Genomic DNA, 144179 nt, shown 5'->3' with positions numbered 1-144179 from the left:
CCCTCCCTCCCTCCCTCCCCTCCCCTCCTCCTCCTGTCTCTTACCATCCAGCTATAACTTATTCAGTAGAGAGGGACTGTCTCTTACCATCCAGCTATAACTTATTCAGTAGAGAGGGACTGTCTCTTACCATCCAGCTATAACTATTCAGTAGAGAGGGACTGTCTCTTACCATCCAGCTATAACTATTCAGTAGAGAGGGACTGTCTCTTACCATCCAGCTATAACTATTCAGTAGAGAGGGACTGTCTCTTACCATCCAGCTATAACTTATTCAGTAGAGAGGGACTGTCTCTTACCATCCAGCTATAACTATTCAGTAGAGAGGGACTGTCTCTTACCATCCAGCTATAACTATTCAGTAGAGAGGGACTGTCTCTTACCATCCAGCTATAACTATTCAGTAGAGAGGGACTGTCTCTTACCATCCAGCTATAACTATTCAGTAGAGAGGGACTGTCTCTTACCATCCAGCTTTAACTATTCAGTAGAGAGGGACTGTCTCTTACCATCCAGCTATAACTATTCAGTAGAGAGGGACTGTCTCTTACCATCCAGCTATAACTATTCAGTAGAGAGGGACTGTCTCTTACCATCCAGCTATAACTATTCAGTAGAGAGGGACTGTCTCTACCTTACCATCCAGCTATAACTTATTCAGTAGAGAGGGACTGTCTCTTACCATCCAGCTATAACTTATTCAGTAGAGAGGGACTGTCTCTTACCATCCAGCTATAACTATTCAGTAGAGAGGGACTGTCTCTTACCATCCAGCTATAACTATTCAGTAGAGAGGGACTGTCTCTTACCATCCAGCTATAACTATTCAGTAGAGAGGGACTGTCTCTTACCATCCAGCTATAACTTATTCAGTAGAGAGGGACTGTCTCTTACCATCCAGCTATAACTATTCAGTAGAGAGGGACTGTCTCTTACCATCCAGCTATAACTATTCAGTAGAGAGGGACTGTCTCTTACCATCCAGCTATAACTTATTCAGTAGAGAGGGACTGTCTCTTACCATCCAGCTATAACTATTCAGTAGAGAGGGACTGTCTCTTACCATCCAGCTATAACTTATTCAGTAGAGAGGGACTGTCTCTTACCATCCAGCTATAACTATTCAGTAGAGAGGGACTGTCTCTTACCATCCAGCTATAACTATTCAGTAGAGAGGGACTGTCTCTTACCATCCAGCTGTAACTATTCAGTAGAGAGGGACTGTCTCTTACCATCCAGCTATAACTATTCAGTAGAGAGGGACTGTCTCTTACCATCCAGCTTTAACTATTCAGTAGAGAGGGACTGTCTCTTACCATCCAGCTATAACTATTCAGTAGAGAGGGACTGTCTCTTACCATCCAGCTATAACTTATTCAGTAGAGAGGGACTGTCTCTTACCATCCAGCTATAACTTATTCAGTAGAGAGGGACTGTCTCTTACCATCCAGCTATAACTTATTCAGTAGAGAGGGACTGTCTCTTACCATCCAGCTATAACTTATTCAGTAGAGAGGGACTGTCTCTTACCATCCAGCTATAACTTATTCAGTAGAGAGGGACTGTCTCTTACCATCCAGCTATAACTTATTCAGTAGAGAGGGACTGTCTCTTACCATCCAGCTATAACTTATTCAGTAGAGAGGGACTGTCTCTTACCATCCAGCTATAACTTATTCAGTAGAGAGGGACTGTCTCTTACCATCCAGCTATAACTTATTCAGTAGAGAGGGACTGTCTCTTACCATCCAGCTATAACTTATTCAGTAGAGAGGGACTGTCTCTTACCATCCAGCTATAACTTATTCAGTAGAGAGGGACTGTCTCTTACCATCCAGCTATAACTTATTCAGTAGAGAGGGACTGTCTCTTACCATCCAGCTATAACTTATTCAGTAGAGAGGGACTGTCTCTTACCATCCAGCTATAACTTATTCAGTAGAGAGGGACTGTCTCTTACCATCCAGCTATAACTTATTCAGTAGAGAGGGACTGTCTCTTACCATCCAGCTATAACTATTCAGTAGAGAGGGACTGTCTCTTACCATCCAGCTATAACTATTCAGTAGAGAGGGACTGTCTCTTACCATCCAGCTATAACTATTCAGTAGAGAGGGACTGTCTCTTACCATCCAGCTATAACTTATTCAGTAGAGAGGGACTGTCTCTTACCATCCAGCTATAACTATTCAGTAGAGAGGGACTGTCTCTTACCATCCAGCTATAACTATTCAGTAGAGAGGGACTGTCTCTTACCATCCAGCTATAACTTATTCAGTAGAGAGGGACTGTCTCTTACCATCCAGCTATAACTTATTCAGTAGAGAGGGACTGTCTCTTACCATCCAGCTATAACTATTCAGTAGAGAGGGACTGTCTCTTACCATCCAGCTATAACTATTCAGTAGAGAGGGACTGTCTCTTACCATCCAGCTATAACTATTCAGTAGAGAGGGACTGTCTCTTACCATCCAGCTATAACTATTCAGTAGAGAGGGACTGTCTCTTACCATCCAGCTATAACTATTCAGTAGAGAGGGACTGTCTCTTACCATCCAGCTATAACTATTCAGTAGAGAGGGACTGTCTCTTACCATCCAGCTATAACTATTCAGTAGAGAGGGACTGTCTCTTACCATCCAGCTATAACTTATTCAGTAGAGAGGGACTGTCTCTTACCATCCAGCTATAACTTATTCAGTAGAGAGGGACTGTCTCTTACCATCCAGCTATAACTATTCAGTAGAGAGGGACTGTCTCTTACCATCCAGCTATAACTATTCAGTAGAGAGGGACTGTCTCTTACCATCCAGCTATAACTATTCAGTAGAGAGGGACTGTCTCTTACCATCCAGCTATAACTTATTCAGTAGAGAGGGACTGTCTCTTACCATCCAGCTATAACTATTCAGTAGAGAGGGACTGTCTCTTACCATCCAGCTATAACTTATTCAGTAGAGAGGGACTGTCTCTTACCATCCAGCTATAACTTATTCAGTAGAGAGGGACTGTCTCTTACCATCCAGCTATAACTATTCAGTAGAGAGGGACTGTCTCTTACCATCCAGCTATAACTATTCAGTAGAGAGGGACTGTCTCTTACCATCCAGCTTTAACTATTCAGTAGAGAGGGACTGTCTCTTACCATCCAGCTATAACTTATTCAGTAGAGAGGGACTGTCTCTTACCATCCAGCTATAACTATTCAGTAGAGAGGGACTGTCTCTTACCATCCAGCTTTAACTATTCAGTAGAGAGGGACTGTCTCTTACCATCAAGCTATAACTTATTCAGTAGAGAGGGACTGTCTCTTACCATCCAGCTATAACTATTCAGTAGAGAGGGACTGTCTCTTACCATCCAGCTATAACTATTCAGTAGAGAGGGACTGTCTCTTACCATCCAGCTATAACTATTCAGTAGAGAGGGACTGTCTCTTACCATCCAGCTATAACTTATTCAGTAGAGAGGGACTGTCTCTTACCATCCAGCTATAACTTATTCAGTAGAGAGGGACTGTCTCTTACCATCCAGCTATAACTATTCAGTAGAGAGGGACTGTCTCTTACCATCCAGCTATAACTATTCAGTAGAGAGGGACTGTCTCTTACCATCCAGCTATAACTATTCAGTAGAGAGGGACTGTCTCTTACCATCCAGCTATAACTATTCAGTAGAGAGGGACTGTCTCTTACCATCCAGCTATAACTATTCAGTAGAGAGGGACTGTCTCTTACCATCCAGCTATAACTATTCAGTAGAGAGGGACTGTCTCTTACCATCCAGCTATAACTATTCAGTAGAGAGGGACTGTCTCTTACCATCCAGCTATAACTATTCAGTAGAGAGGGACTGTCTCTTACCATCCAGCTATAACTATTCAGTAGAGAGGGACTGTCTCTTACCATCCAGCTATAACTATTCAGTAGAGAGGGACTGTCTCTTACCATCCAGCTATAACTATTCAGTAGAGAGGGACTGTCTCTTACCATCCAGCTATAACTATTCAGTAGAGAGGGACTGTCTCTTACCATCCAGCTATAACTATTCAGTAGAGAGGGACTGTCTCTTACCATCCAGCTATAACTATTCAGTAGAGAGGGACTGTCTCTTACCATCCAGCTATAACTATTCAGTAGAGAGGGACTGTCTCTTACCATCCAGCTATAACTATTCAGTAGAGAGGGACTGTCTCTTACCATCCAGCTATAACTATTCAGTAGAGAGGGACTGTCTCTTACCATCCAGCTATAACTTATTCAGTAGAGAGGGACTGTCTCTTACCATCCAGCTATAACTATTCAGTAGAGAGGGACTGTCTCTTACCATCCAGCTATAACTTATTCAGTAGAGAGGGACTGTCTCTTACCATCCAGCTATAACTATTCAGTAGAGAGGGACTGTCTCTTACCATCCAGCTATAACTATTCAGTAGAGAGGGACTGTCTCTTACCATCCAGCTATAACTATTCAGTAGAGAGGGACTGTCTCTTACCATCCAGCTATAACTTATTCAGTAGAGAGGGACTGTCTCTTACCATCCAGCTATAACTATTCAGTAGAGAGGGACTGTCTCTTACCATCCAGCTATAACTTATTCAGTAGAGAGGGACTGTCTCTTACCATCCAGCTATAACTATTCAGTAGAGAGGGACTGTCTCTTACCATCCAGCTATAACTTATTCAGTAGAGAGGGACTGTCTCTTACCATCCAGCTATAACTTATTCAGTAGAGAGGGACTGTCTCTTACCATCCAGCTATAACTTATTCAGTAGAGAGGGACTGTCTCTTACCATCCAGCTATAACTATTCAGTAGAGAGGGACTGTCTCTTACCATCCAGCTATAACTATTCAGTAGAGAGGGACTGTCTCTTACCATCCAGCTATAACTATTCAGTAGAGAGGGACTGTCTCTTACCATCCAGCTATAACTATTCAGTAGAGAGGGACTGTCTCTTACCATCCAGCTATAACTATTCAGTAGAGAGGGACTGTCTCTTACCATCCAGCTATAACTATTCAGTAGAGAGGGACTGTCTCTTACCATCCAGCTATAACTATTCAGTAGAGAGGGACTGTCTCTTACCATCCAGCTATAACTTATTCAGTAGAGAGGGACTGTCTCTTACCATCCAGCTATAACTATTCAGTAGAGAGGGACTGTCTCTTACCATCCAGCTATAACTTATTCAGTAGAGAGGGACTGTCTCTTACCATCCAGCTATAACTTATTCAGTAGAGAGGGACTGTCTCTTACCATCCAGCTATAACTTATTCAGTAGAGAGGGACTGTCTCTTACCATCCAGCTATAACTATTCAGTAGAGAGGGACTGTCTCTTACCATCCAGCTATAACTATTCAGTAGAGAGGGACTGTCTCTTACCATCCAGCTATAACTATTCAGTAGAGAGGGACTGTCTCTTACCATCCAGCTATAACTATTCAGTAGAGAGGGACTGTCTCTTACCATCCAGCTATAACTTATTCAGTAGAGAGGGACTGTCTCTTACCATCCAGCTATAACTATTCAGTAGAGAGGGACTGTCTCTTACCATCCAGCTATAACTATTCAGTAGAGAGGGACTGTCTCTTACCATCCAGCTATAACTTATTCAGTAGAGAGGGACTGTCTCTTACCATCCAGCTATAACTATTCAGTAGAGAGGGACTGTCTCTTACCATCCAGCTATAACTTATTCAGTAGAGAGGGACTGTCTCTTACCATCCAGCTATAACTATTCAGTAGAGAGGGACTGTCTCTTACCATCCAGCTATAACTATTCAGTAGAGAGGGACTGTCTCTTACCATCCAGCTATAACTATTCAGTAGAGAGGGACTGTCTCTTACCATCCAGCTATAACTATTCAGTAGAGAGGGACTGTCTCTTACCATCCAGCTATAACTATTCAGTAGAGAGGGACTGTCTCTTACCATCCAGCTATAACTATTCAGTAGAGAGGGACTGTCTCTTACCATCCAGCTATAACTTATTCAGTAGAGAGGGACTGTCTCTTACCATCCAGCTATAACTATTCAGTAGAGAGGGACTGTCTCTTACCATCCAGCTATAACTTATTCAGTAGAGAGGGACTGTCTCTTACCATCCAGCTATAACTATTCAGTAGAGAGGGACTGTCTCTTACCATCCAGCTATAACTTATTCAGTAGAGAGGGACTGTCTCTTACCATCCAGCTATAACTATTCAGTAGAGAGGGACTGTCTCTTACCATCCAGCTATAACTTATTCAGTAGAGAGGGACTGTCTCTTACCATCCAGCTATAACTATTCAGTAGAGAGGGACTGTCTCTTACCATCCAGCTATAACTTATTCAGTAGAGAGGGACTGTCTCTTACCATCCAGCTATAACTATTCAGTAGAGAGGGACTGTCTCTTACCATCCAGCTATAACTATTCAGTAGAGAGGGACTGTCTCTTACCATCCAGCTATAACTATTCAGTAGAGAGGGACTGTCTCTTACCATCCAGCTATAACTATTCAGTAGAGAGGGACTGTCTCTTACCATCCAGCTATAACTATTCAGTAGAGAGGGACTGTCTCTTACCATCCAGCTATAACTATTCAGTAGAGAGGGACTGTCTCTTACCATCCAGCTATAACTATTCAGTAGAGAGGGACTGTCTCTTACCATCCAGCTATAACTATTCAGTAGAGAGGGACTGTCTCTTACCATCCAGCTATAACTTATTCAGTAGAGAGGGACTGTCTCTTACCATCCAGCTATAACTATTCAGTAGAGAGGGACTGTCTCTTACCATCCAGCTATAACTATTCAGTAGAGAGGGACTGTCTCTTACCATCCAGCTATAACTATTCAGTAGAGAGGGACTGTCTCTTACCATCCAGCTATAACTATTCAGTAGAGAGGGACTGTCTCTTACCATCCAGCTATAACTATTCAGTAGAGAGGGACTGTCTCTTACCATCCAGCTATAACTTATTCAGTAGAGAGGGACTGTCTCTTACCATCCAGCTATAACTTATTCAGTAGAGAGGGACTGTCTCTTACCATCCAGCTATAACTATTCAGTAGAGAGGGACTGTCTCTTACCATCCAGCTATAACTATTCAGTAGAGAGGGACTGTCTCTTACCATCCAGCTATAACTTATTCAGTAGAGAGGGACTGTCTCTTACCATCCAGCTATAACTATTCAGTAGAGAGGGACTGTCTCTTACCATCCAGCTATAACTATTCAGTAGAGAGGGACTGTCTCTTACCATCCAGCTATAACTATTCAGTAGAGAGGGACTGTCTCTTACCATCCAGCTATAACTATTCAGTAGAGAGGGACTGTCTCTTACCATCCAGCTATAACTATTCAGTAGAGAGGGACTGTCTCTTACCATCCAGCTATAACTTATTCAGTAGAGAGGGACTGTCTCTTACCATCCAGCTATAACTATTCAGTAGAGAGGGACTGTCTCTTACCATCCAGCTATAACTATTCAGTAGAGAGGGACTGTCTCTTACCATCCAGCTATAACTATTCAGTAGAGAGGGACTGTCTCTTACCATCCAGCTATAACTTATTCAGTAGAGAGGGACTGTCTCTTACCATCCAGCTATAACTTATTCAGTAGAGAGGGACTGTCTCTTACCATCCAGCTATAACTATTCAGTAGAGAGGGACTGTCTCTTACCATCCAGCTATAACTTATTCAGTAGAGAGGGACTGTCTCTTACCATCCAGCTATAACTATTCAGTAGAGAGGGACTGTCTCTTACCATCCAGCTATAACTATTCAGTAGAGAGGGACTGTCTCTTACCATCCAGCTATAACTATTCAGTAGAGAGGGACTGTCTCTTACCATCCAGCTATAACTTATTCAGTAGAGAGGGACTGTCTCTTACCATCCAGCTATAACTATTCAGTAGAGAGGGACTGTCTCTTACCATCCAGCTATAACTTATTCAGTAGAGAGGGACTGTCTCTTACCATCCAGCTATAACTTATTCAGTAGAGAGGGACTGTCTCTTACCATCCAGCTATAACTATTCAGTAGAGAGGGACTGTCTCTTACCATCCAGCTATAACTTATTCAGTAGAGAGGGACTGTCTCTTACCATCCAGCTATAACTATTCAGTAGAGAGGGACTGTCTCTTACCATCCAGCTATAACTATTCAGTAGAGAGGGACTGTCTCTTACCATCCAGCTATAACTATTCAGTAGAGAGGGACTGTCTCTTACCATCCAGCTATAACTTATTCAGTAGAGAGGGACTGTCTCTTACCATCCAGCTATAACTATTCAGTAGAGAGGGACTGTCTCTTACCATCCAGCTATAACTATTCAGTAGAGAGGGACTGTCTCTTACCATCCAGCTATAACTATTCAGTAGAGAGGGACTGTCTCTTACCATCCAGCTATAACTATTCAGTAGAGAGGGACTGTCTCTTACCATCCAGCTATAACTTATTCAGTAGAGAGGGACTGTCTCTTACCATCCAGCTATAACTTATTCAGTAGAGAGGGACTGTCTCTTACCATCCAGCTATAACTATTCAGTAGAGAGGGACTGTCTCTTACCATCCAGCTATAACTATTCAGTAGAGAGGGACTGTCTCTTACCATCCAGCTATAACTATTCAGTAGAGAGGGACTGTCTCTTACCATCCAGCTATAACTATTCAGTAGAGAGGGACTGTCTCTTACCATCCAGCTATAACTATTCAGTAGAGAGGGACTGTCTCTTACCATCCAGCTATAACTATTCAGTAGAGAGGGACTGTCTCTTACCATCCAGCTATAACTTATTCAGTAGAGAGGGACTGTCTCTTACCATCCAGCTATAACTTATTCAGTAGAGAGGGACTGTCTCTTACCATCCAGCTATAACTATTCAGTAGAGAGGGACTGTCTCTTACCATCCAGCTATAACTTATTCAGTAGAGAGGGACTGTCTCTTACCATCCAGCTATAACTATTCAGTAGAGAGGGACTGTCTCTTACCATCCAGCTATAACTTATTCAGTAGAGAGGGACTGTCTCTTACCATCCAGCTATAACTATTCAGTAGAGAGGGACTGTCTCTTACCATCCAGCTATAACTATTCAGTAGAGAGGGACTGTCTCTTACCATCCAGCTATAACTATTCAGTAGAGAGGGACTGTCTCTTACCATCCAGCTATAACTTATTCAGTAGAGAGGGACTGTCTCTTACCATCCAGCTATAACTTATTCAGTAGAGAGGGACTGTCTCTTACCATCCAGCTATAACTATTCAGTAGAGAGGGACTGTCTCTTACCATCCAGCTATAACTATTCAGTAGAGAGGGACTGTCTCTTACCATCCAGCTATAACTTATTCAGTAGAGAGGGACTGTCTCTTACCATCCAGCTATAACTTATTCAGTAGAGAGGGACTGTCTCTTACCATCCAGCTATAACTATTCAGTAGAGAGGGACTGTCTCTTACCATCCAGCTATAACTATTCAGTAGAGAGGGACTGTCTCTTACCATCCAGCTATAACTTATTCAGTAGAGAGGGACTGTCTCTTACCATCCAGCTATAACTTATTCAGTAGAGAGGGACTGTCTCTTACCATCCAGCTATAACTTATTCAGTAGAGAGGGACTGTCTCTTACCATCCAGCTTTAACTATTCAGTAGAGAGGGACTGTCTCTTACCATCCAGCTATAACTATTCAGTAGAGAGGGACTGTCTCTTACCATCCAGCTATAACTTATTCAGTAGAGAGGGACTGTCTCTTACCATCCAGCTATAACTATTCAGTAGAGAGGGACTGTCTCTTACCATCCAGCTATAACTATTCAGTAGAGAGGGACTGTCTCTTACCATCCAGCTATAACTATTCAGTAGAGAGGGACTGACTCTTACCATCCAGCTTTAACTATTCAGTAGAGAGGGACTGTCTCTTACCATCCAGCTATAACTTATTCAGTAGAGAGGGACTGTCTCTTACCATCCAGCTATAACTATTCAGTAGAGAGGGACTGTCTCTTACCATCCAGCTATAACTATTCAGTAGAGAGGGACTGTCTCTTACCATCCAGCTATAACTATTCAGTAGAGAGGGACTGTCTCTTACCATCCAGCTATAACTTATTCAGTAGAGAGGGACTGTCTCTTACCATCCAGCTATAACTATTCAGTAGAGAGGGACTGTCTCTTACCATCCAGCTATAACTATTCAGTAGAGAGGGACTGTCTCTTACCATCCAGCTATAACTATTCAGTAGAGAGGGACTGTCTCTTACCATCCAGCTATAACTATTCAGTAGAGAGGGACTGTCTCTTACCATCCAGCTATAACTTATTCAGTAGAGAGGGACTGTCTCTTACCATCCAGCTTTAACTATTCAGTAGAGAGGGACTGTCTCTTACCATCCAGCTATAACTTATTCAGTAGAGAGGGACTGTCTCTTACCATCCAGCTATAACTATTCAGTAGAGAGGGACTGTCTCTTACCATCCAGCTATAACTTATTCAGTAGAGAGGGACTGTCTCTTACCATCCAGCTATAACTATTCAGTAGAGAGGGACTGTCTCTACCTTACCATCCAGCTATAACTATTCAGTAGAGAGGGACTGTCTCTTACCATCCAGCTATAACTTATTCAGTAGAGAGGGACTGTCTCTTACCATCCAGCTATAACTATTCAGTAGAGAGGGACTGTCTCTTACCATCCAGCTATAACTTATTCAGTAGAGAGGGACTGTCTCTTACCATCCAGCTATAACTTATTCAGTAGAGAGGGACTGTCTCTTACCATCCAGCTATAACTATTCAGTAGAGAGGGACTGTCTCTTACCATCCAGCTATAACTATTCAGTAGAGAGGGACTGTCTCTTACCATCCAGCTATAACTATTCAGTAGAGAGGGACTGTCTCTTACCATCCAGCTATAACTATTCAGTAGAGAGGGACTGTCTCTTACCATCCAGCTATAACTATTCAGTAGAGAGGGACTGTCTCTTACCATCCAGCTATAACTATTCAGTAGAGAGGGACTGTCTCTTACCATCCAGCTATAACTATTCAGTAGAGAGGGACTGTCTCTTACCATCCAGCTATAACTTATTCAGTAGAGAGGGACTGTCTCTTACCATCCAGCTATAACTATTCAGTAGAGAGGGACTGTCTCTTACCATCCAGCTATAACTTATTCAGTAGAGAGGGACTGTCTCTTACCATCCAGCTATAACTATTCAGTAGAGAGGGACTGTCTCTTACCATCCAGCTATAACTTATTCAGTAGAGAGGGACTGTCTCTTACCATCCAGCTTTAACTATTCAGTAGAGAGGGACTGTCTCTTACCATCCAGCTATAACTTATTCAGTAGAGAGGGACTGTCTCTTACCATCCAGCTATAACTTATTCAGTAGAGAGGGACTGTCTCTTACCATCCAGCTATAACTATTCAGTAGAGAGGGACTGTCTCTACCTTACCATCCAGCTATAACTTATTCAGTAGAGAGGGACTGTCTCTTACCATCCAGCTATAACTATTCAGTAGAGAGGGACTGTCTCTTACCATCCAGCTATAACTTATTCAGTAGAGAGGGACTGTCTCTTACCATCCAGCTATAACTTATTCAGTAGAGAGGGACTGTCTCTTACCATCCAGCTATAACTATTCAGTAGAGAGGGACTGTCTCTTACCATCCAGCTATAACTTATTCAGTAGAGAGGGACTGTCTCTTACCATCCAGCTATAACTATTCAGTAGAGAGGGACTGTCTCTTACCATCCAGCTTTAACTATTCAGTAGAGAGGGACTGTCTCTTACCATCCATTAAAATTCAGAGATAAAAAGCTTGAATACCTCATTGTATAGTAGATAGGTGTGTGTGTGTGTGTGTGTGTGTGTGTGTGTGTGTGTGTGTGTGTGTGTGTGTGTGTGTGTGTGTGTGTGTGTGTGTGTGTGTGCGGTGTGCGTGTGTGTGTGTGTGGGTGTGTGTGTGTGTGTGTGTGTTTAGATAGTAGAGAGCTGTATTGGAGTGCTACGTGGAAGGACATGGAGTTTCCTGTCTGCTCTCTCTCAGGGAATTGTTCAAGTGAAATCAAAGTCACATTTACTTTGTGAAGTATTCCCGAGAAATATAGTTACACAATGTAACAACCAGCTACATCAGTATTCTACTTCCATTTCTCTTCTCCCGTGGAATGTTTACTTACAACTCATTTACATAAGATGTGAATATTTATTCTGTTCAAAGTCAAGACGTAGAGAAACTATAATATTGTTTATCCTCTAACCCACTTTGATCAAGAGATATTTTTTAATTCCTGATTATCTGAGAATATTACAGATACTGTCTGAGAATACTACAGATACCGTCTGAGAATACTACAGATACCGTCTGAGAATACTACAGATACCGTCTGAGAATACTACAGATACTGTCTGAGAATACTACAGATACTGTCTGAGAATACTACAGATACTGTCTGAGAATACTACAGATACCGTCTGAGAATACTACAGATACTGTCTGAGAATACTACAGATACCGTCTGAGAATACTACAGATACTGTCTGAGAATACTACAGATACTGTCTGAGAATACTACAGATACTGTCTGAGAATACTACAGATACTGTCTGAGAATACTACAGATACTGTCTGAGAATACTACAGATACCGTCTGAGAATACTACAGATACTGTCTGAGAATACTACAGATACTGTCTGAGAATACTACAGATACTGTCTGAGAATAGTACAGATACTGTCTGAGAATACTACAGATACTGTCTGAGAATACTACAGATACTGTCTGAGAATACTACAGATACCGTCTGAGAATACTACAGATACTGTCTGAGAATACTACAGATACCGTCTGAGAATACTACAGATACTGTCTGAGAATACTACAGATACTGTCTGAGAATACTACCGATACTGTCTGAGAATACTACAGATACTGTCTGAGAATACTACAGATACTGTCTGAGAATACTACAGATGTAGTCAGACTTCTGACTCAAATAGACAAAGTTTGAAAACTTTATTCTTTGACGTATGTATTCTAATTAGAAATAAGAAATAATAAAACAATTTCATTCACTTTTTTTAGAAACAATTACATGATTAAATATACCTAAAACAATTCTACCTTTTCTCATAGCACAATTATGCAAAAATAAATAACATAACAGATAACTTCTTAGCACAACTTAGATGTAATGTACATCATGCGCTCTGAGAAGAGAATTGTGGAACTGTACAATCTTCATGTTTCTGTCTGACTCAGAGCTCCTCTCATTGGGCTTTGTTCCATTGTCAAATATTCCAGTCTGAGTCCTGAGTCCCGTTGGGAAAAGTATTTCATGAGAAGACGGCGTTACCATGTGGAGATGTGATGTTACTCGAAGACGTGATTCCATGTCAGAACGAGAGGTGAGAAGAGGGATCGAGGTGCAGACCAGACAGATACTCTGGACAGGCCTAGCTCTCAACTCCTCTCCGCCTCAACCCCCAGTCTTAACGCTTGTCTTGTCAAAACTCTCCCTCAGTTGTCAGACAGCCGACCTCTCTGTTGCCAGGTAACTCCTAACCAATGTTGACGGACTAATTGCTGTCCCTGTGTGAAAAGAAAAGGTTATCGTTGAAGATTCCCGGGAGAGAAAAGCCACGTTCAGAATCTCTGGATGAGCATGTGTGTGAGGCGGAGTGGGGAGGTGTGATTTACCTGGCTCCCTCCCTCCCTCCCTCCCTCCTCTCTCTCTCTCTGGGGTTAGACTGGATGAGAGGCTGTCAAATACAACTGACAGACAAAAAGGGAGACTAATGTGTCCGACTGATGGAAATGTCTCTTTATCCTGCTGTGTGCAGAACCTTGTTCGGGAAAATAGAGCTATTAAAAATACAGACGAGATGGTCCCTGCAGGGTTTCAGGCTGTGAACGTTTTCTTTCTAGCGGTGGACTGGGAATGTCCCTGTTGCATTAACAACCAGTCAATAGGTTACTGTATAGCTGGGAAACATGGGTAAAATGAAGCAGTGCAGGTGCTGTCTCTTTTCCATAGCAGTTCATAGATACTACTGCTGCCGCCGCTCTGTCAGCTGTCCTCCTAATCACTGAGAAAAGGGCCATTCCACATGGTAATCGTTTGTTCCAGTGTCACAGCAGACATACAGATCACAGTGACCATTTAACAGCTCGTATCACACAGAGGTCAGAGGTCAGGGTATCAGTCAGAAGAGTCTGATCCCCAGTCGGCATCAAAAACCGTCATTTAACCCAGTCTAACCTCTCACAGCTTTGTTTAACCCAGTCTATCTCCTCCCAGAGAACTCATCTCTCACAGCCTCCTTTGTTAAATTTTGGTCTCTGCATCCATCGCGACTGTGTCCCCCTCGCTAAGTGTTGATCTGGCTTCAATCCATATTCAATCTCTGGCTCTGCATCCATCGTGACTCTGTCCCCTCACTAAGTGTTGATCTGGCTTCGGTCCATATAATATCTCTGGCTCGTGTTCTGACGTTGACAGGTGAATCATGACACTATTCCACACAGAGGGAAAAGACAGTGTTTTTACTTGTAAATCGGGAGGTGCCGGAACAAAATGTGAGCGTGTGGGGGGGGGTGACTTGGGGGGGCTCTGAGGTACTGAAACGCATGAGGAAATCAATCCCCTTTATAATAAAGCATTGTGTGCATTATCATGGTTGTTGCGTAGTGCCATAGAGCAGCAGAGAAGCATTATCATGGTTTTTGCATAGCCCCATAGAGCAGTAGAGAAGCATTATCGTGGTTGTTGTGTAGTGCCATAGAGCAGTAGAGAAGCATTATCATGTTTTTGAGTAGCGCCATAGAGCAATAGAGAAACATTATCATGGTTGTTGCATAGCCCCACAGAGCAGTAGAGAAGCATTATCATGGTTGTTGCATAGCCCCATAGAGCAGTAGAGAAGCATTATCATGGTTGTTGCATAGCCCCATAGAGCAGTAGAGAAGCATTATCATGGTTTTTGAGCAGCCCCATAGAGCAGTAGAGAAGCATTATCATGGTTTTTGAGCAGCCCCATAGAGCAGCAGAGAAGCATTATCATGGTTGTTGCATAGCCCCATAGAGCAGTAGAGAAGCATTATCATGGTTTTTGCATAGCCCCATAGAGCAGTAGAGAAGCATTATCATGGTTTTTGAGCAGCCCCATAGAGCAGTAGAGAAGCATTATCATGGTTTTTGAGCAGCCCCATAGAGCAGCAGAGAAGCATTATCATGGTTGTTGCATAGCCCCATAGAGCAGTAGAGAAGCATTATCATGGTTTTTGCATAGCCCCATAGAGCAGTAGAGAAGAATTATCATGGTTTTTGAGCAGCCCCACAGAGCAGCAGAGAAGCATTACCATGGTTGTTGCATAGCCCCATAGAGCAGTAGAGAAGCATTATCATGGTTTTTGCATAGCCCCATAGAGCAGTAGAGAAGCATTATCATGGTTGTTGCATAGCCCCATAGAGCAGTAGAGAAGCATTATCATGGTTTTTGAGCAGCCCCATAGAGCAGCAGAGAAGCATTATCATGGTTGTTGCATAGCCTCATAGAGCAGTAGAGAAGCATTATCATGGTTTTTGAGCAGCCCCATAGAGCAGCAGAGAAGCATTATCATGGTTGTTGCATAGCCCCATAGAGCAGTAGAGAAGCATTATCATGGTTGTTGCATAGTGCCATAGAGCAGTAGAGAAGCATTATCATGGTTTTTGCGTAGCCCCATAGAGCAATAGAGAAGCATTATCATGGTTTTTGCATAGCCCCATAGAGCAGCAGAGAAGCATTATCATGGTTTTTGCATAGCCCCATAGAGCAGTAGAGAAGAGGCTCATGAAGGAGTTGCACACAGGGGGATTTAATTTTGTAATCCAGGGCCCAGGGTCCAGGGTCCAGGGTCCAGGATCCAGGGTCCAGGGTCCAGGGTCCAGGGCCCAGGGTCCAGGATCCAGGGCCCAGGGTCCAGAGCCCAGGGCCCAGGGTCCAGGGCCCAGGGTCCAGGGCCCAGGGTCCAGGGTCCAGGGTCCAGGATCCAGGGCCCAGGGTCCAGGGCCCAGGGTCCAGGGTCCAGGGTCCAGGGCCCAGGGTCCAGGATCCAGGGCCCAGGGTCCAGGGCCCAGGGCCCAGTAAAAATGTAGCCTTTCTATAAACGCATTTCATGCAATTCTATATCATTTTACATGACTGGATCTTTTTTTTTTAATACCGCACATCTTGAATCCATCAATAGCCTAGGCCTAGGTGTGTGGAGACACATATTGTAGGAAATTATATTATAGTCCTAAAAAAAAAAAGCTTAGTCCCAGACGCTTGTTCCAAAAGCCTAATCCGTCTCTCATTTTACTTTGTAAAACCAATGCCGTTCACAACAACAGGCCTGTTTGGAAGTTTATCAAATATTTTGGTAGCCTAGAGCCAGATTAGTCTTCACTTTTCATCAGGAGCCATTTGCTTTCCAACCTGTGTTATCCAGCGGTTGTATTTGAAATATTTGCGAAAGGCCTGTTTGGTCTGCTGTTTACTGACAGATTTACCGCGTGTTCCCCGACTGTAGGCTATTCCTTGTGATTAGGCCCAGGGGCGGAGCCAGAGGGGTGTCACCTGACAGCCAGGGGACCCACCTGACATCTGATTGGCCACCCCGGGTGCCTACCCCAAAATGTCATTCGCTACTGGCAGTTTGATGCTGATTGACATCTTATTTCATCTCTTGTTGAAAGAATAATTTATTTTTCAAATCGAGGACAAGGAAGAGAGAATATTAATGTTGGTTGCGAGATACAGCAGAAGAAGAACAACAACAGAAGAAGAAGAGAGAAGTTTTCCCACAGTTTCACGAACTCTTTTCGCAATTGGCGAAAGCATCATATTTGAAGTGCGTTTTAAGGCTTAGCATCGGGGTTAGGTTTCGGTTAAAGGAGGCTGTGGAAGTTAACGTTAGACCTTAGGCTCCATTAACACACAGTTAATCAGATTAGAGAGATCGGTTCCCAATTTAGCCTAACATTATGTTTACATCTGTGCTAATAATACACACATATATACAGTGCAGTGTCGTAAGTTACAGTATACGAATGTTTAGCTATTTGTGGGGTAACTAGGTAACTAGGTAACTAGGCTACAGCTGTCAGTGTTCATCAAGTTAACATTCAGCAATTTGAAATCTATTAACACAGTTATATTTTCGAACTTAAAACTCAAAAACGAACAAATGTTATTATCAATCTGTTAACGTTACTCAAAAGATGACCCTCTCATAGAGAAAAGGATGAATGCATGTGGCAATGCTAAGTACACAAACCACCAAATCCAGAAGGAAGTTCTTGAGGGCTGAGCTGAGATGGTACAAAGGGAATTAATAAGACAAGTAAAAGAAAGTGAAGTTTTCAAATTAAATCAAATCAAAGTTTATTTGTCACGAGCGCTGAATACAACAGGTGTGTAGACCTTACAGTGAAATGCTGAATACAACAGGTGTAGACCTTACAGTGAAATGCTGAATACAACAGGTGTAGTAGACCTTACAGTGAAATGCTGAATACAACAGGTGTAGTAGACCTCACAGTGAAATGCTGAATACAACAGGTGTAGTAGACCTCACAGTGAAATGCTGAATACAACAGGTGTAGTAGACCTTACAGTGAAATGCTGAATACAACAGGTGTAGTAGACCTCACAGTGAAATGCTGAATACAACAGGTGTGTAGACCTTACAGTGAAATGCTGAATACAAGAGGTGTAGTAGACCTTACAGTGAAATGCTGAATACAACAGGTGTAGTAGACCTTACAGTGAAATGCTGAATACAACAGGTGTAGACCTTACAGTGAAATGCTGAATACAACAGGTGTGTAGACCTTACAGTGAAATGCTGAATACAACAGATGTAGTAGACCTTACAGTGAAATGCTGAATACAACAGGTGTAGTAGACCTTACAGTGAAATGCTGAATACAACATGTGTAGTAGACCTCACAGTGAAATGCTGAATACAACAGGTGTAGTAGACCTCACAGTGAAATGCTGAATACAACAGGTGTAGTAGACCTTACAGTGAAATGCTGAATACAACAGGTGTAGTAGACCTTACAGTGAAATGCTGAATACAACAGGTGTAGTAGACCTCACAGTGAAATGCTGGATACAACAGGTGTAGTAGACCTCACAGTGAAATGCTGAATACAACAGGTGTAGTAGACCTTACAGTGAAATGCTGAATACAACAGGTGTAGACCTTACAGTGAAATGCTGAATACAACAGGTGTAGTAGACCACACAGTGAAATGCTGAATACAACAGGTGTGTAGACCTTACAGTGAAATGCTGAATACAACAGGTGTAGACCTTACAGTGAAATGCTGAATACAACAGGTGTAGTAGACCTCACAGTGAAATGCTGAATACAACAGGTGTGTAGACCTTACAGTGAAATGCTGAATACAACAGGTGTAGACCTTACAGTGAAATGCTGAATACAACAGGTGTGTAGACCTTACAGTGAAATGCTGAATACAACAGATGTAGTAGACCTTACAGTGAAATGCTGAATACAACAGGTGTAGTAGACCTTACAGTGAAATGCTGAATACAACAGGTGTAGTAGACCTTACAGTGAAATGCTGAATACAACAGGTGTAGTAGACCTTACAGTGAAATGCTGAATACAACAGGAGTAGTAGACCATACAGTGAAATGCTGAATACAACAGGTGTAGTAGACCTCACAGTGAAATGCTGAATACAACAGGTGTAGTAGACCTCACAGTGAAATGCTGAATACAACAGGTGTAGTAGACCTCACAGTGAAATGCTGAATACAACAGGTGTAGTAGACCTCACAGTGAAATGCTGAATACAACAGGTGTAGTAGACCTCACAGTGAAATGCTGAATACAACAGGTGTAGTAGACCTCACAGTGAAATGCTGAATACAACAGGTGTAGTAGACCTCACAGTGAAATGCTGAATACAACAGGTGTAGTAGACCTTACAGTGAAATGCTGAATACAACAGGTGTAGTAGACCTTACAGTGAAATGCTGAATACAACAGGTGTAGTAGACCTTACAGTGAAATGCTGAATACAACAGGTGTAGTAGACCTTACAGTGAAATGCTGAATACAACAGGTGTAGTAGACCTTACAGTGAAATGCTGAATACAACAGGTGTAGTAGACCTCACAGTGAAATGCTGAATACAACAGGTGTAGTAGACCTTACAGTGAAATGCTGAATACAACAGGTGTAGTAGACCTTACAGTGAAATGCTGAATACAACAGGTGTAGTAGACCTCACAGTGAAATGCTGAATACAACAGGTGTAGTAGACCTCACAGTGAAATGCTGAATACAACAGGTGTAGTAGACCTCACAGTGAAATGCTGAATACAACAGGTGTAGTAGACCTTACAGTGAAATGCTGAATACAACAGGTGTAGTAGACCTCACAGTGAAATGCTGAATACAACAGGTGTAGTAGACCTTACAGTGAAATGCTGAATACAACAGGTGTAGTAGACCTTACAGTGAAATGCTGAATACAACAGGTGTAGTAGACCTCACAGTGAAATGCTGAATACAACAGGTGTAGTAGACCTTACAGTGAAATGCTGAATACAACAGGTGTAGTAGACCTCACAGTGAAATGCTGAATACAACAGGTGTAGTAGACCTTACAGTGAAATGCTTAATACAACAGGTGTAGTAGACCTTACAGTGAAATGCTGAATACAACAGGTGTAGTAGACCTCACAGTGAAATGCTGAATACAACAGGTGTAGTAGACCTCACAGTGAAATGCTGAATACAACAGGTGTAGTAGACCTTACAGTGAAATGCTGAATACAACAGGTGTAGTAGACCTTACAGTGAAATGCTGAATACAACAGGTGTAGTAGACCTCACAGTGAAATGCTGAATACAACAGGTGTAGTAGACCTTACAGTGAAATGCTGAATACAACAGGTGTAGTAGACCTTACAGTGAAATGCTGAATACAACAGGTGTGTAGACCTTACAGTGAAATGCTGAATACAACAGGTGTAGTAGACCTTACAGTGAAATGCTGAATACAACAGGTGTAGTAGACCTTACAGTGAAATGCTGAATACAACAGGTGTAGACCTTACAGTGAAATGCAGAATACAACAGGTGTGTAGACCTTACAGTGAAATGCTGAATACAACAGATGTAGTAGACCTTACAGTGAAATGCTGAATACAACAGGTGTAGTAGACCTCACAGTGAAATGCTGAATACAACAGGTGTAGTAGACCTTACAGTGAAATGCTGAATACAACAGGTGTAGTAGACCTTACAGTGAAATGCTGAATACAACAGGTGTAGTAGACCTCACAGTGAAATACTGAATACAACAGGTGTAGACCTCACAGTGAAATGCTGAATACAACAGGTGTAGTAGACCTTACAGTGAAATGCTGAATACAACAGGTGTAGTAGACCTTACAGTGAAATGCTGAATACAACAGGTGTAGTAGACCTTACAGTGAAATGCTGAATACAACAGGTGTAGTAGACCTCACAGTGAAATGCTGAATACAACAGGTGTAGACCTTACAGTGAAATGCTGAATACAACAGGTGTAGTAGACCTTACAGTGAAATGCTGAATACAACAGGTGTAGTAGACCTTACAGTGAAATGCTGAATACAACAGGTGTAGTAGACCTCACAGTGAAATGCTGAATACAACAGGTGTAGTAGACCTTACAGTGAAATGCTGAATACAACAGGTGTAGTAGACCTTACAGTGAAATGCTGAATACAACAGGTGTAGTAGACCTTACAGTGAAATGCTGAATACAACAGGTGTATGTAGACCTCACAGTGAAATGCTGAATACAACAGGTGTAGTAGACCTTACAGTGAAATGCTGAATACAACAGGTGTAGTAGACCTCACAGTGAAATGCTGAATACAACAGGTGTAGTAGACCTCACAGTGAAATGCTGAATACAACAGGTGTAGTAGACCTTACAGTGAAATGCTGAATACAACAGGTGTAGTAGACCTTACAGTGAAATGCTGAATACAACAGGTGTAGTAGACCTCACAGTGAAATGCTGAATACAACAGGTGTGTAGACCTTACAGTGAAATGCTGAATACAACAGGTGTAGTAGACCTCACAGTGAAATGCTTACTTACAGGCTCTAACCAACAGTACAAAAAAGGTATTAGGTGAACAATAGGTAAGTAAATAAATAAAACAACAGTAAAAAGACTGAAAAATAGCAGTAGAGAGGCTATATACAGTAGAGAGACTATATACAGTAGAGAGACTATATACAGTAGACAGGCTATATACAGTAGAGAGGCTATATACAGTAGAGAGGCTATATACAGTAGAGAGGTTATATACAGTAGAGAGACTATATACAGTAGAGAGGCTATATACAGTAGAGAGGCTATATACAGTAGAGAGGCTATATACAGTAGAGAGCTTATATACAGTAGAGAGGCTATATACAGTAGAGAGGTTATATACAGTAGAGAGGCTATATACAGTAGAGAGGTTATATACAGTAGAGAGGCTATATACAGTAGAGAGGCTATATACAGTAGAGAGGCTATATACAGTAGAGGCTATATACAGTAGAGAGGTTATATACAGTAGAGCCTATATACAGTAGAGAGACGATATACAGTAGAGAGGCTACATACAGTAGAGAGGCTATATACAGTAGAGAGGTTATATACAGTAGAGAGGCTATATACAGTAGAGAGGCTATATACAGTAGAGAGGCTATATACAGTAGAGAGGCTATATACAGTATAGAGGCTATATACAGTAGAGAGGCTATATACAGTAGAGGTTATATACAGTAGAGAGGCTATATACAGTAGAGAGGCTATATAGAGTAGAGAGGCTATATACAGTAGAGAGGTTATATACAGTAGAGAGGCTATATACAGTAGAGAGGCTATATACAGTAGAGGCTATATACAGTAGAGAGGCTATATACAGTAGAGAGGCTATATACAGTAGAGAGGCTATATACAGTAGGGAGGCTATATACAGTAGGGAGGCTATATACAGTAGAGAGGTTATATGCAGTAGAGAGGCTATATACAGTAGAGAGGCTATATACAGTAGAGGCTATATACAGTAGAGAGGCTATATACAGTAGAGAGGCTATATAGAGTAGAGACGCTATATACAGTAGAGAGGCTATATACAGTAGAGAGGCTATATACAGTAGGGAGGCTATATAGAGTAGAGAGGCTATATACAGTAGAGAGGTTACATACAGTAGAGAGGCTATATACAGTAGAGAGGCTGTATACAGTAGAGAGGCTATATACAGTAGAGAGGCTATATACAGTAGAGGCTATATAGAGTAGAGAGGCTATATAGAGTAGAGAGGCTATATACAGTAGAGAGGTTATATACAGTAGAGAGGCTATATACAGTAGAGAGGCTATATACAGTAGAGAGGTTATATACAGTAGAGAGACTATATACAGTAGGAGCTATATACAGTAGAGAGGCTATATAGAGTAGAGAGGCTATATACAGTAGAGAGGCTATATACAGTAGAGAGGATATATACAGTAGAGAGGCTATATACAGTAGAGAGGCTTTATACAGTAGAGAGGCTATATACAGTAGAGAGGCTATATACAGTAGAGAGGATATATACAGTAGAGAGGCTATATACAGTAGTGAGGCTATATGCAGTAGAGAGACTATATACAGTAGAGAGGCTATATACAGTAGAGAGGATATATACAATAGAGAGGCTATATACAGTAGAGAGGCTATATACAGTAGAGAGGCTATATACAGTAGAGAGGCTAAATACAGTAGAGAGGATATATACAGTAGAGGCTAAATACAGTAGAGAGGCTATATACAGTAGAGGCTAAATACAGTAGACAGGCTATATACAGTAGAGAGGATATATACGGTAGAGAGGCTATATACAGTAGAGAGGCTATAACAGTAGAGAGACTATAACAGTAGAGGCGCTATATACAGTAGAGAGGCTATATACAGTAGAGAGACTATATACAGTAGAGAGGCTATATACAGTAGAGAGGCTATATACAGTAGAGAGGCTAAATACAGTATAGAGGCTAAATACAGTAGAGAGACTATATACAGTAGAGGCTAAATACAGTAGTGAGGCTACATACAGTAGAGAGGCTATAAGATTCAAGGCGCGCTTCTTGCTCTCACCCCGGCAACCGCAACTCATCGGTCTCTAGGCTACACCGCTGCGCAACCCGTTAACCCGGAGCCGCCGCGATACGAATCAATAACTAGAATATCAGGCACGTTTTCTAACATTACGAGGAGAGAAAAAAAATTCATCCTAGGAGATGTATCAGATCCGGGGCAAATATGTTCCGTAACGAAACAATCTAAAATTGAAAGGCGCTGGATCCTGTTCTGACAGGAAATGAAGCACTGGGAAAAGGTGTTATTAAAACGGAATGTGTATTTGCATTGCAGATATCTGTCAGACTTCCCTTTGAGATTATACAGTAACGTTCTGGAATTCATCCATATCTGTGGATGGTTGGTCTGACGCTGACACGTGAATCCTGACTGTGTTTCACACACAGAGAGGGAGACAGAGGGAGTCAATCTCTGGTGCAGATATATATATAAAAAATCAAATCGACTGAGGTCAAGCGGCTAATTACCCAAATGCTTTTGTAATTGGAAAGGAGATTTTATAATATCCCCTTATAATTAGCTTTTTATTACTGTCTGGCTCTGCTATGCATCTCAATGGAAATTATTGAAATGTAGATCTGGTTATGCTGAGGGAAGTAGGACATTCTGGACTGTATAGATCTGGTTATGCTGAGGGATAATGTTGAAGTAGAACATTCTGGACTGTATAGATCTGGTTATGCTGAGGGAAGTAGAACATTCTGGACTGTATAGATCTGGTTATGCTGAGGGATAATGTTGAAGTAGGACATTCTGGACTGTATAGATATGGTTATGTTGAGGGAAGTAGAACATTCTGGACTGTATAGATCTGGTTATGCTGAGGGATAATGTTGAAGTAGAACATTCTGGACTGTATAGATATGGTTATGTTGAGGGAAGTAGAACATTCTGGACTGTATAGATCTGGTTATGCTGAGGGATAATGTTGAAGTAGAACATTCTGGACTGTATAGATCTGGTTATGCTGAGGGAAGTAGAACATTCTGGACTGTATAGATCTGGTTATGCTGAGGGATAATGTTGAAGTAGAACATTCTGGACTGTATAGATCTGGTTATGCTGAGGGAAGTAGAACATTCTGGACTGTATAGATCTGGTTATGCTGAGGGATAATGTTGAAGTAGCACATTCTGGACTGTATAGATATGGTTATGTTGAGGGATGTAGAACATTCTGGGCTGTGTAGATCTGGTTATGCTGAGGGAAGTAGAACATTCTGGACTGTATAGATCTGGTTATGCTGAGGGATGTAGAACATTCTGGACTGTATAGATCTGGTTGTGCTGAGGGATGTAGAACATTCTGGACTGTGTAGATCTGGTTATGCTGAGGGATAATGTTGAAGTAGGACATTCTGAGCTGTATAGATCTGGTTATGCTGAGGGAAGTAGAACATTCTGGACTGTATAGATCTGGTTATGCTGAGGGAAGTAGAACATTCTGGACTGTATAGATCTGGTTAAGCTGAGGGATAATGTTGAAGTAGGACATTCTGGACTGTATAGATCTGGTTATGCTGAGGGATGTAGAACATTCTGGACTGTATAGATCTGGTTATGCTGAGGGATAATGTTGAAGTAGAACATTCTGAGCTGTATAGATCTGGTTATGCTGAGGGATGTAGGACATTCTGAACTCTATAGATCTGGTTATGCTGAGGGAAGTAGAACATTCTGGACTGTATAGATCTGGTTATGCTGAGGGATGTAGGACATTCTGAACTCTATAGATCTGGTTATGCTGAGGCATAATGTTGAAGTAGAACATTCTGAATTGTATAGATCTGGTTATGCTGAGGGATGTAGAACATTCTGGACTGTATAGATCTGGTTATGCTGAGGGAAGTAGCACATTCTGGACTGTATAGATCTGGTTATGCTGAGGGAAGTAGAACATTCTGGACTGTATAGATCTGGTTATGCTGAGGGATAATGTTGAGGTAGAACATTCTGAGCTGTATAGATCTGGTTATGCTGAGGGATGTAGGACATTCTGGACTGTATAGATCTTGCTATTCTGAGGGAAGTAGAACATTCTGGACTGTATAGATCTGGTTAAGCTGAGGGATAATGTTGAAGTAGAACATTCTGAACTGTATTAGATCTGGTTATGCTGAGGGATAATGTTGAAGTAGGACATTCTGAGCTGTATAGAACTGGTTATGCTGAGGGATGTAGGACATTCTGGACTGTATAGATCTGGTTATGCTGAGGGAAGTAGAACATTCTGGACTGTATAGATCTGGTTAAGCTGAGGGATAATGTTGAAGTAGGACATTCTGGACTGTATAGATCTGGTTATGCTGAGGGATGTAGAACATTCTGGACTGTATAGATCTGGTTATGCTGAGGGATAATGTTGAAGTAGAAAATTCTGAGCTGTATAGATCTGGTTATGCTGAGGGATGTAGGACATTCTGAACTCTATAGATCTGGTTATGCTGAGGGAAGTAGAACATTCTGGACTGTATAGATCTGGTTATGCTGAGGGATGTAGGACATTCTGGACTCTATAGATCTGGTTAAGCTGAGGGATAATGTTGAAGTAGAACATTCTGGACTGTATAGATCTGGTTATGCTGAGAATGGATGTAGAACATTCTGGACTGTATAGATCTGGTTATGCTGAGGGATAATGTTGAGGTAGAACATTCTGAGCTGTATAGATCTGGTTATGCTGAGGGATGTAGGACATTCTGGTGAACTCTATAGATCTGGTTATGCTGAGGGTGAAGTAGAACATTCTGGACTGTATTAGATCTGGTTATGCTGAGGGATAATGTTGAAGTAGGACATTCTGAGCTGTATAGAACTGGTTATGCTGAGGGATGTAGGACATTCTGAACTCTATAGATCTGGTTATGCTGAGGGAAGTAGAACATTCTGGACTGTATAGATCTGGTTATGCTGAGGGATAATGTCGAAGTAGAACATTCTGTACTGTATAGATCTGGTTATGCTGAGGGATAATGTTGAAGTAGAACATTCTGGACTGTATAGATCTGGTTATGCTGAGGGAAGTAGAACATTCTGGACTACATAGATCTGGTTATGCTGAGGGATAATGTCGAAGTAGAACATTCTGTACTATATAGATCTGGTTATGCTGAGGGATAATGTTGAAGTAGAACATTCTGGACTGTATAGATCTGGTTATGCTGAGGGGAAGTAGAACATTCTGGACTGTATGGATCTGGTTATGCTGAGAAGTGAAGTAGAACATTCTGAACTGTATAGATCTGGTTATGCTGAGGGATGTAGGACATTCTGGACTGTGTAGATCTGGCTATGCTGAGGGATAATGTAGAAGTAGGACATTCTGAACTGTGTAGATCTGGTTATGCTGAGGGAATGAAGAACATTCTGGACTGTGTAGATCTGGCTATGCTGAGGGATAATGTAGAAGTAGGACATGCTGAACTACATAGATATGGTTATTCTGAGGGATAATTTAGATGTAGGATATTCTGAACTGTATAGATATGGTTATGCTGAGGGATAATGTAGAAGTAAGACTTCTGAACTGTATATATCTGGGTATGCTGAGGGATAAGTTCTAAGTAAGACATTCTGAACTATGCAGTCTACTGGAAAAGTCTGAAATGTATTTTTGTGGATAATATCCCTCTTTGGTGACCTTGAAGTTTAAAAATACTATAGATGTGTCAGATCTATTGAACCAAAAGAGTTTTCCAACCTCAAGTCTGTTCCTGGTTAAAGGAAGGTTAAATAAATATCAGAAAAGATTTTCTGCAGTACAACACTACTGTGATCTCAACGAGATATTCGTTCCTTTACAATACAAACCAACGATGATTCATTTTTCTGAAGGATCCTGGTAATAGGCCTAGTCAGTACTGGAAGAGGATCAATGGCGTACTTCTGTCAGGGAAGACTTCAGGAGCCATTTTCTGTCAATGTATTAACGAATGTAAAAACCTCATCTGGGCTCCAGGAGCCATTATCTGTGAATGCATAAACACGTCGAACCAATATCCGCTTCCACAAAGTGTTTTAGAGCAGGTGTGCTGATCCAGGATCTGTCTATATAATCTAAATCATTATCATCTGTCCATATAATCTAATTCATTATGATCCTGGATCTGTCCATATAATCTAATTCATTATGATCTGTCCATATAATCTAATTCATTATGATCCAGGATCTGTCCATATAATCTAATTCATTATGATCTAGGATCTGTCCATATAATCTAATTCATTATGATCTAGGATCTGTCCATATAATCTAATACATTATGATCCAGGATCTGTCCATATAATCTAATTCATTATGATCCAGGATCTGTCCATATAATCTAATTCATTATGATCTATGATCTGTCCATATAATCTAATTCATTATGATCCAGGATCTGTCCATATAATCTAATACATTATGATCCAGGATCTGTCCATATAATCTAATTCATTATGATCCAGGATCTGTCCATATAATCTAATTCATTATGATCCTGGATCTGTCCATATAATCTAATTCATTATGATCCAGGATCTGTCCATATAATCTAATACATTATGATCCAGGATCTGTCCATATAATCTAATTCATTATGATCCAGGATCTGTCCATATAATCTAATTCATTATGATCCAGGATCTGTCCATATAATCTAATTCATTATGATCCAGGATCTGTCCATATAATCTAATTCATTATGATCCAGGATCTGTCCATATAATCTAATTCATTATGATCCAGGATCTGTCCATATAATCTAATTCATTATGATATAAAAGGCTAAACTGATCTGAGATCAGCACTCCTAGAAGCTTTGTGGACACAGGTCCTGGTCTCATCGGTTTTTCCACATATTTCCTTCACAAGGTCTTCATTGTTGAACTGGGGTCTTCATCGTTGAACTGGCAGAGATTGTCAACTGAACACGTCAGATGTAGAACCTCGTCAGAGTCAACCCAAATGACATTTGTTTCTGTCCAGAAAGACTTGAGGAGAAATGTGTCCAATACATGGACATATGTATAGATTTGATCCATATATTTCCTCAACAAGGTCTTTGTTGTTGACCTGAGAGAGATGGTCCATTCAATTGAGTAAATGTAGCCTGTGGCCTCTTCAGGTTAAATGGCTGTGGTTGCTTTGTTTCTCTCTAAATACATTACTGAGTTCATGAGGCCTATCAGATGCCTTCCTTCTGGCACCCTATTGCCTTTATAGTTAAATAAAGGTTACATTTAAAAATAAAAATACATATACACTGCTCAAAAACACTAAAATAACACATCCTAGATCTGAATGAATGAAATAATCTTATTAAATACTTTTAAATTTACATAGTTGAATGTGCTGACAACTAAATCACACAAAAATAATCAATGGAAATCCAATTTATCAACCCATGGAGGTCTGGGTTTGGAGTCACACTCAAAATTAACGTGGAAAACCACACTACAGGCTGATCCAACTTTGATGTAATGTCCTTAAAACAAGTCAAAATGAGGCTCAGTAGTGTGTGTGGCCTCCACGTGCCTGTATGACCTCCCTACAACGCCTGGGCATGCTCCTGATGAGGTGGCGGATGGTCTCCTGAGGGATCTCCTCCCAGACCTGGACTAAAGCATCCGCCAACTCCTGGACAGTCTGTGGTGCAACGTGAGGTTGGTGGATGGAGCGAGACATGATGTCCCAGATGTGCTCAATTGGATTCAGGTCTGGGGAACGGGCGGGCCAGTCCATAGCATCAATGCCTTCCTCTTGCAGGAACTGCTGACACACTCCAGCCACATGAGGTCTAACATTGTCTTGCATTAGGAGGAACCCAGGGCCAAACGCACCAGCATATGGTCTCACAAGGGGTCTGAGGATCTCATCTCGGTACCTAATGACAGTCAGGCTACCTCTGGCGAGCACATGGAGGGCTGTGCGGCCCCCCAAAGAAATGCCACCCCACACCATGACTGACCCACCGCCAAACCGGTCATGCTGGAGGATGTTGCAGGCAGCAGAACGTTCTCCACGGCGTCTCCAGACTCTGTCACGTCTGTCAGGTGCTCAGTGTGAACCTGCTTTCATCTGTGAAGAGCACAGGGCGCCAGTGGCGAATTTGCCAATCTTGGTGTTCTCTGGCAAATGCCAAACGTCCTGCACGGTGTTGGGCTGTAAGCACAACCCCCACCTGTGGACGTCGGGCCCTCATACCACCCTCATGGAGTCTGTTTCTGACCGTTTGAGCAGACACATGCACATTTGTGGCCTGCTGGAGGTCAATTTGCAGGGCTCTGGCAGTGCTTCTCCTGCTCCTCCTTGCACAAAGGCGGAGGTAGCGGTCCTGCTGCTGGGTTGTTGCCCTCCTACGGCCTCCTCCACGTCTCCTGGTGTACTGGCCTGTCTCCTGGTAGCGCCTCCATGCTCTGGACACTAAATCAAATAAAATCAAATGTATTTATATAGCCCTTCGTACATCAGCTGATATCTCAAAGTGCTGTACAGAAACCCAGCCTAAAATCCCAAACAGCAAGCAATGCATGTGAAAGAAGCACGGTGGCTAGGAAAAACTCCCTAGGAAAAACTCCCTAGAAAGGCCAAAAACCTAGGAAGAAACCTAGAGAGGAACCAGGCTATGAGGGGTGGCCAGTCCTCTTCTGGCTGTGCAGGGTGGATATTATAACAGAACATGGTCAAGATGTTAAAATGTTCACTACGCTGACAGACACAGCAAACCTTCTTGCCACAGCTCGCATTGATGTGCCATCCTGGATGAGCTGCACTACCTGAGCCACTTGTGTGGGTTGTAGACTCCGTCTCATGCTACCACTAGAGTGAAAGCACCGCCAGCATTCAAAAGTGACCAAAACATCAGCCAGGAAGCATAGGAACTGAGAAGTGGTCTGTGGTCCCCACCTGCAGAACCACTCCTTTATTGGGGGTGTCTTGCTAATTGCCTATAATTTCCACCTGTTGTCTATTCCATTTGCACAACAGCATGTGCAATTTATTGTCAATCAGTGCTGCTTCCTAAGAGGACAGTTTGATTTCACAGAAGTGTGATTGACTTGGAGTTACATTGTGTTGTTTAAGTGTTCCCTTTATTTTTTTGAGCATATATATATATATATATATAGTGCACCACTTTTGACCAAAGCCCATTAAGAATATAGGGAATAGGGTGCCATTTGGGACTTACCTCAGGAGTTTTAATACGTTTGTGTTTAATTATTGAAACTCTGCTGCTTTGTCACATTATTAATTATGATTAAGGCTAGACATTTGACTGGAGGTCTAGGTTGGTCACCAAGGAAACGGTGCATTTCCGTAACGCAGGCAATACTTGACAACCCACAAAGTCATGATTTGAATCGGTACATTGTGACCCTTTTAGTTACAGAGTAAAGTCTGTGGAAAGTTGATCCCCTAGAGGGCTCATAGGGGAAACATACGACACTAGTACTGGTAGAGATCCCTAGCCTGGTCCCAGATCTGTTTGTGTTGTCTAGTCAACTGTTATGGTCCCTAGCCTGGTCCCAGATCTGTTTGTGTTGTCTAGTCAACTCCTATGGTCCCTAGCCTGGTCCCAGATCTGTTTGTATTGTCTAGTCAACTCCTATGGTCCTTAGCCTGGTCCCAGATCTGTTTGTATTGTCTAGTCAACTCCTATGGTCCCTAGCCTGATCCCAGATCTGTTTGTGTTGTCTAGTCAACTCCTATGGTCCCTAGCCTGGTCCCAGATCTGTTTGTGTTGTCTAGTCAACTCCTATGGTCCTTAGCCTGGTCTCAGACCTGTTTGATCTCATCAAGTAAATAACTATGGTGTGTATGAATGCCCTTTAAAATGATTAACATGACTAAAATGAATAACAGGATTAACATTGAACAGAATGTCAGGCAGCAGCTTGTTTCAGCTATCACCATCTTTAACATGTATTACAACATGTTAGTCGCATATTAATGAACCCTTATGACATAGGGTTTGAATAGGATGTCGCATTTCTCAAGGCAGTGGCCAGTTTTGCCTGACAGAAAATCACCAGGTAATTTAATATCTGTGATTGTGACTCAAAAGGTCAGTGAAGCGTCGTGCCATGTTAGAAAAACTGAACGTTGGCTTGGTAAAATAAGGTGAAAGCTGTCTTGATGAATTTCTCAGTTAAATGGGTTCTTGAAATAGGGTTAGAACGCCATGCTGGATTAGCCACAGCGTATTTGCACTGTTAGTCGCCGTGCATGTGAGACTGGATGTGAAAGAGAGGGCTCTCTTAATAATAAGGCACTTGGCATTGAAGCTGAAGGACCCCTGATCTACTGATTAAGCCATCAGTGTATACTACAGTACAGCTGGTTGTCCAATAGTATATCAGAGTGTATACTACAGTACAGCTGGTTGTCCAATAGTATATCAGAGTGTATACTACAGTACAGCTGGTTGTCCAATAGTATATCAGAGTGTATACTACAGTACAGCTGGTTGTCCAATAGTATATCAGAGTGTATACTACAGTACAGCTGGTTGTCCAATAGTATAACAGAGTGTATACTACAGTACAGCTGGTTGTCCAATAGTATATCAGAGTGTATACTACAGTACAGCTGGTTGTCCAATAGTATATCAGAGTGTATACCACAGTATAGCTGGTTGTCCAATAGCATATCAGAGTGAATATTACAGTATAGGAGTGTATACCACAGTATATCAGAGTGTATACTACAGTACAGCTGGTTGTCCAATAGTATATCAGAGTGTATACTACAGTACAGCTGGTTGTCCAATAGTATATCAGAGTGTATACCACAGTATAGCTGGTTGTCCAATAGCATATCAGAGTGAATATTACAGTATAGGAGTGTATACCACAGTATATCAGAGTGTATACTATAGCATATCAGAGTGTATACTACAGTATATCAGAGTGTATACGACAGTATATCAGAGTGTATACTACAGTATATCAGAGTGTATACTACAGCATATTAGAGTGTATACTACAGTATATCAGAGTGTATACTACAGCATATTAGACTGTATACTACAGTATATCAGAGTGTATACTACAGTATATCAGAGTGTATACTACAGTATATCAGAGTGTATACTACAGCATATTCGAGTGTATACTACAGCATATTAGAGTGTATACTACAGTATATCAGAGTGTATACTACAGCATATTAGAGTGTATACTACAGCATATTAGAGTGTATACTACAGTATATCAGAGTGTATACTACAGCATATTAGAGTGTATACTACAGCATATTAGAGTGTATACTACAGTATATCAGAGTGTATACTACAGCATATTAGAGTGTATACTACAGCATATTAGAGTGTATACTACAGTATATCAGAGTGTATACTACAGTATATCAGAGTGTATACGACAGCATATTAGAGTGTATACTACAGTATATCAGAGTGTATACTACAGTATATCAGAGTGTATACTACAGCATATTAGAGTGTATACGACAGTATAGCTAGATATCCAACAGCAAATGTCTCTCCTCCTACTCCAAAGATGTAGGGCCCATCCCAAAGGGTTCTGGTCAAAAGTAGTGCACTATATAGGGAATAGGTTTTCCATTTGGTATGCGGCCCATAGCCTCTTGAACCCAACGTAGCGATGTTGAGAAGATCTGTGAAGGAGGGAGAATCTTTCATTAGAGTGATACTGTACACTGCTGTGACCTCTCATAGGAGGTTGTCTCCTGCTACCCTGTCACAGCAGCTTTATGGATTATAATAACGCCTTGTGTCTATCTCACGACCCCATAGAGCTTTAGGAGACCCACTCTTAGGAAAAAAAAAGCTTTCAAAAAGGGGTTATTCGGCTGTCCCCATAGGAGAACCCTTTTTGCTTCCAAGTAAAACCCTTTTTTTGGTTGCATGTAGAACCCTCTGTGGAAAGGATTCAAAATGGAACCCGAAAGCATTCTACCTGGAATCAAAAGCATTCTACCTGGAATCAAAAGCATTCTACCTGGAATCAAAAGCATTCTACCTGGAATCAAAAGCATTCTACCTGGAATCAAAAGCATTCTACCTGGAATCAAAAGCATTCTACCTGGAATCAAAAGGGTTCTGCCTGGAATCAAAAGCATTCTACCTGGAATCAAAAGCATTCTACCTGGAATCAAAAGCATTCTACCTGGAATCAAAAGGGTTCTACCTGGAATCAAAAGCATTCTACCTGGAATCAAAAGCATTCTACCTGGAATCAAAAGCATTCTACCTGGAATCAAAAGCATTCTACCTGGAATCAAAAGCATTCTACCTGGAATCAAAAGCATTCTACCTGGAATCAAAAGCATTCTACCTGGAATCAAAAGCATTCTACCTGGAATCAAAAGGGTTCTACCTGGAATCAAAAGCGTTCTACCTGGAATCAAAAGCATTCTACCTGGAATCAAAAGCATTCTACCTGGAATCAAAAGCATTCTACCTGGAATCAAAAGCATTCTACCTGGAATCAAAAGCGTTCTACCTGGAATCAAAAGCATTCTACCTGGAATCAAAAGCATTCTACCTGGAATCAAAAGCATTCTACCTGGAATCAAAAGGGTTCTACCTGGAATCAAAAGCATTCTACCTGGAATCAAAAGCATTCTACCTGGAATCAAAAGCATTCTACCTGGAATCAAAAGCATTCTACCTGGAATCAAAAGCATTCTACCTGGAATCAAAAGCATTCTACCTGGAATCAAAAGCATTCTACCTGGAATCAAAAGCATTCTACCTGGAATCAAAAGCATTCTACCTGGAATCAAAAGGGTTCTGCCTGGAATCAAAAGCATTCTACCTGGAATCAAAAGGGTTCTGCCTGGAATCAAAAGCATTCTACCTGGAATCAAAAGCATTCTACCTGGAATCAAAAGGGTTCTGCCTGGAATCAAAAGCATTCTACCTGGAATCAAAAGCATTCTACCTGGAATCAAAAGCATTCTACCTGGAATCAAAAGCATTCTACCTGGAATCAAAAGCATTCTACCTGGAATCAAAAGCATTCTACCTGGAATCAAAAGCATTCTACCTGGAATCAAAAGCATTCTACCTGGAATCAAAAGCATTCTACCTGGAATCAAAAGGGTTCTGCCTGGAAAGTAAAGGGTTCTTCAAAGGGTTCTCTTATAAGAACAGCTGAAGAACCCCTTTTAGGTTCTAGATGGCATCCTTTTTTTTCTAAGAGTGCAGCCATAACCCTCTGGCACTTCATTTCAATGTCTGGTTCCAATTCTGTACAAGTTAAAGTTATAGGATGAGACCCTACATCAGGGCAGTCCAACCCTCTTCCTGGAGATCTACTGTCCTGTAGGTTTTCAGTCCAACCCTCTTCCTGGAGATCTACTGTCCTGTAGGTTTTCAGTCCAACCCTCTTCCTGGAGATCTACTGTCCTGTAGGTTTTCAGTCCAACCCTCTTCCTGGAGATCTACTGTCCTGTAGGTTTTCAGTCCAACCCTCTTCCTGGAGATCTACTGTCCTGTAGGTTTTCAGTCCAACCCTCTACCTGGAGATCTACTGTCCTGTAGGTTTTCAGTCCAACCCTCTTCCTGGAGATCTACTGTCCTGTAGGTTTTCAGTCCAACCCTCTACCTGGAGATCTACTGTCCTGTAGGTTTTCAGTCCAACCCTCTTCCTGGAGATCTACCGTCCTGTAGGTTTTCAGTCCAACCCTCTTCCTGGAGATCTACTGTCCTGTAGGTTTTCAGTCCAACCCTCTACCTGGAGATCTACTGTCCTGTAGGTTTTCAGTCCAACCCTCTTCCTGGAGATCTACCGTCCTGTAGGTTTTCAGTCCAACCCTCTTCCTGGAGATCTACCATCCTGGAGGTTTTCAGTCCAACCCTCTTCCTGGAGATCTACCGTCCTGTAGGTTTTCAGTCCAACCCTCTTCCTGGAGATCTACCGTCCTGTAGGTTTTCAGTCCAACCCTCTTCCTGGAGATCTACTGTCCTGTAGGTTTTCAGTCCAACCCTCTTCCTGGAGATCTACCGTCCTGTAGGTTTTCAGTCCAACCCTCTTCCTGGAGATCTACCGTCCTGTAGGTTTTCAGTCCAACCCTCTTCCTGGAGATCTACTGTTCTCTAGGTTTTCAGTCCAACCCTCTTCCTGGAGATCTACTGTTCTCTAGGTTTTCAGTCCAACCCTCTTCCTGGAGATCTACTGTCCTGTAGGTTTTCAGTCCAACCCTCTTCCTGGAGATCTACTGTCCTCTAGGTTTTCAGTCCAACCCTCTTCCTGGAGATCTACCGTCCTGTAGGTTTTCAGCCCAACCCTCTTCCTGGAGATCTACCATTACATTTACATTTACGTCATTTAGCAGACGCTCTTATCCAGAGCGACTTACAAATTGGTGCATTCACCTTATGATATACAGTGGAACAACCACTTTACAATAGTACATCTATATCCCCCCAAAAAATTTTTTGGGGGGGTAGAAGGATGACTTTATCCTATCCCAGGTATTCCTTAAAGAGGTGGGGTTTCAGGTGTCTCCGGAAGGTGGTGATTGACTCCGCTGTCCTGGCGTCGTGAGGGAGCTTGTTCCACCATTGGGGTGCCAGAGCAGCGAACAGTTTTGACTGGGCTGAGTGGGAACTGTGCTTCCGCAGAGGTAGGGAGGCGAGCAGGCCAGAGGTGGATGAACGCAGTGCCCTTCTTTGGGTGTAGGGACTGACCAGAGCCTGAAGGTACGGAGGTGCCGTTCCCCTCACAGCTCCGTAGGCAAGCACCATGGTCTTGTAGCAGATACGAGCTTCAACTGGAAGCCAGTGGAGTGAAGGGGGAGCGGGGTGACATGAGAGAACTTGGGAAGGTTGAACACCAGACGGGCTGCGGCGTTCTGGATGAGTTGTAGGGGTTTAACGGCACAGGCAGGGAGCCCCGCCAGCAGCGAGTTGCAGTAATCCAGACGGGAGATGACAAGTGCCTGGATTAGGACCTGCGCCGCTTCCTGTGTAAGGCAGGGTCGTACTCTGCGAATGTTGTAGAGCATGAACCTACAGGATCGGGTCACCGCCTTGATGTTAGCGGAGAACGACAGGGTGTTGTCCAGGGTCACGCCAAGGCTCCTAGCACTCTTGGAGGAGGACACAATGGAGTTGTCAACTGTCATGGCTTGATCATGGAACGGGCAGTTCTTCCCCTGGAGGAAGAGCAGCTCCGTCTTGCCGAGGTTCAGCTTGAGGTGGTGATCCGTCATCCACACTGATATGTCTGCCAGACATGCAGAGATGTGATTCGCCACCTGGTTATCAGAAGGGGGAAAGGAGAAGATTAATTGTGTGGGTTTTCAGCCCAACCCTCTTCCTGGAGATCTACCATCCTGTGGGTTTTCAGCCCAACCCTCTTCCTGGAGATCTACCATCCTGTGGTTTTTCAGTCCAACCCTAATTTAACACACCTGATTCTACTTATTAGCTGCTCAACAAGACCTTAACTAGCTGAATCAGATACGCTTAATTAGGGTTGGACTGAAACCCTACAGGACGGTAGATCTCCAGGAAGAGGGTTGGACTGAAAACCTACAGGACATTAGATCTCCAGGAAGAGGGTTGGACTGAAACCCTACAGGACAGTAGATCTCCAGGAAGAGGGTTGGACTGAAAACCTACAGGACATTAGATCTCCAGGAAGAGGGTTGGACTGAAACCCTACAGGACGGTAGATCTCCAGGAAGAGGGTTGGGCAGCCCTGCCCTATATAATACACTGCTGTTGCCCAGGGCTCCTTATGGTACAGGCTTCATCTGAAATGGACCCTTAGGGCCCTGGTCGATAGCAGTGCTCTGTAAATGCTCTGAGTGGCTCTGCTTGGATACAAGCTCCATGTCATGTCGATTCTTTATTATTTTAGTTTCTGTGTTCTCGTAGAAGACCAGGGACATTGGGATAGGCCTGCTCTAACCCGGCATTTCCCAAACTCAGTCTTCGGGACCCTTAAAGGGGTGCACGTTTTTTGTTTTTTTGCATTAACACTACACAGCTAATTCAAATGATCAAAGCTTGATGATTAGTTGATTATTTGAATCAGCTGTGTAGTGCTAGGGCAAAAAACAAACAAAGTGTGCACTCCTTGGGAAACCCTGTCCTGACCTGTCTCTTTCTCTCTGAGCTCTGACAGATAACTACATGACTTTATGTATTCACCTTCAGCTTGTCCTGTAGTCAGTTTCCCCTCTGGCCAAGCACCAGGTACGGAGGAATAGAAATGGCCAAGGCATCCAGATAATAGTCAGGATGAGTCCTGGCTCAGAGCCAGCATTAACATCAGACGGCTTGCTTCCCAAGTGGCACCCTATTCCCTATATAGTGCACTACTACCCTATTGGCCCTGGTCAAAAGCAGTGCACTATATAGGTGATATTGTGCGATTTGGGACGCAACCTCAGTGAGTTGGCTACCCAGACCTCATTTGGACCCATACAGGACTATCAGAGACAACATGGGACATTACACTAATGTATAAATGATTATGACATTAATAAAAATACATTTCATAATGTTTACCTCTGCTAAAATATTAAACTCAAACATTACATTTGTCAAAACTCATTTTAGAGAAACATTTTAAACAGTGCAGTAAAAGTGTCGAAATGTGTTTTATGTGTTTTATTGCTATATGAGAATTTGATAAAGCCCTGTATTAATATATTATATAGAGCCTGGTATTAATCTATAGTCATATTGTATTGAGCCTGGGGACATTCTTGATAAGTGAGTCAGCAAAAACATCCTGTCTGCGTTTAAAATGGCACCCTATTCCCTATATACTAGTTCACTACAACCCTATAGGCCTTGGTCTAATGTAGTGCACTATGTAAGGAATAGGATGCCATTTGTGATGCAATCCCAGCTGATTCACATTCAGTTGTGTCCTTGCTGAATTAACACATGAATATTCAGCTTGTTGACGCCAGCAGCACAGACAACTAGAATCTCTTCTTAGTTAATTACCAACTTCACTAATTTAATTTGAGATGTCCGTGTAAATGTAAATATAACGGACGCATTTTCCTGTTTTAATGAGTTACTGATGCTTAGGCCAGTATTTCATTTAATGCAAACAGTGGATTTCCCTGAAGGGTTTTCAGGAGTGCATTTGACTTTGCCAAATACCCACAAATCATATCTGTGTCATCCGGAATAGGACTTCCAGTACAGCACTTAATACAGTGTGAAGACGATCTATTCTGACATACAGAGAGACTAGTGTGACTCTCTCTATAGAACTCCAGTCTGGTCTGCCTACTTTTCTCAGACATCTCTTCAGCCTTCTGTCAGAGCCATTGAAGTCTGTCTGGATATCGAGCATCAGAGTCTCTCTGCGTGGGTCTCAACCCTGTTTTACTGCCTCTCTCGACTCAACAGAATGTAAGGGCTCACACTCACATCCTCAGCCTCATTTTACATTTGTACATTTTAGTCATTTAGCAGACGCTCTTATCCAGAGCGACTTACAGTAGTGAGTGTTGTCAGGTTACATAAGGGTTCCCTCTGCTGTCAGGTTACATAAGGGTTCCTCTGCTGTCAGGTTACATAAGGGTTCCTCTGCTGTCAGGTTACATAAGGGTTCCTCTGCTGTCAGGTTACATAAAGGTTCCTCTGCTGTCAGGTTACATAAAGGTTCCCTCTGCTGTCAGGTTACATAAAGGTTCCTCTGCTGTCAGGTTACATAAAGGTTCCTCCGCTGTCAGGTTACATAAAGGTTCCTCCGCTGTCAGGTTACATAAAGGTTCCCTCTGCTGTCAGGTTACACAAGGGTTCCCTCTGCTGTCAGGTTATATAAGGGTTCCTCTGCTGTCAGGTTACATAAGGGTTCCTCTGCTGTCAGGTTACATAAGGGTTCCCTCTGCTGTCAGGTTACATAAAGGTTCCTCTGCTGTCAGGTTACATAAGGGTTCCCTCTGCTGTCAGGTTACATAAGGGTTCCTCTGCTGTCAGGTTACATAAGGGTTCCCTCTGTGTCAGGTTACATAAGGGTTCCTCTGCTGTCAGGTTACATAAGGGTTCCTCTGCTGTCAGGTTACATAAGGGTTCCCTCTGCTGTCAGGTTACATAAGGGTTCCCTCTGCTGTCAGGTTACATAAGGGTTCCCTCTGCTGTCAGGTTATATAAAAGTTCCCTCTGTGTCAGGTTACATAAAGGTTCCTCTGCTGTCAGGTTACATAAGGGTTCCCTCTGCTGTCAGGTTACATAAGGGTTCCCTCTGCTGTCAGGTTACATAAGGGTTCCCTCTGTGTCAGGTTACATAAGGGTTCCCTCTGCTGTCAGGTTACATAAGGGTTCCTCTGCTGTCAGGTTACATAAGGGTTCCCTCTGCTGTCAGGTTACATAAGGGTTCCTCTGCTGTCAGGTTACATAAGGGTTCCCTCTGTGTCAGGTTACATAAGGGTTCCTCTGCTGTCAGGTTACATAAGGGTTCCCTCTGTGTCAGGTTACATAAGGGTTCCTCTGCTGTCAGGTTACATAAGGGTTCCATCTGTGTCAGGTTACATAAAGGTTCCTCTGCTGTCAGGTTACATAAAGTTTCCCTCTGCTGTCAGGTTACATAAAGGTTATTCTGCTGTCAGGTTACATAAGGGTTCCCTCTGCTGTCAGGTTACATAAAGGTTCCTCTGCTGTCAGGTTACATAAAGGTTCCCTCTGTGTCAGGTTACATAAGGGTTCCTCTGCTGTCATGTTACATAAGGGTTCCCTCTGCTGTCAGGTTACATAAGGGTTCCTCTGCTGTCAGGTTACATAAGGGTTCCCTCTGCTGTCAGGTTACATAAGGGTTCCACTGCTGTCAGGTTACATAAAGGTTCCCTCTGCTGTCAGGTTACATAAAGGTTCCTCTGCTGTCAGGTTACATAAAGGTTCCCTCTGTGTCAGGTTACATAAGGGTTCCTCTGCTGTCAGGTTACATAAGGGTTCCCTCTGCTGTCAGGTTACATAAGGGTTCCCTCTGTGTCAGGTTACATAAGGGTTCCTCTGCTGTCAGGTTACATAAGGGTTCCTCTGCTGTCAGGTTACATAAGGGTTCCCTCTGTGTCAGGTTACATAAGGGTTCCTCTGCTGTCAGGTTACATAAGGGTTCCCTCTGCTGTCAGGTTACATAAGGGTTCCCTCTGCTGTCAGGTTACATAAAGGGTTCCCTCTGCTGTCAGGTTACATAAGGGTTCCCTCCGCTGTCAGGTTACATAAGGGTTCCTCTGCTGTCAGGTTACATAAGGGTTCCTCTGCTGTCAGGTTACATAAGGGTTCCTCTGCTGTCAGGTTACATAAAGGTTCCCTCTGCTGTCAGGTTACATAAGGGTTCCTCTGCTGTCAGGTTACATAAGGGTTCCCTCCGCTGTCAGGTTACATAAAGGTTCCTCTGCTGTCAGGTTACATAAGGGTTCCTCTGCTGTCAGGTTACATAAAGGTTCCTCTGCTGTCAGGTTACATAAGGGTTCCTCTGCTGTAAGGTTACATAAAGGTTCCTCTGCTGTAAGGTTACGTAAATCCAATCAAATCAAATGAAAATATATTTGTCACGTGCGCTGAATACTGCAGGTGTAGACCTTACAGTGAAATGCTTACTTATAAGCCCTAACCAATAGTTTAGTATTAGTTAAACAATAGATAAGTAAAGAAATACAAATTTAAAAGAAAACAGTAAAATGACAGTGAAAATAACAGTAGCGAGGCTATATACAGGGTATTACGGTACAGAGTCAATGTGGAGGCTATATACAGGGTGTTACGGTACAGAGTCAATGTGGAGGCTATATACAGGGTATTACGGTACAGAGTCAATGTGGAGGCTATATACAGGGGTTACCGGTACAGAGTCAATGTGGAGGCTATATACAGGGGTTACCGGTACAGAGTCAATGTGGAGGCTATATACAGGGGTTACCGGTACAGAGTCAATGTGGAGGCTATATACAGGGGGTACCGGTACAGAGTCAATGTGGAGGCTATATACAGGGGGTACCGGTACAGAGTCAATGTGGAGGCTATATACAGGGGTTACCGGTACAGAGTCAATGTGGAGGCTATATACAGGGGTTACCGGTACAGAGTCAATGTGGAGGTTATATACAGGTGGTACCAGTACAGAGTCAATGTGGAGGCTATATACAGGGGGGTACCGGTACAGAGTCAATGTGGAGGCTATATACAGGGGGTACCGGTACAGAGTCAATGTGGAGGCTATATACAGGGGTTACCGGTACAGAGTCAATGTGGAGGCTATATACAGGGGGGTACCGGTACAGAGTCAATGTGGAGGCTATATACAGGGGGGTACCGGTACAGAGTCAATGTGGAGGCTATATACAGGGGTTACCGGTACAGAGTCAATGTGGAGGTTATATACAGGTGGTACCGGTACAGAGTCAATGTGGAGGCTATATACAGGGGGGTACCAGTACAGAGTCAATGTGGAGGCTATATACAGGGGGGTACCGGTACAGAGTCAATGTGGAGGCTATATACAGGGGGGTACCGGTACAGAGTCAATGTGGATGCTATATACAGGGGTTACCGGTACAGAGTCAATGTGGAGGTTATATACAGGTGGTACCGGTACAGAGTCAATGTGGAGGCTATATACAGGGGGGTACCGGTACAGAGTCAATGTGGAGGCTATATACAGGGGGTACCTGTACAGAGTCAATGTGGAGGCTATATACAGGGGGTACCGGTACAGAGTCAATGTGGAGGCTATATACAGGGGGTACCTGTACAGAGTCAATGTGGAGGCTATATACAGGTGGTACCGGTACAGAGTCAATGTGGAGGCTATATACAGGGGGTACCGGTACAGAGTCAATGTGGAGGCTATATACAGGGGGTACCGGTACAGAGTCAATGTGTGGGGGCACCAGTTAGTCGGGCTAATTGAGGTAATATGTACATGAATGTATAGTTAAAGTGACTATGCATAGATTGTAAACAAAGAGTAGCAGCAGCGTAAAAGAGAGGGTAGAAGGACGAAAACGACACACACATCGAAAATAGTATGTGTAGCCATTTGATTACCTGTCCAGGAGTCTTATGGCTTGGGGGGGTAGAAGCTTTTTAGAATCCTCTTGGACCTGGACTTGGTGCTCCGGTACCGCTTGCCATGCGGTAGCAGAGAGAACAGTCTGTGACTGGGGTGGCTGGGGTCTTGACAATTTTTAGGGCCTTCCTCTGACACCGCCTGGTGTAGAGGTCCTGGATGGCAGGCAGCTTGGCCCCAGTGATGTACTGGGCCGTTCGCACTACCCTCTGTAGTGCCTTGTGGTCGGAGGCCGAGCAGTTGCCATACCAGGCAGTGATGCAACCAGTCAGGATGTTCTTGATGTTGCAGCTGTAGAACCTTTTGAGGATCTGGGGACCCATGCCGAATCTTTTCAGTCTCCTGAGGGGGAATAGGTTTTGTCGTGCCCTCTTCATGACTGTCATGGTGTGTTTGGACCATTCTAGTTTGTTGGTGACGTGGACACCAAGGAACTTGAAGCTCTCAACCTGCTCCACTACAGCCCCGTCGATGAGAATGGGGGCGTGCTCAGTCCTCCTTTTCCTGTAGTCCACAATCATCTCCTTTGTCTTAATTACGTTGAGGGAGAGGTTGTTGTCCTGGCATCATACGGCCAAGTCTCAGACCTCCTCCCTATAGGCTGTCTCATCGTTGTTGGTGATCAGGCCTACAACTGTTGTGTCGTCTGCAAACTTAAGGATGGTGTTGAAGTCGTGCCTTGCCATGCAGTCATGGGTGAACAGCGAGTACAGGAGGGGACTGTGCAAGAACCCCTGAGGGGCTCCAGTGTTGAGGATCAGCATGGCAGATGTATTGCTACCTACCCTCACCACCTGGGGGCGGTCCGTCAGCCGTTGAGTCTTTTGTTATTTCAACGATTTCCTCAGCAGCTAAAAGTAACCTTTTCTCAATTGAATTAGTCAACATGGGTACACTTTACAAGGGAATAGGAAGCCCTGGTCAACATGAGGTCACTATAAAGGGAGAAGGAATCCCTGGTCAACATGAGGTCTCTATACAAGGAATAGAAGCCCCTGGTCAACATGAGTACACTATACAAGGAATCGGGGTCACTGGTCAACATGAAGTCACTATACCGGGAATAGGAATCCCTGGTCAACATGAGTACACTATACATGGAATAGAAGCCCTGGTCAACATGAGTACACTATATAGGGAATAGAGGTCCCTGGTCAATATGAGTACACTATACAGGGAATAGAAGCCCCTGGTCAACATGAGTACACTATACAGGGAATAGAAGCCCCAGGTCAACATGAGGTCACTATAAAGGGAGAAGGGATGCCTGGTCAACATGAGGTCTCTATACAGGGAATAGAAGCCCTGGTCAACTTGAGTACACTACACAGGGAATAGAAGCCCCTGGTCAACATGAGGTCACTACACAGGGAATAGAAGCCCCTGGTCAACATGAGGTCACTACACAGGGAATAGAAGCCCCCTGGTCAACATGAGTACACTACACAGGGAATAGAAGCCCCTGGTCAACATGAGGTCACTACACAGGGAATAGAAGCCCCTGGTCAACATGAGTACACTATACAGGGAATAGAAGCCCCCAGTCAACATGAGGTCACTATAAAGGGAGAAGGGATCCCTGGTCAACATGAGGTCTCTATACAGGGAATAGAAGCCCTGGTCAACTTGAGTACACTACACAGGGAATAGAAGCCCCTGGTCAACATGAGTTCACTACACAGGGAATAGAAGCCCTGGTCAACATGAGGTCACTACACAGGGAATAGAAGCCCCCTGGTCAACATGAGTACACTACACAGGGAATAGAAGCCCCTGGTCAACTTGAGGTCACTACACAGGGAATAGAAGCCCCTGGTCAACATGAGGTCACTACACAGGGAATAGAAGCCCCTGGTCAACATGAGGTCACTACACAGGGAATAGAAGCCCCCTGGTCAACATGAGGTCACTACACAGGGAATAGAAGCCCTGGTCAACATGAGGTCACTACACAGGGAATAGAAGCCCCTGGTCAACATGAGGTCACTATACAGGGAATAGAAGCCCCTGGTCAACTTGAGTACACTACACAGGGAATAGAAGCCCCTGGTCAACATGAGGACACTACACAGGGAATAGAAGCCCCCTGGTCAACATGAGTACACTACACAGGGAATAGAAGCCCCCTGGTCAACATGAGGTCACTACACAGGGAATAGAAGCCCCTGGTCAACATGAGGTCACTACACAGGGAATAGAAGCCCCCTGGTCAACATGAGGTCACTACACAGGGAATAGAAGCCCCTGGTCAACATGAGGTCACTACACAGGGAATAGAAGCCCCCTGGTCAACATGAGGTCACTACACAGGGAATAGAAGCCCCCTGGTCAACATGAGGTCACTACACAGGGAATAGAAGCCCCCTGGTCAACATGAGGTCACTACACAGGGAATAGAAGCCCCTGGTCAACATGAGTACACTACACAGGGAATAGAAGCCCCCTGGTCAACATGAGGTCACTACACAGGGAATAGAAGCCCCCTGGTCAACATGAGGTCACTACACAGGGAATAGAAGCCCCCTGGTCAACATGAGGTCACTACACAGGGAATAGAAGCCCCCTGGTCAACATGAGGTCACTACAGAGTGAATAGAAGCCCCCTGGTCAACATGAGGTCACTACAGAGTGAATAGGAGGCCATGTGATTTGCTGAGGATGTTCCAAATCCCCAGAGATATCCTCCAATAACGTCCAAGTAAGTTTCAGCTAACAGCTTCAGAACAGACGAACTTCATCTTCTCTGACGATGAAGGACGTGATTCTCCTGTAGTAGTAGTTATTGTTGTTGTTGTTTACAGAATTGATTTGGTGGCATGAACGTTCTAAACCATTTCACTGAAGTGCTTAATTCTACGGTTACGACGTGGAGAGTTGACTGTGGTAGGACACCTCTCAGTGCAGAGTGAAATGAATGGTGCATGTCATAACAAACAAATAGCAATTACCTTTTTAATTGAAACAGGAACTGTTGACGAGGCCCTCAGGGATGCAGGGCTGGAGAGGTTCATTATTAACTGTTCATGCACCTCTGTCCCGGGGGGGGGGGAGTGATGTGAAATAGGCTAGGACTTGTTCCAGTTACCTGTTTCTGTTGGAGTCACTCCTGTGAAGAGGACACATCTCATTGGCATTTCTACTCTGTCATCCATTGGATATATTGACACATTATCACCTCAAAACTACTGTAGGTTACCTGTTCCAATATCTCTATGTTATCTTTCTGTTCCCCATAGTGAGGTCCTGATCTCTTTCTGTTCCCCATAGTGAGGTCCTGATCTCTTTCTGTTCCCCATAGTGAGGACCTGTTCTCTTTCTGTTCCCCATAGTGAGGACCTGATCTCTTTCTGTTCCCCATAGTGAGGACCTGATCTCTTTCTGTTCCCCATAGTGAGGACCTGATCTCTTTCTGTTCCCCATAGTGAGGACCTGATCTCTTTCTGTTCCCCATAGTGAGGTCCTGATCTCTTTCTGTTCCCCATAGTGAGGACCTGTTCTCTTTCTGTTCCCCATAGTGAGGACCTGATCTCTTTCTGTTCCCCATAGTGAGGACCTGATCTCTTTCTGTTCCCCATAGTGAGGACCTGTTCTCTTTCTGTTCCCCATAGTGAGGACCTGTTCTCTTTCTGTTCCCCATAGTGAGGTCCTGATCTCTTTCTGTTCCCCATAGTGAGGACCTGTTCTCTTTCTGTTCCCCATAGTGAGGACCTGTTCTCTTTCTGTTCCCCATAGTGAGGACCTGTTCTCTTTCTGTTCCCCATAGTGAGGACCTGTTCTCTTTCTGTTCCCCATAGTGAGGACCTGTTCTCTTTCTGTTCCCCATAGTGAGGACCTGATCTCTTTCTGTTCCCCATAGTGAGGACCTGATCTCTTTCTGTTCCCCATAGTGAGGACCTGTTCTCTTTCTGTTCCCCATAGTGAGGACCTGATCTCTTTCTGTTCCCCATAGTGAGGACCTGTTCTCTTTCTGTTCCCCATAGTGAGGACCTGTTCTCTTTCTGTTCCCCATAGTGAGGACCTGATCTCTTTCTGTTCCCCATAGTGAGGACCTGTTCTCTTTCTGTTCCCCATAGTGAGGACCTGATCTCTTTCTGTTCCCCATAGTGAGGACCTGTTCTCTTTCTGTTCCCCATAGTGAGGACCTGTAAACCCTTTAGTGGAGGAACCATGTGATAATCTGATGGTGTTGTTGGAGGACTCTATCCAAGGCCTGTTGCCTCTCTCTCTCTCTCTTTTCCTTTTTCTCTCTCTCCTCTCTCCTTAGGGATGTGATGGTGTTGTTGGAGGACTCTATCCAAGGCCTGCTGCTTGCCTCTCTCGCTCTCTCTCTCCTTAGGGATGTGATGGTGTTGTTGGAGGACTCTATCCAAGGCCTGTTGCCTCTCTCTCTCTCTCTCTCTCTCTCTCTCCTTAGGGATGTGATGGTGTTGTTGGAGGACTCTATCCAAGGCCTGTTGCCTCTCTCTCTCTCTCTCTTCTCTCCTTAGGGATGTGATGGTGTTGTTGGAGGACTCTATCCAAGGCCTGCTGCCTCTCTCTCTCTCTCTCTCTCTCTCTCTCTCGCTCTCTCTCTCTCTCTCTCTCCTTAGGGATGTGATGGTGTTGTTGGAGGACTCTATCCAAGGCCTGCTGCTTCTCTCTCTCTCTCTCTCTCTCATCTCTCCTTAGGGATGTGATGGTGTTGTTGGAGGACTCTATCCAAGGCCTGTGGCTTCTCTCTCTCTCTCTCTCTCTCTCTCTCTCCTTAGGGATGTGATGGTGTTGTTGGAGGACTCTATCCAAGGCCTGTTGCCTCTCTCTCTCTCTCTCTCTCTCTCTCTCTCCTCTCTCCTTAGGGATGTGATGGTGTTGTTGGAGGACTCTATCCAAGGCCTGCTGCCTCTCTCTCTCTCTCTCTCTCTCTCCTCTCTCCTTAGGGATGTGATGGTGTTGTTGGAGGACTCTATCCAAGGTCTGCTGCCTCTCTCTCTCTCTCTCTCTCTCTCTCTCTCTCTCCCTCTCTCCTTAGGGATGTGATGGTGTTGTTGGAGGACTCTATCCAAGGCCTGTTGCCTCTCTCTCTCTTCTCTCTCCTTAGGGATGTGATGGTGTTGTTGGAGGACTCTATCCAAGGCCTGTTGCCTCTCTCTCTCTCTCTCTCTCTCTCTCTCTCTCCTTAGGGATGTGATGGTGTTGTTGGAGGACTCTATCCAAGGCCTGCTGCCTCTCTCTCTCTCTCTCTCTCTCTCCTCTCTCCTTAGGGATGTGATGGTGTTGTTGGAGGACTCTATCCAAGGCCTGTTGCCTCTCTCTCTCTCTCTCTCTCTCTCTCTCTCTCTCTCTCTCCTTAGGGATGTGATGGTGTTGTTGGAGGACTCTATCCAAGGCCTGCTGCCTTTCTCTCTCTCTCTCTCTCTCTCTCTCTCTCCTTAGGGATGTGATGGTGTTGTTGGAGGACTCTATCCAAGGCCTGTTGCCTCTCTCTCTCTCTCTCTCTCTCTCTCCTCTCTCCTTAGGGATGTGATGGTGTTGTTGGAGGACTCTATCCAAGGCCTGTTGCCTCTCTCTCTCTCTCTCTCTCTCTTTTTTTCCTCTCTCCTTAGGGATGTGATGGTGTTGTTGGAGGACTCTATCCAAGGCCTGTTGCCCTCTCTCTCTCTCTCTCTCTCTCTCTCCTTAGGGATGTGATGGTGTTGTTGGAGGACTCTATCCAAGGCCTGCTGCCTCTCTCTCTCTCTCTCTCTCTCTCTCTCTCTCCTTAGGGATGTGATGGTGTTGTTGGAGGACTCTATCCAAGGCATGTTGCCTCTCTCTCCTCTCTCTCTCTCTCTCTCTCCTTAGGGATGTGATGGTGTTGTTGGAGGACTCTATCCAAGGCATGTTGCCTCTCTCTCCTCTCTCTCTCTCTCTCTCTCCTTAGGGATGTGATGGTGTTGCTGTGATGAACTCAGTTAGCTGGTCCTAATCTCTACCCCTACAGGGATTTTCCCCATCGTTCTGTCATGGAGTAGCTATGACGTCAACAGTGATGACTTGTGGTGTTTCTTGTTAACGGCACGCAAGCTTCAATGGATGTTCAACACAAGAACTTCATAAAAGGCATCTGGCAGAAATAAATTCCTCCACAAACAGAAATATCATTTCATAGACCGTGTATTTAGGAAGTATTCAGACACTTTTATTCCACATTTTGATATGTTACAGCCTTATCCTAAAACTTATTAAATTGTTTTTTTCCCCCCTCATCAGTACACACACACACAATACCCCTATAATGACAAAGCAAAAACACGTTTTCAGAAATGTTTTTGCTAATTTATTAAATATAAAAAACTGAAATATTCCATTTACTTAAATAAGCATTCAGACCCTTTTACTCAGTACTTTGTTGAAACACCTTTGCCAGCGATTACAGCTTCGAGTCTTCTTGGCCATGACGCTACAAGCTTGGCACACATGTATTTGGGGAGTTTCTCCCATTCTTCTCTGCAGATCCTCTCAAGCTCTGTCAGTTTGGATGGGGAACGTCGCTGCAGAGCTATTTTCAGGTCTCTCCAGAGATGTTCGATCGGGTTGAAGTCCGGGCTCAAGCTGGGACACTCAAGGACATTCAGAGACTTGTCCCGAAGCCACTCCTGCGTTGTCTTGGCTGTGTGCTTAGGGTCGTTGTCCTGTTGGAAGGTGAACCTTCGCCCCAGTCTGAGCGTTCTGAGAACTCTGGAGCAGGTTTTCATCAAGGATCTCTATACTTTGCTCTGTTCATCTTTCCCTCGATCCTGACTAGTCTCCCAGTCCCTGCCACTGAAAAACATCCCCACAGCAAGATGCTGCCACCAACATGCTTCACCGTAGGGATGGTGCCAGGTTTCGTCCAGACGTGACGCTTGGCATTCAGGCCAAAGAGTTCAAAATTGGTTTCATCAGACCAGAGAATCTTGTTTCTCATAGTCTGAAAGTCCTTCAAGTGCCTGTTTGGCAAACTCCAAGCGGGCTGTCATATGCCTTTTACTGAGGAGTGGCTTCCGTCTGGCCACTCTACCATAAAGGCCTGATTGGTGGAGTACTGCAGAGATGGTTGTCCTTCTGGAAGTTTCTCCCATCTCCACAGAGGAACTCTGGAGCTCTGTCAGAGTTACTATCGGGTTCTTGGTCACCTCCCTGACCAAGGCCCTTCTCCCCTGATTAGTCAGTTTGGCTGGGTGGTCAGCTCTAGGAAGAGTCTTGGTGGTTCCAAGCTTCTTCCATTTAAGAATGATGGAGGCCACTGTGTTGTTGAGGACCTTCAGTGCTGCAGACATGTTTTGGTACCCTTCCCCAGATCTGTGCCTCGTCAAAATCCTGTCTCTGGGGCTCTACAGACAAGTCCTTCGACCTCATGGCTTGGTTTTTGCTCTGACATGCACTGTCAACTGTGGGACCTTATATAGACAGGTGTGTGCCTTTTTAAATCATGTCTAATGAATAGAATTACCACAGGTGGACTCCAATCAAGTTGTAGAAACATCTCAAGGATGATCAATGGAAACAGGATGCACCTGAGCTCAAATTCGAGTCTCATAGCAAAGGGTCAGAATACTTATAAATACTTGTAAATAAGTTATTTCTGTTTTTATTTGTAATAAATGTGCTAAACTTTCTAAAAATCTGTTTTTCGCTTTGTCATTATTGGGTATTGTGATGTCATCATTGGGTATTGTGATGTTATTATTGGGCATTGTGATGTCATTATTGGGTATTGTGATGTTATTATTGGGTATTGTGATGTTATTATTGGGCATTGTGATGTCATTATTGGGTATTGTGATGTTATTATTGGGTATTGTGATGTCATTATTGGGTATTGTGATGTTATTATTGGGCATTGTGATGTTATTATTGGGTATTGTGATGTCATTATTGGGTATTGTGATGTTATTATTGGGCATTGTGATGTTATTATTGGGTATTGTGATGTTATATTGGGTATTGTGTGCAGCTTGATGAGTTAAACAAAATAATTTAATCAATTTTAGTATAAGAATGAATACTTTCCGAATGCACTGTATATCTTAAAAGACCTGGTTTTCATGAATTTGATGATATAATCGTCAAGCCCATTCAAAAGGTTGGGGGACATGATAGGGAAGAAAAGCGGAAAGGGCAGTGACTTTCTTAGGGTATTGAGATCCCATAGTCCTGCTGCCTGTCTCTCTCTCCTTAGGGATCCCATAGTACTGCTGCCTGTCTCTCTCTCCTTAGGGATCCCATAGTCCTGCTGCCTGTCTCTCTCTCCTTAGGGATCCCATAGTCCTGCTGCCTGTCTCTCTCTCCTTAGGGATCCCATAGTCCTGCTGCCTGTCTCTCTCTCCTTAGGGATCCCATAGTCCTGCTGCCTGTCTCTCTCTCCTTAGGGATCCCATAGTACTGCTGCCTGTCTCTCTCTCCTTAGGGATCCCATAGTCCTGCTGCCTGTCTCTCTCTCCTTAGGGATCCCATAGTCCTGCTGCCTGTCTCTCTCTCCTCAGGGATCCCATAGTCCTGCTGCCTGTCTCTCTCTCCTTAGGGATCCCATAGTCCTGCTGCCTGTCTCTCTCTCCTTAGGGATCCCATAGTACTGCTGCCTGTCTCTCTCTCCTTAGGGATCCCATAGTCCTGCTGCCTGTCTCTCTCTCCTTAGGGATCCCATAGTCCTGCTGCCTGTCTCTCTCTCCTTAGGGATCCCATAGTCCTGCTGCCTGTCTCTCTCTCCTTAGGGATCCCATAGTCCTGCTGCCTGTCTCTCTCTCCTTAGGGATCCCATAGTCCTGCTGCCTGTCTCTCTCTCCTTAGGGATCCCATAGTCCTGCTGCCTGTCTCTCTCTCCTTAGGGATCCCATAGTCCTGCTGCCTGTCTCTCTCTCCTTAGGGATCCCATAGTCCTGCTGCCTGTCTCTCTCTCCTTAGGGATCCCATAGTCCTGCTGCCTGTCTCTCTCTCCTTAGGGATCCCATAGTCCTGCTGCCTGTCTCTCTCTCCTTAGGGATCCCATAGAGTTCTTTAGTACCCAAGGAGCGCCTCTTCCTGTGTTTCTGACAGGGTTTGATGGGGTTTCTGAGATGTGCTCACTGAGAGAGCTGCATCTACCTCTAAAGCCAATCTCTCTCTCTCTCTCTCTCTCTCTCTCTCTCTCTCTCTCCTTCTCTCTCTCCTTCTCTCTCTCTCTCTCTCCTTCTCTCTCTCTCTCTCCTTTCTCTCTCTCTCTCTCTCTCTCTCTCTCCTTCTCTCTCTCTCTCTCTCTCTCCCCTTCTCTCTCTCTCTCTCTCTCTCTCTCCTTCTCTCTCTCTCTCTCTCTCTCTCTCTCTCTCTCTCTCTCTCTCTCTCTCTCCTCTCTCTCTCTCTCTCTCTCTCTCTCTCTCTCTCCCTCTCTCTCTCTCTCTCTCTCTCTCTCTCTCTCTCCCTCTCTCATGTCTGAAGCAGTCTGAAGAAAGGTGAGGAAAGTGACATTGATAACGGCTCAGATAAGATCAGAGGGCTCAGTGGATAATTATTGATTGTATAATGTCTGTGTTGTACTCCGAGGCATCAAATGCATCATCACAACCTCCTGAGGATTCAAAATATACAAAGCTGACAGTTTGATTTGCTTCCCCAACGGCACCCTATTCCCTATATAGGACACTACTTTAGACCTGAGCTAGGGAATAGGGTACATTCCTTTTGACCATGGCCAATAGGGAATAGAGTTCCATTTGGGATGCACCCATAAAGATACCATTTTTAGAGCTTGTCTGATGGATGTCGTTAGGAAACATGGCTCTGAAGTAGTACTAGATGGAATGGATGGTGTCTTCAGAACTACTATCCTCTGGTAAAGATGGTAGTACTGGATGGTAGTACTGGATGGTAGTACTGGATGGTAGTACTGGATGGTAGTACTGGATGGTAGTACTGGATGGTAGTAATGGATGGTAGTACTGGATGGTAGTAATGGATGGTAGTACTGGATGGTAGTACTGGATGGTAGTACTGGATGGTAGTACTGGATGGTAGTACTGGATGGTAGTACTGGATGGTAGTACTGGATGGTAGTACTGGATGGTAGTAATGGATGGTAGTACTGGATGGTAGTACTGGATGGTAGTACTGGATGGTAGTACTGGATGGTAGTACTGGATGGTAGTACTGGATGGTAGTACTGGATGGTAGTAATGGATGGTAGTACTGGATGGTAGTAATGGATGGTAGTACTGGATGGTAGTACTGGATGGTAGTACTGGATGGTAGTACTGGATGGTAGTACTGGATGGTAGTACTGGATGGTAGTAATGGATGGTAGTACTGGATGGTAGTAATGGATGGTAGTACTGGATGGTAGTACTGGATGGTAGTACTGGATGGTAGTACTGGATGGTAGTACTGGATGGTAGTACTGGATGGTAGTACTGGATGGTAGTACTGGATGGTAGTACTGGATGGTAGTAATGGATGGTAGTACTGGATGGTAGTACTGGATGGTAGTACTGGATGGTAGTACTGGATGGTAGTACTGGATGGTAGTAATGGATGGTAGTACTGGATGGTAGTACTGGATGGTAGTACTGGATGGTAGTACTGGATGGTAGTACTGGATGGTAGTACTGGATGGTAGTAATGGATGGTAGTACTGGATGGTAGTAATGGATGGTAGTACTGGATGGTAGTACTGGATGGTAGTACTGGATGGTAGTACTGGATAGTAGTAATGGATGGTAGTACTGGATGGTAGTAGTGTATGGTAGTACTGGATGGTAGTAATGGATGGTAGTACTGGGTGGTAGTACTGGGTGGTAGTAATGGATGGTAGTACTGGATGGTAGTACTGGATGGTAGTACTGGATGGTAGTACTGGATGGTAGTAGTGGATGGTAGTACTGGATGGTAGTAATGGATGGTAGTACTGGGTGGTAGTACTGGATGGTAGTACTGGATGGTAGTACTGGATGGTAGTACTGGATGGTAGTACTGGGTGGTAGTACTGGGTGGTAGTAATGGATGGTAGTACTGGGTGGTAGTACTGGATGGTAGTACTGGATGGTAGTACTGGATGGTAGTACTGGGTGGTAGTAATGGATGGTAGTACTGGATGGTAGTAGTGTATGGTAGTACTGGATGGTAGTAATGGATGGTAGTACTGGGTGGTAGTACTGGGTGGTAGTAATGGATGGTAGTACTGGATGGTAGTACTGGATGGTAGTACTGGATGGTAGTACTGGATGGTAGTAGTGTATGGTAGTACTGGATGGTAGTAATGGATGGTAGTACTGGGTGGTAGTACTGGGTGGTAGTAATGGATGGTAGTACTGGATGGTAGTAGTGTATGGTAGTACTGGATGGTAGTACTGGATGGTAGTACTGGATGGTAGTACTGGAGGGAATGGTTGGTCCCTTCAGAACTACTGTCCTCTGGTAAAGGATCTGTATTTCAGTTGCCTTATGGGAAAGGTTAATGATATGAATGAAGGGCTTTGAGATGTAAACTTTGAACAGAGAAAATCTGTATCCCAAATGGCATCTTATGCCTTTTTTTATTTTTTATTTTGTTTAGCCTTTATTGAACTAGGAGCTCCCTTTGTAGTGCCGTACTCTGCCCTATAGGTATCTGGTAAAGAGCAGTGCACTACATAGGGAATAGCATGCCATTTGGACTGTAGACATGACAAGGCTTCTGATGAAATTCTGCTGCTTTCGCTCTGACATCACAGAACGCATTCCATTCATCCTTCACTAACTAAATGATTATATTGCCTCTTACAATTTAGTTTAAATATATCAGACCCCTGATCCCAATTCAAATGTGACTTTAGAGTAATGACGAGTTTATACAAATGTGTTTCCCATCCCTTCGGGAACAACACTTAGCAACATAATGATGCTCTGTGTTCACGGTCAGTTATTATCATTCTACAACACTGTTATTTAGTATCAGCAAACTAGAGTCATGACACATACTCACACATTCACACACACACACACACACACACACACACACACACACACACACACACACACACACACACACACACACACACACACACACACACACACACACACACACACACACACACACACACACAACCCCTCACAGGCAAGTGCAATCTCACCCTCTGTCGTATGTCGCCTTCTCTCTGTTGCTTGGCAACTTCAGCTCTGTGAACTGCGGGGGAACAATGGCCCCAAGCTCTCCTCCTTTGGTGCTCCCTCTCTCTCCTCTCTGTCTCCTCTCTGTCTCCACTCTCCTCTCTCTCCTCTCTGTCTCCTCTCTCTACTCTCTTTCCTCTCTCTCTCTCCTCTCTCCTCTCTCCTCTATCTCTCTCCTCTCTGTCTCCTCTCTCCTCTCTCTACTCTCTTTCCTCTCTCTCTCTCCTCTCTCCTTTATCTCTCTCCTCTCTCCTTTATCTCGCTCCTCTCTGTCTCCTCTCTCCTCTCTTTCTCTCCTCTCTCTACTCTCTTTCCTCTCTCTCTTCCCCTGGTAATCCCTCTCTGCTGTCTCTCTGCTGTCTCTCTCTCCTCTCTCTCTCCCTCTCCTCTCTATCTCCTATCTCTCCTCTCTCTCTCTTACCCTGGTAATCCCTCTCTCCTCTCACCTTTCTCTCTCTCCTCTCTCTCTCCTCTCTCTCTTCCCCTGTTGCAATCTTTCTCCTCTCTCTCCTCTCTTTTCTCTGTCTCGCTTATATCTCTACTTTCTCTCCTCTTTCTTCTCTATCTCCTCTATCTCCTCTCTCCCCTCTTCCTCCTCTCTCTCCTCCCTTGGTGTGCCCTCTCTCTCTCTCTCTCTCTCTCTCTCTCTCTCTCTCTCTCTCTCTTACTCTCTCTCCTCTCTCTCCTCTCTCTCCTCTCTCATCTCTCTCTGCCACTGTTGCAACCTCTTTCTCCTCTCTTCTCTCTCTCTCTCTTTCTCTCCCCTCTCTCTCTTCCCCTGGTGCTCTGTCTCTCTCCTGTCTCCCCTCTCTCTCCTCTCTCTCCTCTCTATAATCTCTCATTTCTCTCTTCCCCTGTTGCAACCTCTCTCTCCTCCTCTCTCTCTCTCTCTCTCTTCCCCTGTTGCAATCTCTCTCTCCTCTCTCTCTCTCTCTCTCTTCCCCTGTTGCAATCTCTCTCTCCTCTCTCTCCCCTCTCTCTCCCCTCTCTCTACCATCTCTATCTCCTCTGTCTCTCCTTTTTCCCCTCTCTCTCCTCTGTCTCCTCTCTCTCTCTTTCCTCTCTCTTCTATCGCTCCTCACTTAATTCAATTAAATTGAAAGGTCTTTATTGGCATGGGAAACATATGTTTACATTGCCAAAGAAAATGGAATAGACAATAAACAAAAGGGAAGTAAACAAGGGAAACATTAGTAAACATTACACTCACAAAAGTTTTAAAAGAATATAGACATTTCAAATGTTATATTATTGGCTATGTACAGTGTTGTAGCAATGTGCAAGTACTGTGAGGTATGAAAGGAAATACAAATAGATAAATATTGGGGTCACTTAGAAATGTCCTTGTTTTTGAAAGAAAGGCATTAACATTTTCCATGAAAATATCATGAAATTGATCAGAAATACAGTGTAGACATTTGTTAATGTTGTAAATGACTATTGTAGCTGGAAACGGCTGATTTTTAATGGAATATCTACAGAGGTGTACAGAGGCCCATTATCAGCAACCATCACTACTGTTTTCCAATGGCACGTTGTGTTAGCTAATCCAAGTTTATCATTTTAAAAGGCTAATTGATCATTAGAAAACACTTTTGCAATTATGTTAGCACAGCTGAAAACTGTTGTGCTGATTAAAGAAGTAATCAATCTGGACCCTCTCTTTCTAAAATTATCAGCTGAAATTGTTGCAACCCCTAATACTAGCCTGTTCAACCTCTCTTTCGTATCGTCTGAGATTCCCAAAGATTGGAAAGCTGCCGCGATCATCCCCCTCTTCAAAGGGGGAGACACTCTAGACCCAAACTGCTACAGACCTATATCCATCCTACCCTGCCTTTCTAAGGTCTTCGAAAGCCAAGTTAACAAACAGATTACCGACCATCTCGAATCCCATCGTACCTTCTCCACCATGCAATCTGGTTTCCGAGCTGGTCACGGGCGCACCTCAGCCACGCTCAAGGTCCTAAACGATATCATAACTGCCATCGATAAAAGACAGTACAGTGCAGCCGTCTTCATTGACCTGGCGAAGCCTTTCGACTCTGTCAATCACCGCATTCTTATCGGCAGACTAAACAGCCTTGGTTTCTCTAATGACTGCCTAGCCTGGTTCACCAACTACTTCTCTGACAGAGTTCAGTGTGTCAAATCGGAGGGCCTGTTGTCCGGACCTCTGGCAGTCTCTATGGGGGTGCCACAGGGTTCAATCCTCGGGCCGACTCTTTTCTCTGTATACATCAATGATGTCGCTCTTGCTGCTGGTGATTCTCTCATCCACCTCTATGCAGACGACACCATTCAGTATACATCTGGCCTTTCTTTGAACACTGTGTTAACAAACCTCCAAATGAGCTTTAATGCCATACAGCACTCCTTCCGTGGCCTCCAACTGCTTTTAAATGCTAGTAAAACTAAGTGCATGCTCTTCAACCAATCGCTGCCTGCAACCACACATCCCTCGCCTCTGGTAAGCAACTTTACAACTGTACGATATATGAGTTGTATGTTTTATATTTGGGTTCAAGCAGGAAACATCTGAGGAAAAACAACAACCACACACTTTCTGAAATGTATTTTAAATAAATCTGCTCTCATTATCCACTATCCAATGTCCACTGTCTTTATGAAAGTAGAGCAGCTATGGCTAGACTCTATAGCCATTACATTATCCACTGTCTTTATGAAAGTAGAGCAGCTATGGTTAGACTCTATAGACAATACATTATCGACTGTCTTTATGAAAGTAGAGCAGCTATGGTTAGACTCTATATACATTACATTATCCACTGTCTTTATACCAGTATGGATAGACTATATAACCATTACATTATCCACTGTCTTTATACCAGTATGAATAGACTATATAACCATTACATTATCCACTGTCTTTATACCAGTATGGTTAGACTCTATAGACAATACATTATCCACTGTCTATATACCAGTATGGATAGACTATATAACCATTACATTATCCACTGTCTTTATACTAGTATGGATAGACTATACAACCATTACATTATCCACTGTCTTTAAACCAGTATAGATAGACTATATAACCATTACATTATCCACTGTATTTGTACCAGTATGGATAGACTATATAACCATTACATTATCCACTGTCTTTATACCAGTATGGTTAGACTCTATAGACAATACATTATCCACTGTCTATATACCAGTATGGATAGACTATATAACCATTACATTATCCACTGTCTTTATACCAGTATGGTTAGACTCTATATACATTACATTATCCACTGTCTTTATACCAGTATGGATAGACTCTATAGACATTACATTATCCACTGTCGTTATACCAGTATGGATAGACTCTATAGACATTACATTATCCACTGTCTTTATACCAGTATGGATAGACTATAGAACCATTACATTATCCACTGTCTTTATACCAGTATGGATAGACTATATAGACATTACATTATCCACTGTCTTTATACTAGTATGGATAGACTATAGAACCATTACATTATCCACTGTCTTTATACCAGTATGGATAGACTATATAGCCATTACATTATCCACTGTCTTTATACCAGTATGGATAGACTATATAACCATTACATTATCCACTGTCTTTATACCAGTATGGATAGACTATATAACCATTACATTATCCACTGTCTTTATACTAGTATGGATAGACTATACAACCATTACATTATCCACTGTCTTTAAACCAGTATGGATAGACTATATAACCATTACATTATCCACTGTATTTGTACCAGTATGGATAGACTATATAACCATTACATTATCCACTGTCTTTATACCAGTATGGATAGACTATATAACCATTACATTATCCACTGTCTTTATACCAGTATGGATAGACTATATAACCATTACATTATCCACTGTCTTTATACCAGTATGGATAGACTCTATAGCCATTACATTATCCACTGTCTTTATACCAGTATGGATAGACTATATAACCATTAAATTATCCACTGTCTTTGTACCAGTATGGATAGACTATAGAACCATTACATTATCCACTGTCTTTATACCAGTATGGATAGACTATATAACCATTACATTATCCACTGTCTTTATACTAGTATGGATAGACTATACAACCATTACATTATCCACTGTCTTTAAACCAGTATGGATAGACTATATAACCATTACATTATCCACTGTATTTGTACCAGTATGGATAGACTATATAACCATTACATTATCCACTGTCTTTATACCAGTATGGATAGACTATATAACCATTACATTATCCACTGTCTTTATACCAGTATGGATAGACTATATAACCATTACATTATCCACTGTCTTTATACCAGTATGGATAGACTATATAGCCATTACATTATCCACTGTCTTTATACCAGTATGGATAGACTATATAACCATTAAATTATCCACTGTCTTTATACCAGTATGGATAGACTATATAACCATTACATTATCCACTGTCTTTATACCAGTATGGTTAGACTCTATAGACAATACATTATCCACTGTCTTTGTACCAGTATGGATAGACTATATAGACATTACATTATCCACTGTCTTTATACCAGTATGGATAGACTATATAACCATTACATTATCCACTGTCTTTATAGCAGTATGGATAGACTATATAACCATTACATTATCCACTGTCTTTATAGCAGTATGGATAGACTATGTAACCATTACATTATCCACTGTCTTTATACCAGTATGGATAGACTATATAACCATTACTCTGGAGACATTAGTTTAAACTGCAACTGCTAAGAAGCCACATCTGATTGTTCAGTCACTTATTCACTCACAACTCATTACCCATCATCATACTGTTTACCATGTCTGAGTCCCAAATGGCATCATTTCCCCACTATATTGTTCACTACTTTTGACCAGAGCCATATGGGCCGAAGTAGTGCACTGTAAAGGGAATAGGGTGTCGTTTTGGGATGCTTGCTATGACACAGTGCTGCCCTGCCCTATAATGGGACAAGAACAGCCTCAAGCTCGATCCCCAATCAGAAAATAGCAATCTAATCGAAACGAGGGAGACGAAGAAGAAGTAGCTAACGAACTGAATGTGGATTACTGATGTTAATTAGCTAGTGGAGAACAGTGACAGACACACACATCTCTCTCTCATTCCTCTGAGGACTCACACGACCACACCATGGACGACATGTGGTGCTTAATGGGTTGGGTGTTTTATCAGTGGTGCTTGTTGAGAATGGGTTGAGTGTTTTGTCAGTGGTGCTTGTTGAGAATGGGTTGGGTGTTTTGTGACTGGTGCTTGTTGAGAATGGGTTGGGTGTTTTATCAGTGGTGCTTGTTGAGAATGGGTTGGGAATGGGTTGGGTGTTTTATCAGTGGTGCTTGTTGAGAATGGGTTGGGTGTTTTATCAGTGGTGCTTGTTGAGAATGGGTTGGGAATGGGTTGGGTGTTTTATCAGTGGTGCTTGTTGAGAATGGTTTGGGTGTTTTGTCAGTGGTGCTTGTTGAGAATGGGTTGGGTGTTTTATCAGTGGTGCTTGTTGAGAATGGGTTGGGTGTTTTATCAGTGGTGCTTGTTGAGAATGGGTTGGGTGTTTTATCAGTGGTGCTTGTTGAGAATGGGTTGGGTGTTTTATCAGTGGTGCTTGTTGAGAATGGGTTGGGTGTTTTATCAGTGGTGCTTGTTGAGAATGGGTTGGGAATGGGTTGGGTGTTTTATCAGTGGTGCTTGTTGAGAATGGGTTGGGTGTTTTATCAGTGGTGCTTGTTGAGAATGGGTTGGGTGTTTTATCAGTGGTGCTTGTTGAGAATGGTTTGGGTGTTTTATCAGTGGTGCTTGTTGAGAATGGGTTGGGTGTTTTATCAGTGGTGCTTGTTGAGAATGGGTTGGGTGTTTTATCAGTGGTGCTTGTTGAGAATGGGTTGGGTGTTTTGTCAGTGGTGCTTGTTGAGAATGGGTTGGGTGTTTTATCAGTGGTGCTTGTTGAGAATGGGTTGGGTGTTTTGTCAGTGGTGCTTGTTGAGAATGGTTTGGGTGTTTTATCAGTGGTGCTTGTTGAGAATGGGTTGGGAATGGGTTGGGTGTTTTATCAGTGGTGCTTGTTGAGAATGGGTTGGGTGTTTTATCAGTGGTGCTTGTTGAGAATGGGTTGGGTGTTTTATCAGTGGTGCTTGTTGAGAATGGGTTGGGTGTTTTATCAGTGGTGCTTGTTGAGAATGGGTTGAGTGTTTTATCAGTGGTGCTTGTTGAGAATGGGTTGGGTGTTTTGTCAGTGGTGCTTGTTGAGAATGGGTTGGGTGTTTTATCAGTGGTGCTTGTTGAGAATGGGTTGGGTGTTTTATCAGTGGTGCTTGTTGAGAATGGGTTGGGTGTTTTGTCAGTGGTGCTTGTTGAGAATGGGTTGGGTGTTTTGTCAGTGGTGCTTGTTGAGAATGGGTTGGGTGTTTTATCAGTGGTGCTTGTTGAGAATGGGTTGGGTGTTTCATCAACCAGACATTATTCTTGTGACATATTTTACATATGCAGTTGCTGCATTCATTTTTGGACTTCTAAATGAATCAATAAATGAATCAGTGAATATAACCAGTGAATATAACTTACAAATGAATCAATAAACGAATTAATGAATATAACTTATAATTGAATCAATAAATGAATCAATGAATATAACTTGTAAATGAATCAATAAATTAACATAACTTATAAATGAATCAATAAATGAATCAATGAATATAACTTATAATGAATCAATAAACTAATCAATGAATATAACTTATAAATGAATCAATAAATGAATGAATTAATATAACTTGTAAATGAATCAATAAATTAACATAACTTATAAATTAATCAATAAATTAGTCAATGAATATAACTTATAAATGCTTCATGAGCTTAGTTCAAATGTCGTACTCCATCACAACCCAAGATATAACAAGTCAATGTAAACTAACACTTTATTAAGGTCAACATGGTTCAAATGATCATGTTGATATCATGGATAGTCAGTCATTGCATCCATAGCTCTGCATATCAATTTGAGAGAAGTTACATTTCTCCAGCCACATCCTTCAGCTTTTACCCAAACGGGGCTGGGGGAAAGATTTGTACTGTTTCAACTGTGGATTACTCTTTAACGTTATCAGTGTGAAAGAACAGGAGAATACTCTGTGGACTAACGTATGAAACATGAAGCTGATTAGTTTATCTGATTCATTTAACTCTGATTCATTTAACTCTGATTCATTTAACTCGTGATTCATTTAACTCTGATTCATTTAACTCGTGATTCATTTAACTCTTGATTCAATTAACTCTTGATTCATTTAACTCGTGAATCATTTAACTCTGATTCATTTAACTCTTATTGATTCATTTAACTCGTGATTCATTTAACTCTTGATTCATTTAACTCTGATTCGTTTAACTCATTTGTAGCCAGAGACATAACATATGGCACCCTATTCCCTATAAGGGGCCCTACTTTAACCAGGTCCAATAGGGAAGAGGGGGCCATTCGTCACTAACACTGTTCACTCAATCAACGACAGAGACCAGTGGCTGCATGCTAGCCTGGTGTGTGTGTGTGTGTGTGTGTGTGTGTGTGTGTGTGTGTGTGTGTGTGTGTGTGTGTGTGTGTGTGTGTGTGTGTGTGTGTGTGTGTGTGTGTGTGTGTGTCTGCGTGTGTGTGTTTACCCTGCTCGAAGCTCTGCCAGAATTGAAGTGACTTCTCTATTACAATCCACGTTGGAGGCCTGTTTAAATGTGCTGGTTGTATTGGTTCAGTAAGGCTTTCTTAAAAGGCCCTGAGCTGTCAGGGAGCGACACATCCCAGACTGTGATGACATAACATAGATCACAGCTCTGTTAAAACAGACAGCTTTACAGGGTCCTCCTCATTCAACACCTTTTCTAATTGAACAGACAACTCAAGTCTGGGGAGTGAAGACCCCCTGAAAGCTCACCTTGCAGTCTGAATTAGAACAATACAGGTGATCTCTAATCTCCCATGAGCAAGTGGGATCCTAAATCAGCCAAGTGTACTCACATTCAGGGTGGTTGAACACTGAAGGATCGTTCACATCACACTGGCTCTCTCTCTCTCTCTCTCTCTCTACGGGGTACCTACCGATCGCTCAGCGCGCTGTTGATGTCTGACATGCAATTCCACATGTAAAATCTGTTCGCAGCGATATTACATGAATAAAGACGACAGTAATGAGACAGTATATCTACTGGTTACAGACACCCTGACCTGAGATCAGTAATGAGACAGTATATCTACTGGTTACAGACCTGAGATCAGTAATGAGACAGTATATCTACTGGTTACAGACATGAGATCAGTAATGAGACAGTATATCTACTGGTTACAGACAGACCTGAGATCAGTAATGAGACAGTATATCTACTGGTTACAGACCTGAGATCAGTAATGAGACAGTATATCTACTGGTTACAGACCTGAGATCAGTAATGAGACAGTATATCTACTGGTTACAGACACCCTGACCTGAGATCAGTAATGAGACAGTATATCTACTGGTTTCAGACCTGAGATCAGTAATGAGACAGTATATCTACTGGTTACAGACCTGAGATCAGTAATGAGACAGTATACCTACTGGTTACAGACACCCTGACCTGAGATCAGTAATGAGAGAGTATATCTACTGGTTACAGACCTGAGATCAGTAATGAGACAGTATATCTACTGGTTACAGACCTGAGATCAGTAATGAGACAGTATATCTACTGGTTACAGACACCCTGACCTGAGATCAGTAATGAGACAGTATATCTACTGGTTACAGACCTGAGATCAGTAATGAGAGAGTATATCTACTGGTTACAGACCTGAGATCAGTAATGAGACAGTATATCTACTGGTTACAGACACCCTGACCTGAGATCAGTAATGAGAGAGTATATCTACTGGTTACAGACCTGAGATCAGTAATGAGACAGTATATCTACTGGTTACAGACCTGAGATCAGTAATGAGACAGTATATCTACTGGTTACAGACCTGAGATCAGTAATGAGACAGTATATCTACTGGTTACAGACCTGAGATCAGTAATGAGACAGTATACCTACTGGTTACAGACCTGAGATCAGTAATGAGACAGTATATCTACTGGTTACAGACCTGAGATCAGTAATGAGACAGTATATCTACTGGTTACAGACCTGAGATCAGTAATGAGAGAGTATATCTACTGGTTACAGACCTGAGATCAGTAATGAGACAGTATATCTACTGGTTACAGACACCCTGACCTGAGATCAGTAGTGAGACAGTATATCTACTGGTTACAGACCTGAGATCAGTAATGAGACAGTATATCTACTGATTACAGAAGACCTGAGATCAGTAATGAGACAGTATATCTACTGGTTACAGACAGACCTGAGATCAGTAATGAGACAGTATATCTACTGGTTACAGACCTGAGATCAGTAATGAGACAGTATATCTACTGGTTACAGACCTGAGATCAGTAGTGAGACAGTATATCTACTGGTTACAGACCTGAGATCAGTAATGAGACAGTATATCTACTGGTTACAGACACCCTGACCTGAGATCAGTAGTGAGACAGTATATCTACTGGTTACAGACCTGAGATCAGTAATGAGACAGTATACCTACTGGTTACAGACACCCTGACCTGAGATCAGTAATGAGACAGTATATCTACTGGTTACAGACCTGAGATCAGTAATGAGACAGTATATCTACTGGTTACCGACCTGAGATCAGTAATGAGACAGTATATCTACTGGTTACAGACCTGAGATCAGTAATGAGACAGTATATCTACTGGTTACAGACCTGAGATCAGTAATGAGACAGTATATCTACTGGTTACAGAGACATGAGATCAGTAATGAGACAGTATATCTACTGGTTACAGGACCTGAGATCAGTAGTGAGACAGTATATCTACTGGTTACAGACCTGAGATCAGTAGTGAGACAGTATATCTACTGGTTACAGACCTGAGATCAGTAATGAGACAGTATATCTACTGGTTACAGACCTGAGATCAGTAATGAGACAGTATATCTACTGGTTACAGACCTGAGATCAGTAATGAGACAGTATACCTAAACCTACTGGCTGTAGACACCCTGACCTGAGATCAGTAGTGAGACAGTATATCTACTGGTTACAGACCTGAGATCAGTAATGAGACAGTATACCTAAACCTACTGGCTGTAGACACCCTGACCTGAGATCAGTAGTGAGACAGTATATCTACTGGTTGTGACAGACCTGAGATCAGTAATGAGACAGTATCAACCTACTGGTTGTACAGACCTGAGATCAGTAGTGAGACAGTATCCACCTACTGGTTGTAACACCTGACCTGAGATCAGTAATGAGACAGTATAACCTACTGGTTGTACAGACCTGAGATCAGTAGTGAGACAGTATACCTACTGGTTACAGACCTGAGATCAGTAATGAGACAGTATACCTACTGGCTGCAGACACCCTGACCTGAGATCAGTAGTGAGACAGTATATCTACTGGTTACAGACCTGAGATCAGTAATGAGACAGTATATACTACTGGCTGACAGATCTGAGATCAGTAATGAGACAGTATATCTACTGGTTACAGAGACCTGAGATCAGTAATGAGACAGTATATCTACTGGTTACAGACCTGAGATCAGTAGTGAGACAGTATATCTACTGGTTACAGACATGAGATCAGTAATGAGACAGTATACCTAAACCTACTGGCTGTAGACACCCTGACCTGAGATCAGTAGTGAGACAGTATAAACCTACTGGCTGTAGACACCCGACCTGAGATCAGTAATGAGACAGTATACCTACTGGTTACAGACACCCTGATCTGAGATCAGTAGTGAGACAGTATACCTAAACCTACTGGCTGTAGACACCCTGATCTGAGATCAGTAGTGAGACAGTATACCTACTGGTTACAGACCTGAGATCAGTAATGAGACAGTATACCTAAACCTACTGGCTGTAGACACCCTGATCTGAGATCAGTAATGAGACAGTATACCTAACACGGCTGCGCTGATGGAAGTGTCAGGGTCTGGGCTGTTTAGCCATCTCTGTTAGTTCACTGACTGGTGTCCCAGTCTCATTATACTGAGCCCTGGGGGTTAGGTGTCTGGAGTCGTGGGCTTCCTTACCTGACAGGGTTCATGCAGAGGTAACGCTCATGCCTGGAGGAAAAAGGGCAAAGGTCACCAATAGCTGAGTTATTGTACCCCAGGTACTACAGCCTAATGAACATGGGTCCTATTCTAGCCCAGGTACTACAGCCTAATGAACATGGGTCCTATTCTACCCCAGGTACTACAGCCTAATGAACATGGGTCCTATTCTACCCCAGGTACTACAGCCTAATGAACATGGGTCCTATTCTACCCCAGGTACTACAGCCTAATGAACATGGGTCCTATTCTAGCCCAGGTACTACAGCCTAATGAACATGGGTCCTATTCTAGCCCAGGTACTACAGCCTAATGAACATGGGTCCTATTCTAGCCCAGGTACTACAGCCTAATGAACATGGGTCCATGTCCACTGTCTATTTTCATTATTAGCGGCAATCCCAGGTCCAAGAATGAAGGTCTTTATTCTAGTGTTAAACTACCCCCCCCCCCATCATTTTTTAACTTCAGTTTGTCCTCCTTGTGTCACCATCTGGAGGTAAAGTGTGTTTCCCATGCCAAGCCAGCACTCTGTTCTAGTGTCGATGTCCTTGTATCATAATGCTGCAGAGGGTTTCCCATGCCAAGCCAACACTCTGGTCTAGTGTCGATGTCCTTGTATCATAACGCTGCAGAGGGTTTCCATGCCAAGCCAACACTCTGGTCTAGTGTCGATGTCCTTGTATCATAATGCTGCAGAGGGTTTCCCATGCCAAGCCAGCACTCTGGCCTAGTGTCGATGTCCTTGTATCATAATGCTGCAGAGGGTTTCCCATGCCGAGCCAACACTCTGGTCTAGTGTCGATGTCCTTGTATCATAATGCTGCAGAGGGTTTCCATGCCAAGCCAGCACTCTGGTCTAGTGTCGATGTCCTTGTATCATAATGCTGCAGAGGGTTTCCATGCCGAGCCAACACTCTGTCCTAGTGTCGATGTCCTTGTATCATAATGCTGCAGAGGGTTTCCCATGCCAAGCCAACACTCTGGTCTAGTGTCGATGTCCTTGTATCATAACGCTGCAGAGGGTTTCCATGCCAAGCCAGCACTCTGGTCTAGTGTCGATGTCCTTGTATCATAATGCTGCAGAGGGTTTCCCATGCCAAGCCAACACTCTGGTCTAGTGTCGATGTCCTTGTATCATAATGCTGCAGAGGGTTTCCATGCCAAGCCAACACTCTGGTCTAGTGTCGATGTCCTTGTATCATAATGCTGCAGAGGGTTTCCCATGCCAAGCCAACACTCTGGTCTAGTGTCGATGTCCTTGTATCATAATGCTGCAGAGGGTTTCCCATGCCAAGCCAACACTCTGGTCTAGTGTCGATGTCCTTGTATCATAATGCTGCAGAGGGTTTCCCATGCCAAGCCAACACTCTGGTCTAGTGTCGATGTCCTTGTATCATAATGCTGCAGAGGGTTTCCATGCCAAGCCAACACTCTGGTCTAGTGTCGATGTCCTTGTATCATAATGCTGCAGAGGGTTTCCCATGCCAAGCCAACACTCTGGTCTAGTGTCGATGTCCTTGTATCATAATGCTGCAGAGGGTTTCCTATGCCAAGCCAACACTCTGGTCTAGTGTCGATGTCCTTGTATCATAATGCTGCAGAGGGTTTCCATGCCAAGCCAACACTCTGGTCTAGTGTCGATGTCCTTGTATCATAACGCTGCAGAGGGTTTCCATGCCAAGCCAACACTCTGGTCTAGTGTCGATGTCCTTGTATCATAATGCTGCAGAGGGTTTCCATGCCGAGCCAGCACTCTGGTCTAGTGTCGATGTCCTTGTATCATAATGCTGCAGAGGGTTTCCCATGCCGAGCCAGCACTCTGGTCTAGTGTCGATGTCCTTGTATCATAATGCTGCAGAGGGTTTCCCATGCCGAGCCAACACTCTGTCCTAGTGTCGATGTCCTTGTATCATAATGCTGCAGAGGGTTTCCCATGCCAAGCCAACACTCTGGTCTAGTGTCGATGTCCTTGTATCATAACGCTGCAGAGGGTTTCCCATGCCAAGCCAGCACTCTGGTCTAGTGTCGATGTCCTTGTATCATAATGCTGCAGAGGGTTTCCCATGCCAAGCCAACACTCTGGTCTAGTGTCGATGTCCTTGTATCACAATGCTGCAGAGGGTTTCCCATGCCAAGCCAACACTCTGGTCTAGTGTCGATGTCCTTGTATCATAACGCTGCAGAGGGTTTCCCATGCCAAGCCAACACTCTGGTCTAGTGTCGATGTCCTTGTATCCTAATGCTGCAGAGGGTTTCCCATGCCAAGCCAACACTCTGGTCTAGTGTCGATGTCCTTGTATCATAATGCTGCAGAGGGTTTCCCATGCCAAGCCAACACTCTGGTCTAGTGTCGATGTCCTTGTATCATAATGCTGCAGAGGGTTTCCCATGCCAAGCCAACACTCTGGTCTAGTGTCGATGTCCTTGTATCACAATGCTGCAGAGGGTTTCCCATGCCAAGCCAACACTCTGGTCTAGTGTCGATGTCCTTGTATCATAATGCTGCAGAGGGTTTCCCATGCCAAGCCAACACTCTGGTCTAGTGTCGATGTCCTTGTATCATAATGCTGCAGAGGGTTTCCCATGCCAAGCAGCTGAGAAGGATGCCGTTTCATGACCAATGTCCAGAGGGCCATGGGCAGGGTGTCAGCCTGGTGTTCCATAGAGGGCCAACCTGGCAAGATTCAGTCAGCGGGCTAGGGCCAATACCATCCAGGATATAACGCCAACACTTCCCAGGCTACACAGCCAACAGCGCCAACCCCGATGGGGCTGGCAGATGTGTAAGAAGCTGCAGTCAGCATGGAGCCCCTTTACCATTCAGCGCTGAGCCTCTATAACAGCCTACCATGTCTGGGGTAGTGGGTTGGTTGGGTGGCATCTGGGTGGAGGTATTGGTAGGGCAGCAGGGTAGGCTCAGGGGAGAAGGGTGTGAGAGGGGGAAAGGGACATGACAAAACAAGACCACAACAAAAATAGGTGCAGGTTCAGAACCAGCATGTTCAGAACCAGCATGTTCAGGAGCTACACGTTCAGGAGCAACACGTTCAGAACCAACACATTCAGAACCAACACGTTCAGAACTAACACATTCAGAACCAGCATGTTCAGAACCAGCATGTTCAGGAGCTACACGTTCAGGAGCAATACGTTCAGAACCAACACATTCAGAACCAGCACATTCAGAACCAACACGTTCAGGACCGACACATTCAGAACCAACACATTCAGAACCAACACATTCAGAACCAACACATTCAGAACCAACACATTCAGAACCAACACATTCAGAACTAACACGTTCAGAACCAGCATGTTCAGAACCAGCATGTTCAGGAGCTACACGTTCAGGAGCAACACGTTCAGAACCAACACATTCAGAACCAGCACATTCAGAACCAACACATTCAGAACCAACACATTCAGAACCAACACATTCAGGACCGACACATTCAGGACCAACACATTCAGAACCAACTCCAGAGATTCCAGAGTCATTCTGAGGTTCAGTGCACTGCAGCTTCCTATAGAGTTTAGATTGCTTTGTATTACTGTCTTTCAGGAAAGGGACAACAGTAGTGAAGCCAAACGCTGTCAGAAGATATACAGCAGAAATCCCTCATGGAACCCCATCTCTCTGTGGCTCAGGGAACAGGATGCATCCCAAATAACGCCCTAGTAGGGCTCTGGACAAAAGTAGTGCACTATATAGGGAATAGGGCTCTGGACAAAAGTAGTGCACTATATAGAGAATAGGGTTCTGGACAAAGTAATGCACTATATAGGGAATAGGGCTCTGGACAAAAGTAGTGCACTATGTAGAGAATAGGGCTCTGGTCTAAAGTAGTGCACTATATAGAGAATAGGGCTCTGGACAAAGTAGTGCACTATATAGGGAATAGGGCTCTGGTCTAAAGTAGTGCACTATATAGAGAATAGGGCTCTGGACAAAGTAGTGCACTATATAGGGTATAGGGCTCTGGTCTAAAGTAGGGCACTATATAGGGAATGGGGCCCTGGTCTAAAGTAGTGTACTATATATAGGGAATAGGGCTCTGGTCTATAGTAGTGTACTATATAGGGAATAGGGCTCCGGTCTATAGTAGTGTACTATATAGGGAATAGGGTGCCATTTGGGACGTATATTCATTGAACATGATTATTTCTCCTGTCTCTGTATCACATGTTAGGGATATACAGTTGAAGTTGGAAGTTTACATACACCTCAGCTAAATCAAATTTCAAATTTTCAAATTTATTTTTATATAGCCCTTCGAACATCAGCTGATATCTCAAAGTGCTGTACAGAAACCCAGCCTAAAACCCCAAACAGCAAGCAAAGCATGTGAAAGAAGCACGGTGGCTAGGAAAAACTCCCTAGGAAAAACTCCCTAGAAAGGCCAAAAACCTAGGAAGAAACCTAGAGAGGAACCAGGCTATGAGGGGTGGCCAGTCCTCTTCTGGCTGTGCAGGGTGGATATTATAACAGAACATGGTCAAGATGTTAAAATGTTAAAATGTTCATAAATGACCAGCATGGTCAAATAATAATAATCATAGTAGTTGTCGAGGGTGCAACAAGCACGTCCGGTGAACAGGTCAGGGTTCCATAGCCGCAGGCAGAACAGTTGAAACTGGAGCAGCAGCACGGCCAGGTGGACTGGGGACAGCAAGGAGTCATCATACCAGGTAGTCCTGAGGCATGGTCCTAGGGCTCAGGTCCTCCGAGAGAAAGACAGAAAGAGAGGAAGAGAGAATTAGAGAGAGCATATTTAAATTCACACAGGACACCGGATAAGACAAGAGAAATACTCCAGATGTAACAGACTGACCCTAGCCCCCCGACACATAAACTACTGCAGCATAAATACTGGAGGCTGAGACAGGAGGGATCAGAAGACACTGTGGCCCCATCTGATGATACCCCTGGACAGGGCCAAACAGGCAGGATATAACCCCACCCACTTTGCCAAAGCACAGCCCCCACACCACTAGAGGGATGTCTCCAACCACCAACTTACCGTCCTAAGACAAGGCCGAGTATAGCCCACAACGATCTCCGCCATGGCACAACCCAAGGGGGGGCGCCAACCCAGACAGGAAGACCACGTCAGTGACTCAACCCACTCAAGTGACGCACCCCTCCCATGGACGGCATGGAAGAACACCAGTAAGCCAGTGACTCAGCCCCTGTAAAAGGGTTAGAGGCAGAGAATCCCAGTGGAAAGAGGGGCAGAGACAGCAAGGGCGGTTCGTTGCTCCAGCCTTTTACTTAATCATAGGACCTACTGAAGAGATAAGTCTTCAGTAAAGACTTAAAGGTTGAGACTGAGTCTGCGTCTCTCACATTGGTAGGCAGACCATTCCATAAAAATGGAGCTCTATAGGAGAAAGCCCTACCTCCAGCCGTTTGCTTAGAAATTCTAGGGACAATTAGGAGGCCTGCGTCTTGTGACCGTAGCGTACGTGTAGGTATGTACGGCAGGACCAAATCGGAAAGATAGGTAGGAGCAAGCCCATGTAATGCTTTGTAGGTTAGCAGTAAAACCTTGAAATCAGCCCTTGCCTTAACAGGAAGCCAGTGTAGGGAGGCTAGCACTGGAGTAATATGATCAAATTTTTTGGTTCTAGTCAGGATTCTAGCAGCCGTATTTAGCACTAACTGAAGTTTATTTAGTGCTTTATCCGGGTAGCCGGAAAGTAGAGCATTGCAGTAGTCCAGCCTAGAAGTAACAAAAGCATGGATACATTTTTCTGCGTCATTTTTGGACAGAAAGTTTCTGATTTTTGCAATGTTACGTAGATGGAAAAAAGCTGTCCTTGAAACAGTCTTGATATGTTCATCAAAAAGAGAGATCAGGGTCCAGAGTAACGCCGAGGTCCTTCACAGTTTTATTTGAGACGACTGTACAACCATCCAGATTAATTGTCAGATTCAACAGAAGATCTCTTTGTTTCTTGGGACCTAGAACAAGCATCTCTGTTTTGTCCGAGTTTAAAAGTAGAAAGTTTGCAGCCATCCACTTCTTTATGTCTGAAACACAGGCTTCTAGCGAGGGCAATTTTGGGGCTTCACCATGTTTCATTGAAATGTACAGCTGTGTGTCGTCCGCATAGCAGTGAAATTTAACATTATGTTTTCGAATGACATCACCAAGAGGTAAAATATATAGTGAAAACAATAGTGGTCCTAAAACGGAACCTTGAGGAACAACGAAATTTACAATTGATTTGTCAGAGGACAAACCATTCACAGAGACAAACTGATATCTTTCCGACAGATAAGATCTAAACCAGGCCAGAACTTGTCCATGTAGACCAATTTGGGTTTCCAATCTTTCCAAAAGAATGTGGTGATCGATGGTAAATACATTTAAATACATTTAAAACTTCAGAGAACTCCCAGACCCTCCACATTTAATTAACATTCAATACTTGTCCCTTTTTACCTTCTTCAGCTGTGTACTACAGTTGGTAAATAGACAGATAATGGCTGTGTTTTAGCTAGCTACCACAGTTGGTAAATAGCCAGATAATGGCTGTGTGTGTTAGCTAGATACTACAGTTGGTAAATAGCCAGATAATGTCTGTGTGTTAGCTAGATACTACAGTTGGTAAATAGCCAGATAATGGCTGTGTGTTAGCTAGATACTACAGTTAGTAAATAGACAGATAAGGTATTTGTTTTAGCTAGATACTACAGTTGGTAAATAGCCAGATAATGGCTGTGTTTTAGCTAGATACTACAGTTGGTAAATAGACAGATAAGGTATTTGTTTTAGCTAGATACTACAGTTGGTAAATAGCCAGATAATGGCTGTGTTTTAGCTAGCTACTACAGTTGGTAAATAGACAGATAACGGCTGTGTTAGCTAGATACTACAGTTGGTAAATAGCCAGATAATGGCTGTGTTAGCTAGATACTACAGTTGGTAAAGAGACAGATAATGGCTGTGTGTTTTAGCTAGATACTACAGTTGGTAAATAGCCAGATAATGGCTGTGTGTTAGCTAGATACTACAGTTGGTAAATAGCCAGATAATGGCTGTGTTAGCTAGATACTACAGTTGGTAAATAGACAGATAATGTCTGTGTGTGTTAGCTAGATACTACAGTTGGTAAATAGCCAGATAATGGCTGTGTGTTAGCTAGATACTACAGTTGGTAAATAGCCAGTTAATGGCTGTGTGTTAGCTAGATACTACAGTTGGTAAATAGCCAGATAATGGCTGTGTGTTAGCTAGATACTACAGTTGGTAAATAGCCAGATAATGGATGTGTGTTAGCTAGATACTACAGTTGGTAAATAGACAGATAACAGCTGTGTTAGCTAGATACTACAGTTGGTAAATAGACAGATAATAGCTGTGTGTGTTAGCTAGATACTACAGTTGGTAAATAGCCAGATAATGTCTGTGTGTTAGCTAGATACTACAGTTGGTAAATAGCCAGATAATGTCTGTGTGTTAGCTAGATACTACAGTTGGTAAATAGACAGATAATAGCTGTGTGTGTTAGCTAGATACTACAGTTGGTAAATAGCCAGATAATGGCTGTGTGTAAGCTAGATACTACAGTTGGTAAATAGCCAGATAATGGCTCTGTGTTAGCTAGCCTGTTGGGGCTAGGGGGCAGTATTTGCACGGCCGGATAAAAAATGTACCCGATTTTATCTGGTTACTACTCCTGCCCAGTAACTAGAATATGCATATAATTATTGGCTTTGGATAGAAAACACCCTAAAGTTTCTAAAACTGTTTGAATGGTGTCTGTGAGTATAACAGAACTCATTTGGCAGGCCAAAACCTGAGAAGATTCCTTACAGGAAGTGGCCTGTCTGACCATTTCTTGCCCTCCTTGATCATCTCTAACAAATACAGGGGATCTCTGGCATGACGTGACACTTCCTACGGCTCCCATGGGCTCTCAGAAGGCGGGAAAAAGCTGAACGATGTAATTCCATCCCCAGGCTGAAACACATTAGCGCGTTTGGCAAGTGCTCTATCAGAGGGCCATTAGACTGAGGCTCGTGCATGAGGGGATAGCATGCTTTTACTTTCACTCTCTTTGTAATAAAAAACGATTTCCTGGTCAGAATATTATCGCTTTTTTACGAGAAAAATGGCATAAAAATAGATTTTAAACAGCGGTTGACATGCTTCGAAGAACGGTAATGGAATATTTAGAATTTTTTTGTCACGAAATGCGCCATGCTCGTCACCCTTCTTTACCCTTCGGATAGTGTCTTGAACGCACGAACAAAACGCCGCTATTTGGATATAACAATGGATTATTTGGGACCAAACCAACATTTGTTATTGAAGTAGAAGTCCTGGGAGTGCATTCTGACGAAGAACAGCAAAGGTAATAACATTTTCTTATAGTAAATCTGACTTTGGTGAGTGCTAAACTTGTTGGGTGTCTAAATAGCTAGCCCTGTGATGCCGGGCTATCTACTTAGAATATTGCAAAATGTGCTTTCACCGAAAAGCTATTTTAAAATCGGACATAGCGAGTGCATAGAGGAGTTCTGTATCTATAATTCTTAAAATAATTGTTATGTTTTTTGTGAACGTTTATCGTGAGTAATTTAGTAAATTCACCGGCAGTGTTCGGTCGGAATGCTAGTCACATGCTAGTCACATGCTAATGTAAAAAGCTGGTTTTTGATATAAATATGAACTTGATTGAACAAAACATGCATGTATTGTATAACATAATGTCCTAGGATTGTCATCTGATGAAGATCATCAAAGGTTAGTGCTGCATTTAGCTGTGGTTTGGGTTTATGTGACATTATATGCTAGCTTGAAAAATGGGTGTCTGATTATTTCTGGCTGGGTAGTCTGCTGACATAATCTAATGTTTTGCTTTCGTTGTAAAGCCTTTTTGAAATCGGACAGCGTGGTTAGATTAACGACAGTCTTGTCTTTAAAATGGTGTAAAATAGTCATATGTTTGAAAAATTGAAGTTTTTGCATTTTTGAGGTATTTGAATATCGCGCCACGGGATTCCACTGGCTGTTGAGTAGGTGGAACGCGAGCGTCCCACCTAGCCCATAGAGGCTAGATACTACAGTTGGTAAATAGCCAGATAATGGCTGTGTGTTAGCTAGATACTACAGTTGGTAAATAGCCAGATAATAGCTGTGTGTTAGCTAGATACTACAGTTTGTAAATAGCCAGATAATGGATGTGTGTTAGCTAGATACTACAGTTGGTAAATAGCCAGATAATGGCTGTGTTAGCTTGATACTACAGTTGGTAAATAGACAGATAATGGCTGTGTTTTAGCTAGATACTACAGTTGGTAAATAGACAGATAATGGCTGTGTTAGCTAGATACTACAGTTGGTAAATAGACAGATAATGGCTGTGTGTTAGCTAGATACTACAGTTGGTAAATAGACAGATAATGGCTGTGTGTTAGCTAGATACTACAGTTAGTAAATAGCCAGATAATGGCTGTGTGTTAGCTAGATACTACAGTTGGTAAATAGCCAGATAATGTCTGTGTGTTAGCTAGATACTACAGTTGGTAAATAGACAGATAATGGCTGTGTGTTGTAGCTAGATACTACAGTTGGTAAATAGACAGATACCGGCTGTGTGTTAGCTACATTTTAGTCATTTAGCAGACGCTGTTATCCAGAACGACTTACAGTAGTGAATGCATACATTTCATACCATACCATACTGGTCCCCCGTGGGAATCGAACCCACAACCCTGGCGTTGTAAACACCATGCTCTACCAACTGAGCCACACGGGACCAGTTGGTAAATAGCCAGATAATGGCTGTGTTTTAGCTAGCTACTACAGTTGGTAAATAGCCAGATAATGGCTGTGTGTTAGCTAGATACAACAGTTGGTAAATAGCCAGATAACAGCTGTGTTAGCTAAATACTACAGTTGGTAAATAGCCAGATAACGTCTGTGTGTTAGCTAAATACTACAGTTGGTAAATAGCCAGATAACAGCTGTGTTAGCTAAATACTACAGTTGGTAAATAGCCAGATAATGGCTGTGTTGCTAGATACTACAGTTGGTAAATAGCCAGATAATGGCTGTGTTGCTAAATACTACAGTTGGTAAATAGCCAGATAACAGCTGTGTTAGCTAGATACTACAGTTGGTAAATAGCCAGATAACAGCTGTGTTAGCTAAATACTACAGTTGGTAAATAGACAGATAATGTCTGTGTGTTAGCTAGATACTACAGTTGGTAAATAGACAGATAATGGCTGTGTGTTAGCTAGATACTACAGTTGGTAAATAGCCAGATAACAGCTGTTAGCTAGATACTACAGTTGGTAAATTGCCATATAACAGCTGTGTTAGCTAGATACTACAGTTGGTAAATAGCCAGATAACAGCTGTGTGTTAGCTAGATACTACAGTTGGTAAATTGCCATATAATGGCTGTGTTAGCTAAATACTACACTTGGTAAATAGCCAGATAACAGCTGTGTTAGCTAGATACTACAGTTGGTAAATAGCCAGATAATGGCTGTGTGTTAGCTAGATACTACAGTTGGTAAATAGCCAGATAATGGCTGTGTTAGCTAAATAGTACAGTTGGTAAATAGCCAGATAACGTCTCTGTTGTATAAAGTCTGTTTCTGGAAGTTGTACTATTTTACAGCAGTGCTGGTTTAGAGCTCTGAATAGTAGCTATCGTGAAAGTTTGTCTGTGAATGTTGAGCGTCTAGTGAAAACATCCTGAACTGACAATCAATAACCCCAAAAAAGTCAACAAAGAAACGTAATTAAACATAGAAGAGAAGATCATTAATTACACTCAAACTGTGTCCCAAATGGTTCCCTATTTGGTGAACTACCTGTGACCAGGTCCCATGTGGCTCTGGTCAGAAATAGCGCACTATGTAGTGAATAGCTTGCCATTTGGGACACGCTTCAGAGACAATTCATTACTCAATCAATAAAGGAGGGGTACAAAATATAGATGTGTTTAGGATTGTATTTCTTTTCTCTTGGTAGAAAAGTAAGACATAGAGTATTGATTCTATTGTGGTGTTTTTCCCCCTCCGTAGTGGACCCAGTGTAAACTGTCATGGTCAGCTGGGCTTAACGCTGTGGATTTGGGGGGGAGACAGAGAGACAGAGAGAGAGAGAGAGAGAGACAGAGAGGGGGAATAAGAGACATAGAGAGAGAGAGAGAGAGAGAGAGAGAGAGAGATAGAGAGAGAGAGAGACAAAGAGATAGCGAGAGAGAGACAGAGAGAGAGAGAGATAGCGAGAGAGAGAGAGTTGACTGTGTCAGGGCATGTAAAATAGTGGGTCCATGTTCATTTCCAGGATGAACAAAGTAGACAGGAGAGGCAAGAGATGTTTTCAAATTAATTCCTGTCAAACATTATGTATGTTTTAATGCTGTGCTGTTCTGTTGTTTACAAAGTCCAAAGATGTCCATCTGTATTGACAGGTGATATCAGTCTGTAGGGACAGGTGATATCAGTCTGTATTGACAGGTGATATCAGTCTGTAGTGACAGGTGATACCAGTCTGTAGGGACAGGTGATATCAGTCTGTAGAGTGACAGGTGATATCAGTCTGTAGAGTGACAGGTGATACCAGTCTGTAGTGACAGGTGATATCAGTCTGTAGTGACAGGTGATACCAGTCTGTAGTGACAGGTGATACCATTCTGTAGAGTGACAGGTGATACCAGTCTGTAGTGACAGGTGATACCAGTCTGTAGGGACAGGTGTTATCAGTCTGTAGGGACAGGTGATACCAGTCTGTAGGGACAGGTGATATCAGTCTGTAGTGACAGGTGATATCAGTCTGTAGGGACAGGTGATATCAGTCTGTAGAGTGACAGGTGACACCAGTCTGTAGTGACAGGTGATATCAGTCTGTAGGGACAGGTGAAATCAGTCTGTAGGGACAGGTGAGACCGGGCTGTAGTGACAGGTAATATCAGTCTGTAGGGACAGGTGATATCAGTCTGTAGGGACAGGTGATATCAGTCTGTAGTGACAGGTGATACCAGTCTGTAGAGTGACAGGTGATATCAGTCTGTAGTGACAGGTGATATCAGTCTGTAGTGACAGGTGATATCAGTCTGTAGTGACAGGTGATACCAGTCTGTAGTGACAGGTGATACCAGTCTGTAGGGACAGGTGTTATCAGTCTGTAGAGTGACAGGTGATATCAGTCTGTAGTGACAGGTGATATCAGTCTGTAGAGTGACAGGTGATACCAGTCTGTATTGACAGGTGATATCAGTCTGTAGTGACAGGTGATACCAGTCTGTAGGGACAGGTGATATCAGTCTGTAGAGTGACAGGTGATATCAGTCTGTAGAGTGACAGGTGATACCAGTCTGTAGTGACAGGTGATATCAGTCTGTAGTGACAGGTGATACCAGTCTGTAGTGACAGGTGATACCATTCTGTAGAGTGACAGGTGATACCAGTCTGTAGTGACAGGTGATACCAGTCTGTAGGGACAGGTGTTATCAGTCTGTAGGGACAGGTGATACCAGTCTGTAGGGACAGGTGATATCAGTCTGTAGTGACAGGTGATATCAGTCTGTAGGGACAGGTGATATCAGTCTGTAGAGTGACAGGTGACACCAGTCTGTAGTGACAGGTGATATCAGTCTGTAGGGACAGGTGAAATCAGTCTGTAGGGACAGGTGAGACCGGGCTGTAGTGACAGGTAATATCAGTCTGTAGGGACAGGTGATATCAGTCTGTAGGGACAGGTGATATCAGTCTGTAGTGACAGGTGATACCAGTCTGTAGAGTGACAGGTGATATCAGTCTGTAGTGACAGGTGATATCAGTCTGTAGTGACAGGTGATATCAGTCTGTAGTGACAGGTGATACCAGTCTGTAGTGACAGGTGATACCAGTCTGTAGGGACAGGTGTTATCAGTCTGTAGAGTGACAGGTGATATCAGTCTGTAGTGACAGGTGATATCAGTCTGTAGAGTGACAGGTGATACCAGTCTGTAGTGACAGGTGATATCAGTCTGTAGTGACAGGTGATACCAGTCTGTAGGGACAGGTGATTTCAGTCTGTAGAGTGACAGGTGCTATCAGTCTGTAGTGACAGGTGATATCAGTCTGTAGTGACAGGTGATACCAGTCTGTAGTGACAGGTGATATCAGTCTGTAGAGTGACAGGTGATACCAGTCTGTAGTGACAGGTGATATCAGACTGTAGTGACAGGTGATACCAGTCTGTAGGGACAGGTGATATCAGTCGGTAGTGACAGGTAATACCAGTCTGTAGTGACAGGTGATATCAGTCTGTAGTGACAGGTGATATCAGTCTGTAGTGACAGGTGATATCAGTCTGTAGAGTGACAGGTGATATCAGTCTGTAGGGACAGGTGTATCAGTCTGTAGAGTGACAGGTGATACCAGTCTGTAGTGACAGGTGATATCAGTCTGTAGTGACAGGTGATATCAGTCTGTAGAGTGACAGGTGATATCAGTCTGTAGGGACAGGTGAAATCAGTCTGTAGAGTGACAGGTGATATCAGTCTGTAGTGACAGGTGATACCAGTCTGTAGTGACAGGTGATACCAGTCTGTAGTGACAGGTGATATCAGTCTGTAGAGTGACAGGTGATATCAGTCTGTAGGGACAGGTGAAATCAGTCTGTAGAGTGACAGGTGATATCAGTCTGTAGTGACAGGTGATACCAATCTGTAGAGTTACAGGTAATATCAGTCTGTAGTGACAGGTAATACCAGTCTGTAGTGACAGGTGATACCAGTCTGTAGTGACAGGTGATACCAGTCTGTAGTGACAGGTGATACCAGTCTGTAGAGTGACAGGTGATATCAGTCTGTAGTGACAGGTGATACCAGTCTGTAGAGTGACAGGTGATATCAATCTGTAGTGACAGGTGATATCAGTCTGTAGTGACAGGTGATATCAGTCTGTAGTGACAGGTGATACCAGTCTGTAGTGACAGGTGATATCAGTCTGTAGAGTGACAGGTGATATCAGTCTGTAGAGTGACAGGTGATATCAGTCTGTAGTGACAGGTGATATCAGTCTGTAGTGACAGGTGATACCAGTCTGTAGTGACAGGTGATATCAGTCTGTAGTGACAGGTGATACCAGTCTGTAGTGACAGGTGATATCAGTCTGTAGTGACAGGTGATATCAGTCTGTAGTGACAGGTGATACCAGTCTGTAGAGTGACAGGTGATATCAGTCTGTAGAGTGACAGGTGATATCAGTCTGTAGTGACAGGTGATATCAGTCTGTAGTGACAGGTGATACCAGTCTGTAGTGACAGGTGATATCAGTCTGTAGTGACAGGTGATACCAGTCTGTAGTGACAGGTGATATCAGTCTGTAGTGACAGGTGATATCAGTCTGTAGTGACAGGTGATACCAGTCTGTAGTGACAGGTGATATCAGTCTGTAGTGACAGGTGATATCAGTCTGTAGTGACAGGTGATACCAGTCTGTAGGGACAGGTGTATCAGTCTGTAGTGACAGGTGATACCAGTCTGTAGTGACAGGTTATACCAGTCTGTAGAGTGACAGTTTTAATTTTAATTTTTTTTTAACCTTTATTTACCAAGGCAAGTCAGATTAAGAACAAATTCTTATTTACAATGACGGCCTAGGAACAGTGGGTTAACTGTCGTGTTCATGGGCAGAACAACAAATGTTTACCTTGTCAGCTCGGGGATTCGATCTAGCGGTTACTGGCCCAACACTCTAACCACTAGGCTACCTGCCGCTCTAACCGCTAGGCTACCTGCCGCTCTAACCGCTAGGCTACCTGCCGCTCTAACCGCTAGGCTACCTGCCGCTCTAACCGCTAGGCTACCTGCCGCTCTAACCCCTAGGCTACCTGCCGCTCTAACCGCTAGGCTACCTGCGCTCTAACCGCTAGGCTACCTGCCGCTCTAACCGCTAGGCTACCTGCCTCTCTAACCGCTAGGCTACCTGCCGCTCTAACCGCTAGGCTACCTGCCGCTCTAACCGCTAGGCTACCTGCCGCTCTAACCCCTAGGCTACCTGCCGCTCTAACCCCTAGGCTACCTGCCGCTCTAACCGCTAGGCTACCTGCCTCTCTAACCGCTAGGCTACCTGCCGCTCTAACCGCTAGGCTACCTGCCTCTCTAACCGCTAGGCTACCTGCCGCTCTAACCGCTAGGCTACCTGCCGCTCTAACCGCTAGGCTACCTGCCGCTCTAACCGCTAGGCTACCTGCCGCCTCGAAGTCTGCCTGTCTTCACCCTCCCATGGACAGCTGTTAGCCAATCTCTCATTTGGCCAGTCTTTACCTTCTCATGGACAGCTGTGAGCCAGTCTCTCATTGGGCTAGTCTTTACCTTCTCATGGACAGCTGTGAGCCAGTCTCTCATTGGGCTAGTCTTTACCTTCTCATGGACAGCTGTGAGCCAGTCTCTCATTGGGCTAGTCTTTACCTTCTCATGGACAGCTGTGAGCCAGTCTCTCATTGGGCTAGTCTTTACCTTCTCATGGACAGCTGTGAGCCAGTCTCTCATTGGGCTAGTCTTTACCTTCTCATGGACAGCTGTGAGCCAGTCTCTCATTGGGCTAGTCTTTACCTTCTCATGGACAGCTGTGAGCCAGTTTCTCATTGTGCTTTTCCGGCCCATGATGATGATATTGAATCTCAGTCTGAGTCCGCTGCAGAGGTCCAGTCAGAAGCGTTCTGACTACATTCTCTACTACATGATGGAATGTAGCATACAGAGATGGGTTGATGGTTCTGTAGATGAGGTGAAATTGTAGCACTGTTTGAATCTAGTCCCGTCTGAGCAGAGTTTGTCTGGTCTGGTCTAGTCTGGTCTGTACCTGGTTTGGTCTGGTCTGGTCTGTATCTGGTCTGGTCTGGTCTGGTCTGTACCTGGTTTGGTCTGGTCTGGTCTGTACCTGGTCTGGTCTGGTCTGTACCTGGTTTGGTCTGGTCTGGTCTGTATCTGGTCTGTTCTAGTCTGGTCTGTACCTGGTTTGGTCTGGTCTGGTCTGGTCTGTACCTGGTCTGGTCTGTACCTGGTCTGGTCTGGTCTGTACCTGGTTTGCTCTGGTCTGGTCTGGTCTGTACCTGGTCTGGTCTGTACCTGGTCTGGTCTAGTCTAGTTTGGTCTGGTCTGGTCTGTACCTGGTTTGGTCTGGTCTGGTCTGTACCTGGTCTGGTCTGGTCTGTACCTGGTCTGGTCTGGTTTGTACCTGGTCTGGTCTAGTCTAGTCTGGTCTGGTATGTACCTGGTCTGCTCTAATCTGGTCTGGTCTGTACATGGTCTGGTCTGTACCTGGTCTAGTCTGGTCTGGTCTGGTCTGGTCTGTACCTGGTCTAGTCTGGTCTGGTCTGGTCCTGGTCCTGGTCTGGTTTGTCTGTACCTGGTCTGGTCTGGTTTGTCTGTACCTGGTCTGGTCGGGTCTGTAGCTGGTGTGGTCTGGTCCGGTCTGGTCCTGATGTAATCTGCAGCAAGGTCCTCCCTGTGTGTCTGCATGAAATATTCAGCGGTGTAATCAAACAGAACCCACTTCCTGGTTCATCAGCCGGCCTGCTTCCGGAACGTTCAGCTGTCCAACAACACCCGCTCTGAAAAGCGCTACAAAGACCAGCATGTATCCTATCTGGCCAAAACTCATCCTATCTGGCCAAACCTCATCCTATCTGGCCAAACCTCATCCCATCTGGCCAAACCTCATCCCATCTGGCCAAACCTCATCCTATCTGGCCAAACCTCATCCTATCTGGCCAAACCTCATCCTATCTGGCCAAACCTCATCCTATCTGGCCAAAACCTCATCCTATCTGGCCAAAGCCTCATCCTATCTGGCCAAAGCCTCATCCTATCTGGCCAAACCTCACCCTATCTGGCCAAAACCTCACCCTATCTGGCCAAAACCTCACCCTATCTGGCCAAAATCTCACCCTATCTGGCCAAAACCTCACCCTATCTGGCCAAAACCTCACCCTATCTGGCCAAAACCTCACCCTATCTGGCCAAAACCTCATCCTATCTGGCCAAAACCTCATCCTAGGAAGTATGAATCAATGCATTACTTTGATGATGAGCCTAGACAGGCATGACCGGGAGAGGAGGAAACGTGTGTCACAATATTGTACTTCAAGTTTCTGACAAACACATATGAGCCCCACCATCATATCCCAGAGTCCTTTGTTGTGTTGGAATTGAGCGGATGAGACCCAGTTCTCAGAGGAGGGACCCCAGTTGGCTCTGTATTTATTTTTGCTGGACTGTGTGAAATGACTTGTAATTGTGTCAGTTAATTAGTCTGGTAAGCAGCAAGTGTTCCTTCCGTTTCAATCAGCCAGAGAGAATCTCTCAGTGAATACCTCCCAAATAGCACCCTATTCCCTATGTAGTGCACTACTATCCTACGGGTCCCGGTCAAAAGTAGTGCACTATATAGGGATTACGGTTTTTATTTTGGCATGCAGTCTCAGTGTAGAAGGAGCTTTCTGTTCGTAATCAGATGCAATGATATTCAAGCTCTGGGTTAAACTCTATTAAAAACAGAGCCAACCAACTAATCACTCATTCCAAACATTATATTGTTGCCTGCTAATGTCGTAGCAGCAACTTTCTACAGGCAACTAATCAATCATCATTCCCCAAAGTACAGAGTGGGCAGGAGTGTGTGTGTGCGGGGTGTATGTTTGCGGGTGTGTACAGTATGTGCAGGAGTGTCTGTGTGTAAAAGTGTGTGGTGTGTTTAATCAGTGTTTAAACCCTTTACAATGAAGATCTGTGAAGTTTTTTGTATTTTTACGAATTATCTTTTGAAAGACAGGGTCCTGAAAAAGGGAGTTTCCATATTATTCACCTCCACGTACCCAGTAGTAGACCAGATATTATTCTCCTCCACATACCCAGTAGTAGACCAGATATTATTCACCTCCACGTACCCAGTAGTAGACCAGATATTATTCACCTCCACGTACCCAGTAGTAGACCAGATATTATTCACCTCCACGTACCCAGTAGTAGACCAGATATTATTCACCTCCACGTACCCAGTAGTAGACCAGATATTATTCTCCACCACGTACCCAGTAGTAGACCAGATATTATTCACCTCCACGTACCCAGTAGTAGACCAGATATTATTCACCTCCACGTACCCAGTAGTAGACCAGATATTATTCACCACGTACCCAGTAGTAGACCAGATATTATTCTCCTCCACGTACCCAGTAGTAGACCAGATATTATTCACCTCCACGTACCCAGTAGTAGACCAGATATTATTCACCTCCACGTACCCAGTAGTAGACCAGATATTATTCACCACGTACCCAGTAGTAGACCAGATATTATTCTCCTCCACGTACCCAGTAGTAGACCAGATATTATTCACCTCCACGTACCCAGTAGTAGACCAGATATTATTCACCATGTACCCAGTAGTAGACCAGATATTATTCACCTCCACGTACCCAGTAGTAGACCAGATATTATTCACCATGTACCCAGTAGTAGACCAGATATTATTCACCTCCACGTACCCAGTAGTAGACCAGATATTATTCACCACGTACCCAGTAGTAGACCAGATATTATTCACCTCCACGTACCCAGTAGTAGACCAGATATTATTCACCTCCACGTACCCAGTAGTAGACCAGATATTATTCACCACGTACCCAGTAGTAGACCAGATATTATTCACCTCCATGTACCCAGTAGTAGACCAGATATTATTCTCCTCCATGTACCCAGTAGTAGACCAGATATTATTCACCTCCACGTACCCAGTAGTAGACCAGATATTATTCACCACGTACCCAGTAGTAGACCAGATATTATTCTCCTCAACGTACCCAGTAGTAGACCAGATATTATTCACCACGTACCCAGTAGTAGACCAGATATTATTCTCCTCCACGTACCCAGTAGTAGACCAGATATTATTCTCCTCCACGTACCCAGTAGTAGACCAGATATTATTCTCCTCCACGTACCCAGTAGTAGCAAAGATATTATTCACCTCCACGTACCCAGTAGTAGACCAGATATTATTCACCTCCACGTACCCAGTAGTAGACCAGATATTATTCTCCTCCACGTACCCAGTAGTAGACCAGATATTATTCTCCTCCACGTACCCAGTAGTAGACCAGATATTATTCACCACGTACCCAGTAGTAGACCAGATATTATTCACCTCCACGTACCCAGTAGTAGACCAGATATTATTCACCACGTACCCAGTAGTAGACCAGATATTATTCTCCTCCACGTACCCAGTAGTAGACCAGATATTATTCTCCTCCACGTACCCAGTAGTAGACCAGATATTATTCTCCTCCACGTACCCAGTAGTAGACCAGATATTATTATCCTCCACGTACCCAGTAGTAGACCAGATATTATTCACCTCCACGTACCCAGTAGTAGACCAGATATTATTCACCTCCACGTACCCAGTAGTAGACCAGATATTATTCACCTCCACGTACCCAGTAGTAGACCAGATATTATTCACCACCATGTACCCAGTAGTAAACCAGATATTATTCTCCTCCACGTACCCAGTAGTAGACCAGATATTATTCACCATGTACCCAGTAGTAGACCAGATATTATTCACCTCCACGTACCCAGTAGTAGACCAGATATTATTCACCTCCACGTACCCAGTAGTAGACCAGATATTATTCACCATGTACCCAGTAGTAGACCAGATATTATTCACCACGTACCCAGTAGTAGACCAGATATTATTCACCACGTACCCAGTAGTAGACCAGATATTATTCTCCACCACGTACCCAGTAGTAGACCAGATATTATTCACCTCCACGTACCCAGTAGTAGACCAGATATTATTCACCTCCACGTACCCAGTAGTAGACCAGATATTATTCACCTCCACGTACCCAGTAGTAGACCAGATATTATTCACCTCCACGTACCCAGTAGTAGACCAGATATTATTCTCCTCCACGTACCCAGTAGTAGACCAGATATTATTCACCTCCACGTACCCAGTAGTAGACCAGATATTATTCACCTCCACGTACCCAGTAGTAGACCAGATATTATTCACCTCCACGTACCCAGTAGTAGACCAGATATTATTCACCCACGTACCCAGTAGTAGACCAGATATTATTCACCTCCACGTACCCAGTAGTAGACCAGATATTATTCACCTCCACGTACCCAGTAGTAGACCAGATATTATTCACCTCCACGTACCCAGTAGTAGACCAGATATTATTCACCACGTACCCAGTAGTAGACCAGATATTATTCACCTCCACGTACCCAGTAGTAGACCAGATATTATTCACCTCCACGTACCCAGTAGTAGACCAGATATTATTCATCCACGTACCCAGTAGTAGACCAGATATTATTCACCTCCATGTACCCAGTAGTAGACCAGATATTATTCTCCTCCATGTACCCAGTAGTAGACCAGATATTATTCACCTCCACGTACCCAGTAGTAGACCAGATATTATTCACCACGTACCCAGTAGTAGACCAGATATTATTCTCCTCAACGTACCCAGTAGTAGACCAGATATTATTCACCACGTACCCAGTAGTAGACCAGATATTATTCTCCTCCACGTACCCAGTAGTAGACCAGATATTATTCTCCTCCACGTACCCAGTAGTAGACCAGATATTATTCTCCTCCACGTACCCAGTAGTAGACCAGATATTATTCACCTCCACGTACCCAGTAGTAGACCAGATATTATTCACCTCCACGTACCCAGTAGTAGACCAGATATTATTCACCTCCACGTACCCAGTAGTAGACCAGATATTATTCTCCTCCACGTACCCAGTAGTAGACCAGATATTATTCACCTCCACGTACCCAGTAGTAGACCAGATATTATTCACCCACGTACCCAGTAGTAGACCAGATATTATTCACCTCCACGTACCCAGTAGTAGACCAGATATTATTCACCCCACGTACCCAGTAGTAGACCAGATATTATTCACCTCCACGTACCCAGTAGTAGACCAGATATTATTCACCTCCACGTACCCAGTAGTAGACCAGATATTATTCACCTCCACGTACCCAGTAGTAGACCAGATATTATTCACCTCCACGTACCCAGTAGTAGACCAGATATTATTCACCTCCACGTACCCAGTAGTAGACCAGATATTATTCACCTCCACGTACCCAGTAGTAGACCAGATATTATTCACCTCCACGTACCCAGTAGTAGACCAGATATTATTCACCTCCACGTACCCAGTAGTAGACCAGATATTATTCACCACGTACCCAGTAGTAGACCAGATATTATTCTCCTCCACGTACCCAGTAGTAGACCAGATATTATTCACCTCCACGTACCCAGTAGTAGACCAGATATTATTCACCACGTACCCAGTAGTAGACCAGATATTATTCTCCTCCACGTACCCAGTAGTAGACCAGATATTATTCACCACGTACCCAGTAGTAGACCAGATATTATTATCCTCCACGTACCCAGTAGTAGACCAGATATTATTCTCCTCCACGTACCCAGTAGTAGACCAGATATTATTATCCTCCACATAACCAGTAGTAGACCAGATATTATTCACCTCCACGTACCCAGTAGTAGACCAGATATTATTCACCTCCACGTACCCAGTAGTAGACCAGATATTATTCACCTCCACGTACCCAGTAGTAGACCAGATATTATTCACCTCCACGTACCCAGTAGTAGACCAGATATTATTCACCTCCACGTACCCAGTAGTAGACCAGATATTATTCACCTCCACGTACCCAGTAGTAGACCAGATATTATTCACCTCCACGTACCCAGTAGTAGACCAGATATTATTCACCTCCACGTACCCAGTAGTAGACCAGATATTATTCTCCACCACGTACCCAGTAGTAGACCAGATATTATTCACCTCCACGTACCCAGTAGTAGACCAGATATTATTCACCTCCACGTACCCAGTAGTAGACCAGATATTATTCACCTCCACGTACCCAGTAGTAGACCAGATATTATTCACCTCCACGTACCCAGTAGTAGACCAGATATTATTCTCACCATGTACCCAGTAGTAGACCAGATATTATTCACCTCCACGTACCCAGTAGTAGACCAGATATTATTCACCATGTACCCAGTAGTAGACCAGATATTATTCACCTCCACGTACCCAGTAGTAGACCAGATATTATTCACCATGTACCCAGTAGTAGACCAGATATTATTCACCTCCACGTACCCAGTAGTAGACCAGATATTATTCACCTCCACGTACCCAGTAGTAGACCAGATATTATTCACCACGTACCCAGTAGTAGACCAGATATTATTCACCTCCATGTACCCAGTAGTAGACCAGATATTATTCTCCTCCATGTACCCAGTAGTAGACCAGATATTATTCACCTCCACGTACCCAGTAGTAGACCAGATATTATTCTCCTCCACATACCCAGTAGTAGACCAGATATTATTCACCTCCACGTACCCAGTAGTAGACCAGATATTATTCACCTCCACGTACCCAGTAGTAGACCAGATATTATTCACCTCCACGTACCCAGTAGTAGACCAGATATTATTCACCTCCACGTACCCAGTAGTAGACCAGATATTATTCTCCACCACGTACCCAGTAGTAGACCAGATATTATTCAACTCCACGTACCCAGTAGTAGACCAGATATTATTCACCTCCACGTACCCAGTAGTAGACCAGATATTATTCACCACGTACCCAGTAGTAGACCAGATATTATTCTCCTCCACGTACCCAGTAGTAGACCAGATATTATTCACCACGTACCCAGTAGTAGACCAGATATTATTCTCCTCCACGTACCCAGTAGTAGACCAGATATTATTCACCTCCACGTACCCAGTAGTAGACCAGATATTATTCACCATGTACCCAGTAGTAGACCAGATATTATTCACCTCCACGTACCCAGTAGTAGACCAGATATTATTCACCACGTACCCAGTAGTAGACCAGATATTATTCACCTCCACGTACCCAGTAGTAGACCATATATTATTCACCTCCACGTACCCAGTAGTAGACCAGATATTATTCACCACGTACCCAGTAGTAGACCAGATATTATTCACCTCCATGTACCCAGTAGTAGACCAGATATTATTCTCCTCCATGTACCCAGTAGTAGACCAGATATTATTCACCTCCACGTACCCAGTAGTAGACCAGATATTATTCACCACGTACCCAGTAGTAGACCAAATATTATTCTCCTCAACGTACCCAGTAGTAGACCAGATATTATTCACCACGTACCCAGTAGTAGACCAGATATTATTCACCTCCACGTACCCAGTAGTAGACCAGATATTATTCACCTCCACGTACCCAGTAGTAGACCAGATATTATTCTCCTCCACGTACCCAGTAGTAGACCAGATATTATTCTCCTCCACGTACCCAGTAGTAGACCAGATATTATTCACCACGTACCCAGTAGTAGACCAGATATTATTCACCTCCACGTACCCAGTAGTAGACCAGATATTATTCACCACGTACCCAGTAGTAGACCAGATATTATTCTCCTCCACGTACCCAGTAGTAGACCAGATATTATTCTCCTCCACGTACCCAGTAGTAGACCAGATATTATTCTCCTCCACGTACCCAGTAGTAGACCAGATATTATTCACCACGTACCCAGTAGTAGACCAGATATTATTCTCCTCCATGTACCCAGTAGTAGACCAGATATTATTCACCTCCACGTACCCAGTAGTAGACCAGATATTATTCACCTCCACGTACCCAGTAGTAGACCAGATATTATTCTCCTCCACGTACCCAGTAGTAGACCAGATATTATTCTCCTCCACGTACCCAGTAGTAGACCAGATATTATTCACCACGTACCCAGTAGTAGACCAGATATTATTCTCCTCCACGTACCCAGTAGTAGACCAGATATTATTCACCTCCACGTACCCAGTAGTAGACCAGATATTATTCTCCTCCACGTACCCAGTAGTAGACCAGATATTATTCACCTCCACGTACCCAGTAGTAGACCAGATATTATTCTCCTCCACGTACCCAGTAGTAGACCAGATATTATTCTCCTCCACGTACCCAGTAGTAGACCAGATATTATTCACCTCCATGTACCCAGTAGTAGACCAGATATTATTCACCATGTACCCAGTAGTAGACCAGATATTATTCTCCTCCACGTACCCAGTAGTAGACCAGATATTATTCACCTCCACGTACCCAGTAGTAGACCAGATATTATTCTCCTCCATGTACCCAGTAGTAGACCAGATATTATTCACCACGTACCCAGTAGTAGACCAGATATTATTCACCTCCATGTACCCAGTAGTAGACCAGATATTATTCACCACGTACCCAGTAGTAGACCAGATATTATTCACCTCCACGTACCCAGTAGTAGACCAGATATTATTCTCCTCCACGTACCCAGTAGTAGACCAGATATTATTTTCCTCCACGTACCCAGTAGTAGACCAGATATTATTCACCTCCATGTACCCAGTAGTAGACCAGATATTATTCACCATGTACCCAGTAGTAGACCAGATATTATTCTCCTCCACGTACCCAGTAGTAGACCAGATATTATTCACCTCCATGTACCCAGTAGTAGACCAGATATTATTCACCACGTACCCAGTAGTAGACCAGATATTATTCACCATGTACCCAGTAGTAGACCAGATATTATTCACCACGTACCCAGTAGTAGACCAGATATTATTCTCCTCCACGTACCCAGTAGTAGACCAGATATTATTCACCTCCACGTACCCAGTAGTAGACCAGATATTATTCACCTCCACGTACCCAGTAGTAGACCAGATATTATTCACCTCCACGTACCCAGTAGTAGACCAGATATTATTCTCCTCCACGTACCAAGTAGTAGACCAGATATTATTCTCCTCCACGTACCCAGTAGTAGACCAGATATTATTCTCCACCATGTACCCAGTAGTAAACCAGATATTATTCTCCTCCACGTACCCAGTAGTAGACCAGATATTATTCTCCACGATGTACCCAGTAGTAGACCAGATATTATTCTCCTCCACGTACCCAGTAGTAGACCAGATATTTTTCTCCTCCACGTACCCAGTAGTAGACCAGATATTATTCTCCTCCATGTACCCAGTAGTAGACCAGATATTATTCTCCTCCACGTACCCAGTAGTTGACCAGATATTATTCTCCTCCACGTACCCAGTAGTAGACCAGATATTATTCACCACGTACCCAGTAGTAGACCAGATATTATTCTCCTCCACGTACCCAGTAGTAGACCAGATATTATTCACCTCCACGTACCCAGTAGTAGACCAGATATTATTCTCCTCCACGTACCCAGTAGTAGACCAGATATTATTCACCTCCACGTACCCAGTAGTAGACCAGATATTATTCTCCTCCACGTACCCAGTAGTAGACCAGATATTATTTTCCTCCACGTACCCAGTAGTAGACCAGATATTATTCACCTCCATGTACCCAGTAGTAGACCAGATATTATTCACCATGTACCCAGTAGTAGACCAGATATTATTCTCCTCCACGTACCCAGTAGTAGACCAGATATTATTCACCTCCACGTACCCAGTAGTAGACCAGATATTATTCTCCTCCACGTACCCAGTAGTAGACCAGATATTATTCACCTCCACGTACCCAGTAGTAGACCAGATATTATTCTCCTCCATGTACCCAGTAGTAGACCAGATATTATTCACCTCCATGTACCCAGTAGTAGACCAGATATTATTCACCACGTACCCAGTAGTAGACCAGATATTATTCACCTCCACGTACCCAGTAGTAGACCAGATATTATTCTCCTCCACGTACCCAGTAGTAGACCAGATATTATTTTCCTCCACGTACCCAGTAGTAGACCAGATATTATTCACCTCCATGTACCCAGTAGTAGACCAGATATTATTCACCATGTACCCAGTAGTAGACCAGATATTATTCTCCTCCACGTACCCAGTAGTAGACCAGATATTATTCACCTCCACGTACCCAGTAGTAGACCAGATATTATTCACCACGTACCCAGTAGTAGACCAGATATTATTCACCATGTACCCAGTAGTAGACCAGATATTATTCACCACGTACCCAGTAGTAGACCAGATATTATTCTCCTCCACGTACCCAGTAGTAGACCAGATATTTTTCACCTCCACGTACCCAGTAGTAGACCAGATATTATTCTCCTCCACGTACCCAGTAGTAGACCAGATATTATTCACCACGTACCCAGTAGTAGACCAGATATTATTCACCTCCACGTACCCAGTAGTAGACCAGATATTATTCTCCTCCACGTACCCAGTAGTAGACCAGAAATTATTCTCCTCCACGTACCCAGTAGTAGACCAGATATTATTCTCCACCATGTACCCAGTAGTAAACCAGATATTATTCTCCTCCACGTACCCAGTAGTAGACCAGATATTATTCTCCACGATGTACCCAGTAGTAGACCAGATATTATTCTCCTCCACGTACCCAGTAGTAGACCAGATATTTTTCTCCTCCACGTACCCAGTAGTAGACCAGATATTATTCTCCTCCACGTACCCAGTAGTAGACCAGATATTATTCTCCACCACGTACCCAGTAGTAGACCAGATATTATTCACCACGTACCCAGTAGTAGACCAGATATTATTCACCTCCACGTACCCAGTAGTAGACCAGATATTATTCTCCTCCACGTACCCAGTAGTAGACCAGATATTATTCTCCTCCACGTACCCAGTAGTAGACCAGTTATTATTCTCCACCACGTACCCAGTAGTAGACCAGATATTATTCACCTCCACGTACCCAGTAGTAGACCAGATATTATTCACCACGTACCCAGTAGTAGACCAGATATTATTCACCATGTACCCAGTAGTAGACCAGATATTATTCTCCACCACGTACCCAGTAGTAGACCAGATATTATTCTCCTCCACGTACCCAGTAGTAGACCAGATATTATTCACCACGTACAAAGTAGTAGACCAGATATTATTCTCCTCCACGTACCCAGTAGTAGACCAGATGTTATTCTCCTCCACGTACCCAGTAGTAGACCAGATATTATTCACCATGTACCCAGTAGTAGACCAGATATTATTCACCATGTACCCAGTAGTAGACCAGATATTATTCACCTCCACGTACCCAGTAGTAGACCAGATATTATTCACCTCCACGTACCCAGTAGTAGACCAGATATTATTCACCATGTACCCAGTAGTAGACCAGATATTATTCTCCTCCACGTACCCAGTAGTAGACCAGATATTATTCTCCTCCACGTACCCAGTAGTAGACCAGATATTATTCACCACGTACCCAGTAGTAGACCAGATATTATTCACCTCCACGTACCCAGTAGTAGACCAGATATTATTCACCACGTACCCAGTAGTAGACCAGATATTATTCACCATGTACCCAGTAGTAGACCAGATATTATTCTCCTCCACGTACCCAGTAGTAGACGAGACGACAACCAGGAGACACTCCTTTAATTAACTACTAGATATTATTCACCTCCCACTATACAGACAGTGATGGATGGACTGAGGGAAGAGGGGAACAGAGAGAGGGAGAGAGAGTGGGAGAGAGTGGGGGGTTGGGGAGACAGGGAGAGGGAGAGAGAGATGGGGGTGGGGAGACATGGAGAGGGAGAGGGTGAGGGAAAGAGTGAGGGAGAGAGTGAGGGATAGAGTGAGGGGGAGAGAAAGTGGGAGAAAGTGTGGGGGGGTGGGGTGGGGGGACAGGGAGAGGGAGAGGGTGAGGGAAAGAGTGAGGGAAAGAGTGAGGGAGAGAGTGAGGGGGAGAGAAAGTGGGAGAGAGTGTGGGGGGGTGGGGTGGGGGGGAGAGGGTGAGGGAAAGAGTGACGGAAAGAGTGAGGGAGAGAGTGCGGGAGAGAGTGAGGGAGAGAGTGAAGGGGAGAGAAAGTGGGAGAGAGTGTGGGGGGGGTGGGGGGAGAGGGTGAGGGAAAGAGTGACGGAAAGAGTGAGGGAGAGAGTGAGGGAGAGAGTGAGGGAGAGAGTGAAGGGGAGAGAAAGTGGGAGAGAGTGAGGGAGGGTGGGGTGGGGGGACAGGGAGAGGGAGAGAGTGAGGGAGGGTGGGGTGGGGGGACAGGGAGAGGGAAAGAGTGACGGAAAGAGTGAGGGAGAGAGTGAGGGAGAGAGTGAGGGAGAGAGTGAAGGGGAGAGAAAGTGGGAGAGAGTGAGGGAGGGTGGGGTGGGGGGACAGGGAGAGGGAGAGAGTGAGGGAGGGTGGGGTGGGGGGACAGGGAGAGGGAGAGAGTGAGGGAGGGTGGGGTGGGGGGACAGGGAGAGGGAGAGAGAGAGGGAGGGTGGGGTGGGGGGACAGGGAGAGGGAGAGGGAGTGTAATGGTTAAATGTTTTGGATGTTTTTATTAAAAAAGGGAACACAATGCCCTGTCCCAATCAGCATCATGTCTGAGTTAAACAACTCCATCTCTCTGTGTTCTTTTCATTCAAACATGGGTATTGTTTACTTTTGTCCCGTCAGCTTTTTAAAACTGAATTATTATTATTTTAGTTTTTTTAATATTTGTCAGCATTTGTTTGTGACAATGACAGAGTAGTGCACAATATAGGGAATAGGGTGCCATTTGATTGTGACGATGGCAAAGTAGTGCACTACATAGGGAATAGGGTGCCACTTGGGACCATGGCACATTAGGGGAAGATGAGTGGCTGTATGTGTTTAACCAAGGCCTGGTTGGAACCCAGTAGTTTGGGCTGTATGTGTGAAACCAAGGCCTGGTTGGAACCCAGTAGACTGGGCTGTATGTGTTAAACCAAGGCCTCGTTGGAACCCAGTAGACTGGGCTGTATGTGTTAAACCAAGGCCTCGTTGGAACCCAGTAGTTTGGGCTGTATGTGTTAAACCAAGGCCTGGTTGGAACCCAGTAGACTGGGCTGTATGTGTTAAACCAAGGCCTGGTTGGAACCCAGTAGTTTGGGCTGTATGTGTTAAACCAAGGCCTCGTTGGAACCCAGTAGACTGGGCTGTATGTGTTAAACCAAGGCCTCGTTGGAACCCAGTAGTTTGGGCTGTATGTGGGAGGGAGGGAGGGAGGGAGGGAGGTAGGGGGGGTAGGGAGGGGGGGGTAGGGAGGGAGGGAGGGGGGGGTAGGGAGGGGGGGGTAGGGAGGGAGGGAGGGGGAGGGAGGGAGGGAGGGGGGGGGTAGGGAGGGAGGGAGGGGGGTAGGGAGGGAGGGGGGAGGGAGGGAGGGAGGGGGGAGGGAGGGAGGGAGGGAGGGAGGGTAGGGAGGGGGGTAGGGAGGGAGGGAGGGGGGTAGGGAGGGAGGGAGGGAGGGGGGTAGGGAGGGAGGGAGGGGGAGGGAGGGAGGGAGGAGAGAGAGGGAGGGAAGTTAGGGAGGGAGGGAGGGAGGGAGGGAGGGAGGGAGGGAGGGAGGGTAGGGAGAGAGGGAGGGAAGGTAGGGAGGGAGGGAGGTAGAGAGGGAGAGAGGGAGAGAGGGAGGGAAATTGGGACAGCAGTGCAGAGAGAACAGGAGCAGCCTTGAAAGATAATCAATCATTCAGGAGAAGCAACGCCTAGGGCAGTCCCAGCAAACGGAGCACTATGTGTACAGAATAGGTGATGAGAGGGAGGCAGGGTAGGAGAGAGAGAAAGAGAGAGGGGGGTTTGGGCAGAGAGAGACTGAAAAAGCAGACTGAGAGAACGAGAAGGGAGAAAGAGAGAACAAGGGAGTCCTGTTTCTCCTCCTACATTATACCTGACTGGACTGATCCATTAGCATGCTAGTAGAAGTATGAATTACAAACAGACAGTATACCTGACTGACCCATGGCATGCTAGTAGAAGTATGAATTACAAACAGACAGTATACCTGACTGGACTGATCCATTAGCATGCTAGTAGAAGTATGAATTACAAACAGAGAGTATACCTGACTGGACTGATCCATTAGCATGCTAGTAGAAGTATGAATTACAAACAGACAGTATACCTGACTGGACTGATCCATTAGCATGCTAGTAGAAGTATGAATTACAAACAGACAGTATACCTGACTGGACTGATCCATTAGCATGCTAGTAGAAGTATGAATTACAAACAGACATTATACCTGACTGGACTGATCCATTAGCATGCTAGTAGAAGTATGAATTACAAACAGACATTATACCTGACTAGACTGATCCATTAGCATGCTAGTAGAAGTATGAATTACAAACAGACATTATACTTGACTGACCCATGGCATGCTAGTAGAAGTATGAATTACAAACAGACATTATACCTGACTAGACTGATCCATTAGCATGCTAGTAGAAGTATGAATTACAAACAGACAGTATACCTGACTGGCCCATGGCATGCTAGTAGAAGTATGAATTACAAACAGACAGTATACCTGACTGACCCATGGCATGCTAGTAGAAGTATGAATTACAAACAGACAGTATACCTGACTGGACTGAACCATTAGCATGCTAGTAGAAGTATGAATTACAAACAGACATTATACCTGACTAGACTGGCACATGGCATGCTAGTAGAAGTATGAATTACAAACAGACATTATACCTGACTAGACTGATCCATTAGCACGCTAGTAGAAGTATGAATTACAAACAGACAGTATACCTGACTGGACTGAACCATTAGCATGCTAGTAGAAGTGTGAATTACAAACAGACAGTATACCTGACTAGACTGATCCATTAGCATGCTAGTAGAAGTATGAATTACAAACAGACATTATACCTGACTGACCCATGGCATGCTAGTAGAAGTATGAATTACAAACAGACAGTATACCTGACTGGACTGAACCATTAGCATGCTAGTAGAAGTATGAATTACAAACAGAGTATACCTGACTAGACTGGCCCATGGCATGCTAGTAGAAGTATGAATTACAAACAGACATTATACCTTACTAGACTGATCCATTAGCACGCTAGTAGAAGTATGAATTACAAACAGACAGTATACCTGACTGGACTGAACCATTAGCATGCTAGTAGAAGTGTGAATTACAAACAGACAGTATACCTGACTAGACTGATCCATTAGCATGCTAGTAGAAGTATGAATTACAAACAGACATTATACCTAACTGACCCATGGCATGCTAGTAGAAGTATGAATTACAAACAGACAGTATACCTGACTGGACTGAACCATTAGCATGCTAGTAGAAGTATGAATTACAAACAGACAGTATACCTGACTAGACTGGCCCATGGCATGCTAGTAGAAGTATGAATTACAAACAGACATTATACCTGACTAGACTGATCCATTAGCACGCTAGTAGAAGTATGAATTACAAACAGACAGTATACCTGACTGGACTGAACCATTAGCATGCTAGTAGAAGTGTGAATTACAAACAGACAGTATACCTGACTGACCCATGAAATGTTAGCAGAAGTGTGAATTACAGACAGTATACCTGACTGACCCATGAAATGTTAGCAGAAGTGTGAATTACAAACAGACAGTATACCTGACTGACCCATGAAATGTTAGCAGAAGTGTGAATTACAAACAGACAGTATATCTGACTGACCCATGAAATGTTAGCAGAAGTGTGAATTACAAACAGACAGTATACCTGACTGGACTGACCCATGGCATGCTAGTAGAAGTATGAATTACAAACAGACAGTATACCTGACTGACCCATGAAATGTTAACAGAAGTGTGAATTACAAACAGACAACCTTACTGAGCACACGTGTTATCAGGCATTGAGGCATTCAGTCTGACATGAATAACCACATGAATGTCTACCGCATTCTCCCTTCCTCTTCATTGAATGTGGAGACCAACACATACCTGTAGCAGTGAATTACCATGGAGAAAGGAACTGGTAGGGCTAACGGGTATCAACACCATGGATCCTCTCAGTTAGCTTCCATTCCCTTTAATCCCAGTCGCGATAATCTGCCATTCCAATGGCCATGCATTATAGATGCCATTCTCCACATCAACATGTATAAAGACTGCAAACTGAGGAGGCGAGGAGCGGACAGACATGGTTAACTCTGGTGTGAATACCTGACGGTAGATTTAACCTCTGGTGTGAATACCTGGCGGTAGATTTAACCTCTGGTGTGAATACCTGGCGGTAGATTTAACCTCTGGTGTGAATACCTGATGGTAGATTTAACCTCTGGTGTGAATACCTGACGGTAGATTTAACCTCTGGTGTGAATACCTGGCGGTAGATTTAACCTCTGGTGTGAATACCTGATGGTAGATTTAACCTCTGGTGTGAATACCTGACGGTAGATTTAACCTCTGGTGTGAATACCTGGTAGTAGATTAAACCTCTGCTGTGAATACCTGGCAGTAGATTTAACCTCTGGTGTGACTACCTGATGATAGATTTAACCTCTGGTGTGAATACCTGGCAGTAGATTTAACCTCTGGTGTGAATACCTGACGGTAGATTTAACCTCTGGTGTGACTACCTGGCGGTAGATTTAACCTCTGGTGTGAATACCTGACGGTAGATTTAACCTCTGTTGTGAATACCTGGTAGTAGATTTAACCTCTGGTGTGACTACCTGGCAGTAGATTTAACCTCTGGTGTGAATACCTGGCAGTAGATTTAACCTCTGGTGTGAATACCTGACGGTAGATTTAACCCATGGAGGGGACAGACATGGTTAACTCTCTGGTGTGAATACCTGATGCTAGATTTAACCTCTGGTGTGAATACCTGGCGGTAGATTTAACCTCTGGTGTGAATACCTGGCAGTAGATTTAACCTATGGTGTGACTACCTGGCAGTAGATTTAACCTCTGGTGTGAATACCTGGCAGTAGATTTAACCTCTGGTGTGAATACCTGGCAGTAGATTTAACCTCTGGTGTGAATACCTGACGGTAGATTTAACCCATGGAGGGGACAGACATGGTTAACTCTCTGGTGTGACTAGAGTACTGAATGTTGTGTCCAGAGATTGCAGAAGAGGCTCAGGGACAGTTCTTAACTTCAAGCTAGGCGTCCTGCTGGCGGAACGACTTAAGCTTAAATCTTTAAATTCTAACTGCTGTGATGGACCAGGTTTAGCTGGGAGGCGGTGGGCCAGGTTTAGCTGGGAGGTGGTGGGCCAGGTTTAATGGGAGGGGGTGGGCCAGGTTTAGCTGGGAGGTGGTGGGCCAGGTTTAGCTGGGAGGGTGGTGGACCAGGTTTAGCTGGGAGGTGGTGGGCCAGGTTTAGCTGGGAGGTGGTGGGCCAGGTTTAGCTGGGAGGTGGTGGGCCAGGTTTATCTGGGAGGGTGGTGGGCCAGGTTTAGCTGGGAGGGTGGTGGGCCAGGTTAAGCTGGGAGGTGGTGGGCCAGGTTTAGCTGGGAGGGTGTTGGGCCAGGTTTAGCTGGGAGGGTGTTGGGCCAGGTTTAGCTGGGAGGTGGTGGGCCAGGTTTAGCTGGGAGGTGGTGGGCCAGGTTTAGCTGGGAGGTGGTGGGCCAGGTTTAGCTGGGAGGTGGTGGGCCAGGTTTAGCTGGGAGGCGGTGGGCCAGGTTTAGCTGGGAGGCGGTGGGCCAGGTTTAGCTGGGAGGCGGTGGGCCAGGTTTAGCTGGGAGGTGGTGGGCCAGGTTTAGCTGGGAGGTGGTGGACCAGGTTTAGCTGGGAGGTGGTGGACCAGGTTTAGCTGGGAGGTGGTGGGCCAGGTTTAGCTGGGAGGGTGTTGGGCCAGGTTTAGCTGGGAGGTGGTGGGCCAGGTTTAGCTGGGAGGTAGTGGGCCAGGTTTAGCTGGGAGGTGGTGGACCAGGTTTAGCTGGGAGGCGTTGGGCCAGGTTTAGCTTGGAGGCGGTGGGCCAGGTTTAGCTGGGAGGGGGTGGGCCAGGTTTAGCTGGGAGGGGGTGGACCAGGTTTAGCTGGGAGGTAGTGGGCCAGGTTTAGCTGGGAGGTGGTGGACCAGGTTTAGCTGGGAGGTGGTGGGCCAGGTTTAGCTGGGAGGTGGTGGGCCAGGTTTAGCTGGGAGGTGGTGGGCCAGGTTTAGCTGGGAGGTGTAATGTACCTATTGATCTGTGAAGTGATGGAGAACGACACTCTCTGGACTGTAGAGAAAGGCTATCATTAAGATACACTACAATATGTATTTGTCTGGCTGGCTTTGATTCCAAGGAAATCCACATTTACACAATCATTGTATATAATTTGCCACATGCGAATCATGTGTAAATAACGTGAGGCAGATCGGTTGTGGTTTCTGTTGATTTCTGTTTACGTCTGTCGTGTTCATTTAACCAACATGCTGACTGTAGGGCATAGTTAAGATCTCATTTAGAGAAGAAGGTTGACATTTCCTAACGGAACGAGCATCACATCACCACAAATCTCCCGGTAATCTGCGGGTTCAGACGGAAGGTTGTGACGGAATGTTCGAGAAGGATCCGGAACAGGAGAAGAGATCCACGTCCGCCGAATACAACAGGTGTAGAACTTACAGGGAAATGCTTACCTACAAGCCAATTAACCAACAATGCAGTTTTAAGAAAAATACCTAACCTAACAAAATAATAAATAAAAGTAACAAATAATACAAGAGCAGCAGTAAAATAACAAAAGCGAGGCTATGGGTGTTATTATGGTGTTATTATGAGCAGTGTTTACTGTCTGAGTGGTGTTATTATGAGGAGTGTTTACTGTCTGAGTGGTGTTATTATGAGGAGGTGAGGAGTGTTTCCTGTCTGAGTGGTGTTATTATGAGGAGGGTGTTTACTGTCTGAGTGGTGTTATTATGAGGAGGTGAGGAGTGTTTACTGTCTGAGTGGTGTTATTATGAGGAGGTGAGGAGTGTTTACTGTCTGAGTGGTGTTATTATGAGGAGGTGAGGAGTGTTTACAGTCTGAGTGGTGTTATTATGAGGAGTGTTTACTGTCTGAGTGGTGTTATTATGAGGAGGTGAGGAGTGTTTACTGTCTGAGTGGTGTTATTATGAGGAGGTGGGGAGTGTTTACTGTCTGAGTGGTGTTATTATGAGGAGGTGAGGAGTGTTTACTGTCTGAGTGGTGTTATTGTGAGGAGTGTTTACTGTCTGAGTGGTGTTATTATGAGGAGGTGAGGAGTGTTTACTGTCTGAGTGGTGTTATTATGAGGAGGTGAGGAGTGTTTACTGTCTGAGTGGTGTTATTATGAGGAGGTGAGGAGTGTTTACAGTCTGAGTGGTGTTATTATGAGGAGGTGAGGAGTGTTTACTGTCTGAGTGGTGTTATTATGAGGAGTGTTTACAGTCTGAGTGGTGTTATTATGAGGAGGTGAGGAGTGTTTACTGTCTGAGTGGTGTTATTATGAGGAGTGTTTACAGTCTGAGTGGTGTTATTATGAGGAGGTGAGGAGTGTTTACTGTCTGAGTGGTGTTATTATGAGGGGAGTGTTTACAGTCTGAGTGGTGTTATTATGAGGAGGTGAGGAGTGTTTACTGTCTGAGTGGTGTTATTATGAGGAGTGTTTACAGTCTGAGTGGTGTTATTATGAGGAGGTGAGGAGTGTTTACTGTCTGAGTGGTGTTATTATGAGGAGGTGAGGAGTGTTTACTGTCTGAGTGGTGTTATTATGAGGAGTGTTTACTGTCTGAGTGGTGTTATTATGAGGAGGCGAGGAGTGTTTACTGTCTGAGTGGTGTTATTATGAGGAGTGTTTACAGTCTGAGTGGTGTTATTATGAGGAGTGTTTACTGTCTGAGTGGTGTTATTATGAGGAGTGTTTACTGTCTGAGTGGTGTTATTATGAGGAGGCGAGGAGTGTTTACTGTCTGAGTGGTGTTATTATGAGGAGTGTTTACTGTCTGAGTGGTGTTATTATGAGGAGGTGAGGAGTGTTTACTGTCTGAGTGGTGTTATTATGAGGAGGTGAGGAGTGTTTACTGTCTGAGTGGTGCTTCCAACACTTTTTAAACATTGTATTTTTGAGCTACAGACTCACTTTTCCATTGGATTCATCTATTTCTTCTGCATCCCAGTCACCAAACATTAGCCTGTGTGATTAACGGTGGCTGAAGTGAAGACAGAACGGTTCCAGGTCCAAACTATTAATCCCAGCTGTGAACTGCTCTATGGTTCTCACAAGCCACAGTAGAGTCATTAGAAGGTCAAAGGTTATTCTACATAGAGGATCATGGGAGATCAAGCCACAGTAGAGTCATTAGAAGGTCAAAGGGTCTTCGACATAGAGGATCATGGGAGATCAAGCCACAGTAGAGTCATTAGAAGGTCAAAGGGTCTTCTACATAGAGGATCATGGGAGATCAAGCCACAGTAGAGTCATTAGAAGGTCAAAGGTTATTCTCATGGGAGATCAAGCCACAGTAGAGTCATTAGAAGGTCAAAGGTTATTCTACATAGAGGATCATGGGAGATCAAGCCACAGTAGAGTCATTAGAAGGTCAAAGGTTATTCTCATGGGAGATCAAGCCACAGTAGAGTCATTAGAAGGTCAAAGGTTATTCTCATGGGAGATCAAGCCACAGTAGAGTCATTAGGAGATCCCAGGTCATAGTGTCTATAATACTGTAATAAGCTCACATAGTTGCTATTACAAACTCCAAACAGTGGTCACTGACAAGTTGGATAATCATTCCCCACTGAGCAGACAATTCATGCATTTGTTAATGCAACTGTTTATGTCAAATGGTTTGATTTCCTGGGTATGAAAAAGTTATCATACTAGCCACGAAGGTAGCTTAGCATAGCTAAGAGAACCACACTGTGGAAGGAATGAATAAATTCATGAATTAATTAATATTTCTGATAAGAACAAGCAGCAGCCTGCTCATGATGATGTCAATCTGTCTGCTACATTATTATTATGATGGAACAAGCAGCAGCCTGGTCATGATGATGTCTATCTGTCTGCTACATTATTACTATGATGGAACAAACAGCAGCCTGGTGGTGATGATGTCAATCTGTCTGCTACATTATTACTATGATGGAACAAGCAGCAGCCTGGTGGTGATGATGTCTATCTGTCTGCTACATTATTACTATGATGGAACAAACAGCAGCCTGGTCATGATGATGTCTATCTGTCTGCTACATTATTACTATGATGGAACAAGCAGCAGCCTGGTCATGATGATGTCTATCTGTCTGCTACATTATTACTATGATGGAACAAACAGCAGCCTGGTGGTGATGATGTCAATCTGTCTGCTACATTATTACAATGATGGAACAAGCAGCAGCCTGGTCGTGATGATGTCTATCTGTCTGCTACATTATTACAATGATGGAACAAACAGCAGCCTGGTGGTGATGATGTCTATCTGTCTGCTACATTATTACAATGATGGAACAAACAGCAGCCTGGTGGTGATGATGTCTATCTGTCTGCTACATTATTACAATGATGGAACAAACAGCAGCCTGGTGGTGATGATGTCTATCTGTCTGCTACATTATTACTATGATGGAACAAGCAGCAGCCTGGTGGTGATGATGTCTATCTGTCTGCTACATTATTACTATGATGGAACAAGCAGCAGCCTGGTGGTGATGATGTCTATCTGTCTGCTACATTATTACTATGATGGAACAAGCAGCAGCCTGGTGGTGATGATGTCTATCTGTCTGCTACATTATTACTATGATGGAACAAACAGCAGCCTGGTGGTGATGATGTCTATCTGTCTGCTACATTATTACTATGATGGAACAAGCAGCAGCCTGGTGGTGATGATGTCAATCTGTCTGCTACATTATTACTATGATGGAACAAACAGCAGCCTGGTGGTGATGATGTCAATCTGTCTGCTACATTATTACTATGATGGAACAAACAGCAGCCTGGTGGTGATGATGTCTATCTGTCTGCTACATTATTACTATGATGGAACAAGCAGCAGCCTGGTGGTGATGATGTCTATCTGTCTGCTACATTATTACTATGATGGAACAAACAGCAGCCTGCTCATGATGATGTCAATCTGTCTGCTACATTATTACAATGATGGAACAAACAGCAGCCTGGTGGTGATGATGTCTATCTGTCTGCTACATTATTACTATGATGGAACAAGCAGCAGCCTGGTGGTGATGATGTCTATCTGTCTGCTACATTATTACTATGATGGAACAAGCAGCAGCCTGGTGGTGATGATGTCTATCTGTCTGCTACATTATTACTATGATGGAACAAACAGCAGCCTGCTCATGATGATGTCTATCTGTCTGCTACATTATTACTATGATGGAACATGTTGTGCTTGTTTCTCTGCAGGTCTTTAAGGGGTGTTAGACTCCCAAACGGGCCACCTAGATAGTCCCATAGGGCCCTGGTCAAAAGCAGTGAACTATATAGAGAACAAGGGTGCCATTTGGGATTCACTTCGTCTCCTGACTGTCTGTCGGTGACAAGGTGACTTTCACTCACATTCAGATGTTGTTCTAATTGGATGGATTGTGGCAAACCAGGAACCATTTTGTCTATTGGATTTTAATTTGTTTACTGAAGACAAGAGTACTTGTAAAAATGATGATTGTGCCTGAATTAGATTTAGACGTTTTAAAAAATAAATAATTCTGAATTAACTGTTCCCATTTCTCTCAAGGAATGGCCTTGAGGTTTCCGTTTGCTTCACCAAGTTGATGTTAAACCAAAACTCATCAGATCTTCTAACTCACAGAGGTATAAAGGCATCCTCTCTTCCATGTCACAGCTTCTATTAGCTCTGATACAGGTAATATTATAGTCTACTGATACAGGTAATATTATAGATACAGGTAATATTATAGTCTACTGATACAGGTAATATTATAGATACAGGTAATATTATAGTCTACTGATACAGGTAATATTATAGTCTACTGATACAGGTAATATTATAGATACAGGTAATATTATAGATACAGGTAATATTATAGATACAGGAAATATTATAGTCTACTGATACAGGTAATATTATAGATACAGGTAATATTATAGATACAGGTAATATTATAGATACAGGTAATATTATAGATACAGGTAATATTATAGTCTACTGATACAGGTAATATTATAGATACAGGTAATATTATAGATACAGGTAATATTATAGATACAGGTTATATTATAGATACAGGTAATATTATAGATACAGGTAATATTATAGTCTACTGAAACAGGTAATATTATAGATACAGGTAATATTATAGATACAGGTAATATTATAGATACAGGTAATATTATAGTCTACTGATACAGGTAATATTATAGATACAGGTAATATTATAGTCTACTGATACAGGTAATATTATAGTCTACTGAAACAGGTAATAGTATAGATACAGGTAATATTATAGATACAGGTTATATTATAGTCTACTGATACAGGTAATATTATAGATACAGGTAATATTATAGATACAGGTAATATTATAGATACAGGTAATGTTATAGTCTACTGATACAGGTAATATTATAGATACAGGTAATATTATAGATACAGGTAATATTATAGATACAGGTTATATTATAGTCTACTGATACAGGTAATATTATAGTCTACTGATAAAGGTAATATTATAGATACAGGTAATATTATAGATACAGGTAATATTATAGTCTACTGATACAGGTAATATTATAGATACAGGTAATATTATAGTCTACTGATATAGGTAATATTATAGATACAGGTAATATTATAGATACAGGTTATATTATAGATACAGGTAATATTATAGTCTACTGATACAAGTAATATTATAGTCTACTGATACAGGTAATATTATAGATACAGGTAATATTATAGTCTACTGATACAGGTAATATTATAGATACAGGTAATATTATAGTCTACTGATACAGGTAATATTATAGATACAGGTAATATTATAGTCTACTGATACAGGTAATATTATAGATACAGGTGATATTATAGATACAGGTAATATTATAGATACAGGTAATATTATAGATACAGGTAATATTATAGTCTACTGATACAGGTAATATTATAGATACAGGTAATATTATAATGATACAGGTAATATTATAGATACAGGTTATATTATAGATACAGGTAATATTATAGATACAGGTAATATTATAGTCTACTGAAACAGGTAATATTATAGATACAGGTAATATTATAGATACAGGTAATATTATAGATACAGGTAATATTATAGTCTACTGATACAGGTAATATTATAGATACAGGTAATATTATAGTCTACTGATACAGGTAATATTATAGTCTACTGAAACAGGTAATAGTATAGATACAGGTAATATTATAGATACAGGTTATATTATAGTCTACTGATACAGGTAATATTATAGATACAGGTAATATTATAGATACAGGTAATATTATAGATAGAGGTAATATTATAGATACAGGTAATGTTATAGTCTACTGATACAGGTAATATTATAGATACAGGTAATATTATAGATACAGGTAATATTATAGATACAGGTTATATTATAGTCTACTGATACAGGTAATATTATAGTCTACTGATACAGGTAATATTATAGATACAGGTAATATTATAGTCTACTGATACAGGTAATATTATAGATACAGGTAATATTATAGTCTACTGATACAGGTAATATTATAGATACAGGTAATATTATAGATACAGGTTATATTATAGATACAGGTAATATTATAGTCTACTGATACAAGTAATATTATAGTCTACTGATACAGGTAATATTATAGATACAGGTAATATTATAGTCTACTGATACAGGTAATATTATAGATACAGGTAATATTATAGTCTACTGATACAGGTAATATTATAGATACAGGTAATATTATAGTCTACTGATACAGGTAATATTATAGATACAGGTGATATTATAGATACAGGTAATATTATAGTCTACTGATACAGGTAATATTATAGATACAGGTGATATTATAGATACAGGTAATATTATAGTCTACTGATACAGGTAATATTATAGTGTACTGATACAGGTAATATTATAGATACAGGTAATATTATAGTCTACTGATACAGGTAATATTATAGATACAGGTAATATTATAGATACAGGTTATATTATAGTCTACTGATACAGGTAATATTATAGATACAGGTAATATTATAGTCTACTGATACAGGTAATATTATAGATACAGGTAATATTATAGTCTACTGATACAGGTAATATTATAGATACAGGTAATATTATAGTCTACTGATACAGGTAATATTATAGATACAGGTAATATTATAGATACAGGTAATATTATAGATACAGGTAATATTATAGTCTACTGATACAGGTAATATTATAGATACAGGTAATATTATAGTCTACTGATACAGGTAATATTATAGTCTACTGAAACAGGTAATAGTATAGATACAGGTAATATTATAGTCTACTGATACAGGTAATATTATAGATATAGGTTATATTATAGTCTACTGATACAGGTAATATTATAGATACAGGTAATATTATAGATACAGGTTATATTATAGATACAGGTAATATTATAGATACAGGTAATATTATAGTCTACTGATACAGGTAATATTATAGATACAGGTAATATTATAGTCTACTGATACAGGTAATATTATAGATACAGGTAATATTATAGATACAGGTTATATTATAGATACAGGTAATATTATAGATACAGGTAATATTATAGTCTACTGAAACAGGTAATATTATAGATACAGGTAATATTATAGATACAGGTAATATTATAGATACAGGAAATATTATAGTGTACTGATACAGGTAATATTATAGTCTACTGAAACAGGTAATAGTATAGATACAGGTAATATTATAGATACAGGTTATATTATAGTCTACTGATACAGGTAATATTATAGATACCCGGTAATATTATAGTCTACTGATACAGGTAATATTATAGATACAGGTAATATTATAGTCTACTGATACAGGTAATATTATAGATACAGGTAATATTATAGTCTACTGATACAGGTAATATTATAGATACAGGTTATATTATAGTCTACTGATACAGGTAATATTATAGATACAGGTAATATTATAGTCTACTGATACAGGTAATATTATAGATACAGGTAATATTATAGTCTACTGATACAGGTAATATTATAGTCTACTGATACAGGTAATATTATAGATACAGGTAATATTATAGATACAGGTAATATTATAGATACAGGTAATATTATAGTCTACTGATACAGGTAATATTATAGATACAGGTAATATTATAGATACAGGTAATATTATAGATACAGGTAATATTATAGTCTACTGATACAGGTAATATTATAGATACAGGTGATATTATAGATACAGGTAATATTATAGATACAGGTAATATTATAGATACAGGTAATATTATAGTCTACTGATACAGGTAATATTATAGATACAGGTAATATTATAGATACAGGTAATATTATAGATACAGGTAATATTATAGATACAGGTAATATTATAGTCTACTGATACAGGTAATATTATAGATACAGGTAATATTATAGATACAGGTAATATTATAGATACAGGTTATATTATAGATACAGGTAATATTATAGATACAGGTAATATTATAGTCTACTGATACAGGTAATATTATAGATACAGGTAATATTATAGATACAGGTAATATTATAGTCTACTGATACAGGTAATATTATAGATACAGGTGATATTATAGATACAGGTAATATTATAGATACAGGTAATATTATAGATACAGGTAATATTATAGATACAGGTAATATTATAGTCTACTGATACAGGTAATATTATAGATACAGGTAATATTATAGATACAGGTAATATTATAGATACAGGTTATATTATAGTCTACTGATACAGGTAATATTATAGATACAGGTAATATTATAGATACAGGTAATATTATAGTCTACTGATACAGGTAATATTATAGATACAGGTAATATTATAGTCTACTGATACAGGTAATATTATAGATACAGGTTATATTATAGATACAGGTAATATTATAGATACAGGTAATATTATAGTCTACTGAAACAGGTAATATTATAGATACAGGTAATATTATAGATACAGGTAATATTATAGATACAGGAAATATTATAGTGTACTGATACAGGTAATATTATAGTCTACTGAAACAGGTAATAGTATAGATACAGGTAATATTATAGATACAGGTTATATTATAGTCTACTGATACAGGTAATATTATAGATACAGGTAATATTATAGTCTACTGATACAGATAATATTATAGATACAGGTAATATTATAGTCTACTGATACAGGTAATATTATAGATACAGGGAATATTATAGTCTACTGATACAGGTAATATTATAGATACAGGTTATATTATAGTCTACTGATACAGGTAATAATATAGATACAGGTGATATTATAGATTACAGGTAATATTATAGATACAGGTAATATTATAGATACAGGTAATATTATAGTCTACTGATACAGGTAATATTATAGATACAGGTAATATTATAGATACAGGTAATATTATAGATACAGGTAATATTATAGATACAGGTAATATTATAGTCTACTGATACAGGTAATATTATAGATACAGGTAATATTATAGATACAGGTAATATTATAGATACAGGTTATATTATAGATACAGGTAATATTATAGATACAGGTAATATTATAGTCTACTGATACAGGTAATATTATAGATACAGGTAATATTATACTGATACAGGTAATATTATAGATACAGGTAATATTATAGTCTACTGATACAGGTAATATTATAGATACAGGTAATATTATAATGATACAGGTAATATTATAGATACAGGTAATATTATAGATACAGGTAATATTATAGATACAGGTAATATTATAGTCTACTGATACAGGTAATATTATAGATACAGGTAATATTATAGATACAGGTAATATTATAGATACAGGTAATATTATAGTCTACTGATACAGGTAATATTATAGATACAGGTAATATTATAGATACAGGTAATATTATAGTGATACAGGTAATATTATAGATACAGGTAATATTATAGATACAGGTAATATTATAGTCTACTGATACAGGTAATATTATAGATACAGGTGATATTATAGATACAGGTAATATTATAGATACAGGTAATATTATAGATACAGGTAATATTATAGTCTACTGATACAGGTAATATTATAGATACAGGTAATATTATAGATACAGGTAATATTATAGATACAGGTAATATTATAGTCTACTGATACAGGTAATATTATAGATACAGGTAATATTATTGATACAGGTAATATTATAGATACAGGTTATATTATAGATACAGGTAATATTATAGATACAGGTAATATTATAGTCTACTGATACAGGTAATATTATAGATACAGGTAATATTATAGATACAGGTAATATTATAGTCTACTGATACAGGTAATATTATAGATACAGGTAATATTATAGATACAGGTAATATTATAGATACAGGTAATATTATAGATACAGGTAATATTATAGATACAGGTAATATTATAGTCTACTGATACAGGTAATATTATAGATACAGGTAATATTATAGATACAGGTAATATTATAGATACAGGTTATATTATAGTCTACTGATACAGGTAATATTATAGATACAGGTAATATTATAGATACAGGTAATATTATAGTCTACTGATACAGGTAATATTATAGATACAGGTAATATTATAGATACAGGTAATATTATAGATACAGGTAATATTATAGTCTACTGAAACAGGTAATATTATAGATACAGGTGATATTATAGATACAGGTAATATTATAGATACAGGAAATATTATAGTGTACTGATACAGGTAATATTATAGTCTACTGAAACAGGTAATAGTATAGATACAGGTAATATTATAGATACAGGTTATATTATAGTCTACTGATACAGGTAATATTATAGATACAGGTAATATTATAGTCTACTGATACAGGTAATATTATAGATACAGGTAATATTATAGATACAGGTAATATTATAGATACAGGTAATATTATAGTCTACTGATACAGGTAATATTATAGATACAGGTAATATTATAGATACAGGTAATATTATAGTCTACTGATACAGGTAATATTATAGATACAGGTGATATTATAGATACAGGTAATATTATAGATACAGGTAATATTATAGTCTACTGATACAGGTAATATTATAGTCTACTGATACAGGTAATATTATAGATACAGGTGATATTATAGATACAGGTAATATTATAGATACAGGTAATATTATAGTCTACTGATACAGGTAATATTATAGATACAGGTGATATTATAGATACAGGTAATATTATAGATACAGGTAATATTATAGATACAGGTAATATTATAGTCTACTGATACAGGTAATATTATAGATACAGGTGATATTATAGATACAGGTAATATTATAGATACAGGTAATATTATAGTCTACTGATACAGGTAATATTATAGTTAGATACAGGTAATATTATAGTCTACTGATACAGGTAATATTATAGATACAGGTGATATTATAGATACAGGTGATATTATAGATACAGGTAATATTATAGATACAGGTAATATTATAGTCTACTGATACAGGTAATATTATAGGATACAGGTAATATTATAGATACAGGTAATATTATAGTCTACTGATACAGGTAATATTGTAGATACAGGTGATATTATAGATACAGGTAATATTATAGATACAGGTAATATTATAGATACAGGTAATATTATAGTCTACTGATACAGGTAATATTATAGATACAGGTAATATTATAGTCTACTGATACAGGTAATATTATAGTCTACTGATACAGGTAATATTATAGTCTACTGATACAGGTAATATTATAGATACAGGTGATATTATAGATACAGGTAATATTATAGATACAGGTAATATTATAGATACAGGTAATATTATAGATACAGGTGATATTATAGATACAGGTAATATTATAGATACAGGTAATATTATAGTCTACTGATACAGGTAATATTATAGTCTACTGATACAGGTAATATTATAGTCTACTGAAACAGGTAATATTATAGATACAGGTGATATTATAGATACAGGTAATATTATAGATACAGGTAATATTATAGATACAGGTGATATTATAGATACAGGTAATATTATAGATACAGGTAATATTATAGATACAGGTAATATTATAGTCTACTGATACAGGTAATATTATAGATACAGGTGATATTATAGATACAGGTAATATTATAGATACAGGTAATATTATAGTCTACTGATACAGGTAATATTCTAGTCTACTGATACAGGTAATATTATAGATACAGGTAATATTATAGATACAGGTAATATTATAGATACAGGTTATATTATAGTCTACTGATACAGGTAATATTATAGATACAGGTAATATTATATCTGATACAGGTAATATTATAGTCTACTGATACAGGTAATATTATATGATACAGGTAATATTATAGATACAGGTAATATTATGTCAGATACAGGTAATATTATAGTGATACAGGTAATATTATAGATACAGGTAATATTATAGTAGATACAGGTAATATTCTAGTCTACTGATACAGGTAATATTCTAGCCTTATTTTCCGTTGAACCCAAACAGAGTGTCTGTGCAGGTATTGGATTGGATTCCTCAGGGCCCCAGTGGAGGGTTAGTTTCCTGGTGGTCCTCAGAGGGTGATAGATAGCACAGCCAATAGGAGGCTTTATTAGAGGACATTACTCAACACATGGCAGGCACTGTTCAGCACTTTCTGTGTGTGTGTGTGTGTGTGTGTGTGTGTGTGTGTGTGTGTGTGTGTGTGTGTGTGTGTGTGTGTGTGTGTGTGTGTGTGTGTGTGTGTGTGTGTGTGTGTGTGTGTGTGTGCGCGCCACAGCGCGCTGAACGGTGGACCAGGATAAACGAAACATTCTCCTCTATTCTCCTGGTTATCAGGCCTCTGTTTGGGAAAGTAGAAGAGTTATTTAGGGACATAATGCCAGCTGGTGTTCTCAACATGGCCCCATTCACCCCTGTCAAAGTGTTTCCCCCTAAATTCTACCCAGAAAGTTAGAACGGAGTTTAACCTTTTCTTAAGAAATTATTCAGGTTTCTTTTTAAGTTCATTTAATGTTCTGGTTGATCTAGAGGTTAGTTGAGGTTACTCAAAACTACTGCGCTATACAGGGGACAGGGTGCATTTGGGATGCACACAGAGACTTCTGATCGATGCTAACCCAGTCCACTAATTACAGACAGTTCCATCGCTGACCTCTGGGTTAATACAGAACACCTATTACATTCAATACATCTAGTTCAATGCAATAGATTCACAACAACAGAATGCATGCACCTCAAATGGCACCCTATTCCCTACGTATACAGTGCACTACTTTTAATCGGGGCCCATTGGCATCTGGTCAAAAGTAGTGCGCTGTATTGGACATACGGTGCCATTTGGGACACAGCCACTGAATTCCTTCTCTTCCCTCTAATCAAGAGGAGATGAGAGGACCACAGGACTTCTCTTCCCTCTAATCAAGAGGAGATGAGAGGACCACAGGACTTCCTTCTCTTCCCTCTAATCAAGAGGAGATGAGAGGACCACAGGACTTCCTTCTCTTCCCTCTAATCAAGAGGAGATGAGAGGACCACAGGACTTCACTTCCCTCTAATCAAGAGGAGATGAGAGGACCACAGGACTTCACTTCCCTCTAATCAAGAGGAGATGAGAGGACCACAGGACTTCCTTCTCTTCCCTCTAATCAAGAGGAGATGAGAGGACCACAGGACTTCACTTCCCTCTAATCAAGAGGAGATGAGAGGACCACAGGACTTCCTTCTCTTCCCTCTAATCAAGAGGAGATGAGAGGACCACAGGACTTCTCTTCCCTCTAATCAAGAGGAGATGAGAGGACCACAGGACTTCACTTCCCTCTAATCAAGAGGAGATGAGAGGACCACAGGACTTCTCTTCCCTCTAATCAAGAGGAGATGAGAGGACTACAGGACTTCACTTCCCTCTAATCAAGAGGAGATGAGAGGACCACAGGACTTCACTTCCCTCTAATCAAGAGGAGATGAGAGGACCACAGGACTTCACTTCCCTCTAATCAAGAGGAGATGAGAGGACCACAGGACTTCACTTCCCTCTAATCAAGAGGAGATGAGAGGACCACAGGACTTCACTTCCCTCTAATCAAGAGGACATGAGAGGACCACAGGCTTTACAGTCTCTGTACTATCCTGTCCCGAGAGACCAGATCTGTCTGAGGCAATCCATGGAAGACAAGTTCAGACTTAGGTGTGTGTGTGTGTGTGTGTGTTTGTCATCCAGGTCACTCACCTCTATTACTGGTCAAAGGGTTTCAATTATTGCTTCCTGGTTGGTTAAAAATAGTTGGAGGGAGAGGAGAAGAGATCTCTCTTTAACCAACCAGGAAGCCATAATTGAAAAAGAGAGAGGGGAATAGAGAGAGAGAGGGGAAGAGAGGGGAAGAGAGGAGGAGAGAAGTAGAGAGAGGGAGACAGGAGGAGAGAAGTAGAGAGAGAGATAGGGAGACAGGATGAGAGAAGTAGAGAGATAGAGGGAGACAGGATGAGAGAAGTAGAGAGATAGAGAGAGACAGGATGAGAGAAGTAGAGCGATAGAGAGAGACAGGATGAGAGAAGTAGAGCGATAGAGAGAGACAGGATGAGAGAAGTAGAGAGATAGAGAGAGACAGGATGAGAGAAGTAGAGCGATAGAGAGAGACAGGATGAGAGAAGTAGAGCGATAGAGAGAGACAGGATGAGAGAAGTAGAGCGATAGAGAGAGACAGGATGAGAGAAGTAGAGCGATAGAGAGAGACAGGATGAGAGAAGTAGAGAGAGAGAGAGAGAGAGCTACAGACATGCTCAACATGTTTTTTTCGAATGAGATAAAACACTCAAATATAAAAATTATTCAAGACAAGAAGTTATGAACAACAACTCTGTACAATCAGAATAGGGAAAAACGTAACGCCTCAAATTAAGACGTTTTGACTCTCGCTAGCAAGTTACACAACTAAAACCTAGCCAGCAGGCTAACAAGCGAGACAGAAACATTGAGCTAGAACAAACCTAGCAAGGGGAGACACGGATTCTAACGCTAAACGTATCTTCTGTTTTTTTTTGTGCGCAGATTTGACACTCTTTTTTTTTGCCGGTTTTGGAGCTAAATTAGAGCTAGCTAGCAAACAGCAGACAGACAAACAAAACTGGTTGCCGTGGCAACAGTGCGGCAAAACAACAGCAGCAGCAGCAGAGCCCACAGGCACCATGTCCCCACTCCCCCTCAGCGCGTAGTCCGTTCTCTACCCTGCAGAGACCAAAAATAACACAACGAGGAAAGCTTTTAAACAGAAACTACCAAAGGAGAGGCCAAAAACCTTTATCGCAGACCTTTACAAAAACTGTGATTTGAGTAATCTCATCTTTCTCACTGACCAGCCAAATGCATGGCGGTCAGCAGTCTGCTCTCACCACCGTGGCTGCCGTGAGGGATGAGTTCACCAGTCTGGAGGGGGAGGTGGTCCTGCTGAGGGAGAGCAAACAGCAACCAGACATCCTCACCTTAGAGAAGCTCCTAACCAAGGTGTTAACATCAACCAGACCTTAGAGGATCTCCTAACCAAGGTGTTAACATCAACCAGACCTTAGAGGAGCTCCTAACTAAGGTGTTAACATCAACCAGACCTTAGAGAAGCTCCTAACCAAGGTGTTAACATCAACCAGACCTTAGAGAAGCTCCTAACCAAGGTGTTAACATCAACCAGACCTTAGAGAAGCTCCTAACCAAGGTGTTAACATCAACCAGACCTTAGAGGATCTCCTAACTAAGGTGTTAACATCAACCAGACCTTAGAGAAGCTCCTAACCAAGGTGTTAACATCAACCAGACCTTAGAGAAGCTCCTAACCAAGGTGTTAACATCAACCAGACCTTAGAGAAGCTCCTAACCAAGGTGTTAACATCAACCAGACCTTAGAGGAGCTCCTAACCAAGGTGTTAACATCAACCAGACCTTAGAGGTCCTCCTAACCAAGGAGAGGACAGAGCAGGACAGCAGCCTTGCAACACAGCTGAAAGAGGTTCAGCAAGAGAGAGACGGATTCAAGAGAGAGCTGGCTGATCTAATAAAGGAGGTGAGAGAGCTGGCTGATCTAACAAAGGAGGTGAGAGAGCTGGCTGATCTAACAAAGGAGGTGAGAGAGCTGGCTGATCTAACAAAGGAGGTGAGAGAGCTGGCTGATCTAACAAAGGAGGTGAGAGAGCTGGCTGATCTAACAAAGGAGGTGAGAGAGCTGGCTGATCTAACAAAGGAGGTGAGAGAGCTGGCTGATCTAACAAAGGAGGTGAGAGAGCTGGCTGATCTAACAAAGGAGGTGAGAGAGCTCCAAAAAGACAGGCAGTGCAGTAATAACGACCTGACCTCACTAAGAGAGGAGCTGCAGGAGAGAAAGAGAACAGAGGACAGGCAGCAGGAACAGCAAGATCACCACTCGATAACCTGCCCTCACACAGCCAGAGGAGTCCACCTCAACCAGCCAGGTCTCCCCAGTCCTGCCTGCTGAACTCTGCACTTTCCACTTCAAATCTACCATTCCACTGTTTTACTTGCTATATTGTTTGTACTTTGCCACAATTACCTTTTTTTTTACTTTACCTCCCTTATCTCACCTCATTTGTTCACATTGTACATAGACTTATTTTTCTACTGTATTATTGACTGTATGTTTGTTTTACTCCATGTGTAACTCTGTGTTGTATGTGTCGAACTGCTTTGCTTTATCTTGGCCAGGTCGCAATTGTAAATGAGAACTTGTTCTCAACTTGCCTACCTGGATAAATAAAGGTGAAATAAAATAAATAAATAAAAACTCCTCCCCCCATCAGCCCCACCAGCCCCCCCCCTCTAACCCCCTCTACCCCCACCAGCCCCCCCCTCTACCCCCTACTACCCCCCAACAGTCTCCCCCTCTACCCCCCACCAGCCCCCCACCAGCCCCCCCCTCTAACCCCCTCTACCCCCCACCAGCCCCCCCTCTACCCCCTCCAGTCCATAACAGACCAGACCCCCCTCTACCCCCTCTACCCCCTCCAGTCTATAACAGACCAGACCCCCCACTACCCCCTCTACCCCCTCCAGTCTATAACAGACCAGACCCCCCCTCTACCCCTCTACCCCTCCAGTCCATAACAGACCAGCCCCCCTCTACCTCCTCCAGTCCATAACAGACCAGCCCCCCCTCTACCCCCTCCAGTCCATAACAGACCAGCCCCCCCCTACCCCCTCTACCCACTCTACCCCCTCCAGTCCATAACAGACCAGACCCCCCTCTACCCCCTCCAGTCCATAACAGACCAGCCCCCCCAGTCCCCCCTCTACCCCCTCTACCCACTCTACCCCCTCCAGTCCCTAACAGACCAGCCCCCCTCCACCTCCTCCAGTCCATAACAGACCAGCCCCCCCTCTACCCCCTCCAGTCCATAACAGACCAGCCCCCCCTCTACCCCCTCTACCCCCCACCAGTCCCCCCTCTACCTCCTCCAGTCCATAACAGACCAGCCCCCCCTCTACCCCCTCTACCCCCCCACCAGTCCCCCCCTCTACCCCCCTCACCAGCCCCCCTCTACCCCCTCCAGTCCATAATAGACCAGCCCCCCTCTACCCCCTCCAGTCCATAACAGACCAGCCCCCCCTCTACCCCCTCCAGTCCATAACAGACCAGCCCCCCCTCTACCCCCTCCAGTCCATAACAGACCAGCTCCCCCTCTACCCCCTCCAGTCCATAACAGACCAGCCCCCCCTCTACCCCCTCCAGTCCATAACAGACCAGACCCCCCCTCTACCCCCTCCAGTCCATAACAGACCAGCCCCCCCAGCCCCCCCCTCTACCCCCTCCAGTCCAGAACAGACCAGCCCCCCCTCTACCCCCTCTACCCCCTCCAGTCCATAACAGACCAGCCCCCCACCCTACCCCCCCTCTACCCCCTCCAGTCCATAACAGACCAGCCACCCCTCAGCCCCCCCTCTGCCCCCTCCAGTCCATAACAGACCAGCCACCCACCAGCCCCCCTCTAACCCCCCTCTACCCCCTCCAGTCCATAACAGACCAGCCCCCCCTCTACCCCCTCCAGTCCATAACAGACCAGCCCCCCCTCTACCCCCTCCAGTCCATAACAGACCAGCCCCCCCTCTACCCCCCTCTACCCCCTCCAGTCCATAACAGACCAGCCCCCCCCTCTACCCCCTCCAGTCCATAACAGACCAGCCCCCCTCTACCCCCCTCTACCCCCTCCAGTCCATAACAGACCAGCCCCCCCTCTACCCCCTCCAGTCCAGTGAGTGTTTATCTCATTTTGAAGGTAAAGAAAAAAACAGTTACCACATTTCTTTACGTTGCATGTTGGAATTTACAAGGATTGAAGTCAAATCAAATGAAATCACCCTTTATTTGCCACATGCGCCGAATACAACAAGTGTAGACGTTACTGTGAAATGTTAACTTACAATGAGGTTATATACAGGAGGCACCTAATGAGGTTATATACAGGAGGCACCTAATGAGGTTATATACAGGAGGCACCTAATGAGGTTATATACAGGAGGCACCTAATGAGGTTATATACAGGAGGCACCTAATGAGGTTATATACAGGAGGTACCTAATGAGTTATATACAGGAGGTACCTAATGAGGTTATATACAGGGGTCACCTAATGAGGTTATATACAGGAGGAACCTAATGAGGTTATATACAGGAGGCACCTAATGAGGTTATATACAGAGGGCACCTAATGAGGTTATATACAGGGGGTACCTAATGAGGTTATATACAGGAGGCACCTAATGAGGTTATATACAGGAGGCACCTAATGAGGTTATATACAGGGGGCACCTAATGAGGTTATATACAGGGGGCACCTAATGAGGTTATATACAGGAGGTACCTAATGAGGTTATATACAGGGGGCACCTAATGAGGTTATATACAGGGGGCACCTAATGAGGTTATATACAGGGGGCACCTAATGAGGTTATATACAGGGGGCACCTAATGAGGTTATATACAGGAGGTAACTAATGAGGTTATATACAGGAGGCACCTAATGAGGTTATATACAGTATACAGGAGGCACCTAATGAGGTTATATACAGGAGGCACCTAATGAGGTTATATACAGGAGGCATCTAATGAGGTTATATACAGGAGGTAACTAATGAGGTTATATACAGGGGGCACCTAATGAGGTTATATACAGGGGTACCTAATGAGGTTATATACAGGAGGTACCTAATGAGGTTATATACAGGAGGTACCTAATGAGGTTATATACAGGGGTCACCTAATGAGGTTATATACAGGAGGAACCTAATGAGGTTATATACAGGAGGCACCTAATGAGGTTATATACAGAGGGCACCTAATGAGGTTATATACAGGGGGTACCTAATGAGGTTATATACAGGAGGCACCTAATGAGGTTATATACAGGAGGCACCTAATGAGGTTATATACAGGTGGCACCTAATAAGGTTATATACAGGAGGTACCTAATGAGGTTATATACAGGGGGCACCTAATGAGGTTATATACAGGGGGCACCTAATGAGGTTATATACAGGGGGCACCTAATGAGGTTATATACAGGGGGCACCTAATGAGGTTAAATACAGGAGGTAACTAATGAGGTTATATACAGGAGGCACCTAATGAGGTTATATACAGTATACAGGAGGCACCTAATGAGGTTATATACAGGAGGCACCTAATGAGGTTATATACAGGAGGCACCTAATGAGGTTATATACAGGAGGTAACTAATGAGGTTATATACAGGGGGCACCTAATGAGGTTATATACAGGGGTACCTAATGAGGTTATATACAGGAGGCACCTAATGAGGTTGTATACAGGGGACACCTAATGAGGTTATATACAGGGGGTACCTAATGAGGTTATATACAGGAGGCACCTAATGAGGTTATATACAGGGGGCACCTAATGAGGTTATATACAGGGGGTACCTAATGAGGTTATATACAGGAGGCACCTAATGAGGTTATATACAGGAGGCACCTAATGAGGTTATATACAGGGGGAACCTAATGAGGTTATATACAGGAGGCACCTAATGAGGTTATATACAGGGGGCATCTAATGAGGTTATATACAGGAGGCACCTAATGAGGTTATATACAGGGGGCACCTAATGAGGTTATATACAGAGGGCACCTAATGAGGTTATATACAGGGGGTACCTAATGAGGTTATATACAGGAGGCACCTAATGAGGTTATATACAGGAGGCACCTAATGAGGTTATATACAGGGGGCACCTAATGAGGTTATATACAGGGGGCACCTAATGAGGTTATATACAGGAGGTACCTAATGAGGTTATATACAGGGGGCACCTAATGAGGTTATATACAGGGGGCACCTAATGAGGTTATATACAGGGGGCACCTAATGAGGTTATATACAGGGGGCACCTAATGAGGTTATATACAGGAGGTAACTAATGAGGTTATATACAGGAGGCACCTAATGAGGTTATATACAGTATACAGGAGGCACCTAATGAGGTTATATACAGGAGGCACCTAATGAGGTTATATACAGGAGGCACCTAATGAGGTTATATACAGGAGGTAACTAATGAGGTTATATACAGGGGGCACCTAATGAGGTTATATACAGGGGTACCTAATGAGGTTATATACAGAGGCACCTAATGAGGTTGTATACAGGGGACACCTAATGAGGTTATATACAGGGGGTACCTAATGAGGTTATATACAGGAGGCACCTAATGAGGTTATATACAGGGGGCACCTAATGAGGTTATATACAGGGGGTACCTAATGAGGTTATATACAGGAGGCACCTAATGAGGTTATATACAGGAGGCACCTAATGAGGTTATATACAGGGGGAACCTAATGAGGTTATATACAGGAGGCACCTAATGAGGTTATATACAGGGGGCACCTAATGAGGTTATATACAGGAGGCACCTAATGAGGTTATATACAGGAGGCACCTAATGAGGTTATATACAGGGGGCACCTAATGAGGTTATATACAGGGGGCACCTAATGAGGTTATATACAGGAGGCACCTAATGAGGTTATATACAGGAGGCACCTAATGAGGTTATATACAGGGGGAACCTAATGAGGTTGTATACAGGGGACACCTAATGAGGTTATATACAGGGGGTACCTAATGAGGTTATATACAGGAGGCACCTAATGAGGTTATATACAGGGGGAACCTAATGAGGTTATATACAGGGGGTACCTAATGAGGTTATATACAGGAGGCACCTAATGAGGTTATATACAGGAGGCACCTAATGAGGTTATATACAGGGGGAACCTGATGAGGTTATATACAGGAGGCACCTAATGAGGTTATATACAGGGGGCACCTAATGAGGTTATATACAGGAGGCACCTAATGAGGTTATATACAGGGGGCACCTAATGAGGTTATATACAGAGGGCACCTAATGAGGTTATATACAGGTGGTACCTAATGAGGTTATATACAGGAGGCACCTAATGAGGTTGTATACAGGGGACACCTAATGAGGTTATATACAGGGGGTACCTAATGAGGTTATATACAGGAGGCACCTAATGAGGTTATATACACGGGGCACCTAATGAGGTTATATACAGGGGGTACCTAATGAGGTTATATACAGGAGGCACCTAATGAGGTTATATACAGGAGGCACCTAATGAGGTTATATACAGGGGGAACCTAATGAGGTTATATACAGGAGGCACCTAATGAGGTTATATACAGGGGGCACCTAATGAGGTTATATACAGGATGCACCTAATGAGGTTATATACAGGAGGCACCTAATGAGGTTATATACAGGGGGCACCTAATGAGGTTATATACAGCGGGCACCTAATGAGGTTATATACAGGGGGCACCTAATGAGGTTATATACAGGAGGTAACTAATGAGGTTATATACAGGAGGCACCTAATGAGGTTATATACAGTATACAGGAGGCACCTAATGAGGTTATATACAGGAGGCACCTAATGAGGTTATATACAGGAGGCACCTAATGAGGTTATATACAGGAGGTAACTAATGAGGTTATATACAGGGGGCACCTAATGAGGTTATATACAGGGGTACCTAATGAGGTTATATACAGGAGGCACCTAATGAGGTTGTATACAGGGGACACCTAATGAGGTTATATACAGGGGGTACCTAATGAGGTTATATACAGGGGGCACCTAATGAGGTTATATACAGGGGGCACCTAATGAGGTTATATACAGGGGGCACCTAATGAGGTTATATACAGGGGGCACCTAATGAGGTTATATACAGGAGGTAACTAATGAGGTTATATACAGGAGGCACCTAATGAGGTTATATACAGTATACAGGAGGCACCTAATGAGGTTATATACAGGAGGCCCCTAATGAGGTTATATACAGGAGGCACCTAATGAGGTTATATACAGGAGGTAACTAATGAGGTTATATACAGGGGGCACCTAATGAGGTTATATACAGGGGTACCTAATGAGGTTATATACAGGAGGCACCTAATGAGGTTGTATACAGGGGACACCTAATGAGGTTATATACAGGGGGGTACCTAATGAGGTTATATACAGGAGGCACCTAATGAGGTTATATACAGGGGGCACCTAATGAGGTTATATACAGGGGGTACCTAATGAGGTTATATACAGGAGGCACCTAATGAGGTTATATACAGGAGGCACCTAATGAGGTTATATACAGGGGGAACCTAATGAGGTTATATACAGGAGGCACCTAATGAGGTTATATACAGGGTGCACCTAATGAGGTTATATACAGGAGGCACCTAATGAGGTTATATACAGGGTGCACCTAATGAGGTTATATACAGGAGGTAACTAATGAGGTTATATACAGGAGGCACCTAATGAGGTTATATACAGTATACAGGAGGCACCTAATGAGGTTATATACAGGAGGCACCTAATGAGGTTATATACAGGAGGCACCTAATGAGGTTATATACAGGAGGTAACTAATGAGGTTATATACAGGGGGCACCTAATGAGGTTATATACAGGGGTACCTAATGAGGTTATATACAGGAGGCACCTAATGAGGTTGTATACAGGGAACACCTAATGAGGTTATATACAGGGGGTACCTAATGAGGTTATATACAGGAGGCACCTAATGAGGTTATATACAGGGGGCACCTAATGAGGTTATATACAGGGGGTACCTAATGAGGTTATATACAGGAGGCACCTAATTAGGTTATATACAGGAGGCACCTAATGAGGTTATATACAGGGGGAACCTAATGAGGTTATATACAGGGGGCACCTAATGAGGTTATATACAGGATGCACCTAATGAGGTTATATACAGGAGGCACCTAATGAGGTTATATACAGGGGGCACCTAATGAGGTTATATACAGGGGGTACCTAATGAGGTTATATACAGGAGGTGCCTAATGAGGTTATATACAGGGGGCACCTAATGAGGTTATATACAGGAGGTACCTAATGAGGTTATATACAGGAGGCACCTAATGAGGTTATATACAGGGGGCACCTAATGAGGTTATATACAGGGGGCACCTAATGAGGTTATATACAGGAGGTAACTAATGAGGTTATATACAGGGGGCACCTAATGAGGTTATATACAGGAGGTAACTAATGAGGTTATATACAGGAGGTAACTAATGAGGTTATATACAGGGGATACCTAATGAGGTTATATACAGGGGTACCTAATGAGGTTATATACAGGAGGCACCTAATGAGGTTGTATACAGGGGACACCTAATGAGGTTATATACAGGGGGTACCTAATGAGGTTATATACAGGAGGTACCTAATGAGGTTATATACAGGGGGCACCTAATGAGGTTATATACAGGAGGTACCTAATGAGGTTATATACAGGAGGCACCTAATGAGGTTATATACAGGGGGCACCTAATGAGGTTATATACAGGGGGCACCTAATGAGGTTATATACAGGAGGTAACTAATGAGGTTATATACAGGGGGCACCTAATGAGGTTATATACAGGAGGTAACTAATGAGGTTATATACAGGGAGCACCTGTTTTTGGGCTAAAGAGCAGAAACCCAGACTTCCTGAAATACATTTCTGGTGTTGATATTGTAGTACTACAGGAAACCTGGTACAGAGGTGATGTTTCCACTGGCTGTCCACTAGGTTATAGAGAGATATTCATACCATCCACCAAGTTAAAAGGAATCATACAGGGCAGAGACTCAGGACAGGGCAGAGACTCAGGACAGGGCAGAGACTCAGGACAGGGCAGAGACTCAGGACAGAGCAGAGACTCAGGACAGGGCAGAGACTCAGGACAGGGCAGAGACTCAGGACAGGGCAGAGACTCAGGACAGGGCAGAGACTCAGGACAGGGCAGAGACTCAGGACAGAGCAGAGCCTCAGGACAGGGCAGAGACTCAGGACTGGGCATAGACTCAGGACAGAGCAGAGCCTCAGGACAGGGCAGAGACTCAGGTGAAATGCTAACATGGTATAAATCTGAACTAATTTATTCAACCGAATCGATCAAAACAGGAGAATTCTTTATCTGGTTTAAAAATCAACAAGGAGGCTTTATCTTAACAGATAAAAACGTCTTCCTCTGTGCCACATGCATTCCCCCCTCAGAGTCACCCTGCTTCAATTAAGAGAGTTTCTCCATTCTAGAGGGGGGAGATTAGTCACTTTCAGGCCCAAGGCAACGTCCTGGTCTGTGGAGACCTGAATGGTAGAACAGCAGAAGAACAAGACACTATTAACAGTCATGAGGATAAACACCTACCAGGAAGCAACAACCTTTCCCTCCCCACATACCCCCACAGAAACAACTAGGACAAAGTGAAAAAAACACTAAATGGAGTACAGCTCTTGAAGCTCTGTCGAAAACTGGGTCTGTACATAGTCAATGGTAGGCTAAGAGGGGACTCTTTTGGTAGGTACACCTACAGCTCAACCCTTGGCAGCAGTACTGCAGACTACTTCATCACTGACCTCAACCCAGAGTCTCTCAGAGCCTTCACAGTCAGCCCACTAACACCTTTCTCAGACCACAGTAAAATCACAGTGTATCTGAGAAGAGCGGAACCCAACCATGAAGCATCATGGCCCAGTAAATGACATGGTACTAAACAGGTCTATAGATGGAGAGCAAACAGTACAGACATCTACCAAGAAAAAGCAATTAGTAGCCAAAGAAAATACAATCTCTCCTGGACAACTTTTTAGCCTTAATTAACATTCTCCTTCAGCAATGAAGGTGTAAATTTGTCAGTTTAGAACATAAACTTTATATTTGACAAATTAGCCTCCTTGGCTAATCTAAATAAACTTAAGATCCAACCAAAGAGAATAGAGAATGAAAAACGGTTTGATAACGATTGAAGAAATCTAAGAAAGTCTTTGATAAATACATCTAATTATAACGGTCGTTGTACGTAGTGGACCAAGACGCAGCGGGTTGAGTGCTCAAAATGACTTTTATTGACCACAAAGAAAACGATCATGATTGCAGGCTAAAACACACAGATATGCAACCACACCTTCCCACAAAGGGACAGGTGAAAACAAGGGCTACCTAAGTATGACTCCCAATCAGCAACAACGATGTACAGCTGTTCCTGATTGAGAGCCATACCAGGCCAACACAAAGAAATACACAACATAGAAAAACCATAGAAATACAAAACATAGAACATTACCCAAAAACCCCGGAACACATAAAATCAAACAACCCTCTTACGTAAATACATATCCCATTAAACCTCCGAACCACATAAAACAAATACCCCTTGCCACGTCCTGACCAAACTACAATAACCAATAACCCCTTATACTGGTCAGGACGTGACACTAATCAAAAACACGGACAACTCAAATATATACGACTTCAATATGGGAGAAACACTGAAGCAAATACAAACACACCCTAAGAACAAATCAAAGGAACAGCACATTAGAAATCAGCTGGATGGAATTGAAGAATCTATAGAATCAAACCACTTCTGGGAGAATTGGAATAAATTAAACAAATTTCTCATCCTGAAGAATTGTCTCTCCAAAATGGGGATATGTGGTGAAATCACTTTGTAAACTTCTACAGCGATATAACAAAGAGCCCAGAACAACCAAAAAAATATATATACAAGAAAAATTACAAATCCTTGAATCAGCAGTCAAAGACTATTAGAATCCTGTGGATACTCCAATTACAGAAGAATAATTATTGGGGAAACTATACACTCTCCAACCCCCCAAAAAAAGGATTGTGGTCTTGATGGTATTTTAAATGATCTGATCAAATATACAGACCACAAATTAAAATTGACTATACTCAAACTCTTCAACATTATCCTCAATGAAGGTCTTTTCCAACGATATTTGGAACCAAGGATTGATCACACCAATCTAAAAAAAATGTGGACAAATTTGACCCAAATAATTACAGAGGAATTTACGTTTAACAGAAACTTGGAAAATATTCTCTGCAGTATCATAAATAGCAGATGACATCATTTCCTTGACGAACACAACGTCTTGAGCAGAAGCCGGATTTTGATATTTTTTAACAAACTATTGCACAACAGACCACATTTCCACCCTCCACACCCTAAATGACAAAACAGTAAACAACAACAAAGGCACAATCTAATCCTGTTTTGTAGACTTCAAATAAATAATTTCATTCAATTTTGGCACAAAGGTCTTTTAAAAAAAAAATAAACTAATAGAAAGTTGTATTGGAGGGAAAACATATGATGTTATTAAATCAATGTACACTAAAAATAAATGTGTGGTTAAAAATGGCAACAAGCAAACAGGCTTCGTCTCTCAGGGACGTGGAGCGAAACAGGGCTGCCCAGTTAATCCATCAATATTTAACATCTACATTAATGAATTGGCTAAAACAGAGGAATCTGCAGCACCTGGTCTCACCCTCCACTACACTGGAATCAATTCACCTGGTCTCACCCTCCACTACACTGGAATCAATTCACCTGGTCTCACCCTACACTACACTGGAATCAATTCACCTGGTCTCACCCTACACTACACTGGAATCAATTCACCTGGTCTCACCCTACACTACACTGGAATCAATTCACCTGGTCTCACCCTACACTACACTGAAATCAATTCACCTGGTCTCACCCTACACTACACTGGAATCAATTCACCTGGTCTCACCCTACACTACACTGGAATCAATTCACCTGGTCTCACCCTACACTACACTGGAATCAATTCACCTGGTCTCACCCTCCACTACACTGGAATCAATTCACCTGGTCTCACCCTACACTACACTGGAATCAATTCACCTGGTCTCACCCTACACTACACTGGAATCAATTCACCTGGACTCACCCTCCACTACACTGAAATCAATTCACCTGGTCTCACCCTACACTACACTGGAATCAATTCACCTGGTCTCACCCTACACTACACTGGAATCAATTCACCTGGTCTCACCCTCCACTACACTGGAATCAATTCACCTGGTCTCACCCTCCACTACACTGGAATCAATTCACCTGGTCTCACCCTACACTACACTGGAATCAATTCACCTGGTCTCACCCTCCACTACACTGGAATCAATTCACCTGGTCTCACCCTACACTACACTGGAATCAATTCACCTGGTCTCACCCTACACTACACTGGAATCAATTCACCTGGTCTCACCCTACACTACACTGGAATCAATTCACCTGGTCTCACCCTCCACTACACTGGAATCAATTCACCTGGTCTCACCCTACACTACACTGGAAATCAATTCACCTGGTCTCACCCTACACTACACTGGAATCAATTCACCTGGTCTCACTGTACACTACACTGGAATCAATTCACCTGGTCTCACCCTACACTACACTGAAATCAATTCACCTGGTCTCACCCTCCACTACACTGGAATCAATTCACCTGGTCTCACCCTCCACTACACTGGAATAATTCACCTGGTCTGACCCTACACTACACTGGAATCAATTCACCTGGTCTCACCCTACGCTACACTGGAATCAATTCACCTGGTCTCACCCTACACTACACTGGAATCAATTCACCTGGTCTCAGCGTACACAACACCTGGAATCAATTCACCTGGTCTCACCCTACACTACACTGGAATCAATTCACCTGGTCTCACCCTACACTACACTGAAATCAATTCACCTGGTCTCACCCTACACAATACTGGAATCAATTCACCTGGTCTCACCCTACACTACACTGAAATCAATTCACCTGGTCTCACTCTACACTACACTGGAATCAATTCACCTGGTCTCACCCTACACTACACTGGAATCAATTCACCTGGTCTCACCCTACACTACACTGGAATCAATTCACCTGGTCTCACCCTACACTACACTGAAATCAATTCACCTGGTCTCACCCTCCACTACACTGGAATCAATTCACCTGGTCTCACCCTACACTACACTGGAATCAATTAACCTGGTCTCACCGTACACTACACTGGAATCAATTCACCCGGTCTCACCCTACACTACACTGAAATCAATTCACCTGGTCTCACCCTACACTACACTGAAATCAATTCACCTGGTCTCACCCTATACTACACTGAAATCAATTCACCTGGTCTCACCCTACACTACACTGGAATCAAAATACCTGGTCTCACCGTACACTACACTGGAATCAATTCACCTGGTCTCACCCTACACTACACTGAAATCAATTCACCTGGTCTCACCCCTACACTACACTGAAATCAATTCACCTGGTCTCACCCTCCACTACACTGAAATCAATTCACCTGGTCTCACCCTACACAACACTGGAATCAATTCACCTGGTCTCACCCTCCACTACACTGGAATCAATTCACCTGGTCTCACCCCTCCACTACACTGGAATCAATTCACCTGGTCTCACCCTACACTACACTGGAATCAATTCACCTGGTCTCACCGTACACTACACTGGAATCAATTCACCTGGTCTCACCCTACACTACACTGGAATCAATTCACCTGGTCTCACCCTACACTACACTGAAATCAATTCACCTGGTCTCACCCTCCACTACACTGAAATCAATTCACCTGGTCTCACCCTCCACTACACTGAAATCAATTCACCTGGTCTCACCCTACACAACACTGGAATCAATTCACCTGGTCTCACCCTCCACTACACTGGAATCAATTCACCTTGTCTCACCCTCCACTACACTGGAATCAATTCACCTGGTCTCACCCTCCACTACACTGGAATCAATTCACCTGGTCTCACCCCTCCACTACACTGGAATCAATTCACCTGGTCTCACCCTACACTACACTGGAATCAATTCACCTGGTCTCACCCTCCACTACACTGGAATCAATTCACCTGGTCTCACCCTACACTACACTGGAATCAATTCACCTGGTCTCACCGTACACTACACTGGAATCAATTCACCTGGTCTCACCCTCCACTACACTGGAATCAATTCACCTGGTCTCACCCTACACTACACTGGAATCAATTCACCTGGTCTCACCCTCCACTACACTGGAATCAATTCACCTGGTCTCACCCTACACTACACTGGAATCAATTCACCTGGTCTCACCCTACACTACACTGGAATCAATTCACCTGGTCTCAGCATACACAACACTGGAATCAATTCACCTGGTCTCACCCCTACACTACACTGGAATCAATTCACCTGGTCTCACCCTACACTACACTGAAATCTATTCACCTGGTCTCACCGTACACTACACTGAAATCTATTCACCTGGTCTCACCGTACACTACACTGAAATCAATTCACCTGGTCTCACCCTACACTACACTGAAATCAATTCACATGGTCTCACCCCTACACTACACTGGAATCAATTCACCTGGTCTCACCCTACACTACACTGGAATCAATTCACCTGGTCTCACCCCACACTACACTGGAATCAATTCACCTGGTCTCACCCTACACAATACTGGAATCAATTCACCTGGTCTCACCCTACACTACACTGAAATCAATTCACCTGGTCTCACTCTACACTACACTGGAATCAATTCACCTGGTCTCACCCTACACTACACTGGAATCAATTCACCTGGTCTCACCCTCCACTACACTGAAATCAATTCACCTGGTCTCACCCTACACTACACTGAAATCAATTCACCTGGTCTCACCCCTACACTACAATGGAATCAATTCACCTGGTCTCACCGTACACTACACTGGAATCAATTCACCTGGTCACACCATACACTACACTGAAATCAATTCACCTGGTCTCACCCTACACTACACTGAAATCAATTCACCTGGTCTCACCCCTACACTACACTGGAATCAATTCACTTGGTCTCACCGTACACTACACTGGAATCAATTCACCTGGTCTCACCCTACACTACACTGAAATCAATTCACCTGGTCTCACTCTACACTACACTGAAATCAATTCACCTGGTCTCACCCTCCACTACACTGAAATCAATTCACCTGGTCTCACCCTACACAACACTGGAATAAATTCACCTGGTCTCACCCTCCACTACACTGGAATCAATTCACCTGGTCTCACCCTCCACTACACTGGAATCAATTCACCTGGTCTCACCGTACACTACACTGGAATCAATTCACCTGGTCTCACCCTCCACTACACTGGAATCAATTCACCTGGTCTCACCCTACACTACACTGGAATCAATTCACCTGGTCTCACCCTCCACTACACTGGAATCAATTCACCTGGTCTCACCCTATACTACACTGGAATCAATTCACCTGGTCTCACCCTCCACTACACTGGAATCAATTCACCTGGTCTCACCCTACACTACACTGGAATCAATTCACCTGGTCTCACCGTACACTACACTGGAATCAATTCACCTGGTCTCACCCTCCACTACACTGGAATCAATTCACCTGGTCTCACCCTACACTACACTGGAATCAATTCACCTGGTCTCACCCTCCACTACACTGGAATCAATTCACCTGGTCTCACCCCTACACTACACTGGAATCAATTCACCTGGTCTCACCCTACACTACACTGGAATCAATTCACCTGGTCTCAGCGTACACAACACTGGAATCAATTCACCTGGTCTCACCCTACACTACACTGGAATCAATTCACCTGGTCTCACCCCTACACTACACTGAAATCAATTCACCTGGTCTCACCCTACACTACACTGGAATCAATTCACCTGGTCTCACCGTACACTACACTGGAATCAATTCACCTGGTCTCACCCTACACTACACTGAAATCAATTCACCTGGTCTCACCCTCCACTACACTGGAATCAATTCACCTGGTCTCACCCTCCACTACACTGGAATAATTCACCTGGTCTCACCCTACACTACACTGGAATCAATTCACCTGGTCTCACCCTACACTACACTGGAATCAATTCACCTGGTCTCACCGTACACTACACTGGAATCAATTCACCTGGTCTCACCCTACACTACACTGGAAATCAATTCACCTGGTCTCACCCTCCACTACACTGGAATCAATTCACCTGGTCTCACCCTCCACTACACTCGGAATAATTCACCTGGTCTGACCCTACACTACACTGGAATCAATTCACCTGGTCTCACCCTACACTACACTGAATCAATTCACCTGCTCTCACCCTACACTACACTGGAATCAATTCACCTGGTCTCAGCGTACACAACACTGGAATCAATTCACCTGGTCTCACCCTACACTACACTGGAATCAATTCACCTGGTCTCACCCTACACTACACTGAAATCAATTCACCTGGTCTCACCCTACACTACACTGGAATCAATTCACCTGGTCTCACAGTACACTACACTGAAATCAATTCAACTGGTCTCACCCTCCACTACACTGGAATCAGTTCACCTGGTCTCACCCCTCCACTACACTGGAATAATTCACCTGGTCTCACCCCTACACTACACTGGAATCAATTCACCTGGTCTCACCTACACTACACTGGAATCAATTCACCTGGTCTCACCCTACACTACACTGGAATCAATTCACCTGGTCTCACCCCACACAATACTGGAATCAATTCACCTGGTCTCACCTACACTACACTGAAATCAATTCACCTGGTCTCACTCTACACTACACTGGAATCAATTCACCTGGTCTCACCCTTGACACTACACTGGATCGATTCACCTGGTCTCACCTACACTACACTGGAATCAATTCACCTGGTCTCTCACCCTACACTACACTGAAATCAATTCACCTGGTCTCACCCTCCACTACACTGGAATCAATTCACCTGGTCTCACCCTACACTACACTGGAATCAATTAACCTGGTCTCACCGTACACTACACTGGAATCAATTCACCTGGTCTCACCCTACACTACACTGAAATCAATTCACCTGGTCTCACCCTACACTACACTGAAATCAATTCACCCGGTCTCACCCTACACTACACTGAAATCAATTCACCTGGTCTCACCCTACACTACACTGGAATCAATTCACCTGGTCTCACCGTACACTACACTGGAATCAATTCACCTGGTCTCACCCTACACTACACTGAAATCAATTCACTTGGTCTCACCCTACACTACACTGAAATCAATTCACCTGGTCTCACCTCCACTACACTGAAATCAATTCACCTGGTCTCACCCTACACAACACTGGAATCAATTCACCTGGTCTCACCCTCCACTACACTGGAATCAATTCACCTGGTCTCACCCTCCACTACACTGGAATCAATTCACCTGGTCTCACCCCTACACTACACTGGAATCAATTCACCTGGTCTCACCGTACACTACACTGGAATCAATTCACCTGGTCTCACCCTACACTACACTGGAATCAATTCACCTGGTCTCACCCTACACTACACTGGAATCAATTCACCTGGTCTCACCCCTCCACTACACTGGAATCAATTCACCTGGTCTCACCCTACACTACACTGGAATCAATTCACCTGGTCTCACCCTCCACTACACTGAAATCAATTCACCTGGTCTCACCCTACACAACACTGGAATCAATTCACCTGGTCTCACCCTCCACTACACTGGAATCAATTCACCTGGTCTCACCCTCCACTACACGTGGAATCAATTCACCTGGTCTCACCCTACACTACACTGGAATCAATTCACCTGGTCTCACCGTACACTACACTGGAATCAATTCACCTGGTCTCACCCTCCACTACACTGGAATCAATTCACCTGGTCTCACCCTACACTACACTGGAATCAATTCACCTGGTCTCACCCTCCACTACACTGGAATCAATTCACCTGGTCTCACCCTACACTACACTGGAATCAATTCACCTGGTCTCACCCTCCACTACACTGGAATCAATTCACCTGGTCTCACCCTACACTACACTGGAATCAATTCACCTGGTCTCACCGTACACTACACTGGAATCAATTCACCTGGTCTCACCCTCCACTACACTGGAATCAATTCACCTGGTCTCACCCCACACTACACTGGAATCAATTCACCTGGTCTCACCCTCCACTACACTGGAATCAATTCACCTGGTCTCACCCTACACTACACTGGAATCAATTCACCTGGTCTACCCTACACTACACTGGAATCAATTCACCTGGTCTCAGCGTACACAACACTGGAATCAATTCACCTGGTCTCACCCCTACACTACACTGGAATCAATTCACCTGGTCTCACCCTACACTACACTGAATCAATTCACCTGGTCTCACCCTACACTACACTGAAATCAATTCACCTGGTCTCACCCTACACTACCTGGAATCAATTCACCTGGTCTCACTCTACACTACACTGAAATCAATTCACCTGGTCTCACCCTACACAACACTGAAATCAATTCACCTGGTCTCACGTACACCACTGAAATCTATTCACCTGGTCTCACCGTACACTACACTGGAAATCAATTACACCTGGTCTCACCCTACACTACACTGAAATCAATTCACCTGGTCTCACCCTACACTACACTGGAATCAATCACCTGGTCTCACTCACTACACTGGTCAATTCACCTGGTCTCACCCTACACAATACTGGAATCAATTCACCTGGTCTCACCCCTACACTACACTGAAATCATTCACCTGGTCTCACTCTACACTACACTGGAATCAATTCACCTGGTCTCACCCTACACTACACTGGAATCAATTCAACTGGGCTCTCACCCTACACACACTGAAATCAATTCACCTGGTCTCACCCTACACTACCACTGAAATCAACCTGGTCTCACCTACACTACACTGGAATCAATTCACCTGGGTCTCACCGTACACTCACTGGAATCAATTCACCTGGTCACCTACACTACACTGAAATCATTCACCTGGTCTCACCCTACACTACATCTGAAATCAAGTTCACCTGGTCTAACCTACACCACTGAAATCAATTCACCTGGTCTCACCCTACACTACAGTCTGAAATCATTCACCTGGTCTCACCCTACACCACACTGAAATCAATTCACCTGGTCTCACCCTACACTACACTGGAATCAATTCACTTGGTCTCACCGTACACCACACTGGAATCAATTCACCTGGTCTCACCCCACACCACACTGAAATCAATTCACCTGGTCTCACTCTACACTACACTGAAATCAATTCACCTGGTCTCACCCTCCACTACACTGAAATCAATTCACCTGGTCTCACCCTACACAACACTGGAATAAATTCACCTGGTCTCTACCATCCACTACACTGGAATCAATTCACCTGGTCTCACCCTCCACAAACTGGAATCAATTCACCTGGTCTCACCGTACACTACACTGGAATCAATTCACCTGGTCTCACCCTCCACTACACTGGAATCAATTCACCTGGTCTCACCTACACATACACTTGGAATCCAATTCACCTGGTCTCACCTTCCACTACACTGGAATCAATTCACCTGGTCTCACCCTATACTACACTGGAATCAATTCACCTGGTCTCACCTCCACTCGCTGGAATCAATTCACCTGGTCTCACCCTACACTACACTGGAATCAATTCACCTGGTCTCTCCGTACACTACACTGGAATCAATTCACCTGGTCTCACCCTCCACTACACTGGAATCAATTCACCTGGTCTCACCCTACACTACACTGGAATCAATTCACCCTTGGTCTCACTCCACTACACTGGAATCAATTCACCTGCGATCTCTACCCTACACTACACTGGAATCAATTCACCTGGTCTCACCTACACTACACTGGAATCAATTCACCTGGTCTCAGCGTACCAACACTGGAATCAATTCACCTGGTCTCACCCTACACCACACTGGAATCAATTCACTGGTCTCACCCTACACTACACTGAAATCAATTACCTGGTCTCACCTACACTACACTGGAAATCAATTCACCTGGTCTCACCCTACACTACACTGGAATCAATTCACCTGGTCTCACTCTACACTACACTGAAATCAATTTCACCTGGTCTCCTACACAACACTGAAATCAATTCACCTGGTCTCACCGCTACAGAAATCTATTCACCTGGTCTCTACCTACACTACACTGAAATCAATTCACCTGGTCTCACCTAACTACACTGAAATCAATTCACCTGGTCTCACCTCAACAACACTGGAAATCAATTCACCTGGTCTCACCCTACACTACACTGGAATCAATTCACCTGGTCTCACCCTACACTACACCGAAATCAATTCACCTGGTGTCAACCACCACACTACACTGGAATCAATTCACCTGGTCTCACCTACACACTGCAAATCAATTCACCTGGTCTCATCTACACTACACGGGAATCAATTCACCTGGTCTACCCACACTACACTGAATCAATTCACCTGGTCTAATCCTACACTACACTGAAATAAAATTCACCCCAATCTCACCCTACACAACACTGAAATCAATTCACCCTGGTCTCATCCCTACACCTCACTGAAATCAATTACCTGGTCTCACTCTCCACAACACTGAAATCAATTCACCTGATCTCACCCTACACTACAGGAAATCAATTCACCTGGTCTCACCGTACACTTCATACTGAAATCAATTCCCACTGGTCTCAACCTACACTACACTGAAATCAATTCACCTGGTCTCACCCTCCACTACACTGGAATCAATTCACCTGGTCTCACCCTACACTACACTGGAATCAATTCACCTGGTCTCACCCTCCACAACACTGGAATCAATTCACCTGGTCTCACCCTCCACTACACTGGAATCAGTTCACCTGGTCTCACCCTCCACTACACTGGAATCAATTCACCTGGTCTCACCCTCCACTACACTGGAATCAATTCACCTGGTCTCACCCTCCACTACACTGGAATCAATTCACCTGGTCTCACCCTACACTACACTGGAATCAATTCACCTGGTCTCACCCTACACTACACTGGAATCAATTCACCTGGTCTCACCCTACACAACACTGAAATCAATTCACCTGGTCTCACCCTACACTACACTGGAATCAATTCACCTGGTCTCACCCTCCACTACACTGAAATCAATTCACCTGGTCTCACCCTAACACACTAAGGAGACTGGTCTCGCGTGTGGGTGCTGAGTCGTAGACAGATGACCTGGTGCTGCTGTCTCCCACTAAGGAGGGTCTGCTGTAGACAGATGACCTGGTGCTGCTGTCTCCCACTAAGGAGGGTCTGCTGTAGACAGATGACCTGGTGCTGCTGTCTCCCACTAAAGAGGGTCTGCTGTAGACAGATGACCTGGTGCTGCTGTCTCCCACTAAGGAGGGTCTGCTGTAGACAGATGACCTGGTGCTGTTGTCTCCCACTAAAGAGGGTCTGCTGTAGACAGATGACCTGGTGCTGCTGTCTCCTACTAAGGAGGGTCTGCTGTAGACAGATGACCTGGTGTTGCTTTCTCCCACTAAAGAGGGTCTGCTGTAGACAGATGACCTGGTGCTGCTGTCTCCTACTAAGGAGGAGTTACAGCAGCACCTAGGTCATCTGTACAGTTTCTGTTAGACCTGGGCTCTGACCGTTAACCACAGGTTCTGTTAGACCTGGGCTCTGACCGTTAACCACAGGTTCTGTTAGACCTGGGCTCTGACCGTTAACCACAGGTTCTGTCTGGACTCTGACCGTTAACCACAGGTTCTGTTAGACCTGGGCTCTGACCGTTAATCACAGGTTCTGTTAGACCTGGGCTCTGACCGTTAACCACAGGTTCTGTCAGACCTGGGCTCTGACCGTTAACCACAGGTTCTGTTAGACCTGGACTCTGACCGTTAACAACAGGTTCTGTTTGACCTGGGCTCTGACCGTTAACCACAGGTTCTGTCAGACCTGGGCTCTGACCGTTAACCACAGGTTCTGTCAGACCTGGGCTCTGACCGTTAACCACAGGTTCTGTTAGACCTGGACTCTGACCGTTAACCACAGGTTCTGTTAGACCTGGACTCTGACCGTTAACAACAGGTTCTGTTTGACCTGGGCTCTGACCATTAACCACAGGTTCTGTCTGGGCTCTGACCGTTAATCACAGGTTCTGTCAGACCTGGGCCCTGAACGTTAACCACAGGTTCTGTTAGACCTGGGCTCTGACCGTTAACCACAGGTTCTGTCAGACCTGGGCTCTGACCGTTAACCACAGGTTCTGTTAGACCTGGGCTCTGACCGTTAACCACAGGTTCTGTTAGACCAGGGCTCTGACCGTTAATCACAGGTTCTGTTAGACCTGGGCTCTGACCGTTAACCACAGGTTCTGTCAGACCTGGGCTCTGACCGTTAATCTAAAAAAAAAAAATATATATATATATATATATATAATGATATTTCAAAAAAGGTCCTGAAATCAGGATGATGAATATAAATTCTATTTGGACACACCAGAACCTACACGTTTCTAGGATTAAATATCAGCAGCACTGGAAGCTTCTACAGGGCTGTGAACGAGCTGAGAGACAAAGCAAGTAGAACATACTATGACATTAAAAGGAACATTAACATCAAAATTCCAATTAGAATCTGGCTCAAAATGTTCCAATCAGTTATAGAACATTCTACATTTTAGTCATTTAGCAGACGCTCTTATCAGTAGTGAATGCATATATTTCATACATTTTTTCCCATACTGGTCCCCCATGGGAATCGAACCCACAACCCTGGTGTTGCAAACACCATGCTCTACCAACTGAGCCACACAGGGGATGCTCTTTATATGCTCTATATATGGCAGTGAAGTATGGGGTCCACTGTCTAATAATGAATTTACCAAATGGGACAAACATCCAGTGGAAATAGTGCATGCAGAGTTTTGCAAGACTGTATTGCAAGTGCAAAGAAAAACTCCAAATAACTAATGTAGATCAGAATTGGGCCAATAGCCATCAAATTTTACAACCATCAAAAAAAACGAAATAGTTTATGTAATTTGTACATGTAGGTAGGGGTAAAGTGACTATGCATTGATAATAAACAGCGAGTGGCAGCAGGGTAAAAGCAAATGGAGGGGATCATTGTAAATTGTCCGGTGCTTTAATTGATTCATTGTTCAGCAGTCTTATGGCCTGGGGGGTAGATGCTGTTTAGAAGCCTTTTGGTCCTACACTTGGCGCTCCGGTACCGCTTGCCGTGCGGTAGCAGAGAAAACAGTCTATGACTTGGGTGACCGGAGTCTCTGACAATTTTTAGGGCCTTCCTCTGACACCGCCTATTATATAGGTCCTGGATGGCAGGAAGCTTGGCCCCAGTGATGTACTAGCGTACGCACTACCCTCTGTAGTGCCTTGTGGTCGGAGGCCGAGCAGTTGCCATACCAGGCGGTGATGCAACCGGTCAGGATGCTCTCGATGGTGCAGCTGTAGAACCTTTTGAGGATCTGGGGACCCATGCCAAATCTTTTCAGTCTCCTGAGGGGGAAAAGGTTTTGTCGTGCCCTCTTCACGACTGTCTTGGTGTGTTTGAACCATGATAGTTTGTTTGTGATGTGGATGCCAAGGAACTTGAAACTCTCGACCCGCTCCACTACAGCCTCGTTGATGTGAATGGGGGCGTGTTCAGCCCTCCTTTTCCTGTAGTCCACAATCACCTGGTTTGTCTTGATCACGTTGAGGGAGAGGTTGTTTTCCTGGCACCACCCGGCCAGGTCTCTGACCTCCTCCCTATAGGCTGGCTCATCGTTGTCGGTGAACAGGCCTTCCACTGTTGTGTTGTCAGCAAACTTAATGATGGTGTTGGAGTCGTGTTTGGCCATGAAATCGTAGGTGAACAGGGAGTACAGGAGGGGTCTAAGTACACACCCCTGAGGGGCCCTGGTGTTGAGGATCAGCGTGGCAGATGTGTGTGTGTGTGTGTGTGTGTGTGTGTGTGGTCTGTGTGTTTCACACCTGGAGGACAGGAGCTGTTGTGTGTATGAGTGTGTCTGTGTGTGTGTGTGTGTGTGTGTGTGTGTGTGTGTGTGTGTGTGTGTGTGTGTGTGTGTGTGTGTGTGTGTGTGTGTGTGTGTGTGTGTGCGAGGTGTGTGTGTGTGTGATCTGCATCCCCCTCCCTTTTCCCCACAGAACAGCCTCAATTCGTCGGGGCATGGACTCTCCCCAGCTAGCCTATACCATTACCACGTTGCTCCAGGCCTGTTCTGATCCATTACCCAGCTAGCCTATACCATTACCACATTGCTCCAGGCCTGTTCTGATCCATTACCCAGCTAGCCTATACCATTACCACGTCACTCCAGGCCTGTTCTGATCCATTACCCAGCTAGCCTATACCATTACCACGTTGCTCCAGGCCTGTTCTGATCCATTACCCAGCTAGCCTATACCATTACCACGTCACTCCAGGCCTGTTCTGATCCATTACCCAGCTAGCCTATACCATTACCACGTTGCTCCAGGCCTGTTCTGATCCATTACCCAGCTAGCCTATACCATTACCACGTTGCTCCAGGCCTGTTCTGATCCATTACCCAGCTAGCCTATACCATTACCACGTTGCTCCAGGCCTGTTCTGATCCATTACCCAGCTAGCCTATACCATTACCACGTTGCTCCAGGCCTGTTCTGATCCATTACCCAGCTAACCTATACCATTACCACGTTGCTCCAGGCCTGTTCTGATCCATTACCCAGCTAGCCTATACCATTACCACGTTGCTCCAGGCCTGTTCTGATCCATTACCCAGCTAGCCTATACCATTACCACGTTGCTCCAGGCCTGTTCTGATCCATTACCCAGCTACCCTATACCATTACCACGTTGCTCCAGGCCTGTTCTGATCCATTACCCAGCTAGCCTATACCATTACCACGTTGCTCCAGGCCTGTTCTGATCCATTACCCAGCTAGCCTATACCATTATCATGTTGCTCCAGGCCTGTTCTGATCCATTACCCAGCTAGCCTATACCATTACCACGTTGCTCCAGGCCTGTTCTGATCCATTACCCAGCTAGCCTATACCATTACCACGTCACTCCAGGCCTGTTCTGATCCATTACCCAGCTAGCCTATACCATTATCACGTTACTCCAGGCCTGTTCTGATCCATTACCCAGCTAGCCTATACCATTACCACGTTACTCCAGGCCTGTTCTGATCCATTACCCAGCTAGCCTATACCATTACCACGTTGCTCCAGGCCTGTTCTGATCCATTACCCAGCTAGCCTATACCATTACCACGTTGCTCCAGGCCTGTTCTGATCCATTACCCAGCTAGCCTATACTCCAGGCTACCTGCTATACTGATCCTGGTAGAACACTTTAAAGACCAATAGTGATTGTATTAATCAAGAGTTATAGCAGCTATATCACTGTGTCGCTCAGGGGCATTATGGGAAATGCATCCATATGTGCTGAAGCTTCAGGGGTGAATCATTGTGCCGTAGCGTTCTACTATAGCTCGGTCAATATAGGACATTATCCTCGCTCATTTATCCTTAGATTGTCCACTTGGTTTTACCTGAAGGGGTGTTGGATTTACAATCAGTATAGGACATTATCCTCGCTCATTTATCCTTAGATTGTCCACTTGGTTTTACCTGAAGGAGTGTTGGATTTACAATCAGTGGAACATGTAGATGCCTTCAAGGATCTATTCTGGTTTTTTTTGTTTGATAAGGATGTTCTTAAAGGCAGGATTGATTGACTTCCTGCTCCTCTGTCTCAAGGGAGCAGCTTGTAGATACTATAACACGTTCTGGTAATAGCTCTCTCTCCTAGCAGACCTCAAGGGAGACGAACACCACGGAAATAGTTCAACTTGCGCGTGTGTGTGTGCGTGTGTGTGTGTGTGTGTGTGTGTGTGTGTGTGTGTGTGTGTGTGTGTGTGTGTGTGTGTGTGTGTGCGTGTGTGTGTGTGTGTGTGTGTGTGTGTGTGTGTGTGTGTGTGTGTGTGTGTGTGTGTGTGTGTGTGTGTGTGTGTGTGTGTGTGTGCGTGTGTGTGTGTGTGTGTGTGTGTGTGTGTGTGTGTGTGTGTGTGTGTGTGTGTGTGTGTGTGTGTGTGCGTGTGTGTGTGTGTGTGTGTGTGTGTGTGTGTGTGTGTGTGTGCGTGTGTGTGTGTGTGTGTGTGTGTGTGTGTGTGTGTGTGTGTGTGTGTGTGTGTGTGTGTGTGTGTGTGTGTGTGTGTGTGTGTGTGTGTGTGTGTGTGTGTGTGTGTGTGTGTGTGTGTATAGTAACACTGTGTGGTCTAGTACATAATGTAAGCTACGTGACTACTGTGTCTGATTGATAATAAATACCATAGGAATGAATTCACATTGTCCCTAAAGCCGTTCACTGCATGTTGATGTCTTAACGTCCTACACAGATGGGTTTTTTAATCTCAATATCAAATCATTTCTGAGGTAACAATTAAGTAATTTACTGTGATTGTTTTCAATTAAAATTGTAAAAATAATAATAAATAATAATAAAGAAAAAAAGCTTTTTTTTTTAGCAAAGAGCAATTTCTCAAGCAATAATTTTACAAGGACTATCTGGCAGGGGTGACCGTTCGGGACAGAATCATATTTTCTTTAGTTCCATTCCACTGTTCCAGCAAAATAAAGTTCTGAACCGGTTTGAACCCCAACAAAAACTATTGGTTTATATCGTACCTTTTGTTCCTTTTTAAACCTCTGAAATGTATTTATTTTACATTTGCTCAACAATAAATGACTTCCCCAGTCAGTGTGGATAGAGCAACTTGCTATATGGAGAGGTCTAGCTATAGTTTACATGGATTGGACAGACAAGTGTAGGGCGCGAGATGTGACTGAAAGTTGGTGGGTGAGGAGAGAGCGAGAGAGGGTGGAGGATGAGACTTGGCTTGAAGCGTTCGGCATCTTGCTATGACACACATTAGCTATCTGCATTATGCCCACAGAATTATATCTACGAAGGATCGGCTTTTATGAAGTAACTATGAATGTCTTTGAAATTTTGTTGGACGTGGAACAAAAATGCCTGGAAGGTAAAAAAAATAACGTTATTCATCGATTCCTTTTAAAATAACAGTTCTGTTCTGGAACAGTATTAGATCACTTACGTTCCGGGTTCTGATTCTGTTTTGTTACTTTCTAGTTTTCTGGTTCTGTTCCCTGAAACGGTTCCAACCACTGCTGTCTCTGAGTGGTCTGAACGGGGAGGGGAAATGAACTGTTATTTACAGAGAGGTTTGGAACACTCTTTCTATTATCAACTAGTTTACCACCTGGGTCACCAGGCGGGCCAAAACTCCACCCCACAAAAACAGACAGCCATTTCAGGCAGTCTTTTCAAACAGCTCTTTAAACTTAAAGGGCATTACCATAATTTTTGTAACAATTTCACAATATTATTCCAACCTCATAGTGTGGAAATTTACACAGAAAATAATATAAATGCAAAATGCTATTTTTTTATAAAAGATTTTACTGAGTTACAGTTCATATAAGGAAAACAGTCAATTAAAAATAAATTCCTTGAGCTCTTATCTATGGATTTCACATGACTGAGAATACAGATATGAATTTGTTGGTCACAGAAACCTTAAAAGAAAGGTGGGGGGCGTGGATCAGACAACCAGTCAGTATCTGGTGTGACCACTATGCAGCGCGACACATCTCCTTCACATAGAGTTGATCTGGTTTTCCTCTGTTCGTCGTCTCTGTGTAGGAACTCAGATAATCTGGTTTTCCTCTGTTCGTCGTCTCTGTGTAGGAACTCAGATAATCTGGTTTTCCTCTGTTCGTCGTCTCTGTGTAGGAACTCAGATAATCTGGTTTTCCTCTGTTCGTCGTCTCTGTGTAGGAACTCAGATAATCTGGTTTTCCTCTGTTCGTCGTCTCCGTGTAGGAACTCAGATAATCTGGTTTTCCTCTGTTCGTCGTCTCTGTGTAGGAACTCAGATAATCTGGTTTTCCTCTGTTCGTCGTCTCCGTGTAGGAACTCAGATAATCTGGTTTTCCTCTGTTCGTCGTCTCCGTGTAGGAACTCAGATAATCTGGTTTTCCTCTGTTCGTCGTCTCTGTGTAGGAACTCAGATAATCTGGTTTTCCTCTGTTCGTCGTCTCCGTGTAGGAACTCAGATAATCTGGTTTTCCTCTGTTCGTCGTCTCTGTGTAGGAACTCAGATAATCTGGTTTTCCTCTGTTCGTCGTCTCTGTGTAGGAACTCAGATAATCTGGTTTTCCTCTGTTCGTCGTCTCTGTGTAGGAACTCAGATAATCTGGTTTTCCTCTGTTCGTCGTCTCTGTGTAGGAACTCAGATAATCTGGTTTTCCTCTGTTCGTCGTCTCTGTGTAGGAACTCAGATAATCTGGTTTTCCTCTGTTCGTCGTCTCTGTGTAGGAACTCAGATAATCTGGTTTTCCTCTGTTCGTCGTCTCTGTGTAGGAACTCAGATAATCTGGTTTTCCTCTGTTCGTCGTCTCTGTGTAGGAACTCAGATAATCTGGTTTTCCTCTGTTCGTCGTCTCTGTGTAGGAACTCAGATAATCTGGTTTTCCTCTGTTCGTCGTCTCTGTGTAGGAACTCAGATAATCTGGTTTTCCTCTGTTCGTCGTCTCTGTGTAGGAACTCAGATAATCTGGTTTTCCTCTGTTCGTCGTCTCTGTGTAGGAACTCAGATAATCTGGGTTTCCTCTGTTCGTCGTCTCTGTGTGAAATACAGAGCAGTTTTAACATATGCAGTTTCAGCATGACTGAGTAGTTGTATTTCCACTCTGGGAGGAATAGGCTATTATTGGTGGTGATTATGATCCTGTACTGCCTCCTGATTGGCTTCTGCTGCCTGAATGAAATGTCTTCAGGTGAAATATTCCTGCCCTGCAACATCTAGTAACAAACACTGCATAGTGAGTTGAGCTGTACAGAGGCGCACACTTGATAACAAATTCTACAAGTTAATGTTTTACCTCCTGTTGACGGTGAGAAAGATGCAGGAAGGCCTTGGTCAACTGGCTGGGATGTAAGCTCTGTGGGTCTATCTGTCTGTATGTCCTCCTCTCTCTCCTTCATCAGCCTTAGAAAACAGGTGTCAACA

The 144179-nt window shown here is 43.2% G+C and overlaps 1 non-coding gene across 1 annotated transcript; it reads right to left on the bottom strand.

Annotated features, from left to right (window-relative positions):
* Window positions 1–75233: 75233 nt before the first annotated feature.
* On the bottom strand, window positions 75234–75309 carry trnav-uac (transfer RNA valine (anticodon UAC)). Its single transcript has one exon. It is a non-coding gene; the product is annotated as a tRNA-Val (tRNA).
* Between the last annotated feature and the right edge of the window lie 68870 nt (window positions 75310–144179).

This window comes from Salmo salar, chromosome ssa17 (genome assembly GCF_905237065.1).
Source record: "Salmo salar chromosome ssa17, Ssal_v3.1, whole genome shotgun sequence".
NCBI classification, from domain to species: Eukaryota; Metazoa; Chordata; class Actinopteri; order Salmoniformes; family Salmonidae; genus Salmo; species Salmo salar.
This window is presented reverse-complemented; position numbering and strand designations above follow the sequence as displayed.